The sequence below is a fragment of the Melozone crissalis genome, unplaced genomic scaffold, assembly GCF_028551555.1.
Source record: "Melozone crissalis strain CALT ecotype California unplaced genomic scaffold, PUWL_Pcris_2 ptg000034l_1, whole genome shotgun sequence".
Classification (NCBI taxonomy): domain Eukaryota; kingdom Metazoa; phylum Chordata; class Aves; order Passeriformes; family Passerellidae; genus Melozone; species Melozone crissalis.
Window position 1 is genome coordinate 10,943,107 of NW_026535812.1, and position 121,896 is coordinate 11,065,002.

Below are 121,896 nucleotides of genomic sequence, written 5' to 3' on the forward strand. Positions count from 1 at the left end.
AGATGAATTTTAACCCAGCCACATATAAATGCTGAGCTGGTTTTTAATGACCACAGTAGTGGGGAAGCCCCTGAGTGAGGTGACACCTGAGTGCAGTTGGCTACCCAGGAGTTGCTGTAATCACTTAGAAAAGTGCCTTTGAAACCTCCTTTTCCCAAAAAGAATGGTACCTCTGCAGACCATGAATTTCACTTCTCTGTCAAAGGGAAGAATTATTCTGTTGATGACAGAAATAAATGTTTTCAGATTACTGAAATGATTATACACAGATTACTGAAATGATTATACAAAAGGAGAAAATAATTCATTTTGAGGTTTTACTTAAGAAAAAAACCCCATTCAAATATGGTCTTTTCCCCGCTGATGTCTGCAGCCCTCTGCCAGAGTGTTCAATGTCAGCAGCACAGTGCATCTCTTTCTTGTAAGGAAAGACTCACTCTGTGATGATTACAAATGGAAAGACTGAATAATACATGCTGCTGAGCAAGTCCCGTGACTGGGAAAAATTCCTGCCGTCCCCTGCTGCTGCTTTCCCCATCATCATCCTCAGGGCTGTCTGATGCTGCTGTGGCGCTCACAGGGCAGCCAATGCTGCAGGGCCAGCACTGTGATTGGGAGGAGAAGAGCAGGTTAACACAGACACATCAGAAAGGAGGGCTGAAGGCAGCAAGAGACAAACCCTTGTGGTGATGGGGTTATCACAGCTTGGCTCTTTCCCGGCTGTAATTTCCTGCAGACCTACAGAGACAGTGCAAAAAAATCAACTTGTACGTGTTCCAGTTCAAACCACTGGCGTGGTCTTTATGCCTTTCAAGAAGAAAAAGTAAACCTCAGAGTATCAGTATCAGTATCCAGGAATGCATTTTCCTTGTAATTGCACAAGATCTCCAGAGCTGCAATTACTCCTGAGAGTGTCTGTGTTTTCTTGGTCCCACCTAAGGATCCAGCAGCATTCACAGCACACTGAGCACCTCACCATGTTCTGTCTGGGCTGGGTGACAGCAGCCCCCCAGATGCTGGGGGGAGCTGGGACAGGCTCTCAAAGGAGCTGTGTATCTCTGTTAAGCCAACTTCCTTCTCTACAGAATTTTCAAACAATCACTGTTTTAAACATAATATTTCACCAAGAGTTCTTTGTAGCAGTCTAGTGCTCTAAGACATATCATTAGATGAGAATTATGAGCAAAATGCACTAAAGTGCAATAACCAGCCCACTGAGTTGCTTTGAGAGCTGACAGGGAAGGAAAGTGAAGATGCAGATGAGCGAGTTACTTGTCAGTCTCTCAGGGTCCAGAGGTTAAACCATCAGAAATCAGGTGTTAGGGGGATAAAAGAATGCAGTGAAAATTCCACTGCCTTAACATGTGGGCGAGGATGAGTGAAATGTCTCTTTTCATTTTGATGTCGCTTTCCTGAGTAACTGATGTTTACATGTTTAGGAAGAGTCACAAGAGATAAGATACTGGCTTTTCGCCAGAGGAAACAAGTCTAACCCACTACAGAAATCTTTCTCTGTGTTTTCACCGTAGTGACAAAGTGAGTCCTCTCTTTTCATTAACAATATTGCACCTGTCCAACAAAAGTCAAGTCAACAACTAAGAGCTTCTTGAAACATAAGATCTTGACATGTGAGGTCTTTGCTTTCAGTTAATGGAAACAGAACATCATAGGAAAACTTGACTGTATCCTCCTGGTGACCCTCACCTCAGAAACTGCTGAAAGACACCAATCTGTGTGAGTGGGAATTCTGTATGTCAGGCTGGAGCAGGCCTGGTCCGTGTGGTCTTGCAGGATAGAAAACAGTACATTCTTGCAGATTTATTTGCAACATTTTGCCTGCTCCCTATAAATTTACTTTTGTTCATTCATGCTTACCCACTAGCAGCTAAAATTTATCACCAAGGCTTATGTAAAGGTTTGATGTAAAAAACTAAAGGTATGCATGAAAAAGGAGTATAAAGATATTTTCCCATTGACACAGATATTCCATTCCAGTGCTTCCTAACAAGAGCCACTTTCAGGCTTATCAAAATGGAATAGAAATGGTTTCATCAGTGTGCTAGTGCTCCCTCAGTCACACTCTGACCTTGGGCAGGTAATTTATCTGCTCTGTGCATCAGTTTTTCCTTCTACAGAAAGGAGGAATTGAATTTTACCTTATAGGGACATGCTGTGAAGCTACAGAGTTTTAAGGGTGACAGAAGCAGACCTAATAAAGGGAGAAGATACAAGACCCTGAGACAGATCCAGCTCTTGGGTTCATTTCCCAGGACTTAGCCCTTATAGTGCAAGGCCAAAAGAATTTATTTAAAAAAATAACAATAGATAAGTCTTCATGAAAATTAAACATGATATTAGCTGCCTCTCAAAGTCATAACATTAAATTTAAAACTTCTAAATTACAAGAGCTTTCCGATCAAAGTGCTACACAGTAGCTCAAATGGAACAGAAAAAAAAAGGCATTTATATCCCACTGCCCTCCTGCCAGCCACTCCTGTCAGGCTGGGCTCAGCTTCCACTCAGCAGCTGCAGTGAACACAATGATTTTCTAAGCTACAACAAACTCTGCACAGGACCCTCCCAGCACTGAGGAGGTCCCTGTGCTGTCACCCCCACACTGCAGTTGCCATCCCAGCAGAGCTGCAGTCCCTGCCCTGCTGTGGCACATCCAGAGCACTCACACCAGCAGGGATAACAGCTGGGGACTGCCAGCACACAGAAACTGCACTGCTCTGGCCAGCCTGGCGTCCGCTCACTGATGGACAAGGCACATCAATGCACCCCCACAGCAAAGGAGAGAGGCAGGAAACCTGGACTGGCTTCAATTCAGAGAGACCCTGCTCATGGCAGCCCCTGATTTGGATCCATACCTCCATCAGGAGGACGTGCATATGTCCACTCTCCCACTCTACAACAGGGAAACAAAATTACTCTGGGACAGCTGTCAAATCCCTGCCCTCCTCATTGGTTCTCTGGAGGATTTTTATTTCTAGATTTTATTTTTCATTTGTTTAGGGGTTTTGTGGATTTTTTTTTAATTTCATTGATAAAAGTCTAAAATTATTAAATAACCTCTTTACTTTCTCTCTAAACACAGGTCTAATTTTCAAAACTGTATTTTAGCAGGCAAGAGGCCCTGGAGATGGGTCCTGCAGGAGTGGGACACGTTGTCTGACAAGGGCAAAGAGCAGCCAAGGGGCTGTGGCCCAGAGCTGCCAGTGGCACTGCTCAGCTTACCTGCTGCCCTCCCTGCAGGGCCCCCAGCAGCGCTGCTGGGACCTGCAGAGCCACAAATCCCAGCTCTTTGCTGCTCCTCTTGCCATCCCTCTCCCCCCAGCTCTCCAGGTGACCAAGTGGACCCTCTGAAACACCTTGTCCTCCAGAATTGCTTGTGAGGTATTATTTCTGTTAATTAGACCTTTTGGCTACTTGATATGCTAGAATGTTCATATTTTTCTACTCTTTTTCTCCTGCTTTTGAGTTGTTGTATGTATTCAAGATGAAAGCCAGATGTTAATAAGAGAACTGCCTTTCCTAAAGGGAAACATTCATCAGGGCAGAAGCAGACGTTGTAGCTTTGCTGTGAATTATTTAAATTCCTCCTTTTTTTTTTTTTCTTCTGAACAGGAAATCCAAGAAGATGTATTTGAAAGCAATAGTATTGTGACTGCACAATAAAAGCCATTTACCCTAATCCTTTTAAAAACTGGTAATAGGGATTTAAAAGTACTGAAGCTTAAAAATGTTTAAATTTGAAGGAAAGACAAATATAAACCCAAAATATTGGGGAAAGAAAAAGAATGTTTGGATAATTTATACAGCAAATACTTTACAAATCCAACAGCAGATAATTACTATCAAACCAGCTAGATTTTTTTCTTATACCCAGTGGCAATTGTTTTTCCTACAGAGGCTCTTCTCCCAAAGGGTTTTAGCAGAAATGGACCTAAATGACATTTTGCTTTATGCTGAAAAAAAGACACTTTCTACAGAACATCTCGTCTGGTATTGTGCTGGATGGGTGCACTGTGATTATTTTCACAGGGAGGGTGGGATGGGAGGACTGGGGAACAAATCATTTGTGCAGATAATCTTCCCCATGGTACTGCCCAGGTGGTTCTTGGGCTGATTCTGACACCTGGGTTTGGCACTTGAGGAGCTGTGCTGGCTGTGACTCCTGGTCCAGTGCCAGAGGGGGTAAATGCTCACTCAGTGCCTAATCTTTCCTCTCCTCCTCAAATTTCTTTTCACAGTGGCTGGAATGACACCCATAGGAAGAACCGTGGAGAAGGAAAGCACAGTATTTTCTCCATATTTAAAATTCAACAGCAAATAAATAATACTTTTCATGGAAAAAAAATAGACTTTACAACTGACTGGTGGCCACAGTATTTCCCTGAGAGTGGGACAAGAGCAGCCTCAGGCATTGCCCCACCCCCTGACCCTGCTGCTGTGGGTATGTTGCTCACATTACTTGTGATCTGAGTCCTTTCTAGAGCCAAACATGGCTTAGAAATCTAACTTTAGCAGCATAACTTTTTAAACAAAGATCCAAGCTTCTCACACATCCAAATGAACACTTTGAAAGCATCCCTCCCATGTATAAGCTATCACTTTAAAATTTAAATAAATGACATATATATACAAGAGATTTCTAATACCATATATTTATCAAAATAATTATAATCTTGAAACTTCATTTTCTGAATCTTGGAAAACTTTTTGAAGTTGTAGTGAAATTATCTACTCATATAGAATGTTGTATCTTTATTATTAAATATCTCCATTATGCCATTCCTGGAATATTTTTAGAATTAATATAATCTGTTGTAATAAAAAGAAGAGTGCTGGCATAGCTATTTGACAGAATGTGTTCCAGTTGAATGAGCTAATTAGCTTTTAATAATGAGATCCATCTCATGGACTTACAAAGCAAGCTACTGGAGCCTAATGATTTCAAAAGCTATCACATTTACAAGTTAATGTAGTATAAATTATTCATGAGCATCTTATAAACAAGTGTAATAAGTTATTTGCAGGGCTAGTGTTGCCTTAAAATGAGGTTCTTCTGAAAAGTGCCTTTAGAAACTGAGCTTTTGTGTGACCCCATATCCACCCTGGTTTTTGGTACCTTCACATGAAGTTGCAAAAGTTTGGATGTTGATGGTCATTCACCAGCTCAGATTTCCTTCAGCCCATGTCTCTGCATGACAGTCCCCATGGTTTAGGAGGAGCAGAAGAATCAGAGACCCTGGGGCAGCATCCAACTTTTCTGATTCCCTCTCCTGATGGCAGATAGTTACTGCCCATGGCTCCCTCAATACAGAAACCAGTTCAGGGAAACTTCCCAATACTGAAGCCAGAAGAGCAGCACAGAAGCACCAGCAACACTCTTCTTCCTTATCACCCAGCCCTTTCTTTTATGGACAGGTTTTGACTCATCCAGCAGATTGAGATACCTTCCCCTGGGTGCCAAGCACCTGTGAAATTTTACTAACTGAAGAAATTCTTTCCAACCCAATCTTTATCACTCTCGCCCTTGAAAACAGGCAGAGTTTCAGTAGCAGAAGGTGAATCAAGTTTACAAAACATTTTAAAACATAGGTCAGGAGTGGTTCAAGTGGTTCATATTCTACAGGTATTTAAGAGTTTTGAGCCTAAAGGAGGAATGCTGATTTAGAGGGTCTGGGGACTAAGGGCAAGAGGAGGGAAGGGTTGGCTTGGTTTTAAGGTATTTAGATATTTACTATTTTGCCATGCTCCTATTGCCTTTCTTGGCCTGGCTTAATGAATTCCAGTTATCAACTGAAACAGGGCTTCAGCTGCAGCTGCTCAGGTCAGGGCTTCAGTTTGTATCACCTGGGATGCTTTGCTTTGGGGTTTAGAATAGTAAAACTGGCTCATCAAGAAATTGCTTTGATTTGTGAGAATATTTGAAAGTCAAATCTTCTGGATGCACAATCATCTCTACCAAACATCACTTTTTATGCAAAAAGAATCCCTCTTCTAAGAGGGATTTTTTATTTATTTTATATACAGGTCATAAATCTACAAGTTCTAATCCTAGTATAAGACCAACAAACACAGTAAGATTAAGGCAGGAATTCTTTCCCTGTTTAATTGCCTGAGTTATATCTTGGCAAAGTTCTCTATGATTTGTTTGTTTTCTAATGGATGGTACTCTAGGCATTTTCTCCATTTTGTTATTTTGATTACCACTGGGGGATCTTGGATGACTCAGAAACATAAATTCCTATACAACTTCAGACTTTCAGAACAATCCCTGCCATTCCATTCAGCTGTCATCATTTGGGATTGTTTTGGGTTTGATTTTACTGAGTTTTTGAGTCACAACACAATCTCTTCAGGCCTCAGAAGGAACTATGTGGTCCTCCTCCTACTTCTTATTTGATTAGCTAAAATTGGTACTTTTAAAGAACAGAGGAAACAGTTTATTTCACAATTGCTCATTGAAAACCAGAAGATTGTATTTTCTCTTGAAAAAGTAACTTGACCGTGTTTATGTATCTTGTCAGGAAATAGGATGAGGGAAGATACTTGAACTCTGTTCCTCTTACTCACTGGTTACACAGAGATGTTCAGTACAAATTTGAAGGAGCAGAGGTTCATTAGATGCATCAAACTTGAAAATTACAACTGTTTCTTTATCAAAGCTCACATGCACAACCAGAGGAGAGAAGCTTGGCTCAGAGGATTTCTATTTACCTTGGTGGTCAGCTCAGGACCATGGAGTCACTCCTCAAGAGATCCTAATTATTACCACTAGGTCCTCCAGCTTCCTGTATCCCTTCAAGCAGCATTTTAGCCCTGCTTTCTCCATCAGCAGTATGCAGCAACCATAGCAAACTGTGATTAAAGGCAGATGTGTAAGCACAGATATCCACATGTGCATGGCTTGCCCCCCTCAACACACAAAATGTTATCTTGCCCCCCTCAACACACAAAATGTTATAGGAGTCCAAAATGTCTCCCCACAGGGAAAGGAAAAAAGAGCAAACATCAGCCCACTCTTATTTAAGAAAATTATACCATTTTTAAAAGGGAACAAAACAGCACATGAATCTGTGAGGTGATGTCTTCCACTTGGGTGTCTTCCCTCAGCTCACCTCAAAGTTCATTCATGAAGTTCAATCCAAGTTTTTCAGCAACAGCAAACAAAGCTGATGGGTCAGACGGTCTGCAGGAGGCTAAGAGGGATGACAGCAATTAAAATACTTTTCTATATTTGTGTAGGAGGTATGAAAATATATTCAAACCATATTCATCAAAAAAACCATTATGGATATTCAGTACTTCATGAACACTGTATCTGCTGTTAGCTGGGCTTTTAGAGGGCACCCCCATGAAGCTCTGGTTCAAAAACAGATTGGTGTGATTCACTTGCAGGTTAGAGAAATCCTATCTGCACAAGCTATGACGAGGTCCTTGAGAAAGACACAAGGAGCATTGTCAGTATTTGGGCATGCCCAAATCAAAGTAGTTTCCATAAACATCCCACACTGGAAAAAAAAAAAAAAAGAAAAAGAAAAGGAAACAGTTTTCATCAATCAAATTAAATTACTTAAGTTACAAAATGTTGAAAAAAACCAATGCACATGTTTGCAGACATTTCTGAGCTTTTTCTCCTCCTTTAATTAGCATTTTATTAAACCTTTTAAAACTATCAGGGTTTGCCAAGCAGTTCCATCAAGCTGCATTCTTCAATGAGTTCATGAGTCTTCAGTCGAGTGAAGAACAAATGAGCAGTGTCAGCAAGACCTTCAGCTAACAGGAACCAGGTGGGGTTTGACACAGGATTTTCAAGTTGAGCGTCATCGTGTTGCATTCTTGAGCCTGGTGTGACTTCCTGGGAGCAGTGCCAAGGTCAGGCAAATCATTATTTACAACTAATGACATCTTCAATATCACATGCTTAAATTTGTCTTGTCCTTGTTTCTTTTGAACTGCCTCCATCTTCTTTTGATTCTGACTGCAAGCTCTTTGGAATAAGGATTTCCAACAATTTGCAGTGTTTGGGAAAAGGCTCCAGAGATCAGCCACCAAAGCTGGAGCCATCAGGAGACAAGGGCTGGCTTCACAGGCTCGTGGAAGAGTGCTTTCCCCAGGGAATGGTTTGCTGTCCCGGGCTGTCACCCAGCATAAGGTCACAGAGTGAATGAGGGACTCCTCACCCTGCAGCCCAAATGTGAGGGATTCATTCCTAGAGCACAACTCAGCTCCTCCTGCCTTTCTGCTGTTCCCCAGCTGTTATGATTTTGCCCAAATTCAGCTCTCAGCCACTGGGGCAGTTCCTAGTGCCTTCTCCTCACTACAGACAAAGTCTTGCCATGCAGAACCCTAGGTCTCCTTCCAGCCCCTTTCCAAACCTCCCTTAGCTGCTTCAACCTGCACTGCAACCAGCATGGTCCCCTCAGGCAGACAGAGCCAGGACCTGAGCACAGTCTCCATCTCCCTTCTCCAGCGTCAGGGCATGGCTGCATTTTTCAGATTCCATCTGCATGATATCTGTAAGATGCAATTTTCTTACATATTGAAGCATTAAAAATATTTAACCAGCACCATATCTCCGATCAGATAAAATCTTACCTCAAAAACTCGACCTTGTAGCTCATCCCCTTTCAGAGACCCTTCAGTGGATCTCGGCATGGTAGGTCCCTGCCACCAGCAAACACAAACCCACTGCCTCATCACTCACTGATTCCCAGCTCCAGGCAGATATTTTGCAGCTCCACAGACAGAAACCTCTGTAATTTTTCCCCTTCACCTCCTTTGTTGATTTAACATCCTATAACAGATAATTTTAAGAGCCTTTTGGACTGAAAGGCTTCCCAGGTGCCTGCACAAATATCCATTCCCTACGTTTACTCTGAGCATCCAAAACCATCAACAGAAAAATTTGACTCTTAATTACGGCAACAGGAAAATGAGCTTTACTATTAAAATCACAATGATCTCTTGCTGGAATAAAATTTAAGAAACATGCAGAACTAGGAAAAGCACCAAGTGGACACACAATCATAAAATTATTTGGGTTGGAAGGCACCTTAAAAATCATCTAGTTCTACCCCCACTGCCACAGGCAAGGACACATTTCACTAGACCAGATTGCTTAGAGCTCCCTCCAACCTAGCCTTGAACACTTCCCAACATGCTTTGGTATAATTTCCCTAATGTATCTGGTCAAAGATGGACTGTGGATACACATTTTCCTTATTAAAAGCACCTATTAAAAAATTTCTCCTTATCCTTCTTCCCTAAAGACTCCAACTTTGTTTGGCAGACAAAAGTTTGCCATTTTGTAATTATTTTGTTATCTCCTGCATTTGTAGTTCATCAAATCTCTCATTAGTTGCTTATCCACCAGGAATTGGAGATGATTATCGCTCTGCTGCTTTGAATTTATACTTTGATATGATAATTTGCTGTCTGGATTTTATCAATAAGAGCCAGAGGAAGCAGCCTGAACACCCTGGCTGTAATTTGATGAAGGATTTGTGGCCCTACTTGGCAGTTCTTTAACCATCGATCTTCCTCTGCAGGGACTTCGCCTAATGCCCCCGTCTGCCATGCAATGAATTAGGCTGTGGTGCAGGGGGAGCAGTGATTATTCCAATATATTATTTCCAAGTCAGAGTGTCTAAACACAGTTTACAGCCTGTATGGGAAGGGATGGTTATAAAGGACTTTTTTACAGCCCTGAATGCACACTTCTCCTGGAATTTATTAAGTAGGTAAATAGTCCAAGTGGTAGTCAGAGCTTGCGTTTTGTGTCCAGTTGTAATTCAGTTGTAACTCCATTAAAAAGATTGTCAGTGACCTTTGCTAGTTCATTGTGCGTATTTGAGGGAAGAAAAGGGAACTTGTTCTTCACTACCATTTATTCAGTTATTTATGTAATAAAAAGCTAATGCCAGACAGGCCTCCCTGCTAGCACTAGAACTACATCTGAGCAGAGCAGTAACATCAGTTTGCTGGTTGCCCAGTCTTCGAGAAGTCAGCCACATTTATTTTTGCAAAAAACACGAGCAAAATTCAGCCATTCATCTGAAGAAACATTCACCCCAGGGTGATGGTCCCTGCAGGGACCCTGGAGTTCATTTTGGTTTAGGAACAAAGGCAGTGTGGGATGTCCCTCTGCACAGCTCATCCCTGCCAGCCCTGGCCTTGGGCACAACCCCTGGGTGACCCGGCACCGCTGCCAGAGACACCGTGCCCAGCCAGCACTGCAGTCACTGGGGGAGGGCTCTGGGCTCAGCGCAAGCCTAGACTAAAATAATTAAAGTCCCTTGTCAGCTGCATGGACAGAATGTCACTGTCACCAAAGCTAAATTCCCATAGTTTTACAGCTCCCAAAACAGGCTGCCAGCCTGCACCTGAGGCAACATTTCTATGACCCTTCACCAACACTGACTAAATAAATTCAGAAGGAAGATGATGACAAATGCCAAAATTGGAAGCAACTATAAAATTCTGTCCATTTGTGTTTTTCAAGACAATTTGTGTTTGTAAAAGTTCCCAGTTCTTGGACACCTTGGCTCAGCAGCTGCTTGCCTGGTTGCATAGCAACTTTCTCTCTGCTTCTGCTTGCCAGAATCAAAGGGCCACATGTTGCATAAAATAATTAGAGCATTTCTTGGCTCAGAGGGACTGAAGTTCAAGCAGGGAGGCTGGCACCTTGCTGCCTGCACTGCTCTCTGACTCCAAACTCCCACCTTGACAATAAGTGATATTCATAGGACTGAAATCACAAACCTATCATTTGCCTTTTTTTTTTTAAGGGCACAGTATGGTCCCTCCTGTCACTGGCCATCTCCTGCTCTAAAATTAAAGATGAAAGGGGTCTCTGTACAAGAAGAAGATTATCCAACATTCTTGTAAGAAAACCTGGGTTTAGTACCATCTGGATTAGAAGACCCGACACTCTCTTGGTCTTCCCCAGTGAGATGTATGGTGGCTATTTAATACTTCATAAAGATGCCAGACCTGACTTGGACAGCATCTCTGGGTGCCAGTCATGAAAGTCATCCCTGGACACTCAGTCAGAACCATGAAACACACACCAGCCCTGGCTACAGCCTGGCATGGCCACAGGCAATGCCAGCCCATTGAAATATTATTGAGAAAGCTTTTGTTTATTGGGTTGGCTTTAGGACACCAGTTGCATTTTAGCATGAGGCTGAAGCATGGTGAGCTCTCAAGGTGCTTCCCTAGCTCCTTGCAGGACTGTGCTCTGGGAGGTTGCTGAGGGGACAGTTTTGGCGGCATTTCGTGTATTTCTGTGTACCTGTGCATTTCTTTCAGGGCTGTACCCCAACAGAAAACACAGCCTTTCTGAAACAGAGACCCAAGCTGTCCCTCACATCACTGCTCTGTTTTATGCTCCATAAAATCAGTGAGGTAGGCAATTGCCCCAAATTCTTTCCAGCTGCCGCAAGCATAACCATCTTCGGGAGCAGTCCAACTTTCAACATAAAAAAAACAAAACCAAAAACAAACCAAAAAAATCACTCTAAAAAGAGACATTTTACAGGACTTTTTAGGGCAAAAAAACTGCTCAAGCTTAAAATGACAAATGACTGCCTTTGATGGAAATATGCAGATACACACATACAAGAATCCAGCCCTGCTATCCTGTATTGCTGCTGTTTCTGGGAAATGGGGGTATGGATTTAACAGAGTCCTTTAACTAACCCTAAAACTTCCCCACATTTTTTTTCTTTACATCTCATAATTTGCAGAGCACAATGTCAGCAGGAAAGAAATCACAGAGAGCAGTCACTCCATCCCTGTGCAGCAGCTCTAGACCACACGGACAATCCAACATGGTCCTTGCTGTGCTTTTGGGCCAGGCCACCCATCAGCAGTGCCAGGGTTTGCTGACAAGCAACAGAAAAAGGCTCTGCCCTGGCAAGCAACCATAAGAGCTCACAGCAGCCATGGGCAATGCCCACCCTCTGTGGGTCAGTTGCCAAACACGGCCTCCTGAGCTGTGCACACAAGCAATACACAAAACCTCACTGGCTCAGCCAAAGTGCCCAGCAAGCAGCTTCTGAGCATCCTGCCACTCCCTAACAGCTGAGACAGAATTATCTCCTTTGTTCCTCTTTCCAAAACCCCACACTCCTCAGTTCTTCCCTGTGAGTCCAAAGTGGTGGCTCGGATATAAACCACGGGAGGAGAATCAGCTCTATCTTGCATCTACCCATGTCCTCTGGTGCTGGTCCTGCTCCAGCTTCAGAGGAGTCACACTTTATCTACATCACCCTGAAGGAAAGGAGAAAATCTGACAATTTTCATCATCCATCCCCTTTCCTAGCGCATGAAAAGCAGCCTACCTTGCTGGAAATATGCTGAAATCTCAGATTTATTAGATCTAGGAACTTCCAAAGATAAAGCCAGTGCTGGATTTGATCTGAAATGTGCAATGAAGAAAAAAAAGAGCAGAAGCTCAGATCTTTCTTCTTAGTCTCTATACAACATGAAAATACACATTTTTGAAGATGCTGTTTCAATTAGTTTCACCCTAATTCTGATGCCTTTTCCCCTTAATCACCACAATTTCCAGTGAAAAAAACCACTCTCAATTTCCCCAATCCCATAAACATATCTTCAGCCTTTTAAAGATTAAATTTGAACAGGGTAAGGCAAAGACAGGTCACCTACTCACCTTACTGCAGGGTCAAACTTCCACAAGGAAAAGTCCAGCTGTGTCTGGACCTAAAACAACTGGTATCCAAGAGCACTAATTTGGGATGCTAATTGATCTGCAGGCAGGTACCTCCTCAACTCCTCTAATTTCTAAATAATATCTGGAGACCAAGGTATATGTTTGTGCAGGGCATCAGAAATAGGCAAATTATGTATATGTGTGTGAAGATAAATATGTGCTAATTAGCAAATAGTGGTTTTAGGGAGAATGAGGTATCTAAGCATTTTTTAAAATTTGGCCTCAGCTGCAGGAAGTAGTAACACTATGCTCCAAATATTTAGCAATGCATAAAAAGCTGGTTCCTGATCTTCCTAAGGACACAGAAATTATTTGAGATTAGCCCAGAAAGACTTTGTTTTATTATAAGCCAACATACTCCACAAGATTCTTTCCACCCACATTTCTTCCCAGCTGTGTGATGACTGTAGAGTCTATGTGCACACACAGAGTGGGCAGGAGGCTGGCTGCAGCTTCTTGAGAGCTCAACATTTGGATGAAACATTTCTAAAATTCTTCAGTCATCTTTCCAATTAAAAAAAACCCACACACTTATCTTTCCTCTCACTATAAAGCTTCCCCTCCTGAAGAATGTCTTAATGCCCAAGGGCTGATGTACCCATCTCATGGCTGCAGTGGCCTGCCATCCCCAGGCTCCTGAGCCCTCCAGCCCCTGTGGGTGCCAGAGCTCTGAAGGAGGAGCACACTCACAGTCTGCTCTCAGTCACTTTCCTGGAAGGTGCAACGATCTATCCTGCATTCCTTTGGAAACCACGTGCCATCTGATGGGGACTTGCCCACAGCCAGGATGTTTCACTCATGCTGTGATTTTACCTTAAATCCCCTTTACTTCCTGTGAACACCAGCATGATCCAGGCTGAAAGGTGTGCTGCAGCTCCTTCTGGCCAGCAGTGATGCCCAAAGCAGGCAACAGCAAACATAGGTGAGGAAACATTCAGCTTAAAGAATCCTAAATTTTGGCTCTTTCACTGAGACAAAAACAACCACTGAGCAATTTGTTGCTCAGGTGAGCAACTCCTCTCTTCACCCAGTCCATCTAAGGGAGAAAAAGAGTTTTTATTCTGAGAAAAAGACATTGTATTTTCTGTCTCACCATCCCCTGGGTTCACACTGACACACACCTCAGCATCCACAGCCATACTCTGGGCCTGAGCTGGGGCTCTGAGCAGTGAGTGAGTGGAGCTCCACTCCTGCTGCTGCCTATTTGCAGTGTAAAATCCTGTCAGGGAGCAGCCCAGATCCACCACCCAGCTTTGCCATTCCAACACATGCAGTGGTTAAGTGGGGACTATCACCTTTGTGCTGCTGAGGCCACCCAGTGCCATGGGCAGCCCTGGGGTTTTCATGTCCCTGCCTGACTCCGAGCTCCCAGGGTGTGTGGGATCCATCATCAGAAATGAAGCACTGCCTGAGCAATATAATTTCTTTCCTCTTTTCTTCTTTAATGAATGCAACAATGACAGCACAGTTATGATAAAAGGTTCCCTCTGGCAACAGAATCATAAAATAAGAATATGATACTCCCTCTATCTGCTCTGAGCTGTATATTGGCTCTGGCATTTATATTTCTTTAAAATTCAACTCCAAAGTACAAAAACTTGGGCTAAAGCTTTTGGAAGTCGGTTTAGTGATCTGGAATAGGATTTGCTCCCATGAAAAGTTTGTTGCAGCTCCTCCTACTTTAAGTTGTAGAAATGGACAGGAAGACAGCCATTCAAAAAACATAGATGCTGGGAATCCTTCCTACAAACCTCCCCTTGGTGACAAATATTGTTGTCCTTCAGGTTTTTTTACATTACCTTTAGAAAATCAAGCAGTCTGAAGTTCAAGAATGTCAAACCTAAGGCTATTTGGACAACTTATACCACTGAATGGAAGATATTGGTTACAGACATGTTTGGTGATATTAACACCAAATGTGTTTGAACATCACCTCAGTTCTTCAAGAGAAAACACCTCATTAAAATCCCTATGACAGCGGGAAAAGGGGAGCCTTTATCCTCCATGTGGAGTCCTGTGTGGTGGCAGCTTTTGGCACACTGGCAAGTATGGCTGAGCTCATGGAGCCTTCGGCTGCACCCAGCCCTGAGGATAGTGTGACCAGCTCCCAAGAATATGTCATGGAGAGGGTGCAGGTGAGCATTATCACCTTTCCATCATGTCAGATTATGATGGAAATAGCTTTTTAAAGCAAAAGTCCTTCCAGGAAAATATAAGAACAGCTGGACCAATGGTTTTTCTACTCTTGGTGTTTTCTTCACCAGCTGGATCCTTTCAGACAGAAATGTCTCATCTTTGGCTTCCACCCAGCTGTGTGGAACCTCATCAAAGCCATCAGAATTACCTCAGTCCCTGAACCGGACCTGAAGAGGAAATGAAAACCCCTCCACCCACAGGCCTCAGGAAGTTAGGATTTGCAAATAGGTCTTTTCTTTAGGACTGTGGAAAAACCCCCATTTACCACGAACAAACCTGGGTACACCTGAGAAACTCATCCCAAAGGCAATACTTGAGCCCTAGTCCTAACTGATGGAAATAATGAATATGTGATTTACTGATAAATCTTGTCTATGGCGCAGTAAATCTGTCCAAAATTTTGTAGTGAACTATTAGGCAATAAATTCTTTCAAGTCACAGAAACAGGACAAAGCAATGAAGATGCTGTCACTGAAACTCAGAGAAGAAACTAATTTCCAGCAAGTATTAATTATATGAAAATAGATATGCATACTGCATATAAAAATACATGTAAAATATACATTTATATAAAAATCTCATTAGAGATTATGCCAGGCACATAGGTTTATGTGTAGAGTACACATTTACAGAATTACAAAATGTTACACAGTGATTTGCTGCTTTTAGCAGGTCTGCTCTTAAAACCACCATTCATAACCAATTCCACATTTTGAACTGTAATGTTTATAGCAGGTTTTTTATATGGTAGTTTTCTCACTTATAAAACTATCTGTATGTTTAACATACCTATGAAAAAAAATTTCTTCCATTCAATTGAAAATGGGTATTATTTCACTAATTGGGAAGAGCTATTTTTCTGAAATATATTAAGTTAATTGGTTTGGCAATTGTTTGCGACTTTGCACTCTGACAGAATATGTAATTTGCATAAACCTCTGTCAACTTGGCTGACATAAGTATTCTCCCTTTTTTAATCTTAAATTGCAGCATTTGCATTAAAATGGACAAGCTTGATACAAACAAGCCATGAAGAGATAAAATTGCCTTGGAAAAGAAATATGGAATTCACTTAAGCAATTTCTTTGTGTCCAAAACACTCTTTGCAGGGTCTTGTGTCACTTTGGCAGGTTTGGTTGCTGGTGTGTGCAGGAGAGTTTGACAAGCACAGGGGTTTAAGATAGAAAGATCTGGATTGTCAGTATCACAGAAGCATTGCCATGTCATACCTGCTAAGCAAACAAATACATTTGCAGTGAAATATAAATGAGACTTATTTTGAAGATTTAAAAACCTGACAGAAGAGTAGCAGAAGTGCTAATACAGGCCTTAACCTTCTGTTGGGGTTTCCAGTCAATGTCAAATGGGGCATTTGGGATATGAACTCCAGCGTGAGAGGGTGGAAACTTTCCACTCCTTTCTTAGCTCTGTCTTGGGTTGTGCAAAGCATTGAGAAAGAGCAGGTTTGCTGTCAGGGACAGGCCCCCATCCATGAGTGAAGAAAGCCCTCCTTTTCTCTGGGAGTTAACAGAGAGCATGGCATCCCAGCTGGACCTCCTGGGCTTGGTGGGCAGCTGCTCAGCTGGACAGGGCACTGACCACCAGGGTACTTAGCACTGCACAGCCCAGTGACCTCTTCACTGCTGCTGCTCCCCCAGCATAAGCATTTGCCATGCAGATCTATTAATTACAATTGAAAGCATCCACATACTCAGGATAGCTGCAACATTTCCCCCAGGAATGTGGGAGATATTTAACATTACCAGCTTTAAAGAGGGGGAGAGGGAAAGAAGGAATTTAATCCTGCTTTTGTATGAGGTAACAGCAATTCCTTGCAGTCGGGAGACTGGGACTTAATTGATATCATATGGCTAACAAATGTACTCCAAAGCCACGCTCATCTGACTGCTTTTTAATAACTAATAACTCTCGCTGGGAGTCCAAAATATGTATGTATGAAAAAGAGCACTGGAGCTGCCTCTTTTTTCTGCCAAGATCACTGTTACTGAAGCAAATTTGTACCTTTTGCAGTCCTGGAATAGATACCAGCAGTGGCTGGACACGTACTCTCTCAGCCTGCCCCAGCCAGGAGCGTCTGGAAGAGCTGCAGAGAAGTTGGAGGTCCTGTCCCTGGTGATGGCAGTGGTTGTCCACCCTCCCTGGGATGGGTGTGGGGCCGTGGCTGGGGGAAGAACTGAACCCCTCCAGGGGTCCTCCTTTGCCTGCCCAGACCAGCTCCACACAGACACACTTGCCCGTGGCTGCAGGGCACATAAAGTTGTTGCCACTGGGCAATAATTCTGTCAGAAATCATTTTTCCCATGGAGTTCATTGCCTTGCCAAGTCACAGATCCCAAAGCAAGGAGCTGTCCTCTGCAATGGGGCAGGAGAATCATCCAGGGTTGGGCTGCTCAGTTCCCTTTGGTAGCCCCACATTACCTCCCGTGGTCAGTCTCCCTACTCACTCCCTAGCCCAGGCAGAGTCAGCAGGCCACCAGCAGCGTCCCTCAGTGTCCCTCAGCCCAGGAACAGCACAGAAATCAGCTGGATTCCACTGAACAGCTGATTATAAAAAAGCTCTGACCGAACAGCAGGGTCCAGGTGCAAGCAGATTTTTACAGAGCAGAGTATATGCAAAAAAATCTGGTCTACTGACAAGCACTAGCTGAGAATACCAGAGGCTGAGTCCTTCTTTCCTCCCTTCTCTCCCTGACCCAGCAGGGTGGCTGAAGAGGAACAAAGGGATATGACACTGCTGTGTCACAGACTGCCATGTGCCTCCCTCCAGCCCTCAGTTAGTGGATGAGTGGCCAGGACTGGGCCATGTAGGGCCAGGAGTCAGGATCACTGGCTGGCTCCCCAGGGCTTCTCAGCCACTGGAAGCAGATCATGAAGCGGCCACTTCTAACCCTTGGCAACTGAAATTTGTGCTGGGGGTTACCTGAGTGATCCCTCACTGTGGCAGCCTGTAGGAGCAGGGCACCCCCAAAGGTGAGACACTGCCCCAGGGAAAGCTCCAACACTGGATATCTGACCTTCTGCTTTAAGGCATGGGTGAACCTTCGCAGGGTTCCTTGTCTAGACGCTGTTTTATTTGGAATTTTATGATTTTGGTTTTGCTGGGATTTGGGTTTTGTGGGGTTTTTTTGGTTGCTTTTTGAGTTTTGTTTTTTTTTGTCCAAGGGACCAAATCTTGAAAAAATGCTGATCCTGTGCGTCCTTCATTCCACCCATGGTTAAAAGCTCTCCTTGCTGTGGTTGCATCTGGGTTAGTGTCAAAAGGAATTCAGATGTCTTTTGTCTATAACCAGATGTAAAACTGGGCAAATTATACTTGGGATAATTCATATGTATTTGATTTCTTTTGCTTAACAAGAGGATGCAGGACAAAGCTTATTTAAAATGAGTTTGCAGAAGGGCATTGAAGTCCATATACTGAGAACAATTAATAAAGGACCTCTCCTGAGATTATTAGAAAGACTACTAGGAAGACAGCAAATTATGGAAAATTGAAGACACTTGATGCAGGCCAGAAAGAGGAAAACAAAACCTAGGCTGGATAATTAATGATGAAAACAAAATTATATCCTACTTGGGAGAAATGAAACACATTCAAAGAGTCCAGGGGTTCTTCTGTGAATAGAGACTGATGAATGGAGCACTACCACTGTTTCTGTGAAGCACTGGCAATGGATCAAAATTAGTAGAAAAATCATGAGCTTTAAAACAATTCCTCAGAAAAGCACAGGTGAAATGCTAAAAATTACTATTTTGTGTTGAAAAAGGGAAGAAAAAATTACTGCAGTGTCCATTGCCCTGTTATTCCTCCACTATTCCTCTGTTTCCAAACCAGCAGAGGTAACAGACACATCAGAGCACACCTGCCCACCCCACTTCCTACAGAGACACAATGGGACCAATTTATAAATGTCATTAATGGAAGTGGTGTCCGAAAAAATTGTGGACTGTTACCATTACAGTGACTGGTGGCTTTGTTTTACACATGTGCACACTGATTTTACTTCATCTCTATAAAGCTGCCATTGATTAGATTTTCATTAGGACTCACTAAATTGCACAATATGTTTGAGTGAAGGCCTTTCCTTTGGCTTTCCACTTTCCCTGTTTCTCTTTGTCCATCATAGCTCAAAATTATAGTATTTTTCATTCTGGAGTGTTAGATAATCAAAAGACACTGTTATTTCATAAATGTCCAATAAAAAAGGCAAAACCAAATCAATCCAAACAACAGAAAGCAAGACCTATTGCAATGAAGTTGCAATATGTTGTTCTGAAAAAAGGTAGTTTCGATTTCAGCTTCAGTAAGCACATTTCATCAAGGCCCACAAGAACTAGCTTACAGCTCTTAAAAATAAGAGTGGTCTTATTCAAGTTAATAATGAAACAACATGGTAATTGTAGCAGATGATTTTGGGCTGCTTCTAGGCAGCAATACAGTAAGATTTGCTATACCTTTATACAGTATAGATAGACACAAAACAACCCTAAAACCCCCAAATCTAAACCAAATAAACCAACATTGGTCCCCTATTACAGGAAGGGTGCTGCTGTAGGAAAGAATTACAAGAAACAGGGTTGATGTTCAGGCCTTTTGTTGAAGAATGCAGGTGCTCAGCACCATGTGTGACAAGTTCCTCAAGCCATTTAAAATGCAGATCTCTTGACTTCCCTTTCTGATATGAGTGAGTTGCTTAACCTCTATAATTTTATTCTTTGTCACTTGGCCATGATATTAGCAATAGGATTAGCTTACAGCCTCATGGGGATATAAAGAATCAATCCTTAGGGTTTATGCAATTAGAGGTTGCATCCTTCACTATTTATTGTTACCTTTCATCCCAAAGGAGCAGCAAATCCTGGTCATTTGCTTTTTCCTGTCCTTTCTCTGCACTTCCTTAACATCACCATTAATGCTGCAGTGTCAGATCCTACCCTTGGAAAATGGAGATGATTCTTTGGCCAGTGCCTTGCACCAGCTATGGAGCTGCTCCATTAGAGGCTCCATGGGCAGCTGAAGCCACCTTTAGCTCTGGTGAAAGCCACCTTCACCTTCAGTGCAAGACTTGCCTGGCTGCAAGTGCTGATCATAGGGATCCAAGTCAGAGCCATGGGGAGTTCTCTGCCACAGCCCTGTCCTCAGTGAGACACAGCAAGTGCACTGATGTAGCACCACCACCATCACTTAATTGTTTTCATTTCAAAATAAGATGATACAAAAAATCTTGTGTCTGAGCATGCAAAGATGCTCATAAAAAAGTCTGTTAATTTTTATGCCTCATAAATGTAAAACACTCTTTAAGTTTGCTGTGCAAACATTCCTTTTAAAATCTGAGATATGGGACACGGAACAAATAAGATTTCAGAATAAAGCCTGGTTTCTATTATCTCAAGAATTCTGTTATTGTTAATTAATAATTCTGCTTTGCCTTTCTTTGTTTTCAAATCTTTTCAAGGCATTTCTGAAGATCTGCTGTTTTACTGCTCTCCTTTGATGAATATTTTATCACATAGTAATGAACATCTTGTAAGGCAATTGTACAGTTTACAACTGTTACACAGTGAAACATAAAGCAAGTGGGGAAAGCAAGAGCAGAATGCTATTAAACATTTAAACTTCTAGAAAAGCAGGGATGACATAATATTAATTTATTCTAATGTCAGGCAGCATTTTGCCATTCTGCTCCTGCCTGCCACTTCCCTGAGTGGTGAGATTTGGCTGCTAGTGTGTGATCAGGTTGTGGATCACCCTTTTGGAAGTGTGGGCACAGGGAGCCGTGGTGCCAGCACTGCCTGAGCTGGGGCACAGAGCTCTGGCAGCCCCCACACCTGCCTGTGCCTCTCTTGCTGGCACTGCAAACTTCTCCCTGCCTGACAGTCATGGCAGCTGGTGCAGCACTGGATTTCATTTATGTCTGTGGTGAAAAGTTATTTGTAAACCTCGTGGTCAGCTTCTGGTCTGAGCACAAGGCCATTGCCCCTCAGTGGCTCTGCTGGGCACATCCCACAGACACCTTCCTGATGCAGAACATCACCACTGGGGGAAAGCATTTTCAACAGACATTATCTATTTACAGGCTGACAAAATGTAGGCCTTAGGGCTGAATATTAATGTAATAACCCTAACTGTAATAAACCAGCTGCTTCTCAGAAGTGCTGATCTCCCACAGCTTTCAGTGTCCCTAATTTTTTCCCCTCATATACTTTACTGTCCTAAAAATCAGACTGCTTTCATTTCCCTCTACAAACAACAGTCTTGTGTCAAGCAGCCTTTGGTGTTACTGTTTTGTTTCAGGATTGATTCTTGTGTTCTGCTAAAGTCAGAGGCTTGCAAACTGTTTGCGAGACTCTTTTGAAGTTTTTGGGATTTTTTAAAACATTCATAAGAACAGCATTACATGCAGCACCCCCCTGAACAGTGTGCAGGAACCACAGATTTGTTGTCACCATTACATGACACCCCCAGGGAAGCCTCACACAGTTCAAATGCAGGAATTCTTTCTGGTGGAGGAGCACTGGCATATTTTTGTGGTGTGTGCTACATGGATGCATTTAGACCATTACTGACATTTGCATTTTATGTTATGAGGTGCAGATAAAGTGCTAGGAAAAGTTGTGCCCACCTTGACAGAAAAGGTTCCTCTTCTCTTGACTCCTTCAGCCCCAGTTCCAGGCTGTATGGACAGTCCCAACCTTCACCATCCCTCCTCAGTTCACAAGCTGATTTTTAATTGTTTTTCTTGTCTGAGAAATGGCCGGGGTTCCTTGGCAGGGAAAGGCAGGGGTTGCTCTGCTCTGGGAGAAGCACCTTCCAGAGAGGAGGCTGAGACCAGTGGTCACAGTGCAGAGGACAGGCCTGAAACAACAGCACAGGGTGAGGTCTGCAGACTTGGCTTCATTGCTCTGCTGGTCCTTAGGCTTTATTAAAAAAAAAAAAAAATTTAAGCCTGTGAGAGCTGATGGACTTAGATACCTCTCAAAACAATGATCCTTGTACACCAAAGCTCTGTCACACCTTCCTGTTCTCCTGCAGTCTTGGGCTGCTGATACACTGCTCAGAAGGAAGTAGAGGGCCTAAAACCAATACTTGCTGTAGAAATGTCCCACAGAAGGTGAGTGGGATTGTTTCTTGTCCTCAGGAGATGACAGGAGGCAGTGGCATGAGGAATGTTTTCTCAGCCAGCCTCAGGAACCAGTCTTGCCCCCAAACATGATGTCACCAGTTTCCAGCTGCTTGAGGCCATAACTCCTCTACAGATGCTCCTTGAGCATGAGAAACTGCTGACAAACCAGAGGTTCTAATGCTCTGGATGAATTTTGGTGTTTGTACTGGTGCAAGTCTATAGAAGCCTTGTCAGTAGCAAGGCAGATCTGCCCATAACTCAAGTACCATTCTGTGGGAAATGCTGAGAGTTTTATTTCAACACAGATTAAGAGGTTGTCCCCTATTACAGCCAGTACAGAGCGGTACTTGGAGACCTACAGGAAGGAAGCAAAAATCAGCTACGATAAGCTAAGTTTTCCATTTGGGGCAGACACAAGCACAAGGATACATATTCAGCTGCTGAATACTGCCAAAACAGGAAAGAACAGGGTGATTTTATCCATTATCACTGTACTAGACTAAAGAATTTTGCATGGGGGAGTAAATAGATTTTAAATAGCTTTAAAGATTTACTACTGATTTAAAAAAAAAAGTTGCACAGCATGTGCATAGCCTATTAGCTTTGCCACATGTTATCGTTGCATTCAATTGTTTGATTCACATATGAATTAGGCATAGGAAAATGAGAATATCAGATGGCTCTAATGAGTTAGATAGGTTTAAAAAAGATGTAAATACTCAGATTTCCTTGGAGCAAAAGCCACTTCCAAAGACACAACAATGCACAGAATGGAGCACTGCTCTGCCTGCTATGGTAATGCCCAGTTCCTGAACAGCCTCATAGTATATTTTACTGTGTCTTCTTACACACTACATTGCAGCTGAGAAAAAATAGTACTTGCTATCCTTGAAGTGCACACAAGAATTTTTAGCTGCATACCCTTATAAATGTAGAACTGTCTTGGGTTTTCTCCTGGCTTTATTCTGCCTTGCCTGGCACCTCTGAGCTGCTTCCAGACCAGCATTCCTGAGTCACTGGAGTGAGCTGACAGTGAAGCTCAGCACACCGAGCCTTGAAGCTGTGTGAACACAGGAAGGGTTTAGGAAATTGCTCTCACTATCTCAGCATTTCAAATGGCATTAATCTTGAGCCCAGCACTATTGCTATTACCTTATCTCTGGAAACATCCAAAATCCAGTGCCTTGAAGCCCTGTTTTATCACAGGCTTTCAGTGGGGCCCACAGGCTATCAACCTGAGCACTGAAAATCAGAGGTGGGACTTAGCAAATTAAACTTTTCTCTTGACCTCCTTTGCAAGTATCCTTTGACACTTGTGTGGCCACCAGCCCATCCAAAGGCAGGCAAGACAGGAGCCAGCTCAGCACTGGTTTGCCTTTGGCTGTTGCAAACACTGTTGGAACGTGCCTGGCCACCAGGTTCACCGCTCAGGGAAGCACCAAGTAAAATGAAGGTGCAAAGAGGAGAGGGGAAAGGGAAAGAAACATCTATTTTTGGACCTTAAAAGAAAATATTTTAAAAATCACCAGCGTTGGCAAGGAAAAATATTTGATTTGAGGTTTGCAAGTGAGCAACTTTATTTTTAAAGCTGGCATGAAGTCTGCCCTTTGTCCCACAGGTTCTAATCCAACACCAGCTGAAATCACTTGCCCATGGACTTGCACTTGGACTTTCATGTAAGTTAATACTTTACATAAAAACTTACAGCTCAAACTTACCCAATAGAAATGTTTGCAATAACTACCTTTCTATAAAAATAAGCCTCCATATTTTCAGAAGCATTTTAAGTGTTTACTATAAAATTTTATTATATATTAAACCTAATTACCCAAATTAAATTCTCAATTATTATACCTGTGCATGCTGTTTTATTCTTTGCTTCAGTAATGCCAGACAGTATAGTGATTTGATTGTGTTTTGAAATTTGGATTGCATTTATTCAGGTATTTCAAGCTGGTAGTGAACTAATGATAGAATTTGGTTAAGCTTTAGTATTACTGACAGCAACCATGCAGGCTCTGTACTGCCAATCGTGGCTGGCAACACACCCTGGGATTTCTTGGAAGACAGCAGTGATCAAACAAATGGGACTGTCTGCTAGGTCCTAATGTTGAATCAAAAGCAGATTTCCATTTTGATGCCAAATCTTTCTCAAAACCAGGTTTTCATAGATGAAAACATTACATCACCTTGGGGAAAAGGGAAAGGATACAATAAGAAATTTTAAGGTAAATAAGCCTTATACTTTGCCAAGTATATGACTGCTGACAATTAATTTCATTTATGCACTTACAGAACACCTTTTACATTCTTATATCCAGCATAATAACCTCCTCCTCCCACACCTTGAGCCTCTACAGTACTAAGCCATCAAAAAAAGAAGTTACATTCTTATTATTTTGATTTGAAATCTGAGTTACCTGTTACTCTAAATGTTGTAGCAGGCATATATTTTCTGGTAAGCTCACAGATGAGCTCTGCTAGCCATACAAATAATACAAAGATAATTCACTGCAAAGATATGCCCCTTTCAGAGACCACTACATTTATTCCTTGCAGTAGCTGAAAAATCCAGGCATGAAATCATGTTTTCCAGCTATGCTTTTTGTCATATTTATGGTCTCTTTGGTAAAATCAAAGGAATGCACTTCTGTGTAATGGGGCATAGTTTGAATGGGGCACAGTAACCATCACACCATAAAATTTAGAGTTGGGCTGCCTGATTACAAAAGCATGTCCTCACTCCAGCCTTTGCACAATGCAGCTGTTTAAATCACCGGGAATTTAAAATTGGAGTCACTTGAGAACTAAAATTGCATGTGATGGCAAAATGGAAGAAGATATTAAGTTTGGGTTGCCAATTTCAAAGCAATTTCTAGAAGTCTGAGAGCTTACTGATAAAATTATGAGATGAAGAACATGCAGCAGTCATTAAGCTCCTTCCCTTTTGCTTGCATCATGAGATTTCTTATCCCAACACTTTATTGTGAGACTCCTTGGATTTAGAAACAGGTACCAAAAAACGAGAACAGGATAATGAGATTTTTGATGGATGGAGCCTTTAACTCCTGCTGGTTTTCTCCTGAGACATGCTCTCTGCTACTGCTCACTGGAACATTAATAAATGTTCATCTATTGCTGTGTTGGACTAAACCTTGCAATCCCTATTTGGTTTTAAAATGCTCATGATGTGACAATCCCATGTAAATTTCCAAGTACAACACGGTAATGTAATGACCACCCTCCTTTTCCTTAAGATGAGCCTGGAGAGTGCTCCTGGGAAACCTCACTGCAGTCTTCCAGTACTTGAAGGGAGCTTATAAAAAAGATACAGAAACTTTTTACACAGGCAGAGAATGCTGGGAATGCTTTTTAACTAAAAGAGGAGAGATTTAGATTTGATGTTAGGAAGAAATTCTTCTCTGGGAGGGTAGTGAGCACTGGCAGATTCCTTGGAGAAGCTGTGGATGCCCCATCCCTGGAAGTGTCCAGGGCCATGTTGGTTGGGGCCCTGAGCAACCCGGTCTAGTGGAAAGTGTCCCTGCTCATGGCAGGAAGTTGGAACTAAATGATATTTAAGGTCTCTTCAACGAAGTAATTTATGAATTGATGCTGAGGAAGATTTGTGCCATGGCTTGGTTTGGGCAGTGGAGCCACCTCTGATCACACCATCTCGGGCAGGTGGATGGCAGCTGGCCAATTCCCAAAACATCTCTTTCCCTCTGGGAGCATGAAACAGAAAGAGGGGGAGGTGACATCTCACCAGACACTCTAAGTAACAATAATTGCATTGTTATAAGAAACTAAAGGGCCTTTTTTTTTTTCCCTTGTATTTTTCATACTCCTCCACAGAAGCACCCAAACCATGTGAGCTGCCAAGGATATTCAGGATGACATGTGACTCATTAAAACTCAATAAATGCAGGTTTAATAGCATGCTTTTGCTGCTTTTCCTAATTTCAAATGCTAAATAGCCCTATATCTTCTTCGCAAGGTAATTCCCAGTTTTCCAAAAAAGAGAGAAGACCACACTTCCCCACCCAAATATTACATACTGAAAAATTAATCATTCATTTTTATCAGAAATATGTAAGAAAAATAATGTGATTATCAGAGCTAATGCCAAATCACTGTCTTCTCAGGATGATGTCTCAGAGGTCTCCAGATCGCATGCCAAAGCATCACTTATCTCCCATGCAGGGCAGTTTCTGCAGGGCAAAGTCCATTGCAGAATCTGTCCTCCACTGTTCCCTGAAGCTACTCACACACTTTCCACAGGAAATGCAGTTTAAGGATAACCAGACACCATTGCAAGTCTGCTCCTTCTGGTTTTCCTATACTAATAAACCCTCAGCCCTGTTGCCAACAAAATGTCAGTAAATTCAATCGCTTCCAAAACCCTGTGTTAACTGTGGGGCATCTGCAACAGCACAGGGATGAGCAGAGCAATCCTTCTTTACAACCTCAAAACTGTTTTCTTTGGAAATAAGTGGAAAGCCATTTCCGAACCAGAGCATCACACCGAAATAAGGGTACAACAATTCTTTCTCTTTAGCTGTTAAGTGATTGTAGAATTTTTTTCCATGTTTGCAACTATTGTTTTTCTTTCTCCTCTCTATTAAATCTGGGTGTATAGTACTTCAGATCGTTTTGATTTCCACCTGTATGAAATTTACACACATCTTGACATGACTTAATATGCAAGAACAGAGTCAATTCTCTGTTTTACCTGATTAACTCCACTGAACTGATCACACTTGCTTTTCTCTTTGGCTAAGATGTACACAGCTGCTCATCTAGAGCATACAAATTATCTCATAGCCTAGTTATGCTGCTGACACAAGGTCATGAAAAATGTGCCAACAAAACAGAATCCCCAGTGCTCCAGCAGACAACAACGAACCTCATATTTCACTATAACTTGGCAATTAAGTTGGAAGAAATACCTCAGGAGAGGAGCCATTCTCCAGGATTTCAAGCAGAACAAACCACTGCTGCTGAATTAGCTGAGACCCACTGCAGCGTGCAGGCAAAATGTGAACCATGCTGAAATGCTCTGTTCTTAACCTTTATAAGAGCATAAATTAGGATTCCTGTAAGTAAGGCACAGGGAATGCTGAGATCTGCTGCACAAAACCGTGCTCAGGACAGCTCAGCATCACCTCCCCCTGCAAGCAGCGGCAGCGCCATGGCCTGCCAGGCTCCCCGGCCTGTGGCCTGGCTTGGCTGTGGGGACACACCAGAGCCAGGGGTGACAGGGCCGGCCTGTGATGGCACCCCACAGCTAGAGGTGACAGGGCTGGCCTGTGGGAGCGGCCCACAGCCAGCAGTGACAGGGCTGTCCTGAGGGAGCACCAAACAGCCAGGGGTGACAGGGATGGCCTGTGAGGGCACCCCACAGCCAGCGGTGACAGGGCTGTGCTGTGAGGCACCCCACAACCAGGGGTGACATGGATGGCCTGTGAGGGCACCCCACAGCCAGCGGTGACAGGGCTGGCTTGTGGGACCTGTGGGGCACTCCACAGCCAGAGGTGACAGGGCCGGCCTGTGGGAGCAGCCCACAGCCAGGGGTGACAGGGCTGTCCTGTGAGGGCACCCCACATCCAGGGGTGACAAGGCTGGCCTGTGGGAGCACTCCACAGCCAGGGGTGACAGGGCTGGCCTGTGATGGCACCAAACAGCCAGGGGTGACAGGGCTGGCCTGGTCCCACTATGTTCTTCTGCCCGCTCCTGGCTGGTTCCCAGACACACGTGAGCCCACTGGGACCGTCCCCCTGACACCAAGGCATGAATGACCTGAGACAGGAAAGAGGTGGATGCAGCCCAGCAGAGACCTGTAATGTGCTAATTATCAAACGCTGGGCAATTCCTGGCAGTTAAACTTCTGCAGACTGCAGGAAGGAGCCTTTCCCTCCCTGCACAGCACAGCCCAGTGCATTATCATCCACACACTTCCACAGCAATGGTAAGGAACAATGTATTTTTCTGACAGGCCACACAAATTTAATCAGAGCACGCTACCTGCAGAAGACACTGCAATGGCCCAGGGAGCAGAGTAGGGCTCATTGGAAGTGACAGCCACCTCCTCACAGGGACACCAGGGACAGGCAGAGCAGGACAGCCAGGCTGGGGCAGAGCAGTGGGTGCAGGGATCCCGCAGCTCCTCGCACACAGACCTGCCTCCAGCTCATCCCAGGTCATTCCTCTGCTACCCAACAGCAAGGACTGCTAGAAACAGGAAAGGGAGGCACAAATGCTGCTAGTCTGTGTGGCCAGAGCTGACTTGAAAAGATATAAAGGAACTTACCTGGAAATCCCAGAGAAAATCAGGTCCCAGCCCATTTAGGAGAGCCCGGGCAGGTGTGAAGCATGGTCTGTTAGTCAAGCACAGTTTCAGATTTCACCTGTTCCTGCATTGGAAGAGGTCTGACATATTTTATGGATACAAAAATATCTTGCAGTTGACTATCATCATTTAACCTCATTTTTCCTTTCTAGAAGAGTTTCCTTTGAAGTTCCTCTGTGTATTTCATTATTGTCTTGGGATCTGGAAAAGCTTTTGTTACTTGAAACCATGAGATCTGGAATCCATTAAAGATGAGACTGAGCCAGGGAGCGCTGGCATGGTACTGAGCACTCAACCACAACAATTTAACCCAACTGTGCAAGAAAACCTTGATTAATTATATCCTCAGTAATTATGTCTAAAACTATTTCTACTCTCTAAATGAGAGGTAACTAAATTGAAATAACAAATTTGAAATAGGAATAGCAAACTTTTCCACATTCACATGACCTATATAAACTGTATAAAATTACAATTCACTAAGAATGAAATCTACTCCTGTCCATCATTCTCAGAAAATCTATACTGCCCGCAGGAAAACATACCAGCCACATGATGCATTATTCATGGGATTATAATGTCTCCTCTCTTTCTGAGAGCAATAAGATTTGCAGGAAAATAACAGAGTATGTAAAGCACAATGCAAATCAAAGCCTAACAGGTAAAAGTTACCAGCTAGTGCAATCTTCCCACTCCAATGGAAGAAGTTGGGAAGGAGAGAGATGCTCCAGTCTGCACAGTAACCGCCCCCTGGGGAAGGGACGTTCTGGGAAAGGATGATTCTGCATCATGTGACAGGTACAGCAATTAAGAGTCACTCCTTTGCCATCAGAGCTGGGACCTTGCTGTGCCCTCCCACCCTCTCCCTCAGGATTACCAGCCCATTGCCAGCTCATCCCATTTGCAGCACAGTCAGCATGTGCAGCATCCCACCTCTGCTTCCAACACATCTCTTAACCCTTTTTCAGAGAAGGCACCGCAGCAGACAAGGTAACATCTCTCCAAACATACACTTATTTTCAGAAAATCATTGTATCTGCTTTAACAGCCCCGATCAAAATTAATTACAATCCTAACTGCAGAACTTCTCAGAGCACTTACAATGAACTGCAGCCACACAAGAGAGGTCTTCCCAAACTTCAAGGAAATCAAAGCAGACACTCTGCACTGCAGCATAGGGGCACAGTACCAGTGTCTGTGTGCTGCTGGGGTGGGAGGGACCACCTCCCTGGAAAACCTGGCCTTTCCCCAGCCAACCATGATCAATGGCACATTGAGAGAGAGGAAGCATTTTAATGGAGTTCAACAAAAAAGGAACTTTTAAAAACACCCTGTATCTGTTTAAAATTATATTAGAAGAAAGGTATAATGAGTGTTTCTACTTTCACTAAAGGATATATTCTTTTACTGTAAACTCTGGTCTACAGGACAACAATCATATATTTAAGTTATCACTTCAAATTATGTACAAATTAATAACTCACTGCCACAGGGAAAAATTAGCCTAACCATGTATCATTCTTAGAGCAGCTAACTGGGCATGGAGTGGGATAGCTCTGGTGGTAAGTGGTAAATAATGCATATGGTACATCAAATTTTGCATGTAGGTAGACAATTTAATTTGTTTCCTACTGTAAAAGGGAGAACCTTTTAATAAGTAAAACATTCATCTCAAGACTAACATGCAAGACTGCCTTGACACATCCACCTACTGTTACATATGTCCATCATACACAGGATATTTAACAAGGATCATGTTTCAAGGTGTGTATGGATATGTATGAACAGATATATCCATATACGTGTATACAGACACACAGAGAACCCTACAATTAAAATAAAATTCCGTGAATTCACTGACACGGAAGTCTCAAAACTTCCGAGAATAACGTATTTAACGTTTTCTAAGAGACTGATAAGGGGTTGCCACTTAGGTATCAAACGCTTCTCAATCACATACCATTTATCTGTAAGTTTTAGGAAAATTAAATGAAAGTCATTGGCAAAATCCAACTGCTTTTTCATGTAAAACTGAAGTCATTCCCTACAGAAAAGCTAAGGAGTGGAACCAGCTGCAGAGGGTTTTGTTTTGGGGAGGGGTTTTTTTTGTCTTTTTGGTAATTTCTTTTTCTTTTTTTTAAACAAAACAAAACATTCAGCTGTTCTTCAGAGCCTTTGAGTTTAAACATGAAAGAAATTACTCTCTGCCTTTCTCCATCCCCCTGGACTAGAACCCCCATGCACATCTAAGCAATTCTCATGCAATCTATACTCACTAGTGCGGAGTGTTACTCTCCCCATGGCACAACTACCATTCACTCACAGCTCCACAGAAGACTTGGTAGGAACAGAAGATATTTAGATTTCAGAGCTTGAAAACTGAACAAATTCATTCTATACAGAGTAACAGTTTCCCTTTCTTAAGGTAGTTAGAAAAATAGTGAAAATCCCCTTGGCATAACCATGGTGATGTTATGTAGTGGCGTTGAGGTGTAACGACCTAAATGCTTTTTCCACACTCCTAATAATGCACAGACACTCAGACCCCTTCCACTCTCCCCTAGAAGCACAAGAGGGAAATAAATCCTTCACATGTTTTCCTGGCTGACACTGAAGGAACTCATCAACCCACAGCAGGATGCAGTGAGATCCAAAACTGGACTCTTTGTAGTTGAACAGGAATGACTTTAGTCAACTGGAAATTACTCTTGATGGAAACTTTGTGACTTTTCTTTTCCAGCAGAATAATTGAAGTAAAAGTTTAACTTGATATTTCATTCCAGTATCTACTGGCAACTGATAATCAGTGATAACTGCTATGCTAGCAATTCACGATTTAAAGCATTTCTCCTTCTTGCAAATGGCATCACACATTTGGAATTGATAATGCAGAGAGATTTGGCCTGAATTCCAAATTATCTAAGGATCCAAACTCATGATACTGATTATTTTTCAAATCTCATGTTTTCAAAGACAAACTGCAGTTCACATTCCCTAATATTCTCTTGCATGTTTGAACTATTAGAAAATAGCTGGTTCATGTTTCAAAGGGTCTGATTTTCTAATAAAAGGACTAGAATTTTCTCCTTTATATTTTATTTTTTCATGCAAAATTCTAAGCTAATCCACAGCCTCAATGTCATATACTGAGGGACCCAAAATTGGACACAACACTCTTGAGGTGCAGCCTCACCAGGACCCAGCACTGGGGGACAGTCACTGCCCTGGTGCTGCTGCCACACCACTGCTGACCAGATTTCTGTGTAGTTGTACTCTGATCTGGACTGGAGAGTGAGAGGGGCAGACTGTGTCAGCCAGAAAGATCACACCCACCCCATGACAGGAAGACATCCCACTCTCCTAATTATTTACTCCAGAAATGGAAATCCCAAACTCAAACCACCCACTGCAGTTCTCTACACTCTCTCTCACCCACTACAGCTGACAGGAGGCACCTCAGCCCAGTGTGAGGTAGGCTGGGAATCTCCTGCCCCTTCCACACTCCAGCAGCCCTTGGCCAAGACCTGGGGCTCACATACGAACCCCTCTGCTGTCAGCAGGGACATCTGGGTGAGAGGATGGAATTAGGGATTCCACACACCCATTCATAGCAGCTTTGGTGGCAGAGCATCCAAATAAGTCAGGAAACTAACATATAAATACAGCTCTGAGCAAAAGAAAATAATTTGTTAAAAGTTGAAGGAAATTTGGCTAATTCTGCCTTTGATCAAAAAGGCAACTATATATACGGCAGGACCCAGATTTTTTTTTTTTTGACCAGCATATAGCCCATACATGACTCCCCACTTCCCAGTACACATTGTGGGAAGAAAAAGAGAAATCATTTTTTAGATCTGTATTTGGAAACAATGAGTCACTCAAAAATTCAGAGAAAAACTGGAAGCTGCCAGCATGGTGGCGTATTCCCCATCCTGCCATCAAATGCCCTACCTGAACCATGCTGTGATTTCTATAAGGAAGGCAATACTGCTCCCACTCAGCAGAGTTCATTTCAGCTGGTCAGGTTGGGAGTGGGGGTAATCTCTGCCACCTCCTGCTAAGCAAAAGTTATAAATCATGTCCCCAATCCACAAAGTAAAAAAAACCAAAACAACCTCTGAGCAAACAAACAAAAACCCCAAAACAATCCAAAATAACCAACAAAACCAGCCAACCAACCAACAAAAACCACAAAAAACCCAACAAACAACCAACCAAAACACACAACCCCCTCATAACCAAAACAAAACCTCACAGCAATAATTAACCTAAATATTGAAAAGAAAATAATATTAAAATGTTAACAGCAATTCCCATGAAGACTGATGCAATAATTAAATGGAAATAAATTAACATTTTCGTTCCACTAAATGAAATAAACACAGAACCCACACACACAAAACCACAGAGTTTATATTGGAAAGACAGCTTAAAACTAACAAGGTTTAACTCAAAACTTTTTTTTTATTAAAGTATGAATGCATTTATGCTGGAGAACAGTTTACATACATTGTAAAGCAACAAGCATATTTTCAAGAGGTGTGGGCCCTCCTCAATACATCTCCATGCTCAATCTACATGCTTTACCACTGGACTCACACATACACTCTCACATACAAACACAGAGATACAAAACACAGACACAGAGCTATCTCCTTGGATTAGCTTTCTTTTAAGGCTTCTGTAAGGTGCCCTAGTGCCCCTAACATTACCATAATTACAAACAAAATTGTACAAAGGAGCAGCATTACTTGCAAACTATTGATCTGCTCTCAGCCTTAAAAAATATCAAGTGAAACAAGTTTTTCCTTTATTTGAGTTTTATTAAACATCTGCATTTAAGAAAGGCATGACTGTATATCTGTGAACAAGGAAAGATACGGGAATCTTAACATGAGGTTCTCAACCGGAACAGCTGTTCAAACCTGACTCCTAAGGGACCATTTCCTTAGATCTTTCCAGTGAGGCAGCCCTGTGTGGTGAGACACTGCCAGCTCCATCCCACCAGGGCCGCTCGCCCAGCAATGAGGAAAGGGGGACACAGAGCGGTGCCCACCGTGCTCGGATCTCGTCACACCTGAGGCTGATGAGAAGTCACAGTTCTAACACTGACACACCCAAGCGTCCCTCAGCTCTTCCCAGCGGGCCCCCTCCTGTGGAGCACATCAGGGTAGGATAATGCACAGACAGCAGGGCTGACTTGCTGAACCCCCAGCCACCAGGGAGTATTTCTGCCCACCCCTTTTTGGTATCCTGCAGTACATAGTCTGAAACTGCAACTACTGGTGTTGGGTGAAAGACGTGGCAGCCAGTACATTAAGAAAATAGGTACAATGAATAAAATAAAGGATAGCATATGATATAATGTGTACATACAAGCAACTTTCATTTTTTATCTGTGAAATGTGAATTAACTGCAGAATGCCAGGCCATTAGTCTAAAAGGCTGTGTATGGCTGTCTTAGCCTACATATGGTCAAAGGATCTGTGTGATGCATCATGGGGAAAGATTCTTCAGGAACCATTAGGGCTTTCCAGGCCTACTTGCTCTTGTGCATCAGCATCAGCCTGCAGCTAGGAATGCCAGAGAAGCAACTAATAAAATTGCCTGACCAGTCTCATAAGACAAACAGGAATGACTGCACTTCATGGTATGCACCTGAACTACAGAGACAAGAAAGGGACAGTGATGGGACGGTGACAGAGGTGGGGGAGGGAGATCTTCTCACTTTTACAACAGCAGCAGATTTCAATGCAATGTAATTACTTTAATAATGCGTATCTGTAGGTAACAAATTGCTCTTCTGATTTAAAAAGGTGGTCAGACAAGTGTTTGGCAGTCCTTTCATTACCCAGTTTCAATTGTTGCTTATTCATCTATCAGCTCTCATTCCCTAAGCCATTTCTGCCTTCGCTGAACTGTGAATGACTTCAGTCAGCCATCATCAGATTCAAATTCATGAGACACTTCCTCCGATGAGCTGTTCCTGTGGATCCGGCCATCGCTTTTCATGCTGTGAAAAGTCTTCTTAAAGGCCTCCATCATGGCATGGGCCAGCTTCTTGGCCTCCAGCTTGCTCTCACACTCCACAGCGTGGCAGTCCATCTGGTAGGACAGGTCATCGTTGATCTCCCGATAGACCCAGGCGAAGATGTTTGGGCTGACGTTGTGGTCAGCAGTGCAGTAGGCTATACGTGCTACCTGAAAGGTATCCATGTGCACTGTCGCCTCGCCTTTGAGGTCCAGATGATGCAGCCAGACTTGGAAAGGGCGAATTTCCAGAAGGGCATTAGCTGGGTAAACATCCTCCCTGGTGAGCGTGTGCTTCTTCCACAATTCAATGACTGGTTTTTCTGTGCAGCCTGACAAAAATTGCATCCCTGTTGTGGAAACCTTACCCAAATATGTAACCTGCAAAGAAGAACAAAGATAGGTGAAAACACAGAGCAGACTCTGGTGGTACTTTCTGCCATCCCGGGGAGTTCCATTGGGGAAATAAAAGCACACATCTCCCCTCACAAACCCTCCGATTTCAGCATCATTTTCAGTAAAACAGTTTTCAAACTGCTTTCCAAATATTTGCTTTTGCAAATGCTGACTTCACCATTCCAACCCAGAGATTAAAAATGCCCAAGTGTCTGAGTTTCAAGGCATTCCACTTTCTTCAGCTCCCCTAGAAAGCCCAGCTTGAGAGCCCATGACTATCCCTAAGCTCATTTTAGCAAGGGCAAGTGCCATTGGAGCAGGTCCCAGGTAGCTGTGATGCTATGTGAAAATATGTGAAACCACATCTTTTTTTTCCTTCATACTTTATTCAGATGATTTTCTGTATCATATTTCAAACATTAGTATTAGGGAGATGGAGACATTCTCAGTTTGATAATGCAAGGCTGCAGGGGGTCTGAAAAGCATGATGACAGTAGAGGATTTTAAACTGAATGTTTCTTTTCCAAAATGATCCTGTTTTTCCACCACTTTGGCTACTTCTACTTAAGTATTAAGCCAGGAATAGCTCAAAGCTGTTCAAAACTTTATCTTTGAGCAGGGCTGAGATATTTATTACATCCATTTAAGAAAATATGCTGTTAAAAAATCTAGTAATAAATCTACCTAAGTTTAATCACATCATCTCTCTCCTTTCTTGTCTAGTCCTTTTGAGTAATACCCTGTTAGGCAATCAGTAAAAGAAAGCAAGGTAGTTTTAGTGCCTTTACAGAAATTTGTTCACCAAATATCAAATTCACTAGGAGGTCCACATCAAAATTCTGTATTAAGCCTGTGTAGAAACATTCCCCTAAATCTGTGCAGCTACTAATGAGGCTTCCTTCCACTTACAGTTGAATGGAAGATTATTTTATCTGGGAAAAGGGATTTTCTCCAGGAAAGACAGGTCAATGCCGCATAAATGCAATTATGCAGATTATTCTATTTATTTGTTGTCAGGATGTGCATTTGCTGTTGTCAGGATGGTGCATTTAAGAACAACTGTATGAAAGCAAAATTGTTCCTCATTTATCTCCTGCAGCAGTAACTGTTTGAGACAGAATCTTTTACCCCTTGCTTGATGTCTTAGAACCTCTACATTTTACTCAAGGCATTTGGAGGAAAAAAGTAATCACATGCACTTTTCAAACTAATTTCTTCAAAATTCTGCATTAAACACACAGTATAGGTTATTTCTATGTTGTAAATGTGTTAAGAAATGTGTAGAAAAAACAAGGAATTTGCACATTTAAGCATATTAAAAAATCATAACCACAAGAAATACGGGATTTGGAATCCATGCAAACAGTTTTCCACAAGAAAAATATTTTGCTGCAAGTTTCACACGTTTTGTTAAACTCAGAGGCCTAAATTAAGCCATAATTAAGGAAAAAGCCTACAAAACTTTATAGGAAGTCTGTGTGGCTTAATCACGCTTGCCAAAAAAGCAATTTCCTAGCACTAACATTTCAAAATGGGAAGTCTTATTCTTTGCCTATAAATATTCATGATTTGCACTGGGAATATGTTGAATCTTATAAAGCTTTGTATTTTTTTTGGAACAGTGGGAAACACAACAGCTAGAACAGTTAACAGGCAAGACCTACCAGTGTTTTGCCTTATTTTATTTTATTAGTGATGAGAGTTGAGTTCCCTAAAGTACTGTAGAAAAACTTAAAAGAAAACCTCAGAGTTCACAGTGCCAACTAAACACATACAAACAGCACATCCAAGACCAAAGAGGAATGTGTCTACAGCATACTGGGGGGTATTTCAACATATATCCAAAGTCAGATTGCTTTGAATGGAGCAAGATCATTGCGCAAATCTGCACATTCAATATATTCTCCAAAGGTTCGCTCAGCACTGCTTCATACTCACAAGCCAACTAACAAAAGACAAACACTGTAACCTGACACTTGGGGTCAAATTCAAAGCCCATTGCAGCATCTCAAGTCCTTCACTAATGACAAAGAGATTTGCACAAAGACTTTAAACCCCAAGGAACAGCGAAATAGCCTCTTGCTCATGCATTTTGTCACTGGCCAAATACAGCTTTGAATCCCTGGCTGCAGGAGAGAGCTGCCACCACGGCAAACATTTTATCCCCCCAGCTGCTGTTTGGAGAAGCCCAGTGTCACCTGGAGACCACAGAAATCAGCATCTCTCATGGATGCACAAGAGGGGATGCAGGGAATTGTTCCACTGCTGGCTTGTCCTAAAGAGGAAGCTGCTGCCAGCTCGTGAGCTGCCCTGAGCAGCAGCACAAGGATGCGGAGAGGGGAGGAAAGCAAAGGCAACTCCACTCCTCAGTCAGTGTTGCTGAGCTCTGCACTGCAAATTCACCCCAACACACAGCATCAGCTTCTGAGCATGGACGAATCCCAAGTGATGCTCCAACACCTTCAGCAGCTAAGGAGCAAAATCAGAGCAAGCTGTCACACAGCAGCATAAATTGAATTTAATGTTCTCCTCTGTTCCTCTGCAGCAGCTAACTGCAACCTCCTGTTGGCCATCAATCAGTGTGTGTGGCCTGCTTAAGAGTGAAGCTGCAAAAAATAATGGACTTCCCTAAAATAAAGCAGTTGTATTTTAAGAAAAAAAAAAAAAAAGGAGTGAATTACTCTTTAAGCAGCCAATGCAAAAGTAACTAATAACAAGGATGGAATTCTGGCTTGTTTACCAAAATGGGATGTACTGGTCTGATTTACTGTCCCAGTTCTGTCACGGTATAACTGTGTAGGAACCTCTGGAAAGTTGCTTCTTTTAACATCACTTTGAACCTCCATTATATAAATCTCCTTTTCCTTTGAGGACACATCCATAAATATTTATAAGGTGCTTAGACATTACAATAAGGAGTTCACAGGAAAGAATAAACAAAACCTCAACTTTAAAGTTTCTCCTGCGCTGTGTCTTATATAGAAACATCTACACCTACTAGTGCTGTTACTTTTTGGTTTTTAAAATGAATTATCCTTTTTTTTCCTAGTTGAGACACAAGCATTTGACAAGAGTAGCATCACTGAAGCTCTTGGTGAAGACAGATGTCTAACATTTCATCACAGCATGGTCCCCTGCCAAAACAGAACAGGGATACAGGGGCTGGGGAGACTCCTCCACTCTTTGACTCACAGAAAGGTACTTCTCCCTGAGCTCAGAATCACAAGGTTATTCCACAAGCAGTGCTCTTGCATTTTGACTCCTGCCTCGACACATCTCACAGCACACTCACCTTTGTTTAAATGCTCAGAAACCCCTGACCACACCATTACAGTGAAGCTAGTACAGTACAACCACCTTCCTTTTCAATTTCCAAGTCTGCCAAGCAAGGGTCAAAGAACAGATAATCCCTTTCATTATCAGTTGGAAAAGAAAGCTATTTTGAGGCAAAAATTCCCACAGGTGGTCTTTCCCAGTAAAATCATTGATATCTCATCAGTGTGAAGCCAGCAGGTACTATAAAAAAAGACCCCAAAAAACCCCAGAATTTCATCTTTAATAATCGTAAGACTGAGATGTGAAGGGCACAGAAAGGCATTAGTAGTAGCAGTAGTGATGTTGTTACAGCTATCATTGCACATAGGAAAACACACTGAAGTGCCTGAACAGCATCAACTCCACAGCTTTACTGACCAGAGAGTGATCATTGACAAAGACAAGCAAGGCCACAGTGCAGGCTGAAAGGCACATCTGTGATAATACAGCTCTGACCACCAGCAAAAGTTCACCTCAATAATGCTTTTTCTTCCTCTGAAACTCTGGAACTCACTTGGCAGTAAACATTAGTCCAGGAAAATTACTTATTTGTGCAAGTGTGGCATGTCCAATAGCAAGTGTCATCGTATACACAGTGAGGCCAGGACCTTTATTCCCTCCCCTCTAGGGTTGTTAAGCACTGGAACAAGCTGCCTGGGGAAGTGGTGGAGTCACCATCCCTGGAAGTGTTCAAGAAACAACTGGTCATGGCACAAAATGCCATGGTTTTTAGTTGACAAGGTGGTGTTTGGTCAAAGTTGGATTTGATGATATTGGAAGTCTTCTCCAAACTTGATTCTCATGATTCTATGATTCTAGTCTCAGTGCAAGGCAGAGTAGCTACAGGTTGGTTGCAACAAGTAAATTATGATGCTGTTGCAGCCTTTACTTATTTTGGACACTATTTTAAGGGAGAAAAGGAATGAAAATTCAGCTTAATGCCACTGTGTTAACCTTAAGCAGTGAAGGCATCTACTATCATATCTTCTACCAGGGATAGGAGTATATTTCTTTATAGCCCTTTTAGTCCTTTGTGTGCTCCACCTGTTCCACAAATTTCTAGAAGATACATACATCTCACAAAAATTTCTTGTGCATGTTAAAAATTATCCACATTCTTTCCTGCCCTTCTATGGCAAATTTCATCCCCTGGCAAGCCACTGTCACCAAGCATGACATAAAATACTCTTGAGGCTTCACCACCTCTATGCTTGCAAGCATCCAAACATTTTGTAAAAGCCAAGATGTTCTGAAGAGCTCCTTATTTCACCCTAGAGATTTGCCAACACCAGTGTCAGTGTCTGGCAAAACTGTCCTCAATTGAAAAATGGTGTGCCTTTGCCCTTTTGTAATGCAGCTACACCCATGTGACACATAGAGATGTCTCATGTCAAAGGATATGAAGAATAATTGATGTCATTTTTCATGCACTCTCCTGGAAAGACAGAAATATCTGAGTATTTTGACGTTGTTGTTTTCAGCCCCTTCAATCCAATAACATATGGTGAAAATATCTTTTAATAACTATGTTTAAGAGCTTACCAACTTTGAAAAGATCAGTAGAGCAGCTGCCATAGACATTTAAACTTCTAGCACACTATGATTTGTCAGAATTAATAAGGGGTTTTTTCTTTTCATATCCTTTTCATACTCTTTCATCATTGATCTCACATTTTTCACTTGCAATTCATAGCAGATAAAGAGCAGCTTAGCTCCTGCATGTGTCTCTGACCTCAGATGTGACTCCCCAATGGATCATATATCCATACTGCCCCTACCTCACAAGCCTCACTTGGGCACCTGAAGTTAGGCAGTCATTTGACTTGTTCTCCTTCTGTTCCCTATCCCCAGCCCATAGACTATCAGTGCTCCAAGAAATCAGATCCAAGTTGTAAAGACCCATAATTACTGCATTACATGAGGACAGATGCTCTCTTGGCACAGGAGCTTGGCACAGGGACACATACCTCACAGGACTCTCAGCTCTCTCACTATTCAAGACCATGATCAAAAGATCATATATAAAATTAACTCCTTATTTATTTAATATATGTATTTCTTCCATACTTCCATACATAAGGAGGGTCTTTGTCAGCTAAATCAACACAGAAAATAAAAAAAAAAAAATAGAGCACTGACCTTCAGCTAGCAGGTATTTACTCCGCATATTTGCAGTCACTAGAGGATCTTGAATCTTGTGCAATCTTAGTAGTAGGTGACTGTCTCTTTTGTTTATCGGTGTTTTAAAATAAACATTCCTTTAGCCTCAAATTTGGTCTAGTTGCTACTGATTATGTTTGATCAAGACAGTTTGCCTCACTTAAATGTGAGGCAAGCAGAGGTAATGAGACATTTTTTTCCTGAAAACAGAACTGCTCCTGTGGCACCTTCAGGATACGTGGCAATGAAGAAAGTGACTGTAAGGGTCTGTGCTAAGACGCACAGGTACAGACCCTCCAGTCAGCAAGCAAACCATCACAGAATCATGGAGACATCAGGGTTGGGAGAGACCTTCAAGATCACAATCCACTCAGCACCACCACTGCAACCCCTACACCACTGAACCACTTCACCCAGCACCAGATCCAAACACCCTTAAACACCTCCAGGGATAACAACTCCACCATCTCCCTGGAAAACCTGTCCAATGGCTGAAGCTTGTCAGTTCATCCCAACCAAGCCAAGAAACACCAGCCCAAAGATCAGGTAAACCTGCAGAAGTTTTAAAGAAGAATGCAGAGGAGATTGGAAGAACAGCAGCCAAAAGCAGGTTTAGAAGGACGTATGCATGTCTTGTTGAAAATTGCTGCAAGAACACATACATGGAGATGCTCCCTGGGTTTGCAGCACAAAAGCAGATGCAGGATGAGAAAGTTCAGGCACATATTGTCACAGCCAGGACAAAGCAAGCTTCATCTCCACATCATCACAAGATCTGGGAACCTCTGCAAGAAGTTGCTACTCAGGAAACTTGTGCTCAACTTCCCTGCAATGACAGTGTGCCCAAAGCCCCCGGCGGCACCTCCAAGCTGAGTGGCTGGGGAGAATCAGGGCTCCCCAAAGAGTCACAGATTTGATGGCTGAAACTAGTTTTTCTTTTATCCTCAGTGGAGCTGGAATACAAGTGGGACAGGCCTTCAGCATGCTGTCCAACAGCTTGGTAAGTTCTGGCACAGCTTTCATGTTAATAAAAGCAGATTTAGCTGTAGAGTCATTTTCAACATCTTTAATTAACACATCCAGCTCCAGGCACAGCAGGAGTGCTCTGTGCTGGACAGGGTACCTGTCTCACCACACCAGCTCAGCTCTCCTCAGCCTAAAGCACAGTGACTCAGCCTCAGGCTGGCAGCTTGGGATTTAGAGCCAAAAGCTGCTTTTTGGCTCTGAAGGAAAAACAAAAATATCCCAGACATTCCACTGGATCACTGAGCAAATACCACGAACTGCATTCAAGCAACGTTTGCTTAAGACCTAAAAAATAACTCAGTCAAGTAAAAAGGCTCACAGTTTCCCTCTGCCTGTCACTGCTTCCTCACCCACACTGCCTGTGTCCAGCCAAAGCCTTGCAGCACGAACACAAGGGTCTTTGTGGGAATGGCAGGGCTCCTCAGCACAAAGAAATAAACAGTAAATGCAATAATGTGGCTTAGAGAAATATGTGAAGAACTGTTTTATTTTTGAGACAAAATTCAGAGGGAGAACAGACAGAGCTAGGCAACTATTTAGTGGAAAATAACCATCAACTCTTAGGGCTGCCTACTGGATTAGGAGAGAAAAAAAACATTCATCAGTAGTTAATGTCTGATTTATTCCAAGGAATCAAAGGATAGCTCCAGAAAAAGCTGGAAGCATCAGCACCTCTTCAGCAGTTAAGTCAACAGCATCTGACTCCTTTTGCAGGACCAAGGCTGAACTTATGTCTTACAGTCATGCTACAATTCCCCCTTGAAAACAAAAAAAATAAACAAGCCCAGCAAGAAATGCATTTGGCTCTTTACATCTTCAGAACTCCTAAGGAATAACAACTGCTGGTCAGCAGGTGCTCCAGTTGTCCATCTGTCCCCACAGCCAGGCTCACAGCAGCCCTTTGCAGGTGCTTTTATTTTCCCATGTGTTTCTCAGCTGCGACCATGCAGCAGATCCTGCCTTAGATGCCCCCCAGGAAGGGGTCACCACACAAGTAAGGCATAAAGGGACAGCACAGAATAGTCACTTTGGATATAGTTCCCCAACTAAATGCCTTTGAAGGACAGAAGAGCTTTCATTTTTGGTCCATCATTGTTCTTTCAGGTTTTACAGCCCCCATGCTTCTCAGAAGCTGCAGCAAGCAAAGGAGTAGGGAGAGCTGGGGCACTGTGAAAATACCTTTTCTTGAAAAATGCTCTTCCCCAGTAGAAAGAAAAACATAATACCAATTTCAGTGCTGCTGCTTCTGAAGTTGCCTAGGAAAGCCCTTTAACATGGCAGCAGGCAGAACAGGTGAGTTACTGTGATCCAGAGTGGGTGTCCCAACATCCAGTCCAGGGCAGCATCTCAGGAATGGGGCTTCTCTGAGGGCAGAGCTCACCCAAGAAGAACTACTCATTTCTCAAACACTGTGCAGGACAAACACTCCAGGCACTGCAGATGACTGGCATCAAAGTGCAGGGCACATCTGAGATAATGTCCCAACTCTGAGTAAGACACCAAAAGCACAAAGACATCTCAGAACCCCTCTTCATAGCTAAATAAACCTTTCATCCTCCCAGAGGAGAGCTCTGCCAGGCCTCCCACTGATGGCAGTTGAGAAGAGGAACAGAAGACAACATGCAGAATGCCCACAGGAGTGAACCCTCCTTACCCTACATGATCAGCCCCATCAGCAACACTACCCCACACTGCTCGAGGAGAACATGGGAAAACACATCAGCATTTGGCAAGTTTAAGATTTAATAAATAAATAAACCTACTGGAAGAGAAAAAAATTACCCTTGATGGCTTAATTTATAAGCTCTGAGAGGAAAAAAAGCCAACCAGAAAAGGCCCGCTGAGTCCACAGGCCAAACAGCCAGTGTGGGGTAAATAAAGCAGTGAGCCAAACTCTCCTGGAATAGAATCCTGAGAAGCACAACCATCCAAGCTTTTCACCTTTCATTACATCAGGCTGCTGCTCAGCAAGTCTTTTTATAAACTATCCCAGGTATTAGAATACTGCCTTCAGTTAGATCTAAGGGCATCTAACTTATATCCAGTGACCAGGAGTCTCTGCCTCACCAGCAAAATAGTTAACCAAGCCCAAATACAACCTCAGCAGGAGCCAGCTCTGCTCCCTGCAGCCTCCCATTAGCAACAAAAGGATCGCCTCTTGCATTTCATTCTCCACTGGACAGGAAGCTCTTTTTGTGGTTTGGCTTGCAGGGATGAATCTGAAATGAAATCAAGTGGGACTGGCAAACTGCAGTGAGCTTGCAGTCAGAGACTCTTCGGTCCTGGTGTGAGTGGAAGATTTACGCTGCACTATTTAAAACTCAAGAAATCAATTTCATTCTAGCAGTAATTTAAAAATGTTGTTGTGCAAGACATAACTGAATGAACAAATACATCCATCACACACAACCTCAGCAGGGCTGCTGGACACCCTATTGTACAAGTCGATGATTACTTTTATTCCCAAATATTTTCTTTATGTTGCTATTTAGATCACTTTCCTCCTTTGTCTCCTTTCATTGCCTCATGTAACTTCCTCTCCCTCTACTCAGTTACTGCTGGGTTGAAATTAATACTTGGATAAGCCAGTTCATTTCCCATTGTCCTTCAGGAGTCTTCACAGGCAAGGAGAGAGGTGGAGGCAGCCAGGAAGGTGAGAAAACCAACCCACTCTGTAGCCATTATTGCAATTTCTGGAAGTTTCCTTCACACAAAGTCCTTCCAAAACCTTTCCTCTGCTACCTCAAAACCTTCTCACTGAGAATATCCCTTCTGCCAGGAGAGTGTGGCATAAATTTGCATGACCACAATCCCCCTGCAAGTAGACACCTACCTTGATGTTTATGTACAAAGTACACACAAACCTCTTTCACTACACATTCTTTATTCACATGAGGTTGAAACCGAACACGGAAATCTGATTAAGCACCTCATCATGTTTCAGAAAGCTTCTTCGTCCTGGGCTCCTCACAGCTGTTGTCTCATGGTAGAGGGAAGGAGCCCATGGACACAAAGGGGAGCAGACTGTTCACTTTTACTTTGTTCCCCTTCCTTTCCAACCCACAGAAAATTCACTTTGGCATCAGTCCTACAAAAATTTTTGTAGCTCATGGAGCATGCAATGAGGGAGTACAAGAACAGTTACGACTTCAGCCACCTTTTCCATGGAGGCATGTGTATTTTACATAGTCTCCAAGACTTTGGGCACTGAAGCACTTCCAGAAAGCCACACAGAATTCATGTTTTTCACTATCATTTATGGGTAAGAGATCTGTCCTCAAGGTTCCCTTCTTTATGCATTCCCCAGGAGATCCTTGTGTTTCTCCTTTAGTTCTTGCCTTCAAAAGAAGATGCCAAGTAATAAAATTGAACAAAACCTCTGTTACTAAGAAATTCAGTTCTGGAGACCAAAAATCTCAACTGCACTTGATTCCTGGCACAACTTGACAACACCTGAAATTAAGAACAAAAGGGAAGGGAGCCAACTTCAGGAATCACTGGAGATGACTACAAATTTGGATTGTATATCAAAGGAAGTGTCAGCTCTACACTGCAGGAAGAACAGAAGTAATGTTCATAAAATTATTTCAATTCTTCCTCCCCCAAGTGCTATAAGACCAGTACCATTCAAAAAAAGAGAAAAAATTACAAAACAAACTACAGACACTCCCAGAAATAGCAGTATTTGGTCCTTCTCCTATCATTCACACACTGCAAATGTAACACATTCCCTGAGGAGTACAGGGAACACAGAAATATCAACCCCATACAAATGTAATTGTACCCACATCCCGCAAAGTCTCTGATTAAAATACTCTGTCATTACTTCTACATCTCCTTCATGAATCATTATGTGAAATGAGTTCCATGACTTAACAAAACCCTCTGAGATTCTTCCTGCTCTCAAAAATTTTAGCATCTCCAGGAAAAGTCTTGTTTGAAGGCTGGAGAAGAAGAAATACAGTGCCTACACGGGGATGGAGCACTTACACTGCAGCAATGAAAAACAGACCTTGCATATTTCAAGTTAATAAAAAGCACTAAACACATTATGAAGAAGAAAATATAGTTAAACAACTCTTTTTATTGCCAAATGAGTCCTTAGATAAATATGTCTGATTTATCACTTGTTTGTGTTATCAAATTCTGGATCCAGACCATGGCAACGTAGGCTCTACACAGACAAGAAAGAATACAACCTCACTGCCTCTAAGGTTTATCACACTATATTACAATTAAACCAGAAATTTCCCACTCAACAATGCAACAGTATGTTAGCAGACTAAACAGAAGACTTTAAAGGAATAAATACATCCCAAAGAGTATAATGATGGAAGACAACAGTGCCATACAGTTTTTAATTCATTTCCAAAGCCATGGTTCACAGTGCCTCCAAGGTCCTGTTTTCACAATGGATTTAGTGCTTGCCTGTGTCTTCAGTACAGTCACTTTGCATTTAGATAATGTTTTTCCAACCAGCACAGAAGGACCTGAAAGTGATCCTTAGGCCTTGTGAGTGAACTGGGTATTCATCAGGCTCTCTGGGCTCCAGAGATGCTCATCTCCTGCAAATTCCTCTCTGCATCAGGAGGCTTTTCACAGTGTCACAGAGGGAGCCTCCTTCCTTTTCTGATTAATTCAATCACAGTACCAGCCAAGCACCTCTCCCAGAAAAGGTACATTGCCTCCAACCCAATCTCTTGGCTGTATTTCACCTCTAAGGTGACAAGCCTGCAAAGCAGCCAGAAATGCAGCCCTTAACCACTTGCAGCAAAACTGAGACATGGGGATTTCTATAGTGCTAATTTCAGCCAAGATGAAAGGAAACACTGAACCTAGGATGGGAGAGCCTGGAAAGCAGCGCTCCAAAGTGGAGGACTGTCTGGAGGAAAGAAGGTGATAGGGGCAAAGGTCCTCCTCTCTGGGGACAGCTCTGCTTATCACTGCTGCAATTTATGTCATCTATTACAGCAGCTTGCCCCAGAAGCATTCAGATGGTTGCAGGTCAGACTGATCACTATTCACACCAGTTGTACAGCAAGCTCCTAGAAGCTCCTTTCATATCCGCAGTTCATTTCTCTGTATTGCAGAGGTCATGGCTTTTACAAAGGGCAGAAAATTAATTTTCATAGATTCCACTGACCCTGAAGTTGACTTTGCAAAGAGAAAATCTATAGCGAGTAGCCCTGCTGTTGATCTGTTTGATAAAGGACAATCTGGTGCAAATTTTAGAGCTCTACGGAAAAAAGATCCTTATGAAAATAAAGAAATCCTTCACTGTTTTTTCACAGTTACCATCTTTATGCAGTAATGAATACCAGCAGCTAAAAACATCATAATTCTATTTTTTACCTTCCAGTTTGCAGCCTGGCAGTCACTGGGCCATGACCAAACCATAGGGAGTGGAGAGCCCACCAGGGACTTTGCCACTGACACTCAGATACCTTTACCCAGCTGCTGCTTGGCCTAACCAGGGACAGAGGGCCAGCCCTGGATAAAGTAACACTGACTCTGAAATGGCTCTTCAGCATGACAACAGAACTAAAGAATTCCTAAAGAATTTAACATTACAGGATTACAACACAGGATGCCTATAACATTCTCTTGAAGCAAAATCCATTGTGTAGCACAATAAGCTCAAGGAGGTCTCACCACCTAAAAATCAACATATGGCTATGACTCCAATACATAGATGGTAAAAATCTCAGATCTCTTGTGATTTTTTTTCCATATAAGCAATTACTTCAACATTTTCCATTAACCAGGTGTTTCCCAGCTCTGTAACAAGCAGAAACTCAGTCCCATTTATCATCATCCTAGAGTTACAATTTTCAATATAGTTTTTAAAATTATTTAATAGAATAATCAAATCTTTCAAGAGCTTAATAGTCCTTGATCATATCAAACAAAGTGTACAACTAGTGCATAATATTTTCTCCAGCACTTTCAGGATCAGACAGAAAGGAACAATAAAGAAGAATAAAGAAGCAGTGTCTGAACTGACAAAGCAGTGGCCAAGCCAGGAATAAATGTTCATAGAGGAAGGTTTCTCTTCCCAGAGACAAGGAACCAAATACTTCCAGGCATTTCAAGAAAGCCCATGGGTTTGGAGTGCTCTCCCCCTTTGCTTTGACATATTGACAGAGAGATTTTCAAAAGAGCATGGACAGCAACACGTATCAAGCATTTTAAGAAAAGGTGACCATTCTCTCAGTATCTAAAAATGCCGGCAGAAATTTGGCAAGAGAAATTAGTGTGTGCATTAACAAATAAAGAATCACTCATCATGTAAAGTTCTGTAGCTTTCCCCATGTAGCCTAAAGAAGCAGTGTTCCTGTTCCCAGGGAGCCTGATCCAGCACTGGTATGAGACACTGAGTACTTGTACTTGTACTTTTACACAAGGATTAGAGCCTCTGCTAAGCCTCTCCTAACACTCATTTCCCACCAAAGCTGTTATTATTCTGGTTAAATGGTTTTAAATAGAAAATGCCATATATTTTAGGTTATTTATGCATGAGCTTAAATATGACAGCACAATAGAAAGCAAACAGCATTTTGGGTAAGAAAGAATTTACTTTATGTGAAAATACAGATATTTACAGTACAAGCACAGACTACATTATTTGTTTCCTATTATCTGCCTCTAGCCTTCCACTCTTTTCTTCTGCTGCCTCCTCATCAAAACAAATTGCTATCTCTTGTTGGGCCGAAACCAAGCAGAAGATCCTTTAATTACAGTGCAAATCCACAAACAGCATTATGGTTCAAGCCATGTATGCAAAAATCAAATCTGAAGAGACCAACCTAGCTATTCCTGGGAAGAAATCTTATTTACAAGAAAGCATACTGCATCTACAGCAAATTCATGGGGGGGACAAAACCCACAACAACAACGAAAAAAACCCCTGCACCGTTTCTTACTCCAGGCAAGAGCAGCCAACACATGATGTTTCTTTGTAGGATCTTGTTTACCTTTTGTTTTTCAAGGAGAAAAAGCTGAAAAAAAGGTTAGTCCCCTCCTGAAAAAAACAATTACTGTGGCAGACAGTATAGATGTAATTTTTCTTCATGTTTTGTTGTTAGCAAGGTCAGATATTTAATTTTTTTAAAGTAGTTATAAAACAACAGCCTCTCCCTTTCTCACAAAAGCACCAGAGACATTATAAAAATCTCCACATTAAAATCAACTACAGCAAAAATAAGGCAGCCCCTCCCATGGCAGCAAGATCATGCAACTGCAGCACAGCCCCTGTGGGGATGAACTCGTAACACCCAGAAATGGCATTAATGCATCATATCGTAATGCCTGTCACAGCCTTAGGTTCCTATGGCCCCAAATTGTTCAGCAGTGCAAACAGACAGCTTCCTCTCTGCATCCTTAAAGTGACACTCTGCCATTCCAACAGGCTATGACAGACATATATATGTACTGCAAAATAACTCTACTGAATTATTTATAACACTTCTCTTCTTAAAGAAGCATTTAGCAAGCTGTATCATTAAAATATAACCAGCAGCTGCCTACATGGCCCTGTATATGCCAAATTCAGAGTTTAAAAGAGGTGATGAATGGCATTACTGAGGGAAACTGCAAGGGCAATTTATGAGGAAGCAGTGCAATTAACAGAACAGAAATTGGGCTCCAGCAGCCACACTCAGAGTGCTATTCCTGCAAAAAGAGACACAGCTTTCCAATGACTGCAGTCCTTGGGACACTGCCTCATTGACAGCACAGTGTCATTAGAGAGGTGTCTCCCAGCACGGTGAGGGACGGGGGAGCAGTGGCCTTGCACCACCTCCACACCCAGACTCTTGGCAGAGCAGGTTCTGGCTACATAAACACTCAAGAATAAACAAATACAGAGGACAGGCACATATGAAGCAAGATAACTCCACTACCTTCTTGCATCTGCTTCCCCTCATGCCTGCCATTTGCTCTGCTTCCAACCTTTGCTCCCGGCAAAGGGCAATCCTGGCAATGGACAAGTGCCCCTCTCACCCCCCAGCACTGCCTGCACTGAAGGCTGATGGAAAGAGCTGTGAGCAGCACCTGCCCGGGACACAACCCAGGCAGAGTGTGGAACCTATAGAAACTACAACTTCATCTGGGGAAGACTGGAAATGTGTGGAACAGATAAAGAACCACAACATGACCTGGAGAAAGCTCTTGGGAGATATGCAGCTGTTTTGAGGGTGGATTGCAAACCAGAGCACACCTGTCACAGGGAAGTGCATGGATGTCCCTGGATAATCCATAAAGACACTCTTGTGCTCCTTACATCAAACATAGCTCATGCGATCAGGAACCAATGACTAGAACGAGCACTGTAAGGTTTACCCAGACATTTTTAATTTAAGATACCAGGATGAAATTTTAGAAGGTGAGCAGAAGAAATTCCATGAAGTGATCCAAAAAGTGCATCTCAAGGGTGGGTCATACAGTAGAGGATACCAGCCAGAAAGGCTAATAAAAACAGAGAAGCTGTGAGATCCCAGCAGAACTGCCACCTGTACTCTCTTGGAGGGGGTCCAAAATGATGACGGCACGGTACCACAGGCCAAAGCAAAATCTACTCTCCATTATATCAGGCTGTTGCCCTTTGGAAAAACACATAACCAGCACAGCTAGGTTTAGCTAGAGAGAATTTTAGAGAAGGCAAAAATCACTTTGGCTACTACTTATAGATTGGGTTTGGACTTGCATTAAGAACTGTCTGGAAGACATCATGAAACCAAATATTGCTCTTTGATGTAGAGTCCAAACTGCTCTGGAGTTTCTTGTTAAAATGAAAACCTTTTTTTCCTTTTATGCTTTAGGCAAAGAAGACATAATGTCCTTCACACTTTCCAGCTAACGCTTAAAACTCTTACACAGCTCTATGTCAGGTATAACTAAAATCTAATTAAATCAAGGATGCAATGGCAAGAGCAGGCTTCATCTTGCTTGGATTTTTCTCCGATTCTAGCAACTAAGCTGCCACCTTCAGGCACCTACTTCTTTTCTGAAAGGAAAATTAAGTAAGCACACACTGTAAAAGAACAGAAGAGAAATTTTTATCCAAGAGTGTTCAGCAAGTATAGAAAAGGAGATAGAGCTCCAGACTTTGCCAAATGGCACAATCATCTAAAGCTTGGAAAAATTCTGAAAGAATCAACAAAAGACTAACACAAATCCTTCCATACAAATGGCTGAAGACACATGGAGCAGCTTTCACAACACTCAAACACCTTGACTTAGGTACATGTACAGTCACCATGCGTAGCACTGCCAAATCACCCAACACCTCATATTCTGAAGTCACAGTGAATTCTCAGTTGAAAGGAGCTATAGCTCATCACAACAGATGATCAGCTTGAAGTTATTAAGAAAATGGTGGGGTCTGTGGTGCGGTTTTTTTAACTAAAAAAAGACAGACTGGTGTCCAACTCTTTAAGAGCAAAGCAACAGAGAACAGGAATCTAGCAAGATCACAGAGCAGAACTGACCTTGGGGTTCCCAGTGCTCCCTGTCAGCCCATGTGAATTTACTGGATGCTTTGGCAGCAGAGCACAGCACTGGTGTTCCCTGCCCCCTCTGAGTGACTTCATGGAAAACAGCAACAGCTTAAAACCAGAAGAGAATTCTGACACCCTTGAACAAGAGACAGCATAAAAGCTGGCCAGAAGAAAACCAAGGCCAGAGCTGGGGGCCGGCCCTGGTAACTCTCATGAGGTAAAACACACATTCCTACTAGCACATGAAAGAGGGAAACAAAATCTCTTCTCAGCAAAAGCAGTAGTAATACCTTTCCAAAAACTTTGAATCCTGTAATATGGTCTTGTCAGATCTATCATACCAAGATAAGCCAGCCGATAAAATGACTTGAAGCAACTGCAAAAGCCTGGCTCTGGTTCATGACTCAAATACCAAATAATTATATGGACGTGTATCTGAGGAATTTCATCCTGCCCCAGGTTATTCCCAGCCACTGCCTAACAGGAAGGTTGTTTCAAGTTTGACCTGCTCTGCACTTGGTCACCAGCATTTGTGATGTGGAAGAAACAAACTCAATTTTAACCTCTGGCACAGAGCACAGGAAGCAGAAATATAGTGGCCAGCAGAGTCTCCTGGGCACTGATGTCTGTCATTTGAAGCAATCCCTGGTTTTAAATTATGTGAAGCCTTTCAGATGTTTACTTCCTCACCTCTGTCTTCAGCAGCACAGTCCATGGTCACTCACATCAAAGGTCTCTGAAATGGAAATCTGGAAAGCTCACAGATTCCTGACAAAAACGTTAAAAAAGGTTTTTAAAAGGGTTTTCAGTGAGGAAATCTGTGTTTAGCACATAGAACCAGATGCTGATACACCAGGTTTATGCAGAGCACAGTATATATATATGGAGGTCACATGGGAAAATGTGGGAGTACTACTACAGTATCTCCCAATAGAGATGAAAGCAAAGTTGTGGTGCCACAGTGTGAGTAAGAGCCAGTAGCCAAGATAAATACTCTGCTAGTCCCTAATGTGGCTCAGGCACCATAGTAATAGGTGTAATTGCACCAAAATTGAACAGGATCAAAATTCATTCTGCTGGCTCATAAAGTCTTCCAGCATGATGAAGCCTCTTGGAAAGGAAAGCTCATGGTCACAAAGACCATGACACACTTGATTGGGCAAGCTAGATTAGTGAATTGAGTTCAGAGAAGTTATTGTGCAAGGCATGAGATCACTCTAAGATGACAGAGGAGGTGAAAAAAGGGGGAAAGACATTGTATACTAATACAGCAAACAACAATATCTGGAATCCCAAGAAGTCAGAGAAAGCGCCTACCATCACCAGTGCACTTAACATAACTTTAAAGAATCAAAGATTCCTGAAAATATCAAGTCAACAGAAAATACAACTGACATTTGCAGGCAAAAATGAAAAACCAACACCAAAAAAGTAAGAAAGCTGAAACTGAAATTTCAGTCCTGGTCTGATGTGGCCTCCCATCATAGGAAGGTGACATTTAAAAGACTGTTTTGAGAAAAGCTGGATGATGTCTGTGCCCAATGTCAGTCTGTAGCCACAGTCATTTGTCCTTCCTGGAGCTGTGTGATCACTACTAGGCACCATGTGAAACAAGGAAACAATCAGTGCATGGGACCAACTCTTCCCACTTTTTCAAACACAGTCATTAAACTCAACAATGCTCTGTGACACACACAGCTCCACAGGGAATCATAATTCTTTTTTAGCTGCAGAGATGTCTTATCTTCACTTGGAACTAGAACTCTATCAAGAGCATTTATTCAGAAACATTGCTAAAGTTCCAACAGCTGCCTTCACAGTCACATATGCAAAACAGTAGGCTGGAATTACCCATTAATCTCACAAGAGAGAATTAGGTTGATGTCACGTAGTTTGAATAGTAATTATAGCATGAACTAGAAACTGTTCACAGTAATAAAAATTGTTATAAACAGTTCTAGATCCACAGAGTATGATGGATGACTTGTTATGACACTGAATAATGTTTTAAATATTGCACTGCTTAAATTCCAGTACAAAGCACCATATTCAAATTTAGGGTGATTCAAATTTGATTCACACCAAAGGTTTGCTTGACCTGTAGTATCTCAATTTAGAAATATGGGTACAGCCAGTTGTCCATAAATGGTTTCGCCAAGAAGGTCAACATGATGTTTTATTTGAATACTGCATGATTAAAAAACAAATCTTAGTTAAACTACTGGGAGCTTTTGGTCCTGTAAACACAGTGAAAGTCTCAGTCTTGAAATGAATCTTGGAAGCATCACTAAAGCTGGATGAAAAAGCTACCACTGCCCAAACCAAACTAGGTTATATCCAGCAATGGATGCAGCAGCTTGAACATCTGCCTTCAACACCAACACTCTTCATAATGGCACCTTCTGGGGGCAAAAATATTCTAGCTACCCAACCAAATACCACTTTCAATTGATATTTTTAAACTTTGATCTGCCTTTGGCAGCCCACTATTTATAATGATATCCCCTACTATTTTTCTGGAGTAAAAATGATGGCAATATTTTGGTTTATTTTTCTTGCTGCTTGACAGCTAATCAAATTTGATATTTATATTGTACTGGGATAATGAAATGTCAAGATGGATATTATAACAACATTTCTGAAGATAGTAATTTAACCTTCAGCAGTCCAATTTGATTCAATGGTGTCTACATGCTTGCAATAATTGTATTTTAGAGCCCTGAACCTTGATGGCAGAAATAAATCCTTCCCCTCTTAGATTGGTGGGTCTGGAGTGCCACTCGGTGGCCAACTACAAACAACTCTTCTGTTAGCAGACACCTCCCTAACACCAGTCAAGTCATGTGGTAGAGTCTAAGTTTGGGATATACTGGATATGGGATATACTGGATTTGTAAACAGCCATTCTGCCTTTACTTACGTGACAGCCTAACACAATGAGGAACAGTTTTATTCCTCATATAAACTGGGGTCATGAAACCTTGGTGACAGACAACACATTCTCAGTGAGGCAGAGAGCCCCTAACTCAACAAGCTGAATCTCACCTCTCACTTCAGAAAAAATCCAGCTGCAACAAACATGTCCCCATGTGCATGACACACAGAGGGGGACCTGCAGCCCATCCTTACCAGTGGATAACTTTGAATCCTTAGCACTGTGAAACTTATTTAATTTTAAACCTAAATAATCAAGTTTCTCTACATAAACAAATGTGCCTATTCTAAATTAAGACGGAATCAGAAACTAGGGAGGGGCAGGCAAACAGAACTTTATAAAGGTGGGAGCATCTGCACCACTTGTACACTACCATCACAGGAGAATAAATTATTATTTATTTGCTCACAATATCTCATAACTCCAGGGCATTGCTGAATTTGCATCACTCTGACCTGGCCAGTTTCAAGGGCAAAGCACTTCCTGTACCATCAGAAAATTTCCACTTCCTCTTACTCAACTGCCTCCCAGATACTGAAATGCAACAGGGATTTTTGTGCCCCTACTTGTTTTATTACAACTGCAACAGCAGCCAGCAACAGCATAAACACCACACAGGCAGCAGGTGGTTAAGAAAAGATGGAGAAAATTAGTTTATGCATGACTAATATCTTTCATCAGTCAGAGAATAAGAAAAAATTCACTCCTAAATTTAAAAAGTTCCTCACAATTGAGTTAGTTACACTGTTCCTTTTCCAGTTGGATAGTAGAGTATACAGGAATGGAGAGGAGAAGTAATTATCTTGCATGTAGAATTGTAACTATAGAAATGAGATTTCATTATATCAAAAATATCAATCATCCTTTATTATTAATACCTTTACTGTAAGCTTACTTTTTTTTTTTCCTCTTGTTTTCTCCCAAGAGTAAATGGCTCACACTGCATTTAAGAACTTTAATCACTTTTACATTGCTTTCTGAATAAATTCAAATTAGGTCAAATTAGTATTCAGTGTTCTTCAATAACCCATCCACACTGGTTTAAAGAGAGGAAGAATACTATCTGGTTAAAACTTCATATCAGACCGGAAACAACTGTCAAATATAACACGAGGCAGAAAAGACAATGCATTCTTAATTCAACAAGACATTAACTCATCCTGCATCAATCCACACCACTGGGCAAGGCTCCTGCTGGGACATGACTCATACATGGGCATCAGTCTATGGGAACAAGAAACTGCCTGTAAAGCCAAAAGTTGCTGCATGGGAGACTTGTACCCATGTGGGCAAACCTCAGAGGCTCAGGGGCTGCTGCAAGGTGTGTTTGTATTGCTCACTTCAGCAGAGCCTGGGATGCTGGAAATATTCATACAAAGTAAGGTCACCACAACTGTGCCTGCAATGTGGCACCAAAAACATCTTTCTTTCAAAAGAGGAAAAAGGAAAAGGAACAATGTCAAGCCATCACAAAAAAAAAGAAAAACCCTACATGATTTTTGTACAAAATCTGTGAGCTCACTGTTCCCTATGATTTCATCGCAAGAGGTGCCACGAGAAGCAGCTCTGGCATGCAGAAGGTTCTTTGTAGCATCATTTTCTTAAACCAGAAGGTGACAAACAAACAGTGACAGTGTGCTGATACCACATCATCCTTACACAGAGAAGGTGCTAGCAGGGCCCTAAAGGATGGCAAAATTTTCCATCAAATCAGATACAAAGCCATCACCTGATTTTGTCCTCAAAGTTATCAAAACCATTATTTTCCAAGTACCTTTAAATCCCTGTGTTCTAATTAAAAATGTGGTCCAACCACTGAACAACTGCAGGCAGATGCATTCTGTGTTATTCAGAACTTGAAAATGAGAAAAAGGGACATGATTTGCTGAGAGGAAGTGAGCTACACACCTGAGATATGAATTACACACCTGAGATGGGAACTGCACAGCCAAGATACAGGTCACAACCACAGTTCAGGGGGGCTGACATCCAGCCTTTTCAAGCTGGAGGAGGCTAATGGTGGGCTGGGACAATCCCACAGAGCTCCCTACCACAGGAACAAAAAGCTGAGCCAAACTGGTCAAGAGCTCAGAGAGGAGCACCAAGCTGAGCTCACCAGCTCCTTACACTTTTCATGTGACTTCAGTGAAGCACTCAAGCACAGGAACCTACCCCACGCTCTCTGCATAATAGGAAATGTTGGCTTTTGTGAATGATTATAAACAGAAGGCTCTTGAAAGGGCTTTACTCCCTAACAGAACCCTTTCAATATTTACATTCTGAGGGCTGATGTACAGTAAAGACTGTTTTCTGCCGAGGATGACACAGTCAAACTGCTGCCTAATCTGCCCCTCAAGTTCATTTGCAAATAAGCCACCTATATTCTTCCCTTCCAGGACACAGCTCAGCCATCCTCTCAAATGTCTCTGAGTAGCCCCACCAGAGGATGCAGCTCTGCCCTCCATGCCACAGCTTTCTGGAAGCAGCGGAAATAATTCACTGCAACAGACAGATCTTAAGGAGGGTATTGTGTTCTTGTTTTTTTCCCTAGGAGCTAAAAATGGTAGTCAAAAGAAGCTGCTAATACAGCCCTCACACCCTTCCAAAATACAATTCATATCTTGGTAAGCAAGAAACCCAAGACAAATGCAATGAAAATGTGGAAGGAATAAGATAGGGACATTTGAGTCACTTCTGTGACACGACCAAAGCTTTTACTAATTGCAAAACTGTGCTATGTCTATTCAGCAGCCCATTTTTCAGCCTTTCATTTAGATAGAGAGGCCTACATTTAGCATAAGCAAACAAAAATCCTGAAAATTCACAATAGGTGGTTCCTGTTCTGAGACAGCTCTAGTTTATCACTTTTTTTCTTTATTGCTATTTAATGACTCATATCATGCAACTCTTTCCTCATTCCTAATGTCTGCTGCTGAAGTCTCCTCTAGAAAGATAATACTTGAATGCCTGAGGGAAAGTCAGAGAAAAAGATAACTGCAAAAAATCACGGGAGTCATCATTTCCTAGGTCTGCATTGAAACAGATAAAGCTTCCATTGCCAAGATTAGTTCATATAGTACAATATATGGGGAGATGGGCAGATCTCTTCACATGGGATGATAGGATGAATCTTTCCATCAGATATATATGCAGACATATATGAAATAGCTTCTTTGAAATCAGCTGAGTTACTTTTGATTCACAGCCAGAAATATAAGGTCTGAAATGAGTTTGCTCTGTGACTTGGCAGCTGGAAAATTCAACTGATTGTCATAGAGAAGGTGCATATTCTTTTGCAATACAGCCAGGAACACTAAGCAGAAAAACATAAACCAGATGTTATCTTAGCATATCATTGCATACAGACCCATTAGTTACTCACTAATTTCATGCACAATAACCTGCTAAACTAAAGCTGTAACTGTCACAAATGGTGCTGTCCCTATTTCATCATTACAGGTGATTTGATTCACCTTGGCTAAATATGAACTATACTGCAATTACTGAACAAAGTCTCTAACCCAGATCTTCACTTCTATACATTCCCTAAAGCCTGCACAGCAGTCCTAAACATTTTGATATGGGCTGGTTTATATAAAAGCAATATAGTCACCTCCTGCTCTCAAAATTTTAAGTAATAAATCTGTTTCCACAAGTGTGTATTATCTCATTGCTGGCCAATATCCCTGACAGCACAGGTAAGTGAAGATGTTTTATACTGCACATAATGGGAAATCAGAGATCTATACTGTGAAAATCAATAAACCCCACATGATTTCACAACTAGGCTTGCAGAGATTCCTCAGGGATTTCCCTGGAGAATCATAGCTAAGAAAACTGAGGATATTGTAAAACCAATACTAGAGTGTTTTCCAAGTGGGCAGATGACTTAATTTAGACCGTAACATTGCTATGACTTAGTATAACATACACTGAAGTTAGGCAAAAATAGAAAGTCTTTTTCAAATGAGCCTGCACCAGCTCTGCACAGCTTTTGACACCAGCCACGAACACTGCTATGACCAGGTGACATCCTCCCCTCATGCCCCCAGCCCTGCTGTGCTCCCACACAAGCCCTGCAGCAGCACAGCATCCGCCTGCACTGGCTGCACAGCCACGAGTCTGGCTGCAAGGCACTCACTGTGGGTCACACTGGGGACACAGCCTCCATCCTCTAACCCTGTGCTACAGGATTGCCCAGATAGCAACCTGCAGGATAACTGGAAAGCAACTGCACAATGAAAGAAACTCTGCAGAAAGTAGAAAATATTTTCCATGCTTTCTATCCTCAGGAGACTGCAGAAGTCACGCACAGAAACCTCTGGCTCCTACTGAGAGAAACTAACTGTGCTCAGTAGATAATGCCTTTAGAAAGGATTGCAGGGAAATAGGAATACATTCTGCCACTGGCTGTGGCTACAGCAGTGCATACTGAGGCTCGAGGAGCTGCCACAGGAAATGCATTGCAGAGTGAGCCCCAGGCTTCCCCCCTCTTCTTGCTGGGAAGAGTCAGCATGCAAGGACCACATGCTCTGCATTCCTGATGCTCCATTCACAACCTGCTCCCTATGCAGCACAGAAGGCAGGATCGAGGGTTTTCCTACAGTCTACTACCCCACATTTTAAAATCCAGCTTGATTTGATTGTAGGTACCTACTTCCCCACTACCTGCTGTGACTCCCTACCCAGAGCAGTGCCTGCCTAGATATGGACAGAGAAGAAAGAGCATCCCTCCCTCCTCCTCCAAGCACCAGCTGAGGCTGTCTGTCCTAAGCAGACAGCTGAAGCTCTACCCATGCAAAGCCTCCAACAGCATAATTAAAGGATTCCTCATCTAAGCAGGAAAGCAATTTATCCTTGCCATTATCAGAATGCCTCACAAATCTTCCAAGGGCCCTTCCAACAGCACTGGATTCGCACTGACAGAAAGAGCAATTGATTCCACGCTGGCAGAGGTGGGAATTCAGGGACACATCTGCCTGCAGTTAATACAGCACACACAGGGTGCCCCCAGCAACACCCGTGGTCCTCTCTAGCTCCAGGGACAAAACCATCAATGCTTCCAAGCTAAGCTGCTGCAGATGAGCTCCTTGAAGTGCAGCTCTTTCATCATGGATGTCTATTTGATAACTGCCAGCCCCTAAGGTAAATAATGGATTTCCATTTCAATTGATAAGCATCATTTACTGTGCATCAAAAGGACCTCTGTTGGTAGAAGGGATTAGAAAACCAGGAGGTGCCTCAAGAAGGCCTTAAAGCTTTCCCCAGATGAATTTAGTCTCTGAAATCTCCATCTTTTCTCATTTTCATCTCTATAAACAATATTATTTTATCCACCAAGTTCTGCAAATCCAGGTAACTGATAGCAACTCTTCTTAGGTGGGGGAACCTTGGTCCAGGGTCAAATAATGTTTTGCCAGTTTTGTAATGTCATTAAAAACCAAGGAAAACATTTGTGTTTGCTATGACTTTGATGTGAAATGAATTTAAATGAAGTCATTTAGGCTGAGCTTGGGGCAAAATTAAAGACCCCACATGGGACACAACCACATAGGAAAGCAAATTCACTGAGCTTTGCAGAAATCATTATAGAGATCCAAGCAGAAAACCCATTGTTAACTTACTGTAAGAATGGCTAAATTACAAAGACAACACTGAAGCATTATAGTCAAAACACGTAATCTTGAAAGAATTTAGGATTTTTCCTTGAGGCCACTGCAGCCCAGGCCCCCAGTGGGTCTGTGCACAGAATTTCTATTGTCTTCAGCAGGAGACTTTTGCATGGAAGAATCACTAACCAAAAGATTATTTCATGCCATTGAAACAGGTTTTAAATGTTTATATTATATACAGACATATACACAAATGCACATCTTTTCAAAAAATCTTAAAAATCAGGCATTACCACAAATTCTCTCCATCATGAGAATTGGAAAGGGGTCCCTGAATTGTTATCAAAAGATAAAGTAATTTTCTAGAAGTACAAAATAAGTAAATATATATTTTTTTTTTAATTACTTAAAGACTTCTTAAAGAATTCAGCTCATTTCTTAAATACTCCTACTTTTCTTTTTTCTAAATCCTTTGAAAGAAAGATAGCCTACCTCCTTTCTAAGCCAGTGAGCCAGCAAACCATCTGTGGCATATGTGACAACACCTATCCTGATATTAGAAACAAATTCCTCTTCATCTTGAAATACAACAATAAAAATATAAGTTGCCACATAATTTACCACACCCTTACTGTTTACTGCAGGACCTCTCCTCAAACCAACAGGCCCCCTCCAGCAGTGCTGGCAGCCAGTGGGCTGAGCACAGTCACTTGTCACCTTAGCAAAAGAGTGACCCAAAGGAGGGACCCACCTGCCTTCCCCAGCACTGCAGAGTCCCCAGGAATTAGGGCTCATCTCAGCCTGCACTGAGAGTGAAGAGATCTCTGCCATTCTAGTTACAGTGGTTTTAGAGCTGTGGAGGGGGTTTAATACTTTCTGAGACTAAGAGAACGTTAAAATTAGATACTTATTACTCTCAGTATTTTGTTTAGGAACTGCTCCTTAAATAAGGCAAAATTACAGTCAAGCCAACCAGAGTTTGTTCTGTTGGATAACCCAATGGCATCATCCCAGTGATTTGGGATGAAGCAATTACACCCTTGCAATGCCTAAGCTACAGCTTGGGGAAATGAAACAAGAAGAAAGGAAAGAAAAGGGGAAAAAAAAGGGCAAAAAGGACAGTTCAAAATATGGTTGCAATTGGTTAGTTACCATGATCCAAAACTGAATGCCAAAGAACATTGAGAACTGACAGCTCACATTTGTAACATGCATCTTGCAGCAGCCAGAACACGTTGAAATAGAAATAGTACAAGGTACTCTAAAAAAAGGTATTCTGCAGGTTTGTATCACCTCAGATTCACAAAGCCAGCAAACACTACCTCTTCTGGGTATATGATGGCCACTTATCCTGCAAAGCAAAAATCCAGAGCAAGAGAAAAAGCAAGAAAATGCCCAAGAATAGGCAGAGGTGCTCTGTCTGTGGGCAGCTCTCACCATGGGCACAGTGCCATGTCCATACTCTTGTCCTTGGATATATACAGGTGTAGCATGGAGAAAGTAATACATATGTAACACAGACCCAGATGTAAAAATAGTTAGCCAAAGTAATATTTTTTCTTAAAATATTCACAATAAAAACAAATCTGTTTTATTCTGGACATTGTTAAAACATAACACAGTGCAAGATAAAGCAAATTAGAACAGAATCATGAAAAGAATCTAGAAATAGCAGTGTAATTCCATTTCAGATTTTGATTCAGTTACTGTGCTGGAACGACTCCAGGTTTCTACCATCCTGTCAGACTATAATTTGCCACCACATATTTGAAATCTTCCTCTGAGTCAGTGCAAAGAAACTCTACAAAAACCTGAAGAAGTCCAAGAATGTCAGTACAACACGAGAGGTTCAAAGGGGAGTCCAAGAATCCTAAGTAAAAATATTTTGCTTTTTCCAAGTATGCACATGTGGAAAAAGGGCCTCTGAAACAACGGCAGTTTGCAAAACATCAGCACACAGAAGTGCTGAAATTACCTCTCCATCCGGCAGCCAAGTGTTTGCAGCTGCCATACCGTGCTCTGATCGGTTGGAAACCTGTGTGCTGCATTCCCTCCTCCTCTCCTGAACCTGGAGAGGAGGGAGAAGACAGTCATGACCCTTCTTTTGGTTTTTCAGAACACAGTACACAAGTCTTTCTTTAAAAAAAAAAAAGAAAAAAAAAAGCTGCATGTCAAGAAGCAGAACCTCTTATTCTTGACAAACAATTGCTTCCACTGAGCGACACTAAGACTTCCTCCTCCTTACTAAGGCAGCTCCATAAAGCAAGCTGTATTTTAATCAGCATTTCCTGCCCAGACAGTACTTTTCACTGAGCACTTCTCTCCCCTAAAAGGCTGCCCAGCAAGAACTACCAAAAATTTAGTGTTTTTAAAAGAAGCTTTCAGGACCATGAGATATGATCTTAAAAACCTCCTGCTTCTGCCCCCGCAGTCTGTTTGGGTGCCAGCCTTGGCAAATGCAGTATTCAGCAGGGACAGGCATGGAGACAAACAGCTCAGACCTCCTGGCTGGTGCAAGCCAGGAAGAAATACCATAAAGGGAAGCCCACACCAACAGCCACCCTCAGCTATGGACTGGGCAGGCAGCCCCAGCTCTCCAAGCTGTGTCACTGCAAGATGCTCTCACCCCTGGTACCACAGGGCTGCAATTCTGCACCAAATGAGTAACATTTAAAACAAATTTAGAAGGTCATGATGTTCCTCTTGCTTCTGGTATCCATGTCCAGAAGCAGTAAAGGGCACTTTTCATACCTCTGCTCTCAATCTGAAAGAAAAGTAGACAATCTTCAAAGGAGAGGTGGAAGGAATGGCCTAGCAGCCATTTTAATCAAGCAAGAGTTTGTTAGAATACAGGAGCCAAACAAAACTCAGGAGGCATGTCAGATGTAAAGGGCATATTCTGCTCACCTCCAGGCCCTACCCAAGTCAATACTATGAAAGCCAACTCAGGAAAGAAAATGAAGCAATGTGACAGCATGGGTGCCCTTGCTGTCCATCCCTTGTTATTCCATTCACGAAAGCCATCTATAATTCAACACACCCAGATGACAGCAAATCAAGAAACAAAGCACAAGAGAAAAGCAAAGGACATTTTCTCAAATGAGACAGATGTGTGCAATAATAGCAGTAACAAGAAGAGACTGTGTATATGTGCTCTAGGTTAACAGACTTCTCTGTGAACTCCTTCCCGCCACTATTTATATTCTGTAGGGCAGGAATATGAAATTATCCTGAAGTAAACAGTCATCTCAAAATGACAATGTCCTGTCAGTCGCCACGTAGCTGCAGAGCCCTTTCCCTCCATGTGGGCACTCAATAGCTACACTCCTGTTCTGCAGTGTATCTAAAGCCCTTGCACAACAGGTTCACACTTAAGTAGAAAAGATTGGGTTCTGCTTCTATAAATCCTACATGTTTTACAGCTTCTGTTGTTCTTTCACCCTTCATCATCAGCTTGATTCCTTCCTGCGCTGCTTCAGCTAAGGGGCAGGGAAGAGAGTGAAGAAGAAGGGTCTGGGTTTGGCTCCAATTCACCCTTTGCAGAGAAAAGAACCTGAAAACAGTTTGGGTCCTGCTGCAGTAGGTGCTGTGGAGCTGATGTTGTAGGACTCCTAGGAAAAAAAGTTCTTTCCAGATCAGCCTGGCAACTTAGCAGCAACACCCATCATTAAAATCCCCACAGCTTTCCACTTAGCAGAGATTTGTACCTGTAAGATGGCCCTCTGGGGTCTCATGTCAAAAGTGTATTACTGTACAAGTGACCAGGAGCAAAACCATGCTCTCATCTGAACTGCTTATTTAAAACTCCTGTGCTTATTCCTGCTGTAACCCACTCAAAAAACATGCAGCACTGACTGCAAAAGTGAATGAATTACACAGTGGTGTCCCTCATTCACAAGCCTTACACACTGAAGTCTGCAGCCAACATCCACCAAGGATCTTCTTCCCTTGCCTGATTCCCACAGACCTCCTGAAACTGCATTACTGAACTCAAGACAAAAAAGCTATGCCTGCATATGCATGTACAAAATAAAATCTTATTAAACCATTAGTCACACAGAGCCTTAAGACAGGGCAGAACAACACAACTTATCTGTAGCTGTTTCGTAATTGGACCCTGCCTGCAATCCAAAGATGACACTTTGGGTCAGTGCTGGGTTGGCCAGTGTCTTGCATGCACAGCACAGGGGCCACCACGATGCTGAACACAGCCCATGGCAGAGCAGAGCCACCCCACCATGTTCCCTTTGAGGGGCTGAGACAGCACCCCCTAACACACCTGCCCATGTGACAGGGACTGGGGTAAAAGCTACAAGGACTGTTTTTAAATCTACTTGTTATTAGTTTTCAGTGTCTCTTTACTTCTCTCATCTGCATGGAATTATTGCCCCTTTCAAAATTGAAACTTGGTACAGTTTATTTCAAGATGACTTTACAAGGCCTTCTATGTGATATTCATTTCAACAGCTCTCAAATATTGCACAACAGTCATATGATCCAGTGTGTGTGTTTTATGAGACAGACATGACACATGAAAATTAAAAACAGGTTCCTTGTCTGGAATACAGAGAGGGACTGGAGGGGGAAAAGGAAAAAAACAATGAGAGTGTGTGCCCAGAGATCAGGGTGGAGGGAAAAGGGGAGGAAAAAACAGGATGAGACGTCAGAGTCGTGTCATCCTGCCCAGAGTGAAAACAGCTTTCATCAATATGAAAGACAATTAATTTGCATAAATTTACTGCACAATACAATTGAACTGTGCTGCTATATTTCAGGACTGGCAGTAAGGATTGCTGTGTCTATAGCCTATATGCCTACAGTCATTTATCAATAATTTACAACATTCCCTTCTGCAAGCAAGACTTTGTAATTGCCCTTGCATTTCACATGACAGTTTCTGTAGGTATTACATTCAAGGAGAGACAGAGAATCAGGTTTTAAATGCACAGGACTTAAAGTTTATTTTGTAACCCATAATCTAAGCCCTCAGTAAGAACAAGGAGGTATTTCCTATGGTCAAAAGTATCCTTCTACATGTTCTGCTAATCACAGAGGATTCAGAGGTATTTCAAATATCTCAGTGCTGATTTGAGTGCACCTCTTATTCAGACTCATCCGCCAGACTGCACAACTGAACAATTTACAAGATCACCAGAAGCTGCAGTCACTTTGGTCTGTTTAACTTTGAATATATTTTTATTGCCATGAATGCATCATATACTATACTGGGAACAGCACAGGCAGAGCAGAACACCTCTGCCTCAGGAAGAGTGCATAGCAGATGTAGTCTCTGAGCTTTTGGAGAGGTCACAGCAGGAAAAATCACTTTTACTTTGTCTGGCCTGACATTATGGGCTGAGACAAAGAGGCTCCCTGTTTTAACCAAGTGTATTTCCTTGGTCAAAGGGTTATAAAATGGGTAATTTTACAGAGTTAGGTAACACAGCAGGTGTTATATTTACAGCTATGTGAGCATGAACAGAAAGACCTGAGGTAATCAAATCTCATGCTTGAAGGATAAGAGGATTCATAAGATGATCACCAGCTGAGATCAGGATTTATCCCACACCCCTTAGACACCGAGCAATCAGCCAGGTGCAAATTTATCTACTTTTCAGTTTCTCCTTCTTCAAGGCATCTGCTGCTGGAGGTCAAATAGAGAACAAGATGATGATCAAGGTCCATTTGTTTTACCCCACGTAAGCAAAGTGCAGATGAGACAAATATAAGAAATGGGGAGGCAAGCCTGGACTAGCCAAAATGCTTGTACTTCTCCACGTACCTCAAACACGTACCACAGGCTTACACCAAACCCAAAGGACTCCTCCAAATGTGAATGATTCACTTTTGCTGCCTCTCTTATTGGTAATATCCCCAGAGTTAGCAACATTCTTGAAGTAAACATATGTTCCATTGTATGGAGATAGATTATTTCTCAAACGAGTTCACCTCTGTGGGATCTTTTGGAACATATAATTTTAAATTAATACCATCACAACCATATGCATTTTATGACAACCTCTCAAGAAAAATATTTTTAAACATAGTTGTTGATTTTATGGGGAACCAAGTGCCAAGAAGCGAATAAATATAAAAATATACAACAAAAGAACGAAAACATTTCCTTTGATTGAGAAAAACCATTGGAAAGGAACACCTAAATGCCATTGTTATAACTTCTGTTGCACAGTCTGCTCAGGGCATGCAATACACAAACATCAACTGGCTTTGCCTGTATATGCAGTTACCCCAAGTGTGATTGCACCAGTAAACAACCACTACTGTGCCTGTTGAGCCTCTCTGCACACTCAAATATCAAAAAATAAACAAGTACCACAAGAAGTATGCAATCATGGTGAATTTTTTAACTGCCTTTCTCTGCTTTGCAGCTTCTTCTTTCAACAGCTTTGATGAGCTATTTATGTTTTTTCTTTTAGTATTAAAAAAATGCCAAGGTCAGCAATCTGCTGGTCAAAGGTATGCTATTTAAAGGACACAAAAGGAAAAAATCAAACAAGAGTCATAATATGCAATAGTACCCTTCAGCCAAATCCAACTGCTACCCATACCAAAGAAATTGTCATGAACTTTAAAGTGGACTAAAAATCATATCTAAAACTATGGATAAAAAAAAGCAGCTTTCAGACAATGAGAGAGCAGAGGAACTGACTGTATGAACAAGACAAAATACAAATAAAATTACTAAATTTAATCTGCATTCACTGACAACCAAGATCAGGACTAAACTGATTGCTTCATACTCTCCACTGCTGCTAGTGCAGAATATCACAGAGGAGCAATCAATCTCCACTCAATCTAAAGTAATTGACAGCAAAATAAAGGCAAGAATGGATTTTCTTCATGGTACTCTGCAAAGAGGAAATAAAGGGCCCCAAGATAATATTAATTCTTTGGGCTTTAAAAAAAATCCTTATAAGGTTTGGAATTTCTTTTGGTTTTTTTTAAACAAAATAATTTGGAAAATTGTTTGTTTGAGCCAATCTTTTAGAGAACTTGTTAAAGAACTTGCAAGTAACATTTCCAGCCAATGCTACTTGCATTCCATGCTCACATCCCTGCAAAAACACTCTTGATTTGCTTTGAGACAGGATCCCATTTTAGTTGTCTTGAAGGATGCTAAAAATATCACCTAGTAAATTTGACTTGTTCTTGTGTGCATACAACCTCTCACTTTTATATCTGACCCCCAGAAAAACCATAAAACCTGATTAAACTTTGTGCTTAAATGTAGGCAAGGGTAAGTATAATGTTGTCTGTCTTACCAAAAAAATAAAAAAGGGGTGGGAGGGATGGACAATGTCCACTTTTGTCACCCCTACATGTTACCAGGTAAATCCATTCCACTTCACCAAAACTTTGGTAAAATGAATTAACTTCATTTCTCACCACAGGGAAACCATGAGGATTTACTCATGGTATCAATGCCAGCATGTTCTGCTGTCTATCCAGTAGACCCAAGAACAATCACTCTCCTAGTTTTTCTGTACAGTGCTACAAAATAATTCAGAGATGGCCAGGGTCTGTGTCCTCAATCCAAAATCTGAAATTTAAACATTAAAAGGTGGTTGGCACAGAAGATTTGTAGAGACACACTTTTAACACGGAAACCTTCAACCACCCTCACACCCATTCCTGCCCAAATTACTGGGTGTGCAAGGCAACCAGACCCAGGGGAAAGTCAAGGATATAGGCTTTATTCACACTTTATAAGATCAGAACAACAGTGGCCAATGCTATCTTACCTTTCTTTTATGTTTAGAAGGGAGAGAATTAAATACTGGATAAAGTTAATATATATTAATTGTGAGGAATGCATGCTGGTTTGGGAGGTTTCATTTTCTACCAAGATCTCTGAATTTTACAGCTGGGAATAGCAGCCTGAGCCATAGCTTTTTTATATGCTGAACAAGCATCTTAAATATCTTATATACATTTTGATTATGTCAAACTGTTCCAGACGTGAAAAGACCATGGGTTGCTTTTTGCTATACAGCAAAGGCCACAATCATTTATATGATCTGGACCCTCAGCAAAAGAAATCCAAAACAGATTTCACTTGGTAGAATATGAACAATATGTTTCCTATATTACACAAAATGTAGTTGGCTATATTTGCAACACTCCTCTCATCTTGGAGGAACTTACAACTGTGCTTTATATTGCAGTGGGGGGATATCAGAGCAACCCTGCATGTTTAGTGCAGTTGCTGTGCAGTTATATTGCTCTAAAATGAATAGGGAATTTGCTTATGAATATACAGCACTCTATTAAAAATATCTTTTAATATCTGTATAATCAGGCAGCACTTTCACCATTACCTGGCACGTGCCCCCTAATACATTTCACATTGTTCAGCTCATCAGCTCTGGAAGAATTAATTGAAAAAGATAGCCCTGAGATGTGAACCAACACACCAGCTTAACCAAATGCAGGCTAAACCACAGGGCATCTCTGGCTCATTCACAGTGATGATCCTCATTTATACCTTCTGTCAGCTGGAAATAAAGAAACACTTCATATCTTCAGGCTACAGTCAGGCATGACTACAGGATAATTTGTCTATTTACTGTCTGATTTCCACAGTAGCATGAGATACTAGAGAGCTAGGCAGCTTTTTTATTTATTTATTCCCTGCTTCCTTTTTAACAACCTTCCTGTTGTAGGGAAAAAAACCTAAAAAATTCAACTCTTCATCACCCTGCAAACTCATAGAAAAAGACCCAGTGCTTTAGGGATGACATTTGTGACACCTTCCTCTCAACTACAGCCTAGAGTCTCACACTTCCTCCCCACCCCACATGTGATGGGACCAACAACCCACACACAATAGTCACAAAGAAAGGCACCAAGCTCTCATCCAAGGCTCCAATCATGCCACCAAGAACTATTGGGTTAACCACATATTTGCATGTTTTAATTGCACTTTCTTGGCCTTTAAAGACTACAGTGGAAAACAGGCAGCAGCTTGTTTTAAGTGGATGCAATCTTCAGAGAAAGTAGTGAAGGACATTTGCTCATTTCACACCCTGGGTCAAATTCAGCATGCCTGAATTTTTGCACAGTCATGCTCTTAGAAGAAGAAAGTATTTATTTTTAAAAAAAACTAGGCTCTCTTTCTTGAAAAGACAGCAAGGCTTTCTCTCATGTACTGGGAAATGTCATTCTTTGTCTATGCAGTTTTACAAAAACAAACAATAAACAATGAACTTGAAGGAGAGAAGTCAATTATTGCACAAATGACTTAATCCTTTGTAGTTGTCCTTCATGTAATAAACAAATTGTATTTCTATCCTATACACTGCTTAAAGGCAGTGCCTTATACAAGATATTCTAAATGACACCACATTACCATTGCTGTAACTTGTATGTTGTCTTTTTGTTTCCTTTCTGAGAAAAGGTAGTGCTGCTTTGCAAAGACATATGAGACAGAACTGATTCACTCTGCAGCTACGGATTAGACACTTAAACCTCCCCAATTTCCAGTCTGCCCATGTGTATAATGGGGCAGCTCTGGCCAGGATTGTTAGGAGGATTAACTAAGTGGCACTGAAAGGCTTTGAAATCTGCTCACTAAAAATTATTTCTATAAAAGTGCATGTGCATAAAGTGCTAATTGATGCCAGCTGGCCTTTCATTCTGGGCAGCAAAAACAGCTTCTTACCACACACATTTCCTTTAGTGGGCACCAGCGGCATATTTTTTTTATTTCTAAATTCCTGGGGTTTGCCTTAAAACATACAAACCATTTGATTTTCAGGAATTCTCCATTAGGAGCTTGATACAGCAATGTATTTCAAAAATTACCTTGATTAACCTTGCACAGGCAATAAGTGTAAACACTTTACACCTTTCAAACTGAGATATGAGCCCTATTTGCAGTCCCAATTCTAGATTCAGCAATTTGCATCTTAGAGTCTGCAGTGTCCTGTTCGTTTCCTAGAAAAACCTGACAGTCAATTTACAATGGCCCCTGAAGTGAAGCAGAAATCTGCTGTTCCTGAACTGGCCTTATCTGACAAATGAAGATACATAAGTAATTATTTTTAATTTCATTTCCCCTCTGTGCTGCAAACAACCGCTTTTTCTGGAGCCCCTCCCTCAGCTGCAGAAACTTGGAAATGCTCCACCTGCTTATGTTTGCTGATAGATGCCAGAGGAATTTTCACTTCATCTGTTTCACAGATGCTCAGACTCTTTTCTCAAGACACATCATACAAAAATGTCTCCGAAATAATTAGCAGGAGTTTAGTCGGCATGACCGTGTGGCTGCACGTAAAGCAAAGCTCAGACAGCCCTTAAGAAACCGAAGCTCTGCAATGAGTGTCTGGGACCTTAACAGCACTTATTTAAATCTTCCTGCTTGACACATTTATAGTTTTTCATGTAGTCGAAAGGGCAAAGGGGTTGGTATGCAGAAAGCTGCTACAATGTGAGAAACATCATGAACTTTTATAACCTCTTGTACTTATACTGACATGAAAGTAATGGCCAGCAGAGAACAAACATGCAATCTAATTCAAAGAGGGGGGAAAATTATGCAAAGATCTCTGTAATCATGGTCTCTGTCTCACTTCAAAATAAAATTCACTACCTTACTGAAGAGCTACCTGAACAAAAATAATTCTATGAAATACTTTGCAATAATATCATATTTAATTGAAAGATGCCCCTCGTTTGGCCAATTGCCTGGCAGTGCCATATCAAGCAGGGCTCTTGACCATCCCAAGCCTGCTCCTCCCTCCCTGCTCCTCACCATGCCCCATCAGGCAGCTGAGCCACAGGCAGCACATGAGGACTCACTGCAAAATGAGGGCACATTAACAAATCCAAAGAGACAGCAAGAGTGCCTCGTGATAGTTCACAAGGCTCACGCTACCAAGTCCAGGGGATAAATCACCTGAGCATCTCTGGTTGCATACTAGACTCCCTGAGAGTCCTCTAGTGCCACAGTGAAGGACTCAAATTGCAAGCCTTTTGTCCAAAAATGATAGAAATTTAATTCCCACTGCATTAATTCTTGTTGAGAATATTTCAAAGGGCCACAAGCCACGGATGTCGATTTCAGGCCTATTGTCAAATGCAAGTGTCCTTAAAAAGGACAGGAAGGGGGATCTAAGGAATGGCATGACTGGGATGGCCAACCCTCCACCCAAAGCCACACCAGAGAGCTTTTGCTTTCTTCTGTTTCTCTTTGGATGTAGGAAAGGCTTATTCCTGTTGGTTTAGGTTACCAACATGACAAAGGCTCAAAAAATTTGCAAGTGTTCACCCCATAGCCCACAGACACAGGTGGGTTGCCTATTTCAGGGAGGTGAGACACCTGGGAGCACACACAGGAACCTTGGGACTTGCTCCATAGTGGCCCTGGCCCCTGGCTGGGGGCACTGCCAGGGTCAGAGCCCTGAGTCAGAGAGCAGTGGCCAGGAAGGGCCCTCGAGGCCCAGGACAAAACCTGACATGTCCTCACTCTTCTCTGTATCCAGATGGCAGCAGGGGCCGCCTGGCCCTGAAGGATGGAGTCACCTGAAGGTAGAGGACCTTCAAAAACCATCCCTACTCTGCTGAAAATGGCCAGCAGCCTCCAAGAAACATCAGATACCCTCACTACAGCCCTGCACCAGAGCCCAGGGAATGGCTCTGGGAGGTGACAGCCATGCTGGGCATGGGGCAGTCCTGTGACCAACAGGTGCAGTCAGCTTCCCAGGGAGGTACACCATATCCCAAATCTGTGGCTTGATCAATTCCAATTTATTTATTTATTTACCTATTTAACCCAGGCTCACTTGCTTATGACAGTACCACACACAGAACCTGAAAAATTGACACAACTGCAGCTGCTGAGCAGGACCAGGACACAGAAAACCCATGTGTCTTCCTTTTATTTAGTGGCCCACAAACAAAACAATTTTTTAAAAGGCCACGTTTGCACCTCAGGTAAATGTGCCCAGGAGCACTCAGTGGAGCACCACAGCAGCAAAAGGCAGCAGCAGCTGTGCCCGGGGAGTCAGGGCTGGGCAGGCCAGCGAGGCCCTGGGGGCTGCAGCCATTCAAGGAAGCTCCATGAGAGGCACCACCCTGCCAAATAATGCAGAGCACTACTGGCAGGGCTGGGATGCACAGACATGGACAGGCACCACAGCAAGAGACTGCCTCCAGAGATGTGCCTCCTGCTCCAGCCAGCACCCCTGTGAAACCCCTTCAGGGCACTGCCACAGCAACAGTCAAGCCAGTCCCTGCTTTGGGGACCTGAAGACACATGCTGTCTGCATAAAACTGATAACAGCGAACAAAACCCTATATACAGATAAGGAAAGTCATGCAGAACAAAAACCTTACAGCAGTCCATCAGTAAGTCACTGGTAATTAAAGTCATTCAGTTTATCCTCACTATAAAGAAGTGCTGTAAACGGTTCCAAACCTAAATTACATATACAATATATTTCTTAGACATATATCATCTCTCCCATTTGGGAATGCAGAGTGACACAATTTATTTGGCCTTGTATGAAGGCCTGCAAATGTAACTCAAGGCAAAGCTCTGGGGTGAAAACACACCTTTCTTTAAATTACTATTGCGCTGCTGCATAAAAATCATTTCAAGAATTACTTAATATTTTTAACATTTCTGCCTAATAACAAATGGCAAACAGCACTGGTTCCCATAGGCTGTATTCAATTACTTTGATTTTATTAACAGACTACTTTCAATCAATAGAAACTCCAAGCCACATGTCAAACTAGAACACCAGATTCTTCAATGCTATAACTCAGCATGGCAGTTCAGTCAAAGGAAGTATGCCAAGTTATACCATAGCAAAGCCAACCCAAAAACTGCATCCCATTAATGATAATTCCCATGGGGATTCCGGCCACTGTGGTTACAAACAGCTGACAAAGCTGAAGTGTATTATTGCACTATTTGTAAGAATGAGTCAGACATCAGCACAGGGGAATTACTCCCAGCCTACAGATAATTCAGTCAAAAAAGCAGCTTTTATAAAAAACTAAAACCAGTTTGGTTTTCTGCTCATCCTGTCCCAGAGAACACTCAGAATCCACTTCAACAATAGTCTCAAAATAATCATAACACACGTATATTATCTTATTTTGTTTTCTATTTTTCCTTATCATCTCTTCTAGTTTACTACTCAATTGTACCAGACTTTAGGAAAATCTTTCTCTAATCTTGGAAATATTAATTTAAATCTTTCTGACTTGAAGTTTGCTTTCCACCCTTTTGAAAAATAAATTGGGGGATGGGGGGATCCACAACAAACACTGAAATAAAACAAGTCCCCAGGGATAAAAAAAATTCTATCAAATAACTGCCCATTGATAAATCTTTCTCAGCAAACAGTTCAATGAATCTTCCGTGAGCTTTAGAAAATACACTTATAAAGACTCTTTCAACTTGTTAATCTTCCAAAATTTGCTCATTTAAGTTACCTTCCTTCTACTTTAAATGTTTGTGTATGGACATCTATTAAATATAAGGTTATCTACAACTGAAGTTTGGGATTATAAAGTGCAGGTCACTTAAACCATGCCATTTAAACCTTGAGAGCACTTTAATCAAAATATCATCATGCCCTAGATGATTAATTCAGTAACTCTTTTTCCTCGGTGTGCTATGCTCTAGCACTCAAAAAGCAACCCTAATATCTACCAGGCAAAAAACCATCAGCTTCCAAAAGGGATGGACCACAGCCTCAGTGGGTATTCTGTTTCATCAAAGTTAACAGGGTACTACCAATCCACCATTTTTCATTCACTGATAAAAAAAGATAAACTAAATTCCAAATTTACATTGCTGTGAAATTCAGTATTTTGCTTCTGTGCCAATAGGTATCATTTAATAGGATCTTGCTGTGAAAGGACTATAGGTGAATATCAGAGATTCCTGGGTAAGCAATACAAGGGAAGTTCTTAACTTAGAAGTACTTACTCGTTTTCCAAACCAGACTGTAAATTTTAAACTTGATCTGTATCCTTTCTTAGAGAAAGAAAAAAACCCACCAAAATTCTGTTGCACCTGTTATGCCTATACAACCTGGAGTCCCAGAGAAGAAAGCTTACTGAAGTACCACCAGTCTCAAGTCAAATATTCACAACAGCTTACAATAAAGGTAATTGATCAGCAATAGACAGCATGCATCAGGTGTTCAACTTGCCCAGAAGCATTGTGACAGTTATTGTTATGAACTTTTAATTAGCTATGCAAAGAAAATAATATTGTAATGAAATAAATAAAAGAAGTTATTAGTCTCACACACTGACATCCAAATCCTGGAATGGAAAAATTTCTCTGTTCTGAGCTAACACATTTATACATCACACTGCATTGCAGAATATATTGCAATAGTACAAGGAGAACAGGATTACTTCTGGAACTAACAGAAACAGAGGTGGCACAAAGGACCCTCCTTTCTCCTATGACATAAAGCATTTTGGATTGCAACATTAATCTGGAATCCAGCAGCCTGTGCACTACAGACACAGCCACTGGTACCTCATCTGCCAGAGAATGGACCTGCAATCCAATTTCAGCTCCTTGCTTGCCAGTGTCGCTTGCTCCAGTGGGAAGCTTTCAGCACTCAGGACTGGCCCCAAAATAAGCACTGCTAAGTCTGGGCATAGTACAGCTGTAACCAGAGATTACAAATTCCCAAGAAGGCTCGTGTTGGCTCAAACTAGCCTGAGCAGTGGGTACCCAGTGCCAAATGCAAATTTTGCAGTATTCTAATGGAAATCAAAGAAACAATATCCATGGCTTCAGGGGAAGAGCCACACAGAATACCTTCACAGAATAAGCACACATGCCTTTGTTGTGAAAAAGCACATCTGAAAAGATCTGCCAACACCTCTCCCAGCACATTTCATGCTGGTGAGCGGGGAGGGGCCCATTTCAACAATACCAGGGAGCAACAACCGCAGAACCAGAATTTTTTTTGATTGTGTTGAAGAATAACTTCATGTGTTGTGAAGGAAGGGTGCCTCCTCCTCCTCCTCCTGAGAGCCAGCTGGCAGCAGGGTCCCTAATGCCCCGAGGGCTATGGAGAAGCAGCAGCGTCCTGTGCTCTCCAGCATCACAACCACAGCTCCATCCTTACCTTGCAACAGCCACAGGAAGATGGAAACATTTCTCAAGGACACACTAGAACAAAACAATTGACAGTGATTGCAGCATCTGCTCAGCCTAGCCAACATAATAAATTTCAATCTCATTTTAATTTTTATATGTCTAAAGCTATTAGGTCTTAAATACTTGAACTTTAATTATTATGGAAGCAATTAGCTCCTATGACCAGAAGGCTTTGCCTGAACAATTGCAATGAATGCAATATTTTCTGCAACATAAAAAACAAATACCCTGACACATCTGTAGCTATCTAGGACCTTGCAACTGCCACTGTGCTTCACACTGGTGTCCTGGCTTTGTGCCAGATTGCAAAAGCTGGAAATTACTGGCATAAGCTCTATGACATTGTATATATGTATAATTGAAGATTATCTCCTAAGGTATTCGGTAAATTTAGAATTGCAAAACTTAAATATTTCCTGCTGTAGAGAGATTAAATTGGTTTTGAAATTTAAATATTCTTTCAGAGAAAACTATTTTGGTTATCTCCTACAAAGACAGCTATAATTAAACAACAGCTCCAAGTACCCTGAAAAGTGGTATTTCTATAACTGACAAAACAACTCACATTTGTGTTTCAAGATACAAAAGTATTCTGTGGAGCTTTGTGCATCAAAAGAATTCCATTAATATATATTGCTTTTTAGTACCTTCATTCAATGCATTACTACTTAATAGAAGTATGCATTTTAATTCTCATCATCTTTTTCAGTTTTCCCCTTGTGTATTTTATCCACAGTACAGCGTGCCCACACAGCTTTCCCCCGAGCTCTGGTGAGCTGATCTGACCTCTGCTAACAGGGCTGCTGGCAGAGAACAGCAGCTGAACAGCAGGGGACAACAGAGCTATGTTAGAAGGGGCTGGGGGATCTTTCTGGTTCAGAAATACTGCAGATGTACAAATCTCCCTCAGTGAAGAGTGACTGGGCATTCACCTGCACACAGTGTCTGGCCTCCTCAGTATCCCCCAAGCTTCCCTTTGCTTTAACAAGCAAGGGTGGGAATCCAGGAATGGACAGGGCTTGTTCCTAACCAAGTCACAGCGAGCATTTTTAATTCCTGTATGTTGGCATTTTACACAGTGCTCTTTGCATGCCAATCACCATCTCTTCCATAACTGAATGAAATATAAAATGTTTAGTACCTTGTTTTACACTAAAAGGCTTGATTTAGATGACTTCTGCTGATAAATACCATTTGCTAACAAAATCAAGGGTTGATGACTTCCCATTCAAGCTTTTGTTGAATCAAAGGCAACTAATAATGTCAAAGCTCTGAAGCCAGAGGAAGTGCTAGATTCCAACCAAAGGGATTTCTGTTTAAGTTAAAAACAGTTTCCCAGGCTCCATATCATGCATTCTCACCCACTTTCTTCACTGGGACCCAATGCATCCACTACAAGGGCAGAACTACAGCAGTAAGAAGAAATGCACTGTACACAATTGTTGTGCAAATGATGAAATACATGCACCAAGGGGAGGAGCAAAGCAGAACATGCAAATGGATGCTGTGACTTTGTATACCCTTGGCTTTTTCAAGGGGATTTTATTGTTTAGGGGTTATTTTCTACAGTCTTCTGCCAAAGAAAATGGGCTCAGACACGCATATATCTGACCCAAGTCTGTCTTACCCAGTGCAACCTTTCTGCTCTTATTTATTCATGCAAGACAAAGCAGTGCTGGGAACAGCTCTGTTCAGACAATGCCTGGGACCCTGAGCCTTGCTCTGAGGAACTGAGGAGACCTCTCTCTTCCCAGGTGCCTGGTCTGTCTGCAGGGTCCACAGCAATTGGAAGCCTTCAATGCAGCCCAATAAGTAGGAACTCCAATCCTCCAGTCCTCCTGGGAGTGTGCACACACACACATAGAGCTATTTCCAGCATATTTTCACACATCTCTATGAAACTCAACTCACGCCTGACCTTCCTGACAACATCCAGCCTTGAGCTCCCTCCCTCTGGAAGCAAACCCAAGGGGAACCACAGGAAGAAGGTCCTGCAATCAGGGTATTTCCAGCCCTTTGCTGGCCACAAACATGCAGGGCAGCTCCCAGAAATCCTGCCTGATACCAGAGCTCTCCTCCCAAGGTGATGGTCTTACTCTTTTCATGGAATTCTTTAAAATTATTTGAGACACACTTTCTCAGTGAAAATCCAAAAGGAAACAGAAATAGGCAAAACTGATTTCCTCTAATTAATATACATATATTCAGAGCAGGGTTGCTCCACCATATGCAGAAAACAGACACATACTTTTTGCTATGAAGGTAGTTAAAGCAAATATATGAAACTGACTGCAATATATGACCATTTTTAGATGGGATGTAAGAACTTCCTAAATAACAAAATGCCCTTTACTTGAACCATTGCTTGAAAAATGTCACCAGTGGAAATGCTAAGAAAAAAACAAATACCAGCAACATATCTGACAGGACATAGGACATAACTTCCACCACTCTCAGTATACATTATTCTTACAATGCCACTTTAGCAGTAAGCAAATAAAGTTATGCCAAAATACATCCAACACAGCAAAACTGAACACTGCAGAAGATAATCTTTAACTGAGCCTGCTTTAAATAGTAATTCAATTGCTTTACCCAATTTATATTCTCCACCTAAGACTCCTGGACATCAGGAAATGAAGCATTACAATGCTTTAACAACCTTCTGCACTTGCATCTACCCTTCATGTTTCTATTAGATCCTCTGCACTCATTTAAAGTATAAATTCTCACTGACACAAATGGGTTTTCCATGCATGTAATTAAAAAAATCATATGCAAGAGAGACTCTTTCCTAAGCTGAGAGCAGCCAGTGTCAAACACCCTGCAGTGAGTGCTGCCTGAGGGCTGCTGCCATCCCACCCTGCTCACAGCAGAGCCCACAGCAGAACTCAGCAGCTTCAAGGTACAAGGCAGGTACAAGGTAGGACCTTGCCATACAGGCATGTTTTGAAACAGAAATAAGCACATGCAACTCTCCATTTTCAATGTTAGAACAAGATGCAGCCAATAAAGTAATATTTCAAGGTTTCTGCAAGCAATTTACTCTTCCACAGCTTCAGGACTCATCTTTTTCTTTTTTTTTCTTTTATTTCTATAACACTAAACAAAAAATACATATACTTCATCTTTATATAACATACTTGTTGGGTTATTAGTTTATCTGATGCACTTCACCTTTGGAAAACACATCCTCACAGACTCTGAATCTCTCACCAACCAGCACTATATCTGCATCTAAATACAGTGAAGCTACTAAGTTTTGCCCTATGCAAGAAGTCATGTGTGTCCTTTTGGGTCATTTTATGAGGGGAGAAAAGCAAAAAAACAATCTCTCAGTTCACAATGCAAAAGAAGCAATGGTTAAGGATAACAGTAGAAGGCCTTTAATAAAGGCTTTAATAAAGCAAGAAGAAAATAACCCTCTGTGCTTCTGACTCAGATGAAAGATGAGGGGTAAAACAGCAGGCTGGGGAGTGATGGTACAATTAGCTTTTCTCACTTGTTTAATTTGTTTCTTTAGTAAAGTTAATGGTCATCTTAATATTACAGGCCTACAAATTGGTAATGAAGACCAGACAGATAGTGGGACTTATATTTACAGCTGCACTCAAACCAATCATCCTTGACCATTCTATAGATGCAAAGAGAACACTTTTATTAAGTTCTATAAGTATAAAGTGAGGTGGTTTTAAGAATATATGCAGCTTCCAATTTGCTATGGTTTCAGTAGCCAAAAGAGCAATAAATGTTCAACAGGAGTAGGCTTTTTTAATTATTTGTGGAAATTTAAGTAAAACACAAGATTTTTAACTACACATTTATGCCATCTGGATTTTACCCTCCCAGAGAGGCTATGGATGCATTTTCAGGCAATTTGAGTCAACAGCACATTAAACCAGTAAAGGGTACCTTGGTCTCTGGGTACTGACATGAGGGACAGTGTTCTTGCTGAGTTGTGTCTGATTCAGGATGAAGACACAAAACCAACCCATAACAGTAACACAATTACAGGGCATCAGAGGAAAGCCATTTGCCCATGCTTCAGTGACCCAGAGCTAAAACTCAGGCATTGGGGACCAATGAAGGGGAAGAGGAATGAGGCTGAAATTGCCACCACCAGAACCATGCTGTATGGGCTGTTTGAAACTGGGAGGATGGCTCATCAGTTTAAATATTTTCTGGATGCTGAAGGGGCTCCAGACCCAACAGATGCTGTATCCCTGAATGCTCAAATAGTAACAGATTTGGCCACCACAGGCTGAGCTGATTAGGATGGGACACCAGTGGAAGAGCTTGCATAGGCCAGAAATGCTGGAGAAAACAGCTTGGGAAAGTCTTGTCTACAGGAAAAAAAGCAACAACATTGTGAGTTTAAAAATGCAAAGACCAATAAAAGCAACAATACAGCATTACTAAATTTGCTACAGAGGCACGTAGGGTAGAGTAGAAATGGGGTATTTTGCAAATATGTGGTAAGAGACAGTCCTGCTGCAAGGCTCTTGCAATCAAAATTAACAAGGCAGAAAACCAAAAATAGGCAGTAATATCTGAGAAGACATTTTTCCTAAATGACTGCCTTACACAAGGAATTAGAATCAAACCAAGGAGGGCAATTCTAAGACAATGTTTCAGGGGTTTTTAATACGTATCCCAATGAGAAACATTGTCATTCTAAAGATCACAATTAAATCACGATCAATCTTACTCTCTATTCATCCTATAAGCTTATTATGAGCTTTCCCCTATGTCCTAGGGTGATTATGATGCTGAATTGCGTCTCCATTTATCTGTTTAGCCCTTGCAGGCCAAACTTCCAGTCTCGGTTGCACTGCTGTATATCCTGCTGCTCAAAGCACATGAGACAATTTCATGTGTGTGGAGATTCATCAGTAGGGCCCACAGGTGATGGAATTGTCTCTAATGGTGAAAGCTACTTTTGAGAGAAAAAGAAGAAAAATGGGAGAAAGACAGAGAGACAAAGGGAAAATGAAAGCTGTTGGCAGCAGTCAGCAAAGCCAGGAGAAAAGCAGGAACAAGGGCAATAGGCTGTGGCTTTGCTGAAGGGGCCAGAGCTGCTGCTGGAGGGCAGGGACAGGTCAGGGCATCTCAGGCAGGGCCCAGGTGTCCCAGAAAACACCCCAAACCCAGTTCATAGGCTGACAAACATGTAGCAGCATCAGAGTTACACCAGTCAAGTTTGGTGTGTAACTGCTGACACTACACTGGTGCCACAGAAGCCCAGCTGTGGCCTTGGCCCCACTGTCATCACCAGCCTGCAGCCAGCTTAGGACAAGAAACACTTCCTTTTTGCTTTGGGAGTGAAGCTATTAAGCTGTTCTGAGAAACCAACCTCTATTTATTTATGTTACTTCTTGTCTACTTTTATATCTCTATCAGTATGTGCAAGACTTGTTTTTAAAACACTATTACCCCACAAATGCCATTTATACAAATTGTTAAACAAGACTTTCATCCATCTTAAATTAAGATACACCATCACAGAGGTTCCCACATCATACCTTCCACAAAGCCTGAATTAATAAGCTCACAAAATCAATCCAGTAAGACAGGCAAGCAACAAGTATCATTCCTGTAAGTACCATATCACTAAAATATATTTTCCTATTTCATTAAAGCATACTCTTAAAAATACAACTATTTGCACTGTTTGTGCTCCTCTCAGCCTCTGAGGCTGCTGAGAAATTCATGCACTGGTGGGAACTGGAGGAATAAGATTGCCTGACCCAGTGCTGATTATTCAGCACTGACTTCACTTTGAAGAGTCTTCCAATAAAAAGGAAAAAAAAATGAAACCTACTACACCACTTTAAAAACTGCAGACAGCATTTTTAACCTCTGTCCTTTTGCATTACTGCACCAGTGCCTGGAAAAGCTACAGCAGGAGAGAGAAAGTCATTTAGGCAGCTCCCTTCATGCCACCACCATGGCTCAGAGGGACAGAAATCAAGAAACATTAGAATCAATATAAGCTGATTAGGACATTAAGGAAGAACAAACCATGCAGAACTTAAAATAATTTAAAAGGCACGGAGAAGGCAGGCATTTCTGAGTAGAGAGTAACTTATTTTCTGGAGATACTCCAGATTTTGCATTTCCATCTGGTGGTACTTAGTGCTGGGATAAGCAATAAGCAGGTTTCCAGCTGAAACACAGGAGTGCCCATTTGACAGGAAATACCTACAAGCAGGACTGCCACAGTCTAATTGAAATCCTTAGGATCTGAAGAGGAATGGATGATTTTTTCTATACACACATCTAAATTACACTCCTACCCGAATGAATGCTCTACTAAATTAAAATCAAATCAGAACCTGGGATTGAAACTGTGGTCCAGTTACCAACAAAATAGTTATTCTCACTCTTTTTTGTCATTCTCCAGGAAAGGATGGTTTACCTTAAGCTGAGACTTGCCATTTCCAGGTATACAATAAGCCAGTTAGGTGTTCTCATTCTTTGGAGCAGCTGCTGACCTTAGCCCTTGGTGATCCAGCATTCATAAATGCCCCTCCCATTGCAGGGAAGAGGCAGGATGCACACAGGTGCCCAGCTGTGTGTCCCAGAGAAAGGGCAGCTCTCTGGGCACTGCAACCCAGTGCCCTGCCCTGGCATCCTCAGCTGAAGGAGGATGAGAAGCTGCAGCTCCTCAGGCCAGAGACCTGCCTGCAGTGACTGCACACTGCAGCTCAAATAAAGCAAATGATCCCCAGGAGAAAGCAGAGGCTGTGTACTTTACTGTACCCAGAAATCCTGCTCTGGTTTAGGCTGCCTGCTGCATGGGGCTGCACCACTCTGACTCCAGGGCTGTCACTCCCCACTTGCAAACAGGGCTGGTAGGCAAGGAGGGAAAGAAGGAAAGAAGGTGCCCTTAGGGAGATCCAGCCTCCAGGTCAACCCACCTGACTGAGGAACCAGCACCACAAACTCCCAAATGTGTGCACCTAAAGCTCTGTTCTGCAAATCAGTGCTAACACTATCCATTGCTCCTGCTTGGGGAAACCATGTCCATGAGTCTAGAAGGGTGGGAATGACAACAAGCACATCAGACCCAAGCAGAAAGGTGTAGAAATGCAGTTACAGAAGGAATGAGACTTAAGCCTTCTGTCATAGGTGAATAAATATATTTCAGAAACCACAACGGCGACAAAGCTGCATCAGATATGGAACTGGACAAGAAAGAAAAGCTCTCTGAATTTAACTCTTTAACTTTCCAGATTTGATGGGGTTTCCCCTAGATTACTTTACACTAGACATTTCCCTGCTATTCTTAAAACCACCCCACTGAATTACTAAATGAGATTACATCTCAGCAAAAAAGGTTTTTTCTTCAAGATTCAGTGGCTAACTGCATATGAAAGCAAAAAGAAAAGGCTGCCTTGTGATGAAAGGACAAGTAAAAGAGCAATCACATCAGAAAACCAATGCCCAGACCTCTAAACAGCAAAGCAATTGCATGTGTCAAGTTCCCATAACAAGATGGTGCCAGCTGAGGCTTATGTTAAAACTGTGCAATACAATTAGATGTCCGGAGCCTCTGTCAGACAAATGATGCTATCTCATTAATGGGATTACATAGAAAAATTGGAGGGATTTCAGTCAAGAGGAATAAAATGATTAAGGATTAAAAAAGTGTGACTCATGAAAGCAAGTAGAAACTGGATGCTGTGCTCTTGCCTGAAAAGCCCAAGTCTCAGAACCAGACAGGCCTGGTGGTACCAGCAACACCACAGCATCTCCTGCCTTACACCCAGAATAACAGAAATTGATCAGACCAGCCAGAGCAAAAAATCAAATTATAAAATTCTAGCTTTTCATGGCAACACTACTGTTGTATCAGTCAGCAAAAAACGAGTAATTGGAGGGGAAAGAGGACAGTTAATTACCTATTAACAGCTGTCAGGAAAAACACATTTAGTCAGGAAAAAGGAGGGGGAAAAGAAAAAGGTTGTGACTACAGAGACTGGGTAAAATTGAAGCCTTTCAATTATTAACAGGAGAGAATTTCTTAGCCACAGGAAGAACATACACATGGGAAGTACTGAAAATCACAACAGCTGAATCACCTGAGGAGAGCCTGGCCACTACCCCAAAACCACCATCGTGAAACTCCAGCACTGACAGGAGGCAAAGTAGCTGTAGGGGAAGGGGAGAAGGAGAAACAATGCAAGAAGGAAAACAGCAGTTGTGGTAGATGCTCCCTAGTCAGCACTACTATGCTATACTACAGGAAAAATAAAAGAATAAATAAAAGAGATCTAAATATAGAATGAGATTCTCTTCACTGAGGGGTTCAACATTTCTCTGCAATTCCTTTCCAATTGAAGGACTGCAATTTGAATAAAAAGCTTCATTTAAATTCTATACACATTCACAAAGATAAACTGATTTCAGAAAGCATTATTATGCCTGACCTCTCTCACTGGGGGTGAAAGCCAGATACTTTGTGAACTATTTTGATCATACTAATATTCTATAAAAACTCATTAGATGTCAACATAAAGGGCAAAAGCACCACCATGGAAGAGCAGATGCTGTGAGCTACCACACAAAGCACATTAGGGTTGCTTCCCCTGCATTCCTCTGCATCAGCACAGGGCAGCTCTGCTTCAACACCCAGCAGCAGAGTCCTGTTCCCGGCTATTGTGACAGGGAGAATCAAACACTTTGGAAGTGACACTTCCCAAGAAACTTTGCTGAGCAAGTGGCAGGCCTGGGGGTGCCCAAGTACACTATGCCAAGAGAAGCAGGGGAAAGCAATTTCTCCCAACCCCACTTCACTCACATCTGATCCCCCTGCAAGGAAGAGTGTCTGTGTGCACGTGTTTGTGTACACACTATGGCAGGGAACATTTAATTGCACTTTGGATCTTATCCAGCACACACAGCATCTAGCAACAGCTCTCCTGGAGTTAACGCTTTACAGAGCAGGGGAGTCTGAAGCCCAGTTCTCTCCTTTTTCACCAAGATCCTGGAGGGCAGGTGGACACTCCCCAAAAATGGCAGCCAGGATGGGTGAAGGGGAATTGGTTGCCAAGCCCCAAATGGCAGCACAGGCCAGACTGGTAGCCAGCTCAGTCTGCAAGGCTGCCCATGGCTCTGCAAGGCCAGGCGAGCTCTGTCATCAAGGAAAATGACTCCAAGAAAAGATGCAAACAGAGCAGATTTGTTTCCTATTTTTATGTGGTTTCTTACCACAGAAGAACACACTCTTAAGTGTGAAGGTTCTTAAGCCATTAAACTTTTTAAAAGAGGAACAGCCTTTGCAGAAGCTCTTCTTTGATGTAACAGGGCAGATTGATCTTGTTGCTTAACCAAATGAAGAAGTAAGACTCCTGGTTCGCTTTTTTCTTTTTTTAATCCTAAAAACCCCAAACCAACAAAGAAAATAAAAAAACCCCACTCGTCCTTATGGAAATATTGTCATTGTTTACAACCAGCAGTGTTTACAACCAGTTGATCACAGCCTATTAGAAATCCTCCACAATTTGCATCATGACATGTAACCCAAACCATTTCCCCCTGAAAACCAAAATTTCTGATCAGAAATGCTCAATGACTTTTTTGATTCAGAAACTTTGTAGTAATAGTAGCACTCAATGGAATTTCCAGAATGCTGTTGGTTACTTTGGGCTCCTTAGAGTTCTCACAATCACATGGGACACCTCCACAGTGGTGTCACTCCCTCAGTTTACACTTCTGAGTACCTTGCATCCAGTGTGAGTCCGGGTCTTCATGAGGGGAGTTGTGGTGCACAGCTCAATGGCCTCTGGTTCATGGAAGATCACTGTCGGGAGCGGCTCTTTACGAAGAGTTAGGACATTCAACTTAGTCTTTAACATGGTCTGAAAGTGCTAAACAGAAAAAGAAAAGAAATTACCTACAGTTCTAGTACAGAAAAAATGAGAGTTAAAATTGGATGTGTCTGTATGTTTCACTTGCTGTTCAATGCCTTACAAGCTTTCCTGGGTAGAGTTACCAAGTTCTATGACTTAAGAGCATTCATTACTATCAGCAATGTGGAGGCTATTTTTAATTAAAAAAGACATACACATACAAAGTGAAAGAACTCATTACAATTCACATATGCTCCACAAAGGGTCTAAATTCAACTTCTGATCACTTGCAAGTATATAATAAAGCTGGTTATGGACCCAGTTCCTCTACTAATGTCCACAGGGAGGAAGAACAGGGGATCAAAGATCATTAAAAGAACTTTTTCTCCTTCCTCTGTACTTAAATCTCATCCCATTGACCTTTGTAGATGTTACCATTCCCACTGAGCTGAATCCCTCATTGGTTTGCCTTTTTCATGTGAATTTTATATTCTCTTCCTTTGTAAGTAATAGTTCCTGTAGCCTCCAATGTAAATGTCACTCTTGGTACCAATGAATAGATGTCACTCAAAACTTGTCACTTTCTTAAACAGACTCCCCAGGCTTAGGTGAAGAACTATCCAAGTGAACAGCAAAATCACCAAATTAAAAGTTTCTCAGCAATTGCTTAGAGTGAGTAAAGTCAATCCTCAAAAGACTTCCAAAGCAATTTTGTGGAATCAGGGAAGTCAAGAGAAATTTTTTAACATTTCGATGCTTCCTTGAATGGACCTTTATTTGAAAAACTGAACATTTTCACATGCTACTACTTCTCTAAGGGAGAAAAAATGCAGATATGAACTAAATCAAGGTAGTAATATGTCACAGCACTGTATAGAGAAATATGACTTTATAAAAATTTCATAAGTTGACCCTTACCAAGAAGCAGTTATTAGACATATGTGCAATGGTTCCAGATTACTTTCATCAAAACTAAACCATTTGCACTGACTCTTGATAGAAGATCCTTAACTTGCTTTGCAGCCACCCCTTTTCTCAGTCTCCATTTTACCTTAGCAAGGCAGACAAGCATTACAGGGTCTGGCTTGCAGAAAAAGAGATGCTAAGTGATTTCCCAGAGCCATGCAAGAAGTCTCTATCAGAGCTAGAAATCAACACAGGTCCTCATTGTTCAATCCTGTACTTCAGATGAAGAGAGTGTCTATTCAACATTTTATTTATACACAGGGGATGAATCAACTATTTAGATACTGTGCTGGTTTTCCGTGGATTTTTGTGGATATGAATTTCCCTTGAAAATAAACCTGCTACCAGATCATAAATACTTTATCACGTGCCAACTGAAAACCTGTTGATACGCTTTTTGTAACAGTTCAGTCCTTAGTTTGTCAGTGTTTAGGTCTAATGATTGTTATGCCACTGAAGTACAGCACTTCAAACACTCTTAGAAATATGTTCAAGGCATATACACTAAGAGTCTGTGAAAATAGTACTTGTTTGCCTATTTTACACATGAAGTTACACCCTGTTAACAGCAATCCTTTAGGGCCTCTGTGGTGTTTGTGCAAGCATTCAAGTTTTCATCCCAGTGAAGCACTCATACTATTTTTTATCTGCTCATCTCCTCATATTACATGTTGCCCCATTCACTCCCCCAAACACAGCTCCAGCAAAAATGTACTCCATTTAAGATGATTATACATTAAAGAATATTCTCTGACGTGTTTCTGAAGATAACACACCTCTGACATCTAGGATTACTAAACTGACTGAGAAAACCTACTTTTACCTTTAGGTTGCAATTGACAGCCTTGTGTTTGGAGTTTCCTAGGCCTCTCCAGTGGAGCTTTTAGCAAAGGCTGAAGAGCAGCTGAGAAGCCATGGTGAGTACAAAGCAAGTGGAAGGTCTGAGATGCTATGTTTGAAGGAGCACCATTGATTACCAGCTGGGCTGGCTGGTCCCACTGACTCCCTGCTGTCCCCTACAGCTTGACTTGCTTCTACCTATAGGCTCTAGGTCTGCTAACCTGCTGCTGAGGTTGTATTTCTGGAAGAGAAAAAATGCAGAAGGCAAAGGGTGCTGGAGCTCAGGCCCAGCCATGCACAGGTCACAGGGATTTTCCCTGCAAGGATCCCTTTTCAAGCCTGGAGAAATATTGCCTCCAGGGCTTTCTGCTGCTGTCTTGTGCGTGCAGGGGGATGGGAGAGCTAGGCAGAGATGGAGAAAATGTACTATTAAGGTTAAGTCATACTATTTTCCAAGTGAGCCAGTTTTGGATCAACAGAGATAATGGTGTGAAATAATCAAGTTGAAGAACCTCTCCTAGCATTTAACTTTTCCCTCCCTTGAGTGCTGAAAGAGCTCTATTTCCATAGAACAGTTTACAGGGCTTCTCCAGCAAAGAATGGAGCTTCCATTAGACAACAGATGTAAAAAACTCCATTTAGCCCTCCTGAGCAGTGAGCTTGGACCTGCAAAATAGTTATTCTACTCTGCTGACATCTCTATAAACTTCAATGGGGCTACTGACAGAAAGGGCACAATTTGACCAAAATGAAGAAAACTACAGCAATGATCTATCTTTTTTTTTCATGTCGTAACAACCATATATACAATCTTAAACAAGGAAAAGCCTACTCTGTGCCTTACAAAGGCAATTCAAAACTTGCATGAGCAGCAAGTTGGAGCAGTTGGGTGCCAAAAACACGAGAGCACAATTGGCAGCAAAGAGCTGATCAGCTGCCAGAGAAGTGCAGGAAGGACTGGGGGTGGAGGCAGAAATAGCCTTTGCTTTGGCCCACAGGGCTAATGCAGACCACGCTGGGCTCCTGCACAGTTCATGTGATGGCTGCCTTGAGAAAATCAAATCTCTGCCAGCAGACATCATGCAGGGAACCCCCAGATAAACAGGTTATTTAAACACGTGCCTGACTTTCGCTGTGTGAGCAGTCACAGTAAAGCACACGTGGGTAGTCAATGGGATTATTCATGTGCTTTAAGCCAAGAACAGGATAAAGTGCTTTGCTGAACCCATTTCTTGGGTTTCCACTCCAAACTGGCATCTCCTGCAGAAACTGTTGGCAAAAGCTGATCTATAACAGTAGCCAAGGTATTTTTTGAGAAAAGGCATTCATTTCCACTACTGTGAACTCTAAATATTTCTTTAAAGTGCTTTAATTTCACTAAGTTCTTGAAAAGCATGGCTTTGGCAACCCAGTGAATAAAGTTTCAGGGAACATTGTACCATTCACGTTTCATGTGCCAGAACCACTAGGTTCATTTGGTGGCTCTTATACTGAAATTCATCATCAGAGGATATTCTTAGCTGGCATGATTATACCAACAGCTCAAAACTACACATGGCTCATTCTGTATCCATTTAGATGGTGCTACTGATATGACTTTATATTTGAAAGAAATACAAGGAGTAACATAACAAATGAAAATACCTTAAATGCCAAAGAAAGCATTAGTCCTGTAATTAGCATTGTATTTTACTAGTTGCTGAACATTACATCATCCAGAGCAAAATTTAAGTAATGCTGACAATAACACTGGACAATTATCTTAATTCAAAACCATAGTTTTGCTTGTTCAAGGATTCAAGTTCCATCAGTTTATTGTGCTTAGTTTATCCATCTTAATGGCATCCTTTCCCCCTACAGAAGAAAACCAAGTGGTGCATAACTGGCAGCCCAAACCCATAACTGGCTAAGACTGTCACGACAGAGGTACTGCCTCTTTCCTCCTTGGTGACCCTCAAAGTGCTCCCTATTTCAGTGAAAACCCTGTCATCACTAACACACTTAGCTACCAGTTAACTAAATGTTAGAATCAAGAACTTCTGTGTTGTTTAATATATATTTTGTTATCAGTTCAACAGTCACACATTAGCTCCAGAATAACTAGCTCAGAACATTCAACTTGCAAATTTTACATGCTGCATATTTAGTTCAGGCACAATTTCTGTTGCAGTTAAAACTAAAAATTAACAGCATTTGGGTTTTAGTTTAGTTTGTCAGCAAAAATACAGTCACTACCAGAACTCAGGCCAAATATCTTGGAGAAAATAACTATGATTCCATGCAAGGAAACATGACTTGGAGGAGAAAATCATGCACTAAAATTTGTAATAATAATGCTCTTCATCTTCAAGTCTTGACAAAACAGTCACTGCTGTTCCCAACATTGAATATTCAGCCAAGCCTAGTGGATCTTTTAATTTTTCTGATGGAAATAAAGGCGCAAACTCAAAAATCTAAGAAAAGGTTATATATTGTAGTCTAAAAATAAATGTCAAGAAAGAGGGGACTGTAAACTACTGTAATCTGTAATCCAGCAACAGGAGTTAAGCAAAATAAATACATTTTACAGGTTGACTGGGTTGCAACATGGTGATTGAAAGAAGTCTTCAGCACCTTAGCCCTCATTCCCCAGTCTCTCTTAACATCAGCATTACAATCAACACATGACTGCCTAAACTGGCATCACATTTCCAGACGACCTGTACTTGGCCAATTTTGCCAAAGATGCACATTGAATCCAAACCCAAAATAGACAGGATGCTAACTTATGAGAAAGAGTTATTCTAAAAGTTCAGACTCTGAAAGAGGGATCTCCCAAAGCAAGAAGCAGTCCTCTGAGTAATTCATCCTTCTACAGCACCTACAAAGGAATTCCCAGATGAAATCCATGTTAGTGCATCAGCAAAAGATAAAGGGAAATTAAAAATAATATCTATAATTTACTATTTCAGCAGAGGTACCTCTCTACCTCTGAAACCCATTTAGTCTTGAATGAACCCAGAACTTTTCAACACCATCCTACAGCAAGAAAAAGCAACCTAGGAAAGACACAACCAAGTGAATTGAACTGCAAGAGAATTTTAGAAAGTACAAAGGTCCCTTTTTGCCTGTTCCCAGTGGAATTTGACTACCAGCATGTCCAGTCTGTAGGTACAAGAGGAGGTGACAACACAACAGTCCTTTAGCACTATGGTTACCCCATGAGTTACACCAGCACAGCTGTGAGCTGAGGACCACCCAACCCCAAGCCTCCAGCTTTTCAGCAAGGAAAGAAGAATCCTATCTATATGAAAACTGATCCATTTCAAGGCTTTGTTTTGTTTAAAGTCAATCTGTCCAGTACAGATAAATGTCATCTCTGATCCATTTCTTGTTAAACAAATACTGCTAATACAATATAAATGCTTTCCCTCCCCCATATTAAACTATATCATGCTTTATTTATTTATCCTTTAGTAGCAGTTCATATAAACATTGTACTGAATACTGCAATAAAACCCACTACAGAAGGGATGGAAGCAATTTATCATGATAAAGTCAGAAATCATCCCATCAGCAGCCTGGTCTGTAACACAGAACTGGCATGCACAAACCCAAGACCATGTTACAACTATACTCAAGGTATCCATCCCAAGAAACCTCCTTGAAACCAATCCAGAAATCTGGTTATTAAAAGCTTATCTCATCTAGCATCTCAAGACCTATATTTTTTCCAGCCTATCAACACAAATCCCCTCCATTTCTTTCAGGTAATAGATGCTATATATGTGAAAAATCATATAATTATATCTGAATTTTCACCTTTCAATCACAAAGAAGTGGCAACATGTGGAAATGGTAAGATAGGCTTGCCTGCAGGCACCCTGTGATACAATTTGTAAGTAGAGGAGCTTGGACTGGCCCATGGCATAGCTTGTCATGACTCAGTGGGCTGAGGGCATGGCACCCCCAAGAATCTTGGGACAAAGTATCTGAGAAATGTTCCACAAAGCAAAAACAAAAACCAACCAAACTTCTTCCCCCTCTCCACACATCCAGTGACCACACATGGTTGCACATGAGAGACTCAACCAGTGCCTGCCACCATTCCCCTCTCATGTCCCCATGTTCCTTTCACCCTCCCCAGCAGACAGCATAGGAGAGAGATGGGCTTGCACAGAGAGTTTGGGCACAGGAAGGAGTAATCTGCATTTGGAAGGATAAACTCTAACCCTTATGACAGAAGAGCAAGAGGAAGATGGCATCGAAGCAAGCAGGGCATGAGACTCGGGAAAGGAAAGCACCAGGAGAGGCAGCGCTACAAGCAAAGCTGCCAGGCAGGGCCCCTCCTGCACTTCTCCTCCATTACTGAGGGTCATAAGGGAGTCAAGGATAAAGCTCTGATGGAAAAACCTGTAGTATACAGAAACAATAGATAAAGGAAAGGGACACAAGACTGCAGACAGAAAAGCATGACAAAGTACTTAGGAAACCTAAATCAGCTGAGTGTCAGAAAGCCTTCCAGTAAAGATGCTACTGGATCTTTGCATCCAAGTACTGAGAATTATTCCATCTCACTCTGACACCAACTTCTTGGGAATATTCTTCTTCTTGTGGTGGTAAGACATCTCTCTTAAAAACACAAAATTAAAAAGATTTCATAACTAGAACTGGCACTCCTTATCAATAGCTGTGATCACACAGCTGCCTGTGTGATGGTGCTCACATTGCCTTGTTTTCCTACAAGTTTAAAGAATTTCTGTTTCCTCACAATTTAATTCATGTGAAACGTTTTGTTCTCAGACCCTGTGTACTTCAAGTTTGCTCTGGCTGAATGCCCCCATTCTGTTGCCAAGCTTATGTGATTCCAATCAGCAGGATTGCTGCCCAAACAAAACAGTCCCAGATACAAACACCCTCCAAACTGCAGGGAACTTCAGAGCCAGATGAGAATTTCATGACTGATCCTCTAACATCTCTCTATCATCAGTCAAACTAAACCCCAACCTAAACAAATCTAAGCATACAAGATATTCAGAGATCAAGTTCCCAGTTTAGTCACAACTGCTCAGAACATAAAGCCTCACCACAGAGATCCACATCAGAGTAGGAAGGAAGGAGTCAATATTTCAGGACACTCAAAATCATGAAAATAAAATGAGACGTTCCTAGTACATGAGTGGAGGAGGGGAAAAAAAGTCACAGTACCACAGTAAAATGTTCTTTCACCAGTCTCTACGTCATACTGCTTAAATTCCCAGGTTAATATTTCAGTGGAAATTAGGCATGTTGGATAGAAGACAAACATCTAAATATGTCTGTTTGTATTTGGGCTTTTACGGTCTTTTACCCACTGATGACTGTAAAATATATTTTGAAATAAGCTGTAGTTTCCAATGCCTGGTGTTAATGGCATATATATTTTATAAAAGAACATTTTTTTAGCATCAATAGAAATAAAGCATAAAAAAATCCTGACCAATATATCAACAGAGCTGCTCTCATAAATAACTACCACCAAAATTTCGGCCCCAGAAATTACTGTTAACTCTCAAAATCTAATAACTTTGTCACAACTGAACTAGTTCTGGAATTTTAAACTAGATTACAGTTTCAAAGGTACTAGAATTTCTCAGTGGAAGCAGAAGAATTTAGCAGCTCCAGCAATTTTCAGGACAAATGCCAGTCAAAATACAAGTCCAAGACAAGGCAAATGGTTAAAAAAAAAAAAAAGAAAAGAAAAGAAAAGAAAATGAAAAAGTAGAAATAAAGAAATAGGAGCTGACAAGAAGAGAAAGAACGAAATAGAGCACGCAGCAGCAGCATAGATACATCAAGTTCATTCACTTTGATTTTGAACTGACCCCTAAGCTGCTTTCCAACATATTTTTGTCCTAACATGAGTTTCCAGTACATGTATTATTTGGTATAGTTGGCCCAATATTAAAACAATGGAATCCTGCAGCATGAAGGCAGCTGTTGCTTTTTCAATTTGCCCTTGGAGGTTTTCCAATAATGTCTGTGTCAGAGGATGCTTTAAAAAGTTTTTTATCCTCACTCAGTGCCTGGCACAACAAGCCCATCTCAGACAATACCTGCCAGAGCGCCACTGCATTCTGCAATGCAGCCCTTTCAAAACCAGTGTTTCACTCTGCCACTCTTCTCCTTCATTTTTTACAATAAAGCAATAACTTGGTAAGCAGTTATGTAGTTCAGTGGCACCTCTCTCGCCTTGCTAACTTATTTTCTGAGACAGGGATAGGGACTGGGTGACAAAGGCATGCGCTACAAACAAGGAATCTGCTCTGATTATTTGCTACAAGTAACACTGTTTAATACTGTGGAGAAACAAAGTGTACAAATTCTGGACAAAAAAGGTTACATATTGCTAAATGTAAATCAAATAATTTCTGGTCTAATTAACCATTGTATTTACAGCTAGAAAATAAGGAGAATCCATTCCTCCCTCTAAAGCTATTTTATCACTGAGTCCTTTGATGCTAATGTACAGCATTGCCTTTTCCAGGTCAGAACCAACCCCAAGATTTAAACCTGGCACTCCTGAAGGTCTCTGAGAAGGGCTCCTCCTGTTTCCCATGGACACAAGCCACTTCCAAGGGAATGGACCTGCATCTTTGGCAAGTTAGCCTTTTTGGGAAGCCTTCACCAGGGTGCGCCTCCTCAGCCCTTGCATGGGATGAAGAAGCAGCCTGGTGGCTTTAGCCTTCCCTGCTGCCACACATCCCCATGAGCACTATCAGTGCCTGCCCCAGAGCATCCCTGGGCAGCTGTGTCTGGCCAGCACGACTGCCCCATTTCAAGGAACCTCCCCAGCCCTGACTACACCCACAGGCATTTCATCTCCTGCAACACTGCTCCTTTCCCACCTCCAACAGCAAATTATTCATCGTGGGGGAACTCTGCCAGGATTATAGCTATACAAACCTTTGAGCTCACAATGCAGAATAGAGACAAAAATTGGGTCCCACTGCAGTGCAGATACACAACCACTACCGCAGGGCAACTTTACACCGTAAGTCTTTCCACTTCTTTAAGCCATGAATAAAAGTAGTATGCTAGAGAGCCTAAATCAGAAATAAGGGATTCTACAGAAAGTGATCAAAAATAACTTTCTACAAAGTGTCTCATTAATTCAGCAAAACTTTACAGTTGGATAATTGGCAGGATTTGCACCAAGAAACCTTTACAAAAGAAAAATCAGACCAACTCATTTACATTCCTGTTTCTCCTGCAACTACCTTACTTGTTAAGCTGAGCCAAAACAGCCAGATGCAAAATTACTCTGCTTTGTACAGTTCAGAAAGAGTCAAGTAAAAAGGCTGAGGCTGGTGCTCCCCTTTGTTAAGGCCAACAGGGCCTATGGGTAGGACAGCCTTCCAATACCCACATCCTCCAGATATAAAGGTTAAATCTGCATCGTTTTTTCAAGGTTTTTCCAAAAGTAATTAATCTTTTCTGATGCTTCCATTTTTCTGGTTTTCAAAGAACAATTCATTAGCACTTGACAAGACAGAGATTAAGCTTCTGAGTTCTTGCAACTTAGTCATTCAAACTCAGAGATACTCAGAAACTCCAGCTTCTCTATAAAACCTCAGTTTCTTCCTCTTTACTTGTCAGCAAAGTTCAGACAATTTTGCAGAAGCTTAGCTAATCCCTCAGCTGAATATTAAGTTTCAAAATGCTAGTGGTTATACATATATATACATATCTACAGTTCTAAGAACAAAGAGGGGGGAAAAGAACCACGGGAAAAAAAGCAAATCCCTCCAGAAAAGAAATAAAATATGCACCATGAGATTCAACCAGATGCCCTTATCCCCTCCAGGCATGGTTAACATACTATCTGCCAGCACATATGGGACCAATTAAAAAGAGCTAACTCCTCACACAGGCGCTGCAGCGTCACTCTGGAGGAACCCACAATCCATTAAACAAACTCATTCCAAGTAATTCCATTCTGGAAACACGTGCTCATTCATAACCAAATCCCAGTCTTTAGGAATCTCATATGCCATGAAAAAAACAGCCCTGCTTCCACAGAAATCTCTGGCAAAACAATCTGAAGTTCAACAGGAACAGAACTACCCTCATCTTTACTGCTGCTTTACGTGTGCTACTCCCTGCACCTACATGAAGAATTACTACCACTCCTTAGAGAAGTAACTATCTTGGTCTTACACTTCAACATTGTCAATAAAATTAAATGCACTGAATGATGGAAATCATGAATTGTTTAACTAAAGGAAACCGATAAGTTTGAAACTATCCAAGTGTTCCCTTCCAGTAAGACCAGAATTGGAAGACTTCAGGCATGCACAAGGATAATCATTCAATCTCTTTACATTATGAAAGCTACTTCCTCTGTCTCCAGCAATTATACTCTCACTTTTGTCCAGTCTGCTGCAAACTTTGTTCAACACAGCAATGGCTTACAAGTTTCTACACACAAAAGACCTACAGAATAAAGAATTCCACTAGCAACAAAGAGGAACACTCTTACTCTCAGTACAGTCTCAGCTTTCTTCCCCCCTCCACTGACTGCTCACCACCACAAACATGATCCATTCTCAGCCACTTTACAACCTAAATAGTTCTGCATAGAAAAAAAACCCCGTGTTTTCAAGTTTGGGCTCAACTTTGAGAAATGAAGCTGCAAAAGAAACAGGAATGTAGATGAGAGGGTTGTTTGGGGGGGAGGAGAGGAGTTATTATTATCAAGTGTTTGTTCATGCAAACCCTGTCAATTATTGCAAGAAGTGTTTTAACATATTTTAAGCTTAGAACAAATGAAGTAATATAGAACATCAAGTTTCAAGGAAAGGGACCTATGATGTTACAGCCCTGAGTTTCTCTAGATACAGATCTAAAATATATTGCTATAGTACAAGATGGAAATATTCTGAATACCCACTACATTTACAGACCCCTGTTGCCTGTATCAGGCAGCTAGTTCAACAGATGTGAAAGAACCAACAAAATTAAAACAAATTAAGTGCCTGCCCAGCATTTCCCAACCGTTTTCCTCCTCTGCCCCATTGAATTTAACTTTGAAACATTAGTGATGCAGTTATTCCAGCAACCCTCAAAGAGGACAGAGATGTAGTTCTGCAGATGTTAACAGAGTTTAACAGGGTTTTTATCAAATTTGATGCAGCTGAAATCTAAATTATTTACCCTGAAAGAGAAGGGAATAAAAGAATTTAGGGGCCTCTGATAAAATATTAAAGTATTGAATCCTGTGAATACCTATTAGTCATTCCTCTGAGGAAAAAAAGTATCAAGATATATATATTTCTTTTAATAAAGAGAAGGCATATATTTGGCTGAAAGAAAATCCTCAACTCTGATGCAAAATGTTTGAGCAGCTTTACAAATTCAGACCTCTATAATTATACTGAGACTGCTAAAAATTCCACTTTCATAACCACCACCACCACAAATAAATAAGTGCCAAAATAAATCCAGCAGATTATCATGCAAAAATGTGTCCTCTATAGCTTAATCTTGAGATAATGCTTTTTATAGCATGTCTTTCTGCCCAGATTTGCAGCTCTTGTTACTTGCATTCTGACCACTAAGCACAAGGGTCACCAATCTCATAATTCATTTTTTTCATTAAATTCTTCATGCTGCAGCCCTGCTGATGGCTTCTCACCCCTGCTTATCTAAGGTATTTGCATATAGAATGGCCATACAGTTCTTTGAAAGATCTCCAAGCCATATTCAGTGATGTCAAGGACAGTAATTTAGCCAACAGAAAAGAAAAAAAAATAACCATTTAAAGGTAAACTGTAAATACAAGGCAGATGGATGAACACAGGGATTCAATATGAATCTCTAGTGACATTTCTCTATTGGTCAGCCTCAATTTTGCAATGAAAAACTCACATAAGACTTTTCAAGGGAATCTCTGAAGTTTCCTTCTTCCACAAATACTTTTCCTAAAAGTAACTCTCTGCCTCCAAGTGTTTAATGCAGTTTTTTACGTTTGTAAAGCAAGGCTCATTTAGAAAGCAATTAAAGTGAATACCAGTCCATGGCTGGGACGATCAAGACCAACCAGTCTAATGGAACATCATCCTCAGAAGGGAACCACTGTGGAGAGCATTTATCAGCAGAGCCACCCAGAAGCCAGGGCACAACGTGACAGCTCCACAGGACTTGTGCCTCACCACCACACACCTCCCCCAGAGCTTCATTACAGCTGCTGAGATCCCAAACACTGCCCACTGCAAAGCTGCTCTGCCTACACCCTTATCAGGAACATTCAGCACAAAACATTCCACGTGGGCACAAAATAAGGCTTTGCCTCTAGGTCTCCACTTGGGAAGTCAAAAAGTAGTCAGAGCTGAACACTCAAAATGAACATTTCTCTTGCTGAGGGGTAATTCTGAGCTCGATGACAGATGGCTGTTTTCCTGCCTTCCAAGTATTACCATTCTTTAGAGGAAAGTCTGTAAAAATGTTTGTACTGTTGGTAAGTTACTTGGAAGACCACCACGAGTAAAATATTTTCATTTTTAAAGAAAGTATGTCATTTCAGTCCAGAAGCAAAGCTTGAAACAGATAACCTCAAAAGTGGAAAGTCTTGGGCAAGTTGTTAACTGAAGTCGCAGATTTTTCAGAGGGGACTTTAACTCCACATCAATTAATCACCACTAGTTCCCATCCTACAGACCAACCTTTAATCCAACTACACTATTTTTAGTGTCAGATGGCTTGAGGAACAGAAGGTACCCTTGTTTGATTTTTTTCAATTTTGGATCCCAGGTTGTCTGACTGGAACAGATTTTCAGATGACATTAGAAAAGCCTCTGAAATAACATCAGTCAAGTTTTGCATGCACAGCTATTTGCACAAGCCAATTCTACAGTTTTACAAGACAATCGGCTACATAAACATCTGGCTGCTCCATTCCCAGCAGCTGACGGGCGAGGGGGACCTTTGATCACTCAACAAAGCCAGTTCCCTCCTGGGTACAATCCAGCAACCACCACAATTCAAGGGTTCCAAGTTTTGCTCTTTCCCTGTCCTGAAGCACTCATTGACTATCATGTGCTTCTCAGTGTCATCCACAGCACAACAGAGAAAATGAGAGGTTGCAGCCACAGTGACCCCCTGCAGAAACAGGAACCCAAAGTACCACCACTGTCTGCTGCTCAAGCCAGGGGAGTGTATGCTGTAGTTATCCACACAGGGTGACCGTGGGTTTTACTGACACACAATGAAAAAATGTATGACAAGGGCATCTGCTAAAACACAGATTTTTTTTAAAAAATAATTTGTTTTAAATACATGTTAGAAATCCTTTGAAAACCATGCTATTATACAAGGTGCTCCTTCCCTTCTACAGAGATTAAAAGAGGAACAGCTTCAACCAGCACATGAAACAGGGCTATGTGTTATGATCTATTTTCCCTGTAGCATCTGTAGGAAGCTGATTAGTTCCAACTCATGCTCAACAACATGAGCACTTCCACTTTCATCTTTTATCACCATTATAGTCAGAAATTAAAAGACTCTGGTGGCTTCACTGATGTTCCCAACCTGGCAGAGTAAAGCCATTCCTGAAGGAGATTTAGGATTGCCTTTTCTGCTGACACAGTAGAGAAATCAGAAATGCAGCTTACTGAGAAGCTGCCAATATTTAATAGTGTTTAATGGTGTGGTATCCGAGTGGAAAAAGGGCACAAGTGTCTATGTAGAGAACAAATCAGTTCACCAGCTTCCACCAAGTTTCCCTCTTTGCCTTCATCCCTGAATGTGTGCTGCTGGGTTGGAGTTGGGAGCTATTTATTTGCTGAAACACCATCTCAGAGATGATTCTGGGGAAGAAACAGGAAGTAATTCGGAAAACAGAGGCAGCAAGATGCTCACCATTGAAGAAATAACACAGGCAGGACAGGGGTAAATCTCAGTGATAACCTGGCAGAGCTACCTATGGCAAGGCCTCTGACCTGCCTCAGGCTGTATAAAACACCCTGGGGTGTTGCTGCCCTGTAGCAGGTTATGTTGCAGCCAGCCTGACTGAGCCCCACAGCTGCCTCCTCATCAATTCCCACAGAGGAGGGCTACCTTTCCATTTCTTTATCTCTAAGTGTGCATGCACAGCAGAAGGAATGAGAAATGCAAGGTTCATTTTGGCCCAGCCCATTTGGTTTGGAAGACATTCTCCTCCAGTTCGGCACATGAAGTGCTCTGGCTTCAGCCTCTTTTCTGTTTGGCACGTGATCAAACCATATCTAGAGGAAATCCAATTCATCTATAAAAGTTTCATCTCAATATATTGTGACTTACCTCTGTTCCCTATTCCCATTCAAAGGGAGAGAGCACTGCACAGCTTTCAAAGCCATTCCCATTTAAACATTACTTTCCATCTGTACATTTTTCAACTTCCAAAACTGTACTTGGTATGAAAAAAGAACAGCAAAGAAGGAAGGCTGTCTTACTGTATTATATTCACTTAATAATCATAAGCAATTTCTCAGAGAAGTCCTCCAGGCAGAGTTTTAATGTTAAAGCAATTCTTGCTTCATTTCAACTATCCACTGATGCAGAGCTGATAGCCCAGCTCATTAAAAAGTACAGGGCACTATTTCAAGAAATGTCATAATTTATCAGGCAGAGTTAAGGCACCCTGCACACGGCAGCCTGGATGCACAACATCAACTGCCTCTGACACTTTCTGAATCCAGCTCTGAAGTGCCTCTGCTTTGGGCTCAGCTGCCCATGTTGCATGAAGTCACACAGCAAAGCTTCCTGCTACAGCATCATCTTTTTCAAGAGACTTAGCAACATTTAAAAATGCATGAATCTCACTTGAGTGACAACCCATTTAACCAGCTATAAAACTCCTTAGAGGAAAGATAGTTGGAGAGAAGATAAATATTGCAATCATTTTTTTTAACTTTAGCATGGAAAGTCCCACATTAGGTTGACTAAGGAGTCCAAAACAGTGACAGAGCTCTCACTTTGTTCTGTTGGGCATCAGATGTTGGTCAATAGATTTGTCCTATCAGTGATAAGATCCAACACCTTCACTTTGCAAATTGTAACAGGCAATGCAAGGAATCGTTACCTGGGATGAGGTTCAATTTAGCCCCCAAATTATTATTTTGAGGGACTGTGGTTCTATTCTCTCAAGTACTACCAACACACGGGAGATAATTATTGATCTTTGGACTCATGTAAGATGGTAATGAACCACCTCCCCTGCCCATCAGAAGGTATTCTTCCAAGAAAATGGGTATTAGAAGAAAGCAGTAAACCCACCCCAAGTCTCTGCCGGGAAGGTGTGTGTTTGAGACTGTACAACATACTGGAAACCAAGTGGTGACTTTATCAGTAAATTCAAGTGGCTCTCTTGAACTAGGTGTTAACTCAAGTGAGACACTGCAAAATCAAAGTACCTTGCTGATCCACTCTGACTCTGCAAACATCACAGGGCTCTGTTTAAGGATTTGTGTTGCTTTCTGCAAGAAAACCTTATTTTTAAACTAAAGCCCACTAAAAGAAGATTAAGTGCTCTTAAAAAGTACTTAACCACCTCTTTCCTTATTATCAAGTGGCCCATACATATCTGTCAGATGAGCACCATTGATAATAATGCATTAAATAAACACTTCTGCTTAAAATACATAAGTTCACTTATGAGTAGTTTGAGACACACAAATATCTACAGTTTATTCAGTGGAAGAATCCTCTGCTCTCAAAATGTCCATTCAGCAGCCCTGCCAGATAATGTTTCACAATACTACAAGCTCACTTATTCATAAACAAATCATTAACATTCTTGACATAAATCCATAGTGTACAACAAATCCCAGCTATGATAGTGTTTTACTACATTTGCTGTGCCCATCATGAATGGGAGCACTGTTTTCACTAAAAAAAAACATTCTCAACAAATAAAAGGCAAATTATTCTCTGCAAGAAAACCACCAGGATGAAATGCCTATACATGGATTACAAACTAATTATCAAGTTCATACAGCAATAAACCTGGTATTTAGTTAGTGAAAAGAGCTGCCAAAATAGATGCAAGAAATTTTCTTCCTAGAACTCTAACAACTAAGAGACTCTGAAGGTAAAACACACCATACAGGCTTTTATATTTTCCTCAGCTACTCAGAAACCTTTCATACATCCCCATTTCTCCACACATGGGCAAAAGAATCATCTGAGAAGACCCTCTGAAAACCCTTCAACTTTCACTCACTGCCAGGGGTATATTTATAGCCTTGGATCAGAGCGTTTCAGCCAAGCCCAAAATGACCAAGGCCATTTTTACATACCTACACCACAACTTAAATTAACTAATTAACATGAATGGAATAGTTTCATGAATGCATCAGGACCAGGCTTCTTGTTCTCTCTGAATATACTCCACATAGATGACAGCACAGGGCAGTGTTTCCCCAAAAAAAGTCCACAAGTGAATCCTCTGCAGGTACCCCAAAATGGCTCTATCACACAGGTAGCATCCCACTGCGCTGAGGGCTATGGAGAGCCTGGCAAGGTGGGATTCCATGCTCGGAGCTGGTCCACACAAGGACACTCCCACAGCCCCTCCCAGAACAAATCACACAGCATCAGCAATGGACAACCATCAGCAAAGCTCTGGATGACACGAGGTTAAACCCTCCACTGTCAATTCATTAATACCTTCCTCACCACGTCTAAAGAATTAAATGCTTCCCTGAATGGCCATATTTAAGTCATTTTAAAAAAAGATTAAAAGAGGGTGGAAGATAGTGAAGTTACCATTGGTGTTCTTGGTTCACAAGAGCTGGGCTTCTCCCGGCCTGATAAACATAAAGCAGACTGCCTCCTGTGCCGGTGCCAGCTCAGCCCAGGGAATAAAAGATGTTTTCAATTCCGGAAAAAATCCATGTGCATTGAAACACTGAGCACTCAGCAAGGCCTCAGTCCCTTACTCACAGTGCACAGGCCTGTGAGCACCGAGGGCTGCTCAGAGTATGTAAAAATACGCATATGGCAAAGTTTTGCAGAAATGAGACCTTTGTTATTGTAAATACGTGCAGATTTTCATAGCAATTACATTGCAGTATTTTTAGGGGCATGACTCCTCTTTTTATTATTTCCATTGGCATGGCTTTTCCATTTCAGCTTGCTTTAGTTCCAGTTCTGTGATAATTTCAGGGCAGTACACTCACATGTGAGTATAGCAGCATGAATGGCTCACCATTTTTAGGTGCGACTACTGAGGATTGTTCTGCAATTCAGAAGAGCAGGTTTACAGGATCTATTTATGGGTCTCACTCTGTACCCAGGCTTTGAAAACATTTCAGACTTATTTTTGATAGAGAACACAGCTACTGAAAAAACACAGGGGTTGTCTAATCTGGCTTTTGGTATCACAGAGCTCACCATCCCTTAAGTTCTTGCTTTCACCCCTGATCACCTAAAGTTGCAACATATCTGTTAGTATGGAAACCATCAGAGCTGAAGGAGTTCAAGGGGTGAATAAATTTAGGCATCTTCTCATTTGCCTCCAAGTTTTCTGAACACCTCAATCACAGTTTTAGATGTTGTCTGGAACAGTAACAGATAAAACCGAACTCTTAAAAAAGCAACAATTTAAGACAGAAAATCGCATGTAATCACACATCTATAGTAAATGAGGCACTACAGAAATGCCAGACTATGGAGGAGGTCAGACTAAAGTGATACATGATTTGAAAGAAGGCAAACAGCTCTGCCGGGAATCAGCAAGAAACCAGACAAGTTAATCACTCATTTGCAGTATGATACAACACCCAAATGACACAGAAACCTCAGCGTCAAGTCACTCAAGGAAACCACCATGCTGCAGAGCAGCCCAGGAAGCCCCTGCTTAGGAAACACACACACAACCTTGCTGAGCAGTGCTGGGAAACACCAGGACTGGAAACAACTAAGGAGTACTGGAAAACTCAGAAGATACTCACGATCTGAAATAATTTCATCCTCCTGAGTTACAGGTAGATCAGAGAGCTTGCAGGGCAGTTTGCTAAGAGGGAGTGATGCCAGTGAGACGCCACCTGCAGAGTGCCCAAAGCCCCTATGCTGGCCCATGGAGAGCTGCAACAGGCAAAGCCAGGAGCCAACAGCAGAAAAACCTGAATTAACAGGGAGGCTGAGCAGAAATCCTGAGGACATAAGTGCTTGCCAGCCTCAATTGCCCATTTTCTGGAAATATCAGTATCTCCAAACCCACCTTTCCTTTGCGGACCAAAGTAACAGCATAAAAAACCTTAAGCTCTGCAAACAAATAGCTGCACAGTACCTGGTACTGCTGACATCTCTTCACTAACCTGGTTTAGAACCTGAAATAAACACTACACTTTTGTTTCTAAAGGCAAAAGCTGGTCATCAAAACCTATCTGTCACTGGCTGTTCTCCGAAACATCTCATGCTAAACTCCAGCTTGCAATTGCCCAAAGCACACTCCACTCACAGAGCTCCAATAGGAGCACTGACCAACCACTTGTCTCCTTCAATACACTAGTGCTGTATTTTGCCCACTGATCTAGTTCTTGGAAAAGAAAAGGGGAAAAAAAAAAGGCATGGCCCCCTGGCCCCTGATCCAGCAGTAAACTTTTCAATATTTTAACAGTGATCTCAAACAGGAGCGAAGCCAAGCCGGAATCCTCAGATTATCCTTTGCAAAACCCCAGCATCAGCATTAGCAAATGAAAAGATCAAGTCAGTTTGCTCAGACAGACTGTAATTTCTGTACCTATATTTATTAACAGTAGGTACATAAAACTGAGGAAAAGAAGTGCTAGAAAAACACACAGTGATGTTAACCACAATGGCAAACTGAATGTACTGATCCTTTCCTCCAGCCAGGAAACATTTTCAAGCTGTTTCTTTCAAGCTAGTCACTGGGTAGGAAATGCTTTTTAGACAGGAAAATATTTTCTTTTCCAGAAGACACCATAAAACCCAGGCACAGAGCACAGTATATGTTTTGATGAGAATTAATTACTTGTTTACTGTGGTAGTTCATTACACAGCTAATCCCCACACATTGTCTAAACAACTTATTTCCTATGGTGAATGAGGAAAGGCCAACATAAACAAAACAGTCTGATTTTTTTCTAAAGAAGATGCAGATCACTGGCAACACATCTGCAGGGTGTAAAAAGCTGAAGAGCAACATTAGAGGATGTTCTTTGAGCACCTTCCAGTTTTTTTCTAAGTGAAGGTATTTTGGAATGAAATGTTACCAAATATAATGGAATTGAGATGTTCCACTATACAAAAATATTGTTCTAAACCAAGAGCTATTAATTCTTCAGAGCTGTGGGCTGTAGTTTATCATTAGCATCTAGAAGTGAAGGATGGTTATAACATTCAATTCCATTTCTCCCCAGTGACTAAATGATGTACCAGCTAAATCATTTATGAATGTCAAAGGGTGACAGTTTTCAATTAAGATAATGAGATTCTAGAGGCTCTGGCCATCTGAACCCTGTTTGTGGATTCTCTTGCCAATTAAAAAAAAAATCCAAAACAACAAAACACATAAGGAAGCAGTCTGACAAACTGATTTTACTTAAACTGGGTACTAACAATTTAGCATTAATCCTACCACATATCTGCTAGCTACATACCAAGAATAAATATTTATACTAGTCACCCCATGCTGTTAGGCATTAACACAGGGTTAAGAAGATGTTAATTGAATCATATATGTTGGGAACTGAAATAATTTTGCTCTCCTTTTACTCTTCAGCTCCTCAGGCAAGGATCCAGCCTTTGTCCATACAGCATCTCAGCAAATGGACACACAGCATCCAAAGTCTGGATGCTCTAGGAGAAGAGGGCAAAACAGTCAAGGAAGAAAAATCAAGAAACTGCCCACTGACACAGCAGGAGCGGGCAGCCTCCCCAGCAGCCAAAGTGCCCTGCTGATCCTGGATCACATCCAAATGAGGACACATCCCTCCAGTAGCAAACACTGCCTGGGTGTGGAGATATATATTCCAGATTTTTGTAAATATGACCCCTATAAGTGAGCATCCTACCCATTAGACCCTTTACTGTTAACTTCCATGGAGTATCTATAATATAAGCGCTGGTAGCAACAACCATTATTCTTTTTAGCCATCTCACACCCACTGTTCTGAGTAATTCTTTATATTGACCCACTACTTTACAGAAAGAAAAAAAAACAAACAAACAAACAAAAAAATCAAAAGAAACCCTAAAGAACAACTACACAGTGAAAGTGAAGATAAGCTTCTCAGGGTAAAACTTCAAACTCCCACAGAAGTTCAATAAAGTCAGAAAAGCAACACCACATTAGACTTGTTCGTTCAGACGTTACTAAGCACTGGCCAGACTCCATGCTTTCCCTTTTTATTTTACTTACAATTAGCTGGCAAGAGATGATTAGCTAGAAAAACCACATTTCCTTTTGACCTCCAGGTGTACAAAGCAGAACAGCAGTAAGTATTTCCTAAAGCAAACCCAGGATCTTTAGGCAGTGTGCAGTAAGGATTCAAACAACCACAGCAGCAAGTCACCACACAGTGTTTATGGCACAAACTCTCACTATGGAGCCCTCAGCTCCTGGTCTCCGAGTATCATGGCACTGTCAGGCAGGCACCTGCCCCCAGATTCTTTTTCCAAAGCCTTTTTCCAAGGCTGGACCTGTACAAACTACTGCACACATGAGAACTTAAAGAGGACAAGATTACAGCATAGTTCTGTACAATGGTGAGCACTGCCAGCTCAGCTTCCTGTTCTACTGGAGATCTGGACTTTACCATCTCTGTTCCCAGTTCATACCCATACTCAGGAAGAATCAGAAGGGCCAAAGAGTGCAACAACAATGCCAAGTATTGTAAATCACCCAGGCAAAGCAAGGAGAGTTACTCTGGTGCAGGCAGCTGTGCTCAGCAGGGAAATGTCCCCATACAGCACACAGGATCCAGTCACCTTGGCATTGCTAGCACTGAAACCATCTTCTTCCCAGTAGTAAAACTGATTACATTTAGGAGGTGATGATATGCTTGAAAGTCATTCCTCCCCCCCCTCCAATAGATGGACAAATTGCACTATGTCAGTTCCTGTTACAAAATAGTCCCCAATTCTCCTGGAAAGCTCCCAACAGCTCTGTTCCCTCCCTGGCCAGTCCATCCCACTGGCATTGCAAAGGGAGCCTTTACCTGCTCCTTTAGCCAGAGAGTTCCAACTCAAGGTTTTAATAAAATTCTACCTTAAACAAAACTACTGCTGCCTATGAGACCTACTAACTGGGATACTACAAAGACTAACTTTTCTGGAAACTGTTGCACAGCCAAAAACCACTCTGGACTGAGGGCTCTGCAGCACAGATGCAATTGTTAGCAGTGACTAACACTGTTATCTAGAACTCCTCAAACTTACGTTACTTTACAACCAGCATGGGAAGTCAAATATGGTGCTGGCACGGCACTGTAAGGTCATTTTAAAGCAAACACCAAGTTACAGAGCTCAGTGGAGACCAGATTTAAAAACCTCCCAGAAAAGTGTTTAAAAATCAAGAAAAAAAAATTAAAAACTGACAGATTTTTTGGGAAATGAGGAAGACTATGACTGCACATGTATAGATTTGAGAGCAAGAATATGTTGAAAACAATACTTTCTTTTCCCAGGATGAGGCAGACTGCTCTTTAACTTCAGTTTTGTAACGATAGATGCTGGAAAAGAAACACTTGTTTGTTCCTGAGAAACATTGAAAAAAAATAAAAAAGCAAAGTGGGTATTTTTCACCCTTTGAAGAAACAAATACGTGACATTTTCACAAGAAAATGCGAAAAGAAGGAAAGGTCTCAAAAACAAACCAGATCCACAAATAAGCAATACGGGTTTTGGCTGAAACCAGCAAATATTTCCTGAGGCTCTGGAGGTGTGTCAGGCTCCTGGCTGTGCCAGGCAGCAGCTGCAGCCACCGTGGAGTACCAGGGCTGGTGATGCTCTGAGCCCACTGCCAGGCAGCTGCCATGGCCCTGCTCCCACCCTTCTGTGACACAGTCCCTTTTCCCCCAACAGAGGGAAGCAACTGGGTGACTGTGATGTTATCAACACTTCCCCAAGTGCTCTGTAAAGCAGTTTCCCCCAGCCCCAATGAGCAGGCGGCGCACTCGCTGTGTGACAGAGGCTCCTCTGGCAGATACTGAGCAGCCCCTTATCGAAACAGCATCAGGGCTTGCTCCAGGATGACCTCAACAAAAGGTCAACCCTCTTTCCAAAAAGAGAGTACAGAAACATTTAATTCAGCTCTCTTAGACATTAAGTCTTGTCTCATAAAGCTACTCTTAAAAAAAAAAATCAAGTAACATTTGGGCTTTTAAAGAAACACATGAAGTTGCTTCTCAGTCATAATAAAAGAAACATAGTGTAACTCCACTGGCATAAGTATTGGCACTTAGACTTATACTAATGCTCTAAAAATCTGAATTTGGACCAAAATCAAAACCCACATATAGACAGGGGCAAAGTTTATCACCAAGTGAACAAAATAACATCTCTTGTAGACATTAATGGCTTCTAAAACTCTCTAGCTTGATCCGACATCAGTGATTTAAATGCCAAACCACATTCACTCTGTTTATCTTGGGAAGCTCCACATCCATGTAAGAACACCCTCAGACCATAACAGAGGAATGAAAGGTCAGGCTGTAACTTTCAGACCCAGTACAGAAAACTTAAACAAGGTAAGGGCACTTCCCTGGTGAGTGCCACACACTGCAGCTGGCTATTTTTCAAATATCATGTAAGCAGCATAAATAACTCCTGATACAGAGAAATAAAAACTCAACTTGAAAAAAGCAATATAAATACACTCTGAAAGTAATTTAAACTAACTAGAAGTGAGCTATTTCAGTGCAAGATTTCTGCAGATGTGGCTCCTGAGCCATGCTAGGCTGTTCATGGACCTCTAAAGTCCCTAGCTAATGACCTGCTCCTCCCACACTCAGAAGTTCTACATCAATGTATAGCACTTAACTTCATTCAAAGCCTCCTCAGATTCTGTCTTTCTGACAAACACATGTAAATATCTTAATCTATACAGATCTCACTGCCCCACACAGCTGGACCATGCTCTGCCCTGCTGGAGTACAGTCCCAGGCTCAGAAAACCTCTCAAGCTTGTCCAGTCACAGGGGTGAAAACCCTAAGCTGCAGCTCCGAATGTCTCTTTCCAGTTGAAGATCTGTCCACGACTCATTTCAGCTCACACTTCCAGCTCAGCATCTCTTCAAATGTGACTTTTCCTTAGGGGGATGAGCTCCACCACTTCTGCAGCCTGAAACTTGTCAGCATTTTAAATGTGAGCAGGATGGGGGAGAATGACTTCAGGAAAGGAATTATAAGCACTAACCAGAATTTATCACTAGAATAAGTGAGTATTTTTCACTGTCTTGAAGTGCCAGGGCTTTTCACTACCCTTGATTACAAAAGGCAGTCATCTCATTCATTTAGAGATGGCTTTCAGGCTGGCCACAATGCCCAGACAGGCTGCCCTGTGCCTTGGCAGACCCTGCAGCAAGACTGATATTTCTGACAGGGCTATTTCCCACACTAGGTAGCCCCACTTCCAACTGGACACCCCCAAGGAAATTATCAGAGCTCTGTGCATGATGGACATTGAGAAAAACAAAATCCCAAGACTTCAGAGGGGGTTAAATCCCAGGAACTCTGGGTCCTGTTCCCAAGCCAGAAGCTGCAGGACTGTGAAGGGCAGGTACAAGGAGTCACACACGACCTCAACAGCTACAAGAAAAAAAAACTGAGTATTGCAACACCCACCCGTGGGAAAAAGGCAACAGCAGATCCTATCTGCGCTCCTGCAACCTTTCAAATTGTTCAACTCCTCCTTCCATAGCAACTCTGTATTTTAGGGGTACAAGATTGAAACGTTGCCCTTTGAAAATGTTACATGTCCCAGCACCAAGCTTCAGGCTCTTTAATGAAAAAAGAGCCTCTAAACACCAGATCAAAACAAGTCAGTCACAAACAAATGCTTCCTAACATTCCTTATAAACCACAGAAAAATTACATTGCCATCTCAAATGGCAAGATAAAAGTTAATGGATTCAAAGGCCTATCCTATGCACTGAGATGAGGCTGCATGCCTAAATCTGAGTTATTTAACACTCGTTTATCAAAGTGAATTGTCCAATCTCAGAAAGTAACATCCCTTCTGCAGCCTTCAGCACCGATGCTCCATCAACAAGAATGTCACAGAGAGGGTTCCACCTCCCTCATTATCCCAACAGGAGCACTGCTGATGGCAGCACAGCACAGCCTGAGCACAGCCAGGACCACAAATCCACAGTTCCAGAGCAGCAAGGCTGAACCTGAACCCTGGCTCAAGGCCTGGCCAGTCCCTATGCCTTATCCTTGGCTGGAGGATCTCAGGGCTTTGGGTGTCTCAGAAATCACTGATGGGTTTTTTCTTTGTTACCTACCAGGAAAAGCAAGAACCCAGCACTCCTCAGCAGCACTGCACATCCCTCCAGCACTCTGCTCTAGCAGGAGGCACCAAAGCTGTCTTTACTATCAAGATTTTCTCAAACACACAGTACCAAGCTCAATAGGGCCTTTCAGCCACACTATCAAGAGGCCGACATAAAATTTTCAAAATATCCTTCCTTCTAATTCTAATCCAAACAACAGAGCACAGCTGTGAAAACTGAAGCCTGTACAGATCTGAGCTGTATGGGCTCCTTCTTAAAAGCACTGGGACAGGATTCAAGCTTCTACATTTTCTGATTCAAATTTATAGTCAGGCACAGAAAATTCCCATGGACTAGGGAAAAAAGAAAAATGCTTAAGCTGACAAGTTTCTGAAAGATGAAAAAAATTCACTGCTGTCTTCTGCTGACACACTGTGCAGCGAGCTGGGACAGAGGTCCACACTATTCCCTGACAACCAGGCAGCTCAGGGAGCTGCCAACTGGTGTTTGCTCAAGTTCCAAAAGGTACTTTTCTGGTCAAAAACCAGAAAAAATATAATAAATGCCACATGGAAAAGCTAAAATTTGCAAAAGGTTTGGTTAAATAAATAGCCTCAAATGAGAGGGAAAAGGATTAAAACACTGTTTTCGAAGTCTGATGTATTTTTTTTCTAACAATTTTGCTGCTTGTCTTTTCACTCTCCAGCTCAGAGTCAAAGCCAGAATAACCAGCACACCATAATACAATTCCCAGTGCTCCTCTCCCCAGCAGAAGGGAATACTAGAGAACCAAGGACAGAATTCCATAACACAACACTAGAAACCAAGTTCAGCATACTAATTTGGATGGGACAGTTTTGATGAATAATAACAGATATTTAGTTTGCCTGTTTTTCTTAAGCAGAATGACAGGAAAGGAGGGAAGGATGATTTCTCTCCCCAAGAAACTACCATTTTCAGGTCAGTGTCACCATGATCAGTTCAGAAAGCACAGATTAATCCTGACAGCAGGAAAGCTGGTCCCCAGCTTTTGAGGAAAGCCACAGAGCAGCTGAGAGTCACTCTGGAGAGCCTCTCCCTGTAGCCATTCAGAGAAGGAATGTTGCATCCAACCCTCCCTCCTGTTCCTCAACATCCAGACTCAGGGAAGGGAAGGAAAGGAGAGATAGAAACTTGCAGGTTCAGATGGTGTTTTTGATGTTGCCACAATCACAATGTCTTGGCCCCTCACAGATCCCAAACTCCTCTTATCCTGCCTTCCAGGCAGCAGAATTACTCAAGAAGCTCCACAGCAGAGACAACTTTTCATTTTAAATGAGACTATACAATCCCTCTGAATCTCCTGCAAGAGTCCAATGGATGGGTTTCCTGCCCTGCTCTTGAGGCTCAGGGTTGGTACTGACCCCAGTGAAGTTTGGATCAGATCCCACTGCAAGAGCTTCAAAGCAGTGACTTCACCAGTGGGACCAGACTGAACATCAGTTCTTCTCTCCAGACACTCAGTGAGTGGGTAAGATTTCACAAGAGCACAGCCCACCAGGTAAAACACTGTCTGGAAAAGCCTGGCCTTGAACAAAGCTGAATACAGCCAGCTGAAGACTTGTAAACTTTCTCTGGGGTCATCCTGCAAGCTTCACATGAGATGTATGGAACAACCATCTCTCAAACCAGAGGGAGCTTGGCTTGGGAAGAAAGAGGTGGCCACAAATCTGAGCATCAGGACACTTAATTACATTTCTATCTGCTCTCAGTGTTCTTGGCAGCTCCCATCAAATATATCTGGAGAAAGTGTTTTCATGTGAGGAGACATTTGAAAATTGTCTGGCATAACACAGACCAAGGCCACAAAGGGTGACAGTGCAAGGACTCCGACAGCCCCGGTGCTGTCCCAAACAGCACTGTGGTCACAGCACAGCTCCGTCAGCAAAACTCACCAGCAGCAACTCAGGTTAGAAATGCTCCTGCCCACATTGCCTGGAAGCAAAACCAGCCATTAATCTGTGAAAGGGACATTTATTTAAATGGTCCCAATGAAAACACTTATGGAGGCTTTTCAAAGACCAACACTTCTGAAGTCGTCACCAAACTGCCAAGGCGTCAGTGCTACCAGACCGACTTAGTCATTCTGAGGCTATGTGTAATTTTGTAGAGGCAACATCATTAAAAGAAAATTAAATACTGGCAATACACAACTTTTCTTTTTTCCTTCAGATTCTGTGCAAAGATTTATACGTGCACTCCATATTTCCAGGGTGTCAGCAGGAAAAACAAATCATGAAATGCTACATTAGGTCTTCTCAGGACACTTGTACAATCATTCACATTTAATGTCTTTGGTCAAAGAGTCCTGATACACTTATTTAGAAACAGCTCAGAAGACTTAACACTGTCACCTGTAACTCTTCCAGCTATTATATGAAATACAATTAAGTTTAATTCCTATATATGAAAGCACTATGGGGGAAAAAGTACTGTAAGTACTAAACATTGCTTAAAGGGACTTTTCAGCTACACATTTACCTGTCTCTGGGTAATCACTCTCCTCTTGCCTGCACAGAGATACATCAAAACACAGTAGTGCTCTAAGGGTGAGGACACCTAGCCCAACACCTCAGCAGCAACCCAAGGCATGTCTGCAGAGAACACAGCCATGCCTGGAAGGAAATGTCTGAGACACCACTGCTAACTGTCCTGTCCTGTCCTGCTGGATGACACCAGGGACACACAAAATCTGAAGCAGGCACTTAAAATTCTGAAGTAGACTGAAGTATTTAGCTTGCCTTTCTTCAAGGAAATCAGTGCTTAAATTTTTGTCTTGGTCATCAAACAGGCTGGCACTTTCATAAACAGAAACTAGTATTACACTATAAGTGAACCCTGAAGATCGTTTCCCAGGGGGCTTTCCACAAAGCTCTCATTGATTTTGATTTTCTTTTGGTCATAGAATGCTTCCCAAAATTAACATTTTTCCAGAGACATTCATTTTCTACAAAGAATAAATAATGTAGAAAGAAAGGAACTGCCTGAGCTAAGTGGTGCCAGATGAGCCTCCTGGAATCACAGGGCTCTGTTTTAAAGATTCCTGACTGCTGTAAAGTCATAGCAGCAAACGAGTGCAAAACTCTGATGCCTTGAAAGATATCCTGAAGCCATATAGTGCCAAAACACCGGGCTGTAAGACTTCAGACATTTGCAGCCACATGACTCAGGCTTAAATTTCAAATACTTACCATTTTTTCCTTCTGACATAATATTTAATGAAACCAGAGTTCGGTAGTAGTATCAGTCCTGCTATACATGTCTTGCAGGAGTTTCTGCCTAGACAGCTGTTTGTGTGCTTACAGCTAGCTTGTGTTTGGCTTAGAAAGGCTTTTCACATGCTTTAAAAATTGGAAAACTATTGTTTTAACTGACTGTATGCTGTTATTTTTAACACACATATGCAAGTGAACACTGAAAAGGATTAGAAGCTCATTTTGAAAGCACCAATAGCACCTAAAACCACATTACAGCTGAACACATGCAAACATGTCACCAAACCACAGTGGCTGTGATCAGAAACCATCACACATGTGTAGGTCTACCCAGAGCCCACTTCTCTTTAGTGAAAAATCTTTTCAATGCTCCTGATACATGAAAGGCAATTGATGTGTATACTAGTGGTAGTGGATGCATGTAATATACATGAAATTAGCAACAGTCTACAATCGCAAAATTTAAAAGTAGATTGAAGGTGCAAGGCTACAGATATATTAACAAATTCCTGTAAAAAAAGGAATATGTTTATGAAGCCTTGGATAACAGAGCCCAGCCCAAAGGTGAGCAGCAACAACCCAATACTGCTGCTTTCAATTTTTCCCTTCCATTAACAGCTGCACTGTTGTTTTACTGTTCATAAAGATGTGGAAATATACTATAGCAGCCACTCAAAGACTGCGGCAAAGCAACCTTACACAATCTTATTTCTCATGGATTTCAGAGGACCTACACAAGTTACATGATGGAAGAATTAAATCCTGGGGTTCAGGAAATCCAACCTGCCCCAGTAAAGGACTTGAAACTCCCTGCCCTTCATCACCTTCTGCACTTCATCTCATCTTGCCCACACACAGCTCTCCTGCACAGTATTTCACAGCACATTAGGAGAGATGTGGAGCTTTATGAAAGAAATAAATTCTAACAATACACTACAGCCATCCATTATTAAATCCTTGCCCACAAATGGCCCCAAACTGTGGGTTTCAATCAGAATACTGAACTTCCAGATGAGCAGACAGAGAATCACTGAAGTCCTACTGTGAACACTTGGCCATCTGCATGCCTGTATGAAGCCAAGCAGTGTCCAGCCCAAAGCTCCATGACACAGCACCCCTGCCTGTTCCCCTCTTCCCCTCCTCACCCATCTGAGCCCACCCACAGAAGCAGAGTGAGACTTTCTCCAAAAAGATGGCTCATGAGCATGGCTCAGTTCAGGGACATTTGGCAACACAGCACCGCCGCTCTGGGGGAAAAGCTGTTTGAACATGGTGATCTCTGTTACCCACACATGTCAAGAGAAGCAGCAAAACTTGCAAGCAGGGCTTATAAACAGCACAGCCTCGGAAACTATGGACCCACTGGGATTTATTATCTAGAAACAATGTCTGGCATCAAGCTTCCAGAAAAAATTAGGTTACAGAGCAAATAGCAGCCACCTCTCAGGCTGTGAGAACACCTTGCTTGTTTCCAAACACCACTTCAGAGTCCTCACAGGAGCATCACTGAGACCATCAGCTCCAAAACCCCAGCTGTGCTGCCAAGGGCTGCTGAACCAGACACAGAAGAACATTTAGAAATAGTTTTAAAGAAAGATTTCACAATATTTTTGGCATCATTTCAACAAGCGCCACTGCCACAAGCATCAAGCCACAAATCAGTGTTCACTGCTTATAACATTGATAAGGTCTGCTGCAAACACAGCAAGGCAATCAGATCAGGCAGGTACAGTGAGCTCAGGACTGGAGTGTCTGCATTCCCAGCAGGGGGAATGACCTTTAAATACCTGAAGCAACCTTGGCTGCTGCTCCAGAGAAGACTGGGAGGTACACACATGTTCCATATGCTCGCCTGCACTTTACCGAACACAAGCCAGGAATGCCACCACAGAAATTAGAAGCAAAAAAGTCTCACAAACAGATACAGTCCCAGATCATCTCTCTTAAGTGTGAATAATGCTAATCCTGTATTACCTGCAAAATCATCATCTTCTTACCACATCAGAGACTCGCTGATCCCTGTGGTATATTCCTGCAACATCCCAGATGTACGATTTCACATGTAACTGCCTGTCCCACTAACTTTGGAGAAAATAGACGAAACTTCAATGCTGCTATAGGTGAAAGAATCATAAAGAGTGAAGGGAAAGAAAAAGCAAAAGCAGGCTTTGCTGCATTATATTTTCAAGAAGAAACCTCAATATCTACATTTTCTAGGTTATTCTTCTAATCCATTTAATTCAATTCTACATATCTTCCAGAAACAGAGAGGCTTCTTCATTAAACGGCAGCATAATAGGAAAAGCTTCCATCAGAGGGAAGTAGAGACAGGCTGACAAAAACAAAATAAAACAAAAAACAAACCCAAATTAAAAAACAAGCTTATTCCAGCAAAGCCAGAAACCAAGGCTCTGGGAAGGGGGGCACATTTCAGCAGCAGATGAAGCTTTCAGCAGCAAATGGCTACAACAGCAGGGGGGACAAGTCCAGCTCATGCCCCAGCTCACAGTGTTCTGTAACCCAGCTGCTGATGACACTTCATTCCTATTGCGTATGCGTGAGCTTTGCTGCTGACCTCACTACTGGAATTGTACCATCCAGTCAATGCCAAAAACTTCAGCACAAACTATGAAACTTGACAGGACTGAGCACATTTGGAACAGAAGGAGATTTTGCGTGAACGGCAGCAGACCAGGAATGTGCAGTCTTGTCATCCTTTGAGTGGGACTGGGAAAGGAGGTCCATGAGCAATTGAGGTCCATGAGCAATTGAGGACCATGGCACAGCTGGTCAGAACATGACAGGAGCCTTCACACTGCGATGGCCACTGCCATTTCAGTTAAATACACACAGCTTGCCTTAGCTCTGAGGGCAGGACCGACCCGTACCAACAGGCATCCACTTCCAAAGGCAGTTCATACTTTCCCTTAGTGAACCAGGCCAAAAGAAATATTCTGAGAGATGAAAATATTTTCTTTGCCGTTTTACTTAGTACAGAGCTACACCACGGACTAACAACAGTCCTGCACTTCCCCACAGCTGGATATTGACACAAGATACGTCTGTGTCAAAACTAAGTCACATACCATGCACACATTAGAACATCAAGAAAGCTGGGCCAGCTCCACATTTCCTGCACCCATACTTCAGCCTGATGTAAAAGACAGGGCTGTATCTGCCATTATACATCCCCTAAATATCCTGCAGTAGTGACTTGCCATAACTGTAATCCTAGAATACATTAATAGAGACCATAAGACGTCATCTACTCTACCCAGTGACCACAAACCACTCTGCTACAACCAAAATCCCACACCCAGAGCCTCACAACACTTGCTTGTCAGCCAAAGAGAGCTAGTGATGCCAAGGACAAGCAGAGGGTTCAACACCCTCTGCTTCAACACCCCCACAGCACCAATATTTGTTTCACAGCAGTTACGTGCCGGGAGGGAGGGAGCCTGGGACAAAGAGAGCAACATGGGACACCTGAAACAAAATTAAGATGTTGAGGGGGAGGAAGAAGGGGAAAAAGATGCATTTATAGAGAACTGCCAGCAGTTCTGGCCAGGCTGATGATTCACAACATGTCAAGGGGAGATCAGACTACTTGAAAGTACCAGGCTTCAAGGGTTTTCTGGGGGGAAAAAAAAAAATTCAGAGGGTTTGGGGTTATGAGGTAGTTTATCACCCATGTAACTTTAGCTCATATATATATGGATTAGGATTAAGCTTTCAGCTACAGGATATCATCCTAGTTACACCAGCATCCTTCCCCTCACTGCATTCATTTTGTCCACAAACCACTACATTGTCATTTAGCCCCTTGTGTGAACACAGAATTATTATGGGCTTCCTATGACTTTTCCAAGGCCTTCTCCCCATTTCAGAAGCTAGCACAAGTCCAAAGCATCCTTTAATTCTGCAATTTTGAGTGCCCCTGATTTCTTTATTTTTTAGAGCATCTACAGTTATTCATGCACTCCCCCAGAAACTCCTGTTGGCAAAAAGTGCATTTACAGACATTCAGCATTTTGATCAGTTCAGGATGTCTGGAGACTTCAGCCAGAGGCAACCAAAGTAGATTTGCACAAAGTTAGTGGCCACTGCTGAGAACTTTGGTGCTTGTGGCTCCCTTTCAAGAGCAGGGAGGAGCACAGGCTCCCCTTGCTATTGGCTTGGGTTCTGCTGCAACAGGTAAGTGAGGAGCCCCATGATAAATCATTTCCCCTCCTTACAGCCCTGGTTCCCCACAGCACAGAGCCATTCCCTCCCACTCCCTAAAGCCAGACCCCTAACAGCACACAGGATACAGCTAAACAAGGCTAAACAAGGTTACAAGCTTATTTTGCAAAACACAAGCATTTGGTTCTCTTTAGCCATGCATGCTCTTGTAGACAGTATCAGATATTTGTCATAACAGCACCTTGTTATTTGAACAATTCCACAAGGGGACACAAAGCCATTCTGTACAATCCACACCAGCACAGACTACTAACCTAGGCTTTCCCTTTCTCCTTCCCTCACCTTCTTTGTCACCAGCCACCGGGTGCAGCCTCACCTGAGGTCTGTCCCCTGCATCTCCCCAGGGAACCCCTGCCTCCACAGAACCCAAGATCATTAACTCTTTCACTCAGGGCATCCTGCCACTTGTCTAGCAGAGAGGTTTCTGACTAACACAGGGAAAGAAATAACTAATAATAAGCACACATAGTTTTACCCTGGAATCCATCAACTATGTATGTGGTACCTCATTTCTATCCACTAAAAATCAAGCTTTTCATTGTAGAGAAAAGTACGGGTTTTTCAGACCAGGAATTATTCCCATTACTGGCTGGTGAAGATTAAAGCTCACAGATCTCTCAGCTTGGCTCTACTACCAACTCAAATCGAACTGTTGGATTTTCTGCTTGATGATCTCAAAGTAAATTCCCATTTTGAATTGCAAAAGTAGTAATAACCTTTTCTTGTCATCTGCTGTGCCCATTGATTCTTCTCCGAGATATCCAATTCTCTCTCACTCGACACTTGCCCTGGAAAACTACACGAAACTGACGCAGTGGAACTACAAAGTGAGTTTTATTTCATCTCACTCTCTGCCTGTCTCGGATTTCCCCGGACTATGCAACACGCACACAAGCCACACGAACAATGGCAGAGCCGCACCGCACACCGGACCGCCGCCGGAGGGTGCGGCAAGGGGGTACCCCGGTGACCCTGACACATCCCGACCTCCGGCCGTGGGGGTGCCAAAGGACTCCCACGGGGCTCCGCATCCCCCGCGCACCGCTCCGAGGGACCCTCCCGCTGCCGCGGGTCAGGCAGGGCCGGCCCGGGGTGCCCCTCACCCGAGCGGCGCCGGAGAAGCCCCCGAGCGCCGCGTCCGCCGCCGAGCCCCGCGGCCGGCACCCAACTCCGCCGGGAGCGCCGGAGCAGACGAGCAGCGACACCCGGGATGCCGCCGGGGCAGCGGCCCCGCACTGCGTGTGCGCGCGTGTCCCGCGTCCCCGCACGCCCGCCCTCCGCGCCGGCGGGGGGAGAAGTTGTCGCGAACTCCCGGTACGGGGGTGATGCTCCGCCGGTCCCGCCGCCGCCCCGGAGCCGCGCGGCTCCGCCGCCCCCGAGGCTCGGAGCCCGGCCGCCCCCCTACCTGCAGCCGCTCCGTGGCCGGCTGCCACATGGTGCCGCGGCCGGGAGGCGCTGCCGAGCGGGGCCGCGCGCGGCTCTCTGCGGGCGCGCGCCCCGCCCCGCCCCGCCCCGTCCCGCCCACGCGTGGGGGCCACGCGCGGACCCGCCCGGCAGCGCCGGTCCTCGAGCACGGCACCCCCGGACTCGGCAACCATCCCCTGGGCACGGCATCCATCCCCTGGGCACGGCATCTGTCCTACCTGGGCACGGCATCCATCCCCTGGGCACGGCAACCATCCCCCGGGCATGGTATCTGTCCTACTGGGCACGGCATCCATCCCTCGGGTACAGCATCCGTCTCACCTGGGCACGGCATTCATTTTCCGGGCACGGCATCTGTCCTATCTGGGCACGGCATTCATTCCCCGGGCATGGCATCCATCCTGCCTGGGCACAGCATCCGTCCCACCTGGGCAAGGCACCACCCGAGCACGGCTTCCATCCCCCGTGGCACGGCAAGCATCCCACCTGGATGCCTGTGCTGACCGGGACAGCGCCTCCCCCAGCTGCTGCCACAGCCCGGAGTGTTCCGGCCCCTCACGGCCTCTGGGGCAGCGGTGCCGGTTTCCTCATGGCGTTCGCTGTGCGCTGCCTGGGAGGGTGCCCCCCGTCAGAGGAGCCTTCCCCATGGGACGCTGCCTCACCACAGCTGAAACTTTGTCCTCCGGTTCTGCAGGTGGCTCAAGCTGCTGCCAAGCACGTAGGAGGTGTCAGAGCTCTGTAAGGCCGCTGCTGCTCGCCGTGCGGGGTCACAGGGAGCCGCCAGCTGGGGGCAGGATCCCCTCTGCCCGGTCGGCGCCGGGGTGGTCCCCGAGGGGCCAGCACCAAACCAGCATCAAGGCCACATTCAGCTGTTTCATGGTGTTGGGCATCCCAGCTGCGCCCCGACATCCACAAGGATAGACATACACACTCTAGAGGTCTGCAGGCACTGCTCTTCCCCGAGGAGGCCAGAAATGCCAGAGAAAAGCAAAGTGTCTGCAGGTTCCAAAGCTGCACCAAGGAACATTTTCTCCAGACACAAAAGCTGCCCCCCGGCCCTCCCTGCTCACCGGAGGCTGCCTGGGTAATGCCTCATGCTTGGATGCAGAAGGATTTGTTAACAACCCAGGGGAGCCCATGTCATACTTGTCCTGAGCATTGACCACCACATCCCACAGGCTGCAAGCCAGGCTCCAACACATGGTGGGTGTGTGACCCTGGGGACACAGGGCATCCTTTCTGTGTCAGTGTTTTAAATAGCAAGGAAAAGCAGTACTGACGGGAATCTTCTCAAAACAACAGGCATCAGGCTCACCTGTGGACAAACCATGACCTTTGGCAGGGCAGCTCTGCCACAGGATCCATCTCAAGGACCAACACCTGGAGACACATTGCAGGATCCAGCTGAGGCTGGATGTGATCAGAGCAAGACACAATGAACATGAACTTTTAGATTGTTTCTGGAAAGATTCCACCAGTTTGTCCCTGGGCAGTGATGGCCTGATTAAAGCAATTCAGGTGTTGCATCTCCATTTCCTGATGCATCAGCCCTTTCCTTCCCCTCCAAGAAGTGAAGCACTAATTCTGCACCAGCTTCTGGCTGAGATGCCCACTAGAGTTCTTTCCGAACACCATGTCCCTGTCACACCATTGTTTGTTTCAACTGGTGCCTACACTGCTGCACGAGGGCCTTTTCTAAAAGCCTCACTCTTCCTCAAGTGAGCTCTGGAGCAATTTCATTGACCCTTCCCATATGGATAAATCCACCCACCACCATTTCCTGAACCAGCTAGGAGCTGGCACAACCCAGGCTGTCAGCAGCAGGGCACACAAAGGAAGTTCAGGATCTGAAATTAGCAGGAAACCAACCCTGGGGCTGGAGGCTGCTTCTCTCTTGGTTTACATGACTTTTATACAAACTAAAACAATTGGGGAGGGAAATTTGCATTTGCTACGAAATGGGTAGCACATTATGAGAACAAATTAATTACTTAATTTCAAAAAAGGATATGAAAACAAGAGAAAATGAATACTGTAAGCTTCAGGCTTTAGTTGTATGAGAAGGTAGGAATATGCTCATACACGGGGAGGAGCAGCTCAGCTGCAAATTTTTTAAATCCACCTGGTTGATTAGAAAGCAATCTGTGATCCCTGAGCCCCACCATCATCCTCACCAAGGCAGCAAAGTGGCACTATGGGGATGAGAGCCCTTCTGCTCATGTTGGTATAGTCTTCAGGTGTGCTCTGCACCATGGGCTGTCTCAGGAAATTCAGCTGATTTGCCTTTTTGTTCATGCCCCACAACACCTCTGCAGGACACTTGATTTTCAGCTGGGCCAGGTGCTGCTGGGGTGGTCAGGCACCAGCCAGAGCCCAGCTCAGGAAATGATTCATTAAACTTGGGTGAGTTCATGTCACTAAGATTAGGTCATTTCTACCTAGACTTTCTAATATTTTAATCCAAGCATCATTCTTTATTTGGTATTTAAGCTGTTCTGCATTAGGTAAGGTCCTGCTACAAGCCAGTCAGAGATCTTTCACTTAAATAAATAGTGTGAATTCCTATTTCCAGGATGTACTGTGTTCCAGAATGTGCCTGTAAGAAGATACAGGGGTTTTTTTCTATTAATTTTCCTTTTACTGTGCCAAATTGTGGAGTTTCTCTTCTCAGAATGAGTTAAGACAATTCTTTTCAAAGACTGCAATACATTAGACAGGTTGGTCCCACTTCTCTCAGTCTCCTTCCTTTCAGTGCTCACAGGACAGAAATACTGGAGCCAGGGAAGATCTTGCATTTCAAAAGGAAGTATTGGATGCATTAGGACCAATTTCACTTTTATTCAGATAGTAAATCTGAAGCATTTCCTGTGACTCCAGGATATTTTTTTGTCTTTTAATGGCTTCTAGTTATTGGGTTTGTCTTCCTTTTGCACCATCTCATCCTCTAATAAGGATGATTTTATTTAAGGTTTTTATAGCAACGTAGCTCCTCTGCATTTGAAAAGAAAAAGAAATTATTTTGGTTTTAACTATAGCATTGCCTTTTTAATTAACTAAACTCATCCATTTGCTGATCCCATTAAATTATTTGACTTCAAAAGCTTAATTTAGCTTTAGGAGCACTTATTTCTCACTGAAACACAACTAGAAGAGTCATTCAGTTATTTAAATGCTGCTTCCCCAAATATTTTGCAGACTTTGCAAGTTCTGTTTCCAAGATCCTCTTTTTGATTATGCAAGTTTACAAAGCATACAGAACTCATTAAACACATCCCTTTTTTTATTATTAATTCATTTTACCTTGTATTTGCTTTTGTAGAGTAAGTCTGCCTAATTAGCAAATTTAATGGTCTGTAAAGGACTGTAATTAATAGCATACTTCCAAAATCTAAATACACTTGTTACTCTTAAAAACTTTGTCAAATCACCCGAAGAAATGCAGCTACTACCCTGCATAGATGGCACCAGACACCTCATCTGAGCTTTCCAATATTTTTCTGAAAAAATTCTTGGTGCCTAAGCAACCCAAAATACACTATCCAAGCAATCCAAACTGGTTTTTCTGACAACAATTACATTTTAACATTCAAGATAAAAATAAATGTATTTTTATGTAGAACTTCATCTCATGCAGATGACAAAGATGGATAGGATGGCATGGCCTCAACTTCATGTCACATAAATATGGCAGAGACAACACCCAAGTTGGAGATTTCCAATTCCCATGGCAGGGTGCACACTTTGGAGTCTGGGCCTGGGGGAGCTGCAGCGAGGGCATTACCTGGGGAGGACACAGCACCAGCACCACAGCCAGCCATGGGATGCAGGCAAGGGCAGCCAGGGGCAGCATCAGAGCACTGGCAGTTTGCAAACACTGCCAGCAGAAACCTGGGCTTTGAGGGGTCTCAATCATTTGCAGAGTTCAGAGGCTATTGAGAAACAACTTCAATGTACATGTGGTGACAGACACACCCTCTGCTGGGAGCAGCAGCATCTAAAGGTCTGGTTCTGATTCCTTGCCAGGGATCTCCTCAGGCACGGTCACTGTTAAACCAGCAGCAATTCACAGTAAGAATGTTTCATTAAAATACTGGCAAAGTACAGACCACATTATCTTCAAAGGCCGTCGATTTCCTTTCAGTATTGTGTTTTGATATTTTGAAAGGGACATTTATTTACATCCCTGCTTACTGTATAATCCCTAATGTTATTTAGTAATCATTTTCATTTTGATTGTGTAGGTGCATAGAGATGATTATGCAGACATAGGAGTGCAGCTCCACCAAAGGTGGT

At 42.4% G+C, this 121,896-nt stretch overlaps 1 protein-coding gene across 1 annotated transcript; it reads right to left on the reverse strand.

Annotated features, from left to right (window-relative positions):
- Positions 1–32,891: 32,891 nt before the first annotated feature.
- PID1 (phosphotyrosine interaction domain containing 1) lies at positions 32,892–117,621 on the reverse strand. The gene is made up of 3 exons (XM_054282698.1): positions 117,584–117,621; positions 84,292–84,438; positions 32,892–34,843 (listed from the first exon to the last, which is right to left on the reverse strand). Exons 1-3 carry the CDS (start codon positions 117,611–117,613, stop codon positions 34,367–34,369), a joined length of 654 nt encoding a protein of 217 aa, XP_054138673.1. The 5' UTR covers positions 117,614–117,621; the 3' UTR covers positions 32,892–34,366.
- Between the last annotated feature and the right edge of the window lie 4,275 nt (positions 117,622–121,896).

Excerpts from the sequence above, each read along its gene's own strand:
- PID1 (XM_054282698.1), bottom strand. The coding sequence starts at position 117,613 with ATGTGGCAGCCGGCCACGGAGCGGCTGCAG. Across the intron at positions 84,439-117,583 it reads CGGCCACGGAGCGGCTGCAG|CACTTTCAGACCATGTTAAA; the intron begins GTAGGGGGGCGG and ends TTTTCTGTTTAG. Across the intron at positions 34,844-84,291 it reads GGACTCACACTGGATGCAAG|GTTACATATTTGGGTAAGGT; the intron begins GTACTCAGAAGT and ends TCTTCTTTGCAG.